This window comes from Grampus griseus (genome assembly GCF_964374135.1).
Source record: "Grampus griseus genome assembly, chromosome: 1".
Classification (NCBI taxonomy): Eukaryota; Metazoa; Chordata; class Mammalia; order Artiodactyla; family Delphinidae; genus Grampus; species Grampus griseus.
In genome coordinates, this window is record NC_139017.1 from 150,735,038 (window position 1) to 150,862,954 (window position 127,917).

The following is a 127,917-nucleotide window of genomic DNA, read 5'->3' on the forward strand; positions in this document are numbered from 1 at the left end:
ATTGTTATTCCAATAGACAGGTTCTAGTTACAAGGGGAACCCATCCTTACCCACTGAGACCAGGTTCCCATAGTTCTCCAGCATCACCTCCCGGTACAGATTCCGGTGAGCAGGGGCCAGCTGCCCCCACTCCTCCTGGGTGAAGTCCACAGATATGTCTTTGAAGGTTAACAGTTCCTAGAACATCAAATATGTTCCTTTTCAGCCAGAGTTAGGAAGTTGTTCTAACCTTGTCTAGATGCTAAGAGATTTTAGCCAAGTTTTCCTGGATACCCTCTTTTTTTTAAAAAAAATAAAAGCAAATCCATCATAGGGTTGGAGAAACACCACTCAGCAGAGATTCTCCTCAGGCTAGACAGGTCTAGTCTATGTCAGTCTGTATGTAAGGACTTAAATTTATGAGGTAGCCTGCCACATGTGGGAGCCCATCTCTGATGCAGGAAAGGCTAGAAAGAGATCTCTTTGTCATCAAGCCTCTGCCAGTTCCTACGGACACCCTCTTGAAAACTGGCTGATTCTCTGCTGGAGGTTACAAAACAATGCAGGGAGTGTGTAAGCTGTCTTTTCCAACTCACAATTTGGTTGAAGGCAAAATACTCATGAACTATATTAAAGAAGGTCACAGAACAGTATACAGTAATTTAGGTTAAGGACAATAAAAATCAGGAATATTTGAGAAAGGAAAGGGTTCAAAAGGGGCTAAGGCCACAAGAGAAAACAGGGACCCTGGTTGGGCTGAAAGAATTGGTTAAAATGAGAACATTTCGGGACTTCCCTGATGGCCCAGTGGTTAAGAATCTGCCTTCCAATGCAGGGGAAGCAGGCTCGATCCCTGGTCAGGGAACTAAGATCCCATGTGCTGCAGGGCAACTAAGCCTGGGCGCTCTACAGCCCGCATGCCACAACGAAGAGCCCGCTTGCTGCAAGGAAAGATCCCGCGTGCCACAACTAAGACCCGACGCAGCCAAATAAATAAATTTTTTTAAAAAAATGAGAACATTTCAGCATGGATAAGACCCTTAGCTGGGTATTTCTGTTAGTAAAAAAAGTATGTGAGAACAGCACATTTTTAGAGGGAGCACGAATTCTGCCTAGTAAGGAAGATTCCTTGACCAAAGCAGACACTGCATTGTGAGGTACAAGAACCTGATATGAATGATCTACACAAATTAAATAACCATTTGGGTTATTTTTTAAAAATATTACCAAATGCAAAGAGAACCCAGAAGCCGGAAGGCTGAGATAATAACAAATTCCTTAAGTATGGAATTAAGACTATTTTAATGCTTTTTATGTATTGTAAATAATTCTGGAATGCATTTTAGGCCTACTAGACACTAGCCTCCATGTTTAACTGATGAATTTGAGGAAGGTTAAAGACATGGGACTAAACCCTGTACCATGTGATTTTGGAAGTTATGATCACTCCACTTTAAAACTCTTCTGTTCTCTAATAATATCTCCTTCTATAGTGGTTTTCTCTGATTACTCTCTAATTCTCTTGAGTTTCTCTATGCTTCCGGGGTTTGGCTGTGCAGAGCTTTGCCTGCTAGTGTCACTGGTTTTCTGATGAGCTCGTGTATGATATACAGACACTATTAAACTGCTCTTGGAAGTTCTCCTTCCTTTTCTTCTTAGCCTGTTTAGTTTGTGTCCTTTAGGACCTGTCAGTAGCTTCTCTACTCATTTCTCTATCATCTATAATTCTGCTCGAGGACATGACCAAAAATCCTTTCTTAAAGGTCATTAATGAAGTGTATACATCTCCAAGAATATCAGAACCTCTCTGTTCATTTTAAAGTGTTGCTTTAAATATTTTACAATGTTCGTCTTTCCCCTGGATGACATCTTGAGATGTTTAAGGGCAAGAATTATATTATATACTTTTTCTCTCTCTTACACACACACACACACTCACATACATGATTTTTAAATTTGTTGTATAAATGGCTAGAGGTTTGCTAGAAACAAGAGGGTTTCTGAGGAAGGTTACTACAGGTGGGGAAAATGCCTGTGAAATCAATCCATGCAGCCTGGTTTCTAACAGGCTAAGAAAATCCAATCCAGGAAGTCGAGTCAAAGAAAATTGAAGCCAGGGCTCTTAAAATCTGAGAAACAATTTCAAGAAAGTGACAGGAAACTCCAACCTACCTGGGATTCTGCTGTCAGGGACCCAGATGCCACTTCATCCTCAAAACTTTCTCCCCGGGTCTCATCTGCATCCTGAGATAGCAGAACTGGGAAAGGAAAAGAGCTATGAGGTTTGCATCTTCCCAGATCCCCCAAATAGAAAACCTGCGTGCAGACCTGCTGAATCTGGCCCCTCTCTCAATACATTCAATACAATGAGGGACATTCAGAGCAACTCAAGAGCAGGCTGGCGCCTCCTTAATGAGGAGGATCTGCAGTGCATTGATTGGGGGATTAATGTTCCCCAATGGCCAATGCTGGTCCAAAAGCACAGACCTACCAGGCCATTCCTTTGTACAAAAATCCTCAAAGGTTCCCCACTTTCAAGAAAGAAAAATCCAAACACTTTACTGTAGACTTCAAGATCCTCCACAACCAGGCCCAAACTGCTTCTTCAAGTATTACCTGCCTCTAAACACCATCCTTCATCCTCTAGACACACCCACCACATAATCCTATTCACCATTCTTTGAACATACCTGGATAGCACCCACCTCAGTACTTTCCCCCAAGTCCTACGTGGTGAAAAACTGAGGTATCCTTCTAGACCAGTTTGAGTGAAGTTTTCTCAGAGCCCCTTAATGAGAGGAAAGCTTCCTCTCCCCTGAATTCCTCCAAAGCTTTTTTTAAAAATTAATTTATTTAATCTTGGCTGCATTGGGTCCTCATTGCTGCGCGCGGGCTTTCTCTAGTTGCGGCGAGTGGGGGCTACTCTTCGTTGCAGTGCGTGGGCTTCTCATTGCAGTGGCTTCTCTTGTTGCGGAGCACGGGCTCTAGGCACGCGGGCTTCAGTAGTGGTGGCTCGTGGGCTCTAGAGCACAGGCTCAGTAGTTGCGGCACACAGGCTTAGTTGCTCCGCGGCATGTGGGATCTTCCCTGACCAGGGCTCGAACCTGTGTCCCCTGCATTAGCAGGCGGATTCTTTTGTTTTGTTTTGTTTTGTTTTGTTTGTTTTTGCGGTATGCGGGCCTCTCACTGTTGTGGCCTCTCCCGTTGCGGAGCACAGGCTCTGGACGCGCAGGCTCAGCGGCCACGGCTCACAGGCCCAGCCACTCCACGGCATGTGGGATCTTCCTGGACCGGGGCACGAACCCGTGTCCCCTGCATCGGCAGGCGGACTCTCAACCACTGCGCCACCAGGGAAGCCCAGCAGGCAGATTCTTAACCACTGCACCACCAGGGAAGCCCCAAAGCTTGGTTTTTATCTCTACTCTGGTATCTATCTCAGGCTGCCTCCTATTATATTTATTTTTATACTTATCACTGTCAATTGAGTATTAGTATGAGTATATGCATAGAAACTGTATCTGGTTCATTTTTTCCCATCTGCTACTTAAACACAACTAAATTATGCCAGGTTGCTAGAATTCAAGAAATACTGGCTGAAATTTGACATATTAAAAATATGAACTAGCAATTAAGGCACATGAATTATTGTCCTTGTATTTTTCCCTTAACTTTTTATCATGAATATTGAACACCCATATATCTAACACATTAAATGATCGTTAACATTTGCCATATTTGTTTCATCTATCTATATTTTTTTCTGAACCATTTCAAAGTTGCAGAAATTATGATACTTCCTCCCTAAATACTTCAAAGAGTCTTCTCCTACATAATCATGATACCAATTATCACACTTCAGAGAGTTAACAATAATTCCATAGGATCATCTAAATATTCAGTCCATATTCAGATTTCCTCAATTGTTCCCAAACTATCTTTTATCCTAGAGTTTTTCCAATTAAGGTTCACACATTTTAAGTGGTTATTATTCAAAGTCTCTCTTACTCTAGACAGTACTTGCCTTTCCTTCATGACACTGGCATCGACTTACTGTATCCTCATGGTGGGGTTTCTCTTATTTCTCCATCCCCTGTATTTTCTTTAAACCAGAAGTTCTGCCTTTAAGATTAATTTGGATCAGGTTAAACATTTTAGGCAGGGATTCTTCATGGGTGATACCATGTGCTTTACATTACATCACCCAGAAGGCACAAAATGTCAGGTTATCCCATCACTGGGACACTTGGTTAAGATAGTGATCACTAGGACCTCCCTGTTGGCGCAGTGGTTAAGAATCCATCTGCCAATGCAGGGGACACGGGTTTGAGCCCTGGTCCGGGAATATCCCACATGGCTGCAGAGCAACTAAGCCTGTGCACCACAACTACTGAGCCTGTGCTCTAGAGCCCGCAAGCCACAACTACTGAAGCCCGTGCTCCGCAACAAGAGAAGCCACTGCAATGAGAAGCCCGTGTACCACAACGAAGAGTAGCCCCGCTCGCCACAACTGGAGAAAGCCCGCACACAGCAACGAAGACCCAACGCAGCCAAATATAAATACAATTATAAAAAAACAAAAGATAGTGACCACTAGATCTTGTCCCTGAAAAAGTATGTCCTTTCCCTGGCATTTAGCAAGTGATTTGTGGGGGCCATACCTTGACACCATGTGAATATCCTATTCCCTACCAACCTTCCAATTACTTCATTTACAGTAAAATATTCTATCATTCTTTCTACATTTATTATTGGCAGGTATTCTCTGAAAAGGATGTAAAAAGCAAGGTAAATGCATCCTTCATTCCCATAAAAATCTATTTTCAACATAAGAAATCAGTGTATTAATCACTTCCAATGTGGCAGATGAGTTTTCTCCCCCCCCTTCTCTGTTATATTTATTTATTTTGGGGGGGTTCCTAAATTCTTTTTCATTTTTAAAAATTTTTATTGGAGTATAGTTGCTTTACAATGTTATGTTAGTTTCTGCTGTACAGCAAAGTGAATCAGTTATACATATACATATATCCACTCTTTTTTAGAGTCCCTTCCTATTTAGGTCACCACAGAGCATTGAGTAGAGTTCCCTGTGCTATACAGAGTAGGTTCTCATTAGTTTTCCATTTTATAAATAGTAGTGTATATTTGTCAATACCAATCTCCCAATTCATCCCATCCCCTCTTCCCCCCTTGGTAACCATAAGTTTATTTTCTACATCTGTGACTCTCTTTCCCTATTTTAAGTGTCATCGTGAATGCGTGGAATTTTACTTATTTAAGGTGTTACAATCAATCTGGACACTTAGGGCTTCCCTGGTGGCACAGTGGTTAAGAATCTTCCTGCCAATGCAGGGGAAACGGGTTCGAGCCCTGGTCCAGGAAGATCCCACATGCCGCAGAGCAACTAAGCCCGTGCATCACAACTACTGAGCCTGCACTCTAGAGCCCACGAGCCACAGCTACTGAAGCCCATGCTCTGCAACAAGAGAAGCCACTGCAATGAGAAGCCCACGCACTGCAACGAAGAGTGACCCCCGTTCGCTACAACTAGAGAAAGCCTGCGCCCAGCAACGAAGACCCAACGCAGCCAAAAATAAAATAAATAAAATAATAAATAAATAAATAAAAGGCCCTTTAAAAAAAAAAGCTGGACACTTAAACTGTCCGCAATTTGAACCGGGCTTCTGCATCCTTCTGGTAGACGTCCATTGGTCTTTGAGCTCTTCCTTGCTATTCTAGCACAAGATACTCCAGTCTCACCTGGTACTTTCCCTACTGCCTTCTACTTCTGACCTACTCACCCAATACCTGGACAGGTCATTCATTTGATTCACATTTCCTCACTGTAAAATAAGGAAAATCAGGCAAGTCCTCCCAGCCCCACGCACCCATGGGGAAGATAAAAAGAAATAACATACACAGCCCTGACACTGAAATATTAGTTTTAGTCTGAACTAACCACTACTACTTGGGAAAACCCCAAGCCAGGAGCAATAATCAAGAACTCCAGAGACCTTTTACCTAAGCAGATGCTTCTGCTCAGGTGCCCACTTGCCTTCCCACCCTAGACGATGCTGCTTTGCCTCCCTCCCACCCAGCAGTCTATTCTCACCTTCTCCTTCAAACGTCTTAGTCACGTCCTCCCACAGGGGCGCCCCCTCCGTGGCCTTCTTTGGATGGTGCAACTTCACCCAGGTGCTGGTCTCGACGGGCAGGGTGATTAGGAGTCTCTGAAGCATGATAACTTCGGCGCTCCTTTCTGGCGAACTGTAGCTCAGCTCACAGGGCAGAGAGTCCTGACTGGGCTTGTCCACTTTTTATGAGGAAACTGCCGGAAACTGACGGGAGGCTTCACAGTTGCACAGGTGTCCTCCACTCTCAGGAACCCGGCGAACATACAGCACCAAAATCCGGAGTCTGGACCTTTTTACTCCCTAGGCTCTCAGAAACACCTCCCATCCTTGCGCTCCATCTGTCTCCTCAGCAGGCAGCGGGAGGCTCCAGACGTTTATTCTAAATCGCCAAGTCTACAGGCCCCTAGCCATGCTGGTTAGAAAACATCAGAGTCAGCAAAAGGATCCGGAAAGTTCAATCACATGGTCAGAATTCTAGAACTTGCACCAATCACTGAACATTGTTTACAAAAGATACATGGAGACCGTGGATATATACAGTCCATATGGTCCAAAACACCGTGCTGGGGTCATGAAGCATAAAGGGATAAATAAAACCCAATTCTTTGTTTTAGGCAGCACTAGTTTAAAGTAGTCTGAGATTTGGAATCAAAAAGGATCTGGCTTTGAATCCCAGCTCCTTCCCTTGCCGGCTGCGGCAAATCCCGTAACCCCGCTAATCCAGTTTCCTCCTCCCGAAATGGAGAGGATAAACCTTTTCTCCAGGGCTGAACCGCCCGGCCCTGCCCTCGCAGCCTTTGTCTGAGCCGACTCTGGGGCGCGGGGCACACTGCGCGCCACGGGTGACAGCGGGCGGGGCCGAGGCGGCGCTACCCGGCTTGTCCCCTCCCCAGACCCAGGGTAGCCCTGGCTCACCCCTCTCACCAGCTCGGGCCGCACGCCCTAGCCCTCCCGCCGCGACGGACCGGTCTCCGCGCAGTGCCAAGATGCCCCACGTAGCGCAGCCCGGCCGGTGCGCCTGCGCGGCAGCAGCCTCCACGCGCCGTTCCCGGCGTCCTGCGGGGCAGCCTGCCAGCTCGCCGGCGCCTCCCGGGATGCGCCCCGGGATACTGTCCCATCACTCTCCGTTTGCACGCAGCTCGAGACCCGAACCCAGGGAGAAGCAGCCTGCTCCTGCGGAAGGAAACAAAGCCTGTGTTCCCGTCCCCGCCGAGACTACTGAATAGAACCGGCTCCCCTCTGCCAGGCGTAGATGTGTGTATGTTTCCGCCGGGAGATTTGAAACCCTTGACAAAGGGAAACATCTGTATCTCTTTTTTGTCGAAACAACATTGGGGTAAAACAATCCATACCACTTTCACTTAATGTGTACGTGGAAAAGACTGAAAGTGGAATGGAATCCAGTGTTTCATTAAAAGAATACCACGGTCAGGTAGTTGTTTGTCCTAGTATTCAATAAGTTCTTACGTTAATTGCTTTCCTTGTATTTCTAAAATGCCACAAAATAACTGTTACCTGTAATCTCACCAAGCAGAGTAACCATTGCTAACATTTGGTGCACAGACACCTACATACACATAATTTTTAAAATGCATTTCTATGTATTTTCTGCAAAAACGATTCTACTGTAATGCTGTTTTATTTTCTACATCAATAGCCTACAGAAATAACAATTCAGAAAATAGAATAAAACTATGTGATTGCTGAACTTCCCTGGTGGTCCAGTGGTTAAGACTCTGCGCTTGGACTGCAGGGGGCGCGAGTTCCGTCCCTGGTCAGGGAAGTTCCGCTAGCCGCGGTGCGGCCAAAGACAAAAATCCACAACAAAACAAAAAAACTATGTGATTGCTAGCTATTATGAACTGAATGTCTGTGTCTCCCCACCCAGCTCTCCAAATTCATATGTTGAAGCTCTAATCCCCAGTGTAGCTATATTTGGAGTAATAAAGTACAGATCTTGGACTTCCCTGGTGTCGCAGTGGTTAAGAATCCACCTGCCAATGCAGGGACACGGGTTGGAGTCCTGGTCCGGGAGTATCCCACATGTCGCGGAGCAACAAAGCCCTTGTGGCTGGGAGCCACAACTACTGAAGCCCACGTGCCTAGAGTCCCTGCTCTGCAACAAGAGAAGCCACCACAATGAGAAGTCTGCACTGCAACAAAGAGTAGCCCCCGCTCTCTGCAACTAGAGAAAGCCCCTGAGCAGCAACGAAGACCCAACGCAGCCAAAAATAAATTAATTAATAAAATAAATTAAAAAAAAAAGTACAGACCTTCCTGGGCTTATGATGGGGTTACATCCAGATAAGCCCATGATAAATTGAAAATACAGTAAGTCAGAAATGCATTTAATACAACTAACCTACCAAACATCATAGCTTAGCCTAGCCTACCTTAAACGTGCTCAGAACCCTTACATTACCCTACAGTTGGGCAACATCTAACGCAAAGCCTATTTTATAATAAAGTATTGAGTATCTCATGTAGTTTACTGAATACTGTACTGAAAGTGAGCAAAATGGCTGTGTGGGTGCAGAATGGTTGTAAGTACATTGGTTGTTTATCCTTATGACTGTGACTGACTGGGAGCTGAGGCTCACTGCCACTGCCCAGTATCATGAGAGGGTATTATACCAAATATTGCTAGCCCAGGAAAAGATTAAAATTCAAATTATGGTTTCTACTGAATACATATCACTTTCACACAACTGTAAAGTTGGGGACTGTCTGTAATTAAGATTAAATGAGGTCATAAGGGTGGGGCCCTGATCCTATAGGATTAGTGTCTTTTTAAGAAGAGACATCAGAGGGCTTAATCTCTCTCTGAAGGCAGACTCTGAGGAAAGGTAATATGAGGATTTAGCAAGAAGTCACCATATACAGACAGTAAGAGAGCCCTCATCAGAAACAGCTCCTACCAAACTTTGATCTGGGACTTCTAGCTTTCAGAACTGTGAAAAAATAAATTTCCATTGTTTAAGCCACCCAGTCTATGATATTTTGTTATAGTAGCCCAAGCAGACTAACACACCAGCATATAGTATTTACAGAGTATGAAGCTTTGCTCTAAGTGCATTACATATTTTTTTAATTAATTAATTTTTTTTTTGGCTGTGTTGGGTCTAAGTTGCTGCATGTGGCTTTCTCTGGTTGCAGCAAGCAGGGCCTACTCTTTCTTGTGGTGCCCAGGCTTCTCACTGCAGTGACTTCTCTGTTGTGGAGCATGGGCTCTAGGCACATGGGCTCAGTAGTCGTGGTTCGCAGGCTCTAGAGCACAGGCTCAGTAGTTGTAATGCACGGGCTTAGTTGCTCTGTGGTATGTGGGATCTTCCCAGACCAGGGCTTGAACCCGTGTCCCCTGTGTTGGCAGGCAGATTCTTAACCACTGAACCACCAGGGAAGTCCCGCATTACATATTTTAACCAATGTAGTCCTCATAACAACCCCTTGAGGTAAATGCTATTATTATTCCCACTTTGCAGATAAGAAAACTGAGGTTTGGAGAAGTTAAGTAACTTGCCCTGCATCATACAGCTTGCAAGTGGTGAATCCAGGCAGTCTGTGCTTCTGTCTACTACTCAACAAAAAAACAGCATAAAATATAGTAAAAAGTTAATGGTAGAGTCTAGGTAGTGGTACATGGATGCTCACTGTAAAACTCTTTCAACTTTCCTGTATGTTTGAATATTTTCATACTAAAATATTGGAAAAATATTGCTAAGAACGAACAACAAGAGTTATGCAGGACATTATAAATAAAATCACAAAAGTTACTGATTTAAATGGAGAGAATAATGATGTACACCATGTTCATGGATTGGAATAGAACATTCTAAATATGTCACTTTCCCTCCTTTAATGCTCCACAATCAAAATCTCAACTTTTCCTTTTATTAAATTAAATGATTCTAAAGTTTACCTGGAATGGTAAGTATTCCAGAATGGCCAGTAAAATTTTCCAAAAATAATGATGTCAGACTTGACCTACCAATATAATTGGTATAAATTGTTTTATCAATATAATATAAGGCACAATAATCAAAATAAGATAAAACTAGTGCCAAAATATACTCATAAATTAATGAAATGAAATTGGGACCCCCGAAACAGACTTGGTAATTTACTTAAATTTAAAATATTATAAAAGTGGCATTACAAATTAGTGGAGTGATGATGAATTATTCAGTAAGTGTCATTAGGACAACTAGTTAGCCATTTAGGGAACTGTATTAGTCTGCTTGGGATGCTACAACTAAATACCATAGACTGGATAGCTTAAACAGCAGAATTTTTTTTTTTTTTACAGTTCTGGAGGCTGGGGAGTCCAAGATCAAGGTGCTGGCAAGGTAGATTACATTCTGAGGACTCTTCTCTTGACTTGTAGGTAGCTGCCATCTTGCTGTGTGTGAGACCTCATGTGAGGTCTCACATGACCTCTTCTTGTAGGCATATACGAAGAGAGAGTGAGCTCTTTGGTGTTTTTTCTTATAAAGACACAAATCCTTTACTTAAGACCTCATTTAACCTAAGATCTTATCTCCAAGTACAGTCACATTGGGGCTTCAAACTGAATTTGAATTGGGCAGGGACACAAACATTCAGTCCACAACAGGAACAAATCAAGTTGGGTTTCTACTGTACATGTTACACATCGTATAATTTCTGGAAAGTTAGGTTTTGTTTTAAAGTAAACTACTAAAATGTTCAAAGAAAGCTGATTCTATGCATAGTTTTGTGATTGAGTCTCTTTTATTTGCAAGGAACAAGTTCACCAGAATTGCTTTCTAAGTTCAAAGGATGATGATGATGATGATGGTGATGATTATTGAAAGGATTCTGGAGTGTCTTTGGGTCATCATAGCCATATAATTATGATACTGGTGTGAAAAATGACAAATAAACCAATGGAACAGACTAGGGAATCGAAAAATAGATTCTAGTGTATATGAGAATTTATTAAATGACAAAGATGGTAGCTCAATTCAGAAGGAAATGGGTGAATTGTTTAATAAGTGAAGCCTATGGAATTTTAGTACTTATCAATCTGGAAGAAAATAAAGACGGATCCCTATCTTAAACCATATTCAGAAATATTCCAGTTGTATTAAACTCTTACATGTAATAACAGAACAAAAATCTTGCAAGAAAATCCAAAAGAGTACATATACAAATAGAACAGTAGTTACCAGGGGCTGGGGAGAGAAGAAAATGGGAGTTGTTCAATTGCTATAAGGTTTCATTTCTGCAAGATAAGTTCTAAAGATCCACTGTACAATATTGTGCCTATAGTTAACGATACTGTATCGCACACTCAGAAATTTGTTGAGAGTAGATCTCATGTTATGTGTTCTCATCACACACACAAAAATAAGAAGGACTCAAGGAAACTTTTGGAGGTGAAAATAGATTCTATATAGATTCTGCTTTCTTAATTGTGGTGATGGTTTCATGGGTCCATGCACATGTCCAAACTCATCAAATGTAGACATTAAATACTTGCAGTTTTCTCGTATATCAATTACACCCCAATAAAAATGTTGGAAAAAAGTACGTATGCAATCTATTAGTGGGAGAAACGTTTTTAACAAAAAGTCTGAAAACTTGATCAACATACTTGACTAGATAAAAATTAAAAACTCTTGTAGGCAAAAGATCACTTAAACAAAGTCAATATACAGATGACACATCTGAAAATAATATTTGTAATACAGATAGACAAAAATATGTATTTGACTCTAAAATATCATTTATTTTAAATACACCATTATTTATGTACTACTAATAAAGAAAAATTTTGCAATTAAATTAATACATAGTTTTTTACAGTGTAGAATTTTATTTTGTACTTAATGAAGGAGCTCTTTCAGCCAGACTATTTCTAGGCATGGATTTTTGTTACATCTCATGCTACTCTGTTTCTTTTTATGTACATCATAATTTTTTCATTGTAATGCCAAACCACTCTGTAACTTTTAGACATTTAACATAGTAATTAAACTCAACAGTTCCAGTACAAACAATGCATATAACTTAACCAATGCTTGGGCACTGACAGTCAATAACAACAATACCTCAACTACTGATTTCAAGTCAACTTCATCCCTATAAAAAAATTGGAGGTGGGGGGGAGAAAAAAAATAATCCAGTGAGAAAATGGGCAAAGAACATGATGATTAGAAAATTCACAGAAGAGAAATCCAAATAGTCAACAAGCATATGAAAAGATAGCCAAACACACAAATTAAAAGTAATAATGAGACATCACTTTACACTCAAACTGGGCAAAAATAAGAACTATAACAGCTATTGCAAGTCGGAATGCAGGGAGAGATTACTCCCATACGTTGATTATAGAAGTGGACACCTGTCTTTCTGGAAAGTAATCTGGAAACATCTCTTAAAATAAAAAAACACATACTCTTTTTACAAATCATTCCTACTTTGAGAATCTATCCCTTGGAAAAAATAGCGTTGTTACAAAGGACAACTGTACAAGAATTGTTATTGCAGAACTGGTTTTACTGGCAGAAAATAGGGAAGTAAATGCCCACCAGTATGGAAACTGCTGAATAAACGATGATTGGCCCACACCAAGAACTTTAAAAAGGCCTTATAAACAAATCAGTTGGAGCTATACCATCACTTGGTGGGATTTCCATGAGATATTTTTAAATGAGAAAGTATTAAATTAAATCATGTGAATTTCTTAATATTTGATCAGTTTTGACATACAAAAAGGCAATATATGATTCAGACTAATAATTATCCCCCAAATATGTATATTTGTGTGTATATATACAGGTATATGTGTGTATGTAAACATACTACTTATTATATGCATACTTACATTGGTGCAGAGTATCTGAATGTAGAGAAAAATACATGCTACACTGTTAACATGCACAAATTAAACAAAAGGAACATAACATGATCCTAAAGCAGATCATTGTAACACTGTGCTTGAACTGGGGATTTATGCCAAATGATGCTGGCTGCATTATATTGAAGCTCTCAACTCCCTTTATTTCAATAAATGTGTTGAAAAAGAGAACAAATTTTTCTACTGTAAATAGGAAAGCATTACATGCCACAAAATAAATAAAAATACTGAATCCAAGAAATTAAAATTTTAAATAAAACAATGAAAAGAAGAAATAATAACTCAGTCAATTTACAAAAGTACATATCTGAAAATAAGTTTCTCAATGCAAAGAATGGAATTGTTTATCAATTTAAAAGTAGGGAGAGATATTTGGATTGATGTCACTGAAAAAAAAAAAAAAGATGGGCTTCTACATTAATGTTTCCACTTTTCAGATTTGATATGAGCCAGCACTGGAAATCCTAATTCACTTGCATGCATGGTATATAAGGACAAGATAACTGCATTTCTGATGGAGTTAGAAACTAACCAAAATTATGAGAAATTTTTGTTTGATAATTATTTCAATAAGACATCTAATACAATATCTAGAATTTGATCTTCAAAATGTGTCAAGTTGTTTGATTAAAGATTGGAGATACTGGAGAGAGGGCTCCTTATCTATTCATCTCTGCCACCAGATTCAGAAAATCCCTACGAAGACATTTTAGCAAGTCTTTCAAGTGTCTCTTCATAATCTTCAAAATATAGTACCAGCGAGTAGTTCAGATGAGTTAATCAGCATATCATCCAAACAAAAGGAACCCAACTCACCATTTTATTTTATTTTTATAGATAAAAGAACTTTTTTTTTTAATTTAAAAAAATTATTTATTTTTGGCCACGCTGCACGGCTTGTGGGATCTTAATTCCCCCACCAGGGATTGAGCCCAGGTCCATGGCAGTGAAAGTGCTGAGTCCCAACCACTGGACCACCAGGGAAGTCCCCCAACTCACCATTTTAAAGAGGTCCACCCCACGGCTCCAGTTACACAACATTGTTATTCAATGATTTTGATCTTTCAAGTGGAAAACTGGTTTAAACCTTGCCTTGCAGGACTGCGTTTAGATTGTTCAAAGGATAGATCTATCTGGAGCCAGTGCCAGTTAGGAACATGCTTTTACAAATGTGATCCAGAAAGATGAAGTCATTTTAGCATCTTGAAGAGATGCTGCTCCTCAGTGGTTTCATTCAGAAACAATGAGCTTCTGAATGAAACAGAAAGTGTTTGAAATCATTGCCCATCTCTTCATGGATCTGAGAAAACGGGAGAATTCAATGACCCTCTCTTATAGGACTGCTAATCTTAACTTTGTTAGGTATTTATCTTAAACCTTCACGCCCAGGTTCTCCCTGTGCATAATTGGTAAATTTTATTCAAATCACCACTACTATTTACATTTCTATTACAATTTTCAGCCTTATCCTTTAGAAATACGATTTTCACCACTGATTCATGATAGGGTCAAAAGGAATTAACATTATGATTAGTGACAGAGTGAGGCCCAATTCAATTTACAATTATGTAAACTTCTACATATTTTCCATCACAAATGATTGTCAACTTCCAGCAGGAGGAATTGTGCTAGCACTCAGAATCATTTATACTATCCATGCTTCCAAGCACTTATGATGGTAAGTTTAGTTACAGTAGCCGACGCTGTTTGTGTCCTGTGCATACCCTTCAGACTTCCCAGTGTGCTTCAGCGATGCCAGCTGCCAGTATCTGCATCTCTGCGGCTGGGCAAGGAATTAACACTGATAACCCTCCCACTACACCCACCACCGGGGCTCAACCGATGACTCTTGCCGGTTGGCTTGACAATACCCAGTCTGCTCACCACTAGGTGGAATGATTCTGAGACTTGTATTATGCAGTTTCCCAGAGTTTCAGTGTGATTAAGCTCCAGTCTCCTACAGAGATAACTAGCTTAATAGTGTATCCTTTACTGGCTATCTTCTTTTCCCTGTCTCATTTCCCCCACCCCCTATTGGTATTTCCCAAATAAACTACTTGTGCCCAACCCTTTGTCAGGATGTGTTTCTGAGAGAACCCAAATCAGTCACTGAATGTGTGAACAATGATCCTACAAGTCATGCAGTCCTTGTAAGGTGAGTGCCTTACCAGCCTACACTACTCTAATCCCAAGCAATAATCTCCTTGAAATTCCATATTTAATGTACCAATTATATTTCTTCTAATACACATTAAAAATAAATACATAGAAAATTCATCAAGCTATACATGTATAGTTTGTATACTTTCCTATATGTAAGATATACTTCAATTAAACAGTTAAAAAGATAAATATGTAGCAATTAAAATTGTCTTTCACATAGAGAACAGACTTGCGGTTGCCAAGGGGGTGGGCGGTGGGGGAGGGATGGACTGGGAGTTTGGGATTAGTAGATGCAAACTATAACATATAGAATGGAGGAACAACAAGGTCTTACTGTATAGCACAGGGAACTATATTCAATGTCCTGAGATAAACCATAATGGAAAAGAATATAAAAAGGAATGTATATATTTGTATAACTGGGTCACTTTTCTGTGCAGCAAAAATGAACACAACAGTTTAAATCAACTATACTTCAATTAAAAATAAAAATAAAAAATAAAATTGTCTGAAAGTCACCCCTGGTTCTGAGCTTCTGCTTCCAGTGAATTCATTCAGTTTATAAATCATCTTGCCACTCTACTTAAAAAATCCAGAATTTTGCTGGAGTCCTTTCTCCTCAAAGGAACAACCTTCACTAACACATGAGAGTTAACAGATGGTTACTCTTTCTTCTCTTGTCCTCTCTGGAACAATCCTCCGGGGTCCATTGGTTTCACTAGGTGGTGGGCACTCAAAGCTAATGCCCCTTCTCCATCCTGGGAGACAATGGGAGAGATTAAAGCCACCTTCTTGCTTTCCTTAAACTCCCACAATATTCATAAACCAGACTGAACAGTCTTATGAAAACTTTTATGGGAGAGTCAGGGAAATTCAGAATTACAATCATAATGAACTTAAACTCTCTTAGAAAGAAAGTACTTGACACTTTGGACTTCACAACGACTGTAGTCACAACCCTCGTCCCACAGGTGTTATTGTCCTTGAGGCTCTCAGTCCATAACTCTCTTCCCTGGGAAAACTGTACCCCTTTCCAAAAGAAGGGTCCCATCCTCTGGCCTTTCTGCCTTATTAGCCCTTGTCTTGTGGTCTTAAGTTCTAGTTAAAGGGAGCAGATGGAACACATGTACTTAGCTCCGCTCCCTCACAAAATCCCATCATAACTGCAGAAAAAAGGGATTTAAAACCAAAAGCATAAATCCAGAAGACAAGAAATAGATGAATGATGATAGCTTTATGAGTTCTTAAAAGGTTGAATCCTAAGTGAGCAGTGGGGAAAGCCAAGAAGAAACCTGATTTGCATTACAGAATCCCCAAAAGCAAACAAACTGGTTGCCTGGGGTACTTCTGGAAATGGGGAGTGAAAGCAATGTTAAACATAGAATATTGGTTGCAAATCTGTTAGAAGCAGTTAGATTTCCAACATCTCTACAGTACTCCACAGTCAGGTGACTGTCCTTTATCTCTCTGTGGGAGACTGGAGGAGTAGTTTAAGGAGAAGATAAAACAGAGGGGTCTCTGAACTGAAGAACACCAGGCACAGTTGAGGGCAGGTACTATGCTGGAAATGGAGGAGGGAATGGGGCAAGGACACATGAAAATTTGCACACGGAACTTGAGACTCCCAGTCTTCTTCCCAGAATGCTTCCACACAGGTCTATACTCCCTGGGTAGCAAATTTGAAAACACTTCTCCAGTGACTCCAATCGGCCGAAGAGAAAAAGATCTAAAGATACTGACATGGAAGCTTCTCCAAAGATATGGCCCAGGCAGACCACTACCCAGTTCATTATGGGCAGCTCTGGTCCCATGGCACCTAGGGTCTCATGATCTGGGATTCAATCCCCACCAAGGCCAGGTGGGGAAATAGTTACTTGCCAAAGAGGGCATAGCTTTGAAAACCATAATTGCCTTCTTGGTGATTCTTTAATTGGGGCTTATAAGAGTGTCCAAACAGTATCCTGATCTGCTACTGATCTCCTGAATCATGCGGACTGAGGGAAGAAGTACCTGTAGCCTGAACAACAGGAACATTTGTCACTCTGGACTCCACTTGAAGTAGGCAGTTTTTCAGGTCACCTCCAAAATCCGTTGTGTCAACACAGCCAACTATGGTATATTTGCTTTACAAATCCAAAGGGACTCATCAAGTGCAGTACTTCTTTTTCAATACAGAGGGTAGCAACTTCAGCATCGTGTTCTTTCCTTTAAAAGGGTCAGCCGGGGACTTCCCTGGTGGTCCAGTGGTTAAGAATCCACGTTCCCAATGCAGGGGCCACGAGTTTGATCACTGGTCACGGTGTGGCCAAAAAATTAAAAAAATAAAAGAATCAGCCCAACATGCCTCAAATAATTCATTGATGTGGCAGGACTCCTTGTAGATTAGATTACATGATAGATTGCCTATTACTTCCTGCTTAAAACAATAATAATCATTTATTATCTCTCACAGTTCCCATAAGTCAGAAATACAGACAGGGCACAGTGCAGACAGCTTGTCTTTGTGCCATTATGTTGGGACTGAAAGACTCAAAGGCAAAGAGCTGGTCGGTGCTTTGTGACCACCTGGAGGGGTGGGATAGGGAGGGTGGGAGGGAGGGAGACGCAAGAGGGAAGAGATATGGGAACATATGTATAACTTATGCACTTTGTTATAAAGCAGAAACTAACACACCATTGTAAAGCAATTATACTCCAATAAAGATGTTAAAAAAAAAAAAGGCAAAGAGCTGGTTATGAAGGTTATTACATATATCTGAAGGTTATTTACTGCCACGTAGGCCTGGCCAGGGCTGTTGGCCAGAAACCCACATATGACTTCTCTGTGTGGCCTGGGCTTTCTCAAAATCTGTTGCCTTGGTATGAAGGGCAAGAGTCCCGAGACAGAGAGAGAGAGCCAGGAAGAAGACATATGTATTGCCCTTTTATATCCTAGCCTGAGAAGTCACACAGCGTCATATCTGCTGCATTCTATTGGTTGAGGCAGTTGTAAAGGACTACTCATGTTCAAAGGGAGAGAAAATAGATCCCACCTTTCAATGGAAGAATGCCAGTGTGGGATGGGGTATATGTTGGTGGGAGCCGTCTTGGAAAATACAATCTACTGTGGTGAGAGAGCCAAAGCCTCTACAGATTGAACAATTGCATAGATCTAAGAGGTGTCATATTCCTCAGATGGGGTGGTAAACTCACACTGCTGTTCTACCAAGGGAAAGCAAATTCCTTCTGATATTTTTGTTTATCAGGATAAATTCCCTCTCCAAAATTATAATGTTAATAGACATATATCATGTGTCAAACACTATTCTGATTAGATTCAGTAAGGAAATAACTTCTGGAAAAGCACCTGTAATGAGTATCACCCAGTTTGGAGGTATTAACCTGAAGAAGTTAATGGTAATTTACTGTCTTTCTCCCAAACCCATCCATCTTTTGCACCAGCTAGACTGAAGTTAAGTGGACATGTGGTTCTTAAATTCTCCCAGAGATGTAATACTGCTACTGATTTATTATTTTGATAGGGAAGAGCTCCAGGAGCTTCCTCTTCTCCACTCTTTTCTCAACAGTCCTTACTTCACTGGTCAGCAAGCCAATGTGAGAATCTTTCAATTGCTAAGGGCATCTTTTCCAACTAGACACTCAGAAATGGGGAAACTACTACGGGAGGGGTTTAAGGTTCCATCGGGCCTATGGTGAGACTGAATTAGTTCAAAACTCCATCATTACCTGATCTCTATATGCTTCCATTCTGACAAGTGGCCAACATTATGGGTACTAAGGACATACTGATAGCTAACAGTTAGTGTCCAACTGTTGCCAAAGTGTTTGTGTAGTTTCCCTAGCGTATTGACCCAGGTAAAATGGTAACGGGTCCCTTTGGGGAAAGCCAGAAGTAAGATACACATTGTACACTTATGGGGCTTTTATAAGCTCCCTCCTCAAGGACACCTGGACTCTGCATTTTTCCATCGGCTCTAGGTCTTTGAACTAGCTCAGGTCTAGCAATAGAATACAGGGCTACATTTTTATCTTGATGACATCTGTCTCCAAACCTGGAGAAATTTTGGCTATGCAGATCAAGCAGGGCTTTAGTGAGCTGCTACTTATCTGGGTTCCTATCCTCAATTAATCACCTCCAAAGATCTTGGTATCCATTCTGATTACCATAAATTGCAGGTGGGCCACTGTTAAAGGCTACTATTGGAAACGTCCCAACTCCACTGAAGATAGGGAGTACACTTTAGCATTCTTGGCCTCTAGAGAACACCTGCTAAGTCATGTTTTAAGGATTCTAAAACTCCTATAAGAAAGTATGTCTCAAGCCACTGGGTAAAGGGAATGCCTTCAGGGTTCTACCAGGGACAGGTTGGGAAAAGGGATGACATATTTGGTAATTCATTCCAGAATTCCTTGAGTTTTGGAATCTTTTCTCTACATTATACAAAGGAATTTCCGTCTTCCCAGCTTTTAGGATTGGCCAATATAATGTTTATCTATTTTAAATATGCCCAGATGCTGCATCCAGGACATTAAATCTAAGATCTGTGGTACGTGCATGCATGCCAATACATACCACCTGACCCTAAATTACATCTTGGTCTTCTTGATCGAACACTCAATATTTTCATATGGATTCCTCATATTTTTGCCAATGACTGTGTAAGTCCCTTCTTCCAGGTATTATTTGCTCCCTGATGTGATATGATGTACTCCAGATAAACTATGAGATATTCTTGTCAAAATATTTAATGTGAATCTAGACATACTTTCTAGTTTCCAGGTAGATGAAAATTGTAGAACTTTCTACGAATTGGCTTCAAAAAGTCAATGTCATGGGGAAAAAAGGTAGAGACATTGTTCCAAATGAAAAGAAACTGAATAGACATAATAACCAAATGCAATGCATAAACCTAAATTGGATCTTGGTTAAAAAAAAAAAGGAACAGAAGACATTCTTGGGATAACTGGCAAAAATTAAAAATGGACAGAATTTTAGGTGGTATTGAATTATTGTTAATCTTCATTGGTATGAAAATGGTATGGTGGTTATATAGAAGAATATATCACTCTTAGAAGGTGCATGCTCAAATATTTAATGGTGAAGTATCATTATGTCTGCAACATACTTTCAAACGACACAGTGAAAAATGTTTTCAACATTAAGTTTGTGAGATTTCTCTATGTGGTTGTATATAACTCTGGTTTGGCAATTTCCATTGCTGTTTAGTATTCTATTACATAAATATACTACAATTTCTTTACCCATTTTTCTGCTGATGGACATCTGGATTGTCTCTGGTTTGGCGATATCATGAATAATGATGAACATTCTTATGCTCATGTGCATGCATTTCTATTTGGTGAATACCTAGGAGCAGAATTACTGAATTATAGGTATATCTATGTAGCAACATTAGTAGATAATACTAAACCATTTTCCAAAGTAGTTGTATCAATTTATGCTCCTACCAGTTGTGTGTTCCCATTGCTCCACATATTTGCCAACACTTGGATTATCTTTTTTCATTTTAGCCATTCTAGTAGGTGTTTAGTGATGTCTCATTGTGGTTTTTATTTGTATTTCCCCAATTACTAATGAGATTGGGCATCCCTTCATATGTTTGTTAGTCATTTAGGTAGCCTCTTGAAGTGCCTAGTCAGGTCCACATTGTCTTTTTCCATTAGCTTGCCTTTTTCTCGTTTTGCAGTTCTTCATATATTCTGAATACAAGCCCTTTATCATGTGTTTCAAATATTTTCCCTTACTCTGTGGTAAGCCTTTCTACTCTGTTAATGGAATCTTTTGATAAACAGTTCTTAAATTTAATCTAATCAAAGTATACAGATGGCAAACAAACATTTGAAAAGATATTCAACACTACACATTAGGTGACTGCAAATTAAAACAGCAGTGAGGTACTACTACACACCTATTAGAATGGCCTAAATCCAAAAACACTGACAACACCAAATGCTAGCAAGGATGTGGAGCAATAGGAACTCTCATTCATCACTGGTAGGAATGCAAAATGGTTCAGCCACTTTGGAAGACACTTGGCAATTTCTTACAAAACTAAATATACTCTTATCATACGATCATGCTCCTTGGTAGTAACTCAAATGGACTGGAAATTTATGTCTACACAAAAACCTGCACACAGATACTTATAGCAACTTTATTTATAATTGCCAAAACTTGGAAGCAACCAAGATGTCCTTCAGTAAGTGAATAGATAAAATAAACTGTGGCACATTCAGGCTTTGAAATACTATTCAGCACTAAAAAGAAATGAGCTAACAAGCCATGAAAAGACAAAAATGCATATTACTAAGTAAAAGAAGCCAATCTGAAAAGGTTACAAACTGTATGATTCCAGCTCTATGACATTCTGGAAAAGGCAAAACTATGGAAGACAGTAAAAAAAAAAAAAATCATTAGTTTCCAGGAGTTATGTGAGAGCAAGGGATGGATAGGCAGAGCACAGAGGGTTTTCAAGACAGTGAAACTATTCTGTATTATACTATAATGGTGAATACATGTCATTGTACTTTTGTCAAAACCCATAGAATATACAACACCGAAATGAACCATAATGTAAATTATGATAATGACCTGTTGGTGTAGGTTCATTGTTTGTAATAGATGTACAGCTCTGGCGCAGGATGTCACAAGCGGAGGAGGCTAGGTGGGGGACAGGGGTATATGGGAACTCTCTGTACTTTCTGCTCAATTTCGTCGTGAACCTAAAACCACTCTAAAAAATATAGTTGTTAATTGTTTTGAATAGTTTTACCACAGGACTTTTTGGAGCCATTACTATTTGCTTTTGTTTTGTTTTGGTTTGGTGCGCGCTGCCCAGCTTGCAGGATCTTAGTTCCCCGACCACGGATAGACCCAGGACAACCAGGTGCAGTGAAAGCACCGAGTCCTAACCATTGGACTGCCAGAGAATTCCTGTTTTTTGTGGATATTATACTCTAGATCTGTCAGTACAAGAAGTGATACAACATGCAGTCTTTTCCAAACTTATTTTAGCATTTTTGCGTTACACCTTGTAGCACCCCACGTGCCTCATAAGCTGTTTGTGAAATGCTCCTCCAAGCAGCTCCAGTCTCCCCACCTCCACTACCAAGGCTCTCATTCAGCTCTTGCCCTGCTCTGGTTCCCTAGACCTGGTCTTGTTCTCTCAAACACACTGTTGTCAGCAATCCAAGAGTGAGCCGCCTGATACTCAGATCTGACCATGTCACTCCACTGTTTACAATGCTTTAGGCTAAACTCCTTCCTAGGGTGAAGGAAGCCCCCCGTGATCTGGCCCAAACCCACTTGAGTCTCACCTCTCACCACACCTTGACTCACATCAGATCTTAGAAACAGAACTGCTTGTGCTTCCTGGAATGTTCTGTGCTCTTGCAGGTTTCTGTCTCTTCCTTCACATGGTACTGTCTGGACGACTCTTCTCCTCACCCCCACCTCACCCACTGGTTAACTCCTCCCTGGCCCCCAGGACTCAGCTCAAATGCCTCTGACCTTAGGAAGGCTTCCCTGACCTTCCTAGCTCCCATAAAACATGTAAAAGAGATTCTAAGTCTGTTGCCCCATGATTCTGTAAGCTTCTTGAGAGCAGGGACTACGTCAGATTCATTTTTTTCTTATCTCTTCTTCCCAAATTCTAAAAGCTGATGGCCCCCAAGGCTCAGTCCTCTTCTCTTCATGCTCTCTCCTTAGGCGATTTCATCTGGTCTCATGGCTTTACATACCATCCACACCCTGATGACTCCCAAACCAATACCTCCACCGAACGATTTCCAACGCAGACGCCTACCTTTGCTCTCATTTTTTTCCAGATCTCCACACGATTGGCTCCTTATTCAGGTCTCAGTTCCAATGTAACCTCCTTCTGACTGTTCCATCCAAATGGTCCCATATCCACCCTCTAAACTTGTCTTACCTTGTATTATTACTACCTGAAATTAAATAATTTAGTTACTTGTTTATTGTCCATCTCTCCTACCACTCTACCCCATGAGATCAGGGAGTTTTGATTCAGTGCTTCATTCCAGAGCCTAAGACAGTGCTTGGCACATTGTAAGCACTTGTTAAATATTTGTTGAATGAATTAATACCTAACACATAATGGCACACAATATGTGCTAACATTTGAGTGCAAAGTGCCCTGTGTGCTAAATGCACCACAGGAATTGCTTCATTTTACCTTAAGTATTACCATGAGTCCCATTTTACACTGAGACCCAGGGGCTGAGTAGCTTGCCCAGGTCACAGAGTAAGAAGGGATATGAACACTGGCAGTCTGATCCAGAGCTGACTTTCTTAGCCACTGTGCTATCCTCTCACTTACACCTGGAAGTATTCAAAAGGTGTATTCCAAGGAAGGGTGGGTGTGGGCTCAGCTTTTTATTGGCTGGGGGCTGGGGGGGAGTGCTTCTAGTTCTGATGTTCTGGGACTCCAGTAGGTACAGAAATCCAGAGTTCCCTCCCTCACAACTCTAGACACCCCTGGAGAAAGGCCCCCTTTCTGACTGCCTGGGCCTGGTCCTGGCCCCTGGGTATGTTCTGTACAAAGTTTTTTGTTTTTTAATGGAAACACAGTTGACTTACAATGTTGTGCTAATCTCTGCTGTATAGCAAAGTGACTCAGTTATATACATTCTTTTTTTATATTCTTTTCCATTATGTTGCTTATCCATCCTAAATGTAATAGTTTTCAAAAATACGGAAAGTGAGGGAACTGCCCCTGGAAAGCAGAAAACCTGCGTGGAACTCACCCTCCTCCAAGAGGGACACAGTGAGAGCAAGCGAGTGGTCCTTCCCTGCAATATTTATTAAGGAATTTACACATACACAGGAGAAAGGCAACCAGGAGTTGTGATTCCCAAAGATGAAATCTTTTAAGCAAAGTTTTCTTGTTTTAATTTTCAAGTAGGGTGAACGATGACTAAGAGGAAAGCTGCCCAGGCACTCTGCCTCATACACCTGGACAGGTGGGGACACAGAGCAGCCTGGACACACCGGCAGGAGAGAGCAACTGGCAGGGCGGAGAGGGGAAAGGAGGACGGGAGCTACCAATGAGATTGTACCTTTTTTTAACTAAAGAAAAACTGGCAACAGTTTTAGGCTGTTGATAAATTAACTCCTCTCTGTTGCAAACCTAAAACTAAAAAAACAAAACCAAAAATACCCAGAGCAGATGGGGAGGGAGTGGGAGGTGGAATACACACACACACACACACACACACACACACACACACACAAGCAGTACACATGTTAAGCTCTGCATTCCCACGGGAGGGGTTGGTCCTCCAGCCGCAAAGTCAGATCCTACTGAAGGCAGGATGGAGGCAGGGAAATGGGTGTGTGTTTTTGTGGGGAACCTTCGTAGAGTCTTTGGTGTTAATAAAGGCTGGCCGAAGCAGCAAGTCCTGAAGCCTCAGATCCAGAAGGCAATTCAGGGCAAAGTAGAGTCATATTTTTGCTCGTCCTCGTAGGAGGGCGTTTGCCTCATGCCAGGGCTAGGGCCAACCTGCTCTAAGACTCAAGGAATATTTAATTTGATTTCATTACTTTCTTCATTCCCGTAAGTCAGGGGAGCATGATGCCTCTGTTTTCACCTCAAATTTAAACATATGGAAATAGCTTATCAGACCTTTCTGAGTCTGATAGGAGGTTTCACCTGGTGGGAAAGGTGCTCAAAGGTGTGCACATTGATCCTGCTCTAAGTGCCTTCTGCCAACAGTTGCTAAGGTGCTGGTACCAGGAGAGGACCAGGGCTGAGGCTGGGGAGGGAGTCAGGAGAGCTAGGGGACAGGCACGACAGAAAACAACAGAGAGGTCCGCGTGTTTGGGATGTGGCTGGGCTGGGCAGAATGCCAAGTCCCAAGTGACGGATTGAGCAGTTTCTAAACCAAACAGAGAGAGGTAGGAAAGGGGATGGGGGTGGGGGAGCAGCTGGGGAAAGAGGAAACACGGGGAGAGAGGCGGCTGAGGAGAGTGGTAGTCATCCAGGTGCGTTGTGTTTATTTCCACATCTGAGGGCTGAGAGTCTGATTTGCTGCCTGTCCGTTCCCGCCGTTCATGGACTGTCCATAGCTCAGCATGCCGTTGGCGCCACAGAAGTTCATCCCAGCCATCTGCTGGGTCATCTGAAAGGGAGAGAGGAGACTCTCAGACCAGGCTGTGGGCCTGTGGCCAATTAGAGCAACAGGCAGGGAAGGAGTCCTTCCGCCTGCGGGGAGGGGAGAGTGAGACAAAGGGGAGCTCTGTCGTGGTACATAACTGCCCTGAACCCTCTCGGATCATTCCGAGGATACCAGACCACGAAGATGAAGGCCTTTCCAGAAGGGAGATGTTGTCTGAGACTAGTGCTCAGTAAGGGGAAGGGGGAATCCTGGAGCGAGTCAACATAAAAGCGGCATGGGAGGTTAGTCTCTCTCTCTTTTCCAATCTCTCATCCTGAAAAGAAGGGGCCTGTTGTGAACTGGCCGTGGCCAACCCTGAGAGTATAAAGAGAAGCCTCCACGTTGGTGCTCCTGTCTTATCTCCAGCAGAGTCATTACTGACAGTGTCAGGGAAAGTACTCCAGCAGAGAGAAAAAGAAGAAAAGGAAACTGGACGATTCAGAATGAACAAAGGAAGGCAAAAAAAAAAAAAAAAAAAGACCAACATGTCTTCAGGACTTCAGTGTATGAGAAGGGAAATTGCTGGGAGAAAAGAGTCGGTGGCATCAGGCCTGGGTGGGGTTGGGGCCTCTTTATGAATTCAATTGAAAGCCTGGGCTCTGGCAGTGAACAGAAGAAGCTATTTCTCAAAGAAAAATGCCTTAAATTTCCCAAGCCTGGTCCATTTTCTGTTTAAGTTCTTTTCCTTTAGGAGAAGGTATAACTATTTTCCTTCCGCCAGCTTTTAAAGAAAATTTCAAATTTACAGAAAGGTTGAAAGAATAGTACAATGAAACATATATCGCTCCTTAAATTCACCAATTGTTAACATTTTTGCCTTATTCTCTCTCTGATATACACATATGTGTCAGCTTTTTAAAATTTTTGATGGGCACTGAAAATTGCACATATCGTGACATTTCACCCCTTAATAAGTCAGGAGTCATCTCATAAGAAAGAATACTTTCCTAGAACCACATTACAACTAATATGTCCAAGATGTTTAATATTAACACTATATTCTAATATACATTACGTTTCAATTTTACATCTCTTTAGTCTCCTTTAATCTAGAAGAGTTCCCCCGCCATTTTTCCCTGACACTGTTTTAAGAGTCCAGGTTGGTTATTTTACAGAAAATACTTCAATTTAGATTTATCTCATGTTTTCTTATGACTGGATCCAAGTTAAATATTTTGGGCAAAACTTCTATGTAAGTGATAATGTGTCCTTCTTAGTATAAGATACCAGGAAGCACATGAAATTAATGTGCCCCACTGTTGATAATTCTATGTTTGATCACTTATCTAAGGTTGTATCCATCATATGTTCTTTCACTGTACTTAATAAGTAATCTGAAGGGTATTTCTTTGAGAATGTGTGAATACCCTGTTCTTTCTACAATTATTAGTTGTCACTCTTCAGCAAAGAAGGCTTTCCCTCCTTCTATCCCACACCCACTTTTAAAAAATATCACTATGGACTCATGGATTTTTTTTCTTGTCTACAGAGTCTAAAAGTTTACTGGGATATGTTAGAGTTGACCATTCTGAGTCAATTTTTCCAGATACACAGTGGGTTCTTTCAATACTATATTCAAGTCTTTTATTTCTAAGAATGGTTTTGTATTATAGTTTTAAATATATTAATTCTGTTCCACTATTTTGTCTTTTTCTTTGGGAGTCTCCAAATATATTTATGTTAGGTCTTCTTTGCCTAACTTCTGCATTACTTTCTCTCTGATTCTTATTACAGCTCTCTATATTTAGTTCTCTTCTCTGAGCTGTTTCATGCCTTTCCTCAATGCCAAATATATTTTCAGTTGAATCTATTCTCCTTTGACTAACTTGTAATTCAGTCTATTTCTAAAATAATTGTGTCATTTTTCAATTTGTTTCCTGAGTTCAGTAAACTTTCACTTCACAACTTCCACTTTTTGTCCATTTTGCTTGTAAGTTTTTAAATTTCTGATTCAGGCTGTTTTGTCTTATCTGCAAGTGTTTGTTATAGGACATTTAATTCAGATTGGTGGATTGTGTAACAGTTTTCTTCTACTTCGTGACTGCTTTTGGGGAAGAATTTCCACTTCCTGAAATGTTTTGATTTTTCATTTTCTTCTCATGGTAGTTTTGTACGAATGTCATCTGCCACTTTCTGTTTAGTTTGTAGTGCTCTATTTTTCCAAATCAGCAATAATACAGACAAGTGAGAGGGTCTGGGCAGACTACTAGATTTGTTAGTACAAGAGCGCCCTCTTCTGTTAGTATAGTGAAATGATTATTTGGTGTGAAGGAGAATGGTGGATCTTCTGATTTTGTGATTCTCTTTTCCACTTCTCATTTCTTACTTCCCCTTCGCCACCAGGTCTCCAAAGAGCACCCCCTCCTTCTAGGTCATCCCCATCTCTCCTAGACACATGCTTTTCCGAAGCTACCACCCATAAACCTATATATTTCAAGTCCCTTGTTTTTGATTCTCCAAGTAACCAGAGTTCTACTCCACCACGTCTCAGACCTCTTCTCAGCATGTCTCTAATCAGGACAGGGCCTTCCCTTTCTAGGGGGTGATTTTATCTATGCTCTGTCACCTCTAGCCCCCTGCTCCCTCTCCTCTTTTCACATGGTCTCTCTGTGATGCTGGCTCTGCTGGATTTCGGTGTTTATGTGCCTACTGTCATGTAGTTTGAGGTTTGTAGTATTCTATTAGATGCGGTAGTCGTGAGTTATGGGTGCTTTTATCTGCACTCATTGTTTCTCTGTATAGGTTGTTTTGATGAATGTGTGGAGAGTTTTAGAATTAGGCAGTTACCCTTATTCTACAGGAACCCAAAATGCCTTAGAAAGTCTGAGGTTAGACAGATCTTCTGTTAAAAAAATAAATAAATGAAGCAAACCCGAGAATGTCTCTGGCAATATCTCATTTACACTGTAAGGATTCAAAGGGTAAGGGAGAGACACTAAGTGAGACAGACTTGAGGGAGGCTCAAAACTCTTGTGCTGAGTGAAATGGAGCTGCTTACCTGAGTAAGGTTCCACTGCAGCTGCTGAGCTGGCTGAACCCCATACATAGTCTGGGGCATAGCTGCCATGCCTGCCATGTAGCCAGCCTGCTGGGTGGTCATCATTCCGTTTGGCACACCCATCATGGATGCCTGCATGCCACCCATATAGCCTGCAGGCATGGCCATGGGGGCAACCATACCAGAAGCTCCTGGCTGAGCTACCATGCCTACTGGTGGGGGCATCATGCTCCCCATTAGGCTGTTAGGAGGTGTAACCCCAGGGAAGCTGGGGTAGGCTGTGGGATATGCCATCTGAGCAGGAGCCATGAACATTGCTGCCAAGAAAACATACATACAGATCTGTTAAAGAGGAACGCGTACAAGGTGAGTCCAACTCACCGGCTGCTCCTTTCCAGCTAGAATTCCTCAGGATTACTCAACTCAGAATGCTCTTTTACACAGCAAAACGGTTAGACAGAGCCCCTACAGGACTTGCTATGGCTTCCAGCGGGCTGCTGACCCAGCCACTTCCCCTTTAGGGTCCAGATCCGGACCCTGGGTCAGACTTCACAGAGCTGTGATGCCAGACCCCACGGAAGTATGGCTCTGAGTTACGTTAACCTCTATCTCCTGATACTTGGTAGCTTCACAAGGAATGTCATGTTCAGGTTTGTTTGGAGTGTGATGTCCTGGCCCCCAGAGCAACTGCCCCTGTCACAACAAATGATTCCTGCATGTAAGGCCTCAGGTCTCTGTCCGGCACATTGCCATGACCCCCACGAACTCTACCTTGGGCAGGCATCTGAGGCGTCTGGGATCCATACAGTGAAAGGATGGAGTCTTTAGAGAGCTGCTTCTTGCCTGTTTCTTCTGATTTGCTCCCTGGCTCTGGAAACAGGTTTAGGTTTTCGGGAACACTCCCCGCGGTTGGCATGGAACCTACAACCTTAGGGCAAAGAGGGAGGGGGGTGGGGATTGGAATGGTCCTCATGGGGGGTCTCTGTAAGGACCTCCCGCATCTCTCTGTCGCTTCTAACATTTGCAAAAGAATTTGTGGCTCGAGTTAATAGCTTCCTGACACTTTTACCATACAAATATCTGGAGACACCTGATAGTTAAGCTCTGGTACAATTCTTTGTTCTTTAGCAAAACAATGTGATTTGGTGGAAAACTAACACATAAACAAATAAAAATGACCTACAACCGATGCATCCAGAGAGAACTGAACTAAGATCCCAGTGCCACCACTTACTAGTTGTGCAACAAGAAACTAGTCACATTAACTTTTCTGAACTAACATGTCCTCATCTATAAAAGATCCATTTTGCAGGGTTGTGGTGAGTATTTTAGTCTTTTTTTTTTTGCGGTATGCGGGGCTCTCACTGCTGTGGCCTCTCCCGTTGCGGAGCACAGGCTGCAGACGCGCAAGCTCAGTGGCCATGGCTCACGGGCCCAGCCGCTCCGCGGCATGTGGGATCTTCCCGGACCAGGGCACGAACCCGTGTCCCCTGCATCGGCAGGCGGACTCTCAACCACTGCGCCACCAGGGAAGCCCTGTGGTGAGTATTTTAAATCATAAATGAAATATACAAAATGAGACACAAAATCACCTAGCACTGTGCCTGTTGTACACAGCAGGTATTCCACACACGGTAGCCATTAAAGGTTTCAAGTCTTTCCTACTTACAAACTCTCTGGCAATAACTCAGGCTGAGGAGCTGACCTAGAGGATCAGCCTTTACAATCTGACACACCTTCAACAGAAGTCCACTCAAGGGGCCCACTCTTTTGGGGCAGGAGACAACATGGAATGAATAGTAATCTTAGGCTGTAACAGAGATGATAGCGTTAAGGGAAGAATCAAGAAAACCAAAGTCCAATTCCACCAAGGAAGCATGACTTGGTTCCATGATTAAGTTATCAAAATCACCCTTTCCAGAATGCCCTTTAATCCTGAGGCACCCACAAGACTCACCTTTCTGGAAACCGAAGAAGAGGGAGATGGAACAGAGGCCAAAAGATCTAAATCCTTCTCTAGGGTATTACTGGTCTTACTATTTGCAATGGAGCAGGACACAGGAGCATCTGGAAAGACAGATCAAAGTTAAAACGTAGCACTGCTCGTTAAGCCCAGTCCTTCCTTCTATTCTAGACACAAAGCAGCGAAGGCCCACATGCTCCATCATGGACCCAGAAATCTATGCTCTGGAACCACCCAGCTTGGATGGGGCATCTCACAAGAGGCCTCACCCCACATTCCCCAGAACAGTCTGGAGAAGCCTGTAGCCCAGCTTTCAGGCAAAGGACAGCAGAAACCCAGGCTTGAAGGCTACGTTAGCACCACCACAAGGGGGCTGGCTGGCTCCTTTCGGGCTATTTGAGGAGCAAAGCTGTGTAGGACTCATTTTCAGAGAGAAATGAAAAGTACAGACATTAGAAGCCGAAGTAGCCAATAACCTAAATCAGCAGGAATGGACTGAAACAAAGTATAGCCATCAGTACTGTGAAAGGTAAGAATAGGCTCTTATTTCTGAAAGGGGTAGAACCACTAGCTCAGGGTTTCAGAAGTTTGGAGGAAAATCATGATCACAAGGTAATGGGCCGTCTCAGAAACAGGATGCACCTGGAAAATGAGAGGGATGGGGGCAGGGCACACAGGTGCTGGTTTAGTGAAACTTGCTAACGTTTAATGAATGCTTAGTTTGTGCTGGGCAAGGAGCTAAGAGTTTTAGAGGCATTATCTCTTTTAACCCTTCCAACATCATCTTTGAAGTAGACTCGTATCATCCTTACTACATAGGTTAGGAAAGTAATGTTTAGAGGTTGAGTAAGCTACCCAAGGTCACATAGATAGTAAGTGGCAGAGTTGGGACTTTGGCTTCAAAGGCCATGCTCCACCACTACTGTACTTAACCACTACTCTATCACTGTACATTTTTCACAGTACAGTGAAAAATGAAACACCTCTTAGAACAACTGCTCAGATGTAAAACAACAGGAAGAACACGAGGGAACAATCTTAGTGATGAAGCCACCAACTGAAGAGTCCCATCTCTACCTATCTTCCCAAGATCACAGAGAATTCATCAAAATTTGTATGATTATGGGAGTGGAAAAGTCTAACTCTTACCAAGGCCCAACAAATCCATGACAGGTGCTGTGGATTTCGGGGAACATTTCCGAGGTAGCTGTAGATCTTCTTTTTTCTGTGGCTAAGGTGAAAATACGTTACAGAAAAAAATAAGCAGGTGTTTTTGAACCTTCTATTCTCCTCTCTACTGTAAAGCCACAGGGATTCTTGTGGCATGGTTGCTGTTATTCAAAGAGAGTTACCAAAGAAACACAACTCAGGAAGTATCGTGTGAAAAAATCAAGTCAGGAGGCACAGTGCAGAAATCAAAGCTAAAGTGAAAAACAAAGCTGTCATCTGTGCTTATTTGGCTTTCTGAAGAGACAGATCTTTCTGAAACCAAGACAACCACAGATCAGGGTATCCAACGGGAGCAGCAGTTTCTGGTCCCAGGAAAAGCCAAGAATAAAGGCACGTGTCCGACGGTACAAGAGCCAGCACATCTCCCAGTGATTAGAAAACCTTTAATACCGAAAAGGAGCTCAGTTAAAGGTTACCTAATTCACTCTGCCAGTATCACTAAGGAATGTGTTCTGCAGACAGTGCAATTCAGAATGATGATAAAAGACTCTTCCTTAAGCAAATAGTAAAAAGTCCTCTTTCCCAAGAATCTAAACTCCTATAGTGGAGCATCTACTACCACTGCCACAATATGTCCTGTGGGAAAAGAAAGGTGTCTACTTCCATATGACAGAGAAAGAATAAAAGAAGGGATGGTTTAAAATGGATGAGGATAGCCTGGCTTCTGGACTGTCCTTAACCACAACAGGAAAACGAGGCAAAGAAGGTCTAAGGAGAGAGGGACTAATGTAGCCTCTGCTCAGAAGGTGTCACAGAGCCTTGGCATTCTGCCATGAAACGTGCCTCTTGCTCAGATGGGACAGATGCATTTCCTAAGCTCCCATCTGGACCCCAAAAGAAGTGTTACAGAGCAGATCAGGCAGCAACAAGGCAATGAGAAAGCAGCAGAAATGTCAGCGGGTGATCTAACCCAAACGTGGCCCCCCTTTAGCCCCAGGTGCAACGGTGCGATATGCTATCAACACCACCCCACCTGTCCCCTCCACATGTGAACACGCCATGTGAACAAGGCCGTCCACACAGTGCACATACTTCCCCACTTACCATTTTAACTTTCTCAAAAACAACAGGTTCCATTTTTTTCTCCGGAGCTGGTTCGCTCCCTCTTTTCCACTTGTCATCTTTTTCTTTCTATGATGATTTAACAAAACAAGACAAAGAACAGGCCCCATGGTGACTAACAGTTCAACAAATTATAACCTCAAATGGCCCAAAAGGACACAAATATCCCTATTGAATCTGATGTAGGAGTCTGACAAACTCGGGGTTTCTTGGTGTGGGGCATGAGCGTTGGCCTCTTCCACCCTCGCCTCAAGACTGCAAGAGGCATCTTTCAAATTTCTTAAGCACCTCCCTCCTTGTTCTGTCTAACACACTTATGACCGCTAGTGTGCAGATGGGGTTATCTACAGGGGTTAAACCATTTCACCGGTTTTGCTGCCCCCTTTTGACCCTAGTTTAACTTGCTCAACTTGGCACAGGGGTGAATACTGTTCATCTTACTCGGCATACAGCCTTTGTGATTTTCTAACTTCCATCAGAAGTTTTCTCCCACTTCATCTCCTTTTTTAAAAATAAGAAAATAAACCAAGCTTAAAGATTAGAAAAACAAAAACCAAGAAAATAAGGTAAAAATGAGTAAAAGGATTCAAGTATCCCTTTTAGGGTGTCCTGAATGCATCATCTGTATAAAACCAAAAAGCACATCAAAACCAGAATATTAGAAAGTCTTTCTCAGTTTTTGTTACTTTCAGAGGCAGTTTCATAATACTTTCACAGATTATACCGTTACTGGTCACATTTTTATCATCAAATCTCAATGCATAACAGAGCCACAAAGTAAACAAGAACACAGGCATATAAAAGGAAGTAGAGGCGGCGGAGGCGGGGCTCGCGTCGGGCGAGCCGCAGGCAGTGGTCGAGGAGGCGAAGCGGCGGACGGCAGCCCGACAAATAACGCCCGCCGCCGCCGCCGCCGCCGCCGCGCGCGTACCAAGGTTATGAACGTGATTTCTGATGAAACTGGATTGGAATAATTTTCATGATTTTTGTGTATTTATATATATTTTAAAATTTTGCATTTGACTTAAAGTGCCGTGAGAAAATCTGCGTGTTGCAAGGTGGTGCTAGCCACCTCCTTGATTTGGGTGCTCTTGGATATGTTCCTGCTGCGTTACTTCAGTGAATGCAACAACTGTGATGAAAAATAGAGAGAGGACTTCCTGCTGGGGATGTTCTAGAGGCAGTACAAAAGCCTCATGAAAGTCCTGGAGAAATAGGGAAACCAGTCGTCATTCCTACTAAAGAGGGTCAAGAAAAGATGAAAGACATGTTTAAAATCTATCAGTTCAATTTAACGGCAAGTGAGATGACTGCACTCAACAGATCTTTACCAGATGTTAGGTTAGAAGGGTGTAAAACAAAGGTGGATCCAGATAATATTCCTGAATACAAGGAATATTATCACAACAAGTGTGGTGATTGTTTCCCACAATGAGGCTTGGAGCACACTTCTGCGAACTGTCCATAGTGTCATTAATCGCTCACCAAGACACATGCGAGATGAAATTGTTCTAGTAGAGAGGCCAGTGAAAGAGACTTTTTGAAAAGACCTCTAGAGAGTTATGTGAAAAAATTAAATTACCAGTTCATGTCATTCGAATGAAGCCATGCTCTGGATTGATCAGAGCTAGGTTAAAAGGAGCTGCAGTGTCTAAAGGCCAAGTGATCACCTTTTAAGATGCTCACTGTGAGTGTACAGTGGGGTGGCTGGAGCCTCTCTTAGCCAGGATCAAACATGACAGGAAGACAGTGGACTATCCTATCATTGATGTGATCAGTGATGATACTTTTGAGTACAAGGCGGGTTCTGACATGACCTATGGCGGATTCAACTGGAAGCTTAATTTTCGCTGGTATCCTGTTCCCCAAAGAGAAATGGACAGAAGGAAAGGTGATGGAATTCTTCCTGTGAGAACACCTACAATGGCAGGAGGCCTTTTTTCAATAGACAGAGATTACTTTCAGGAAATTGGAACATATGATGCTGGAATGGATATTTGGGGAGGAGAAAACCTAGAAATTTCCTTTAGGATTTGGCAGTGTGGAGGAACTTTGGAGATTGTTACTTGCTCACATGTTGGACATGTGTTTCAGAAAGCTACACCCTACACGTTTCCAGGAGGCACAGGGCAGATTATCAATAAAAATAACAGATGACTTGCAGAAGTGTGTATGGATGAATTCAAGCATTTCTTCTATATAATTTATCCAGGTGTTATAAAGGTAGATTATGGAGATATAGCACCAAGACTTGGTCTAAGACGCAAACCCCAATGCAGACCTTTCTTTTGGTACCTAGAGAATATTTATGCAGATTCTCAGATTCCACATCACTATTTCTCTTTGGGAGAGATACGAAATGTGGAAACAAATCAGTGTCTGGATAACATGGCTAGAAAAGAGAATGAAAAAGTTGGAATTTTTAACTGTCATGGTATGGGAGGTAATCAGGTTTTCTCTTACACTGCCAACAAAGAAATTAGAACAGATGACCTTTGCTTGGGTGTCTCCAAACTTAATGGCCCAGTCACAATGCTCAAATGCTACCACCTAAAAGGCAACCAACTTTGGGAGTATGACCTGGTGAAATTAACCCTGCAGCCTGCGAACAGTAATCAGTGCCTAGATAAAGCCACAGAGGAGGATAGCCAGGTGTCCAGCATTAGAGACTGCAATGGAAGCCAGTCCTAGCAGTGGCTTCTTTGAAATGTCACCCTTCCAGAATTCTGAGACCAAATTTACAAAGAAAGAAAAAAATAAGGATTGACGGGGCTACCTCAGCATCCATTTCTGCCACATTCTTAAGTAGCAAAAAAGGAAAAGTGCTTTCCTCCTGTAGGATGTAGGGTTTATCAGCCATTAAAACTTAGACTGCTCTTGCTTTCACTAGCTGTGAACCGGCCCTCCTGTCCAAGGATACGAAACTACGTAGTAGCAAGACTGTGCACACTGATGTTTACAAGATTGGAAGAGTCTTCCATCAAGAATCATTGTAGGGCTTCCCTGGTGGCGCAGTGGTTGAGCGTCCGCCTGCCGATGCAGGGGACGCGGGTTCATGCCCCGGTCCGGGAAGATCCCACATGCCGCGGAGCGGCTAGGTCCGTGAGCCATGGCTGCTGAGCCTGCGCGTCCGGAGCCTGTGCTCCGCAACGGGAGAGGCCACAACAGTGAGAGGCCCGCGTACCACAAAAAAAAAAAAAAAAAGAATCATTGTAAAGAATATTCAGACTGAAACAATCTACGAAATGTGATTTCCAGAGAGCTGTACCTTTTATGGTTTGCTTGCACATCAGTAATTTCTGCTGAATATGCTGTTATAATGGAGACGTTCAAGATTTTTTTTCTGATTAGAACTGGTAGCCAGTGTATTAAATATTGATATAAAAAAATGAAAAAGAACTGGAACCAGATTCAGAATCACGAAAACATTTTTATAACAATTAAAAAAACTGTATTAAACAGGGTTTAAAGGAAATTAAAACAGAACTATGAGAAGTACAATTTGTTATAGTATCAAATTTCTATATAGATTTTATACCTCAGTGGGGAAAAATAACTGATTCCGATGACATTCATTCTGTTTTCACCTGTGATAGTCATGGATGCTTTTCTTTTCCCTTGGGGTGCTGAAATTGAGCTGAAAAAGTGGCTCTTTGAACATAGTTTTAATGCTTTCTACAGTTTTTTTAATTTAGTTTGTGGGCTGTTGGAATTGTAATTTTTAATTGCCTTCAAAATATGGAGATTTAAAATAACGTCTGGTCTCACTGAACAAGTTTGATATCTCAGTTGCTCTTGGGTCAACTGGCTTATAGACCTTCTCTCATACGCACAAATTTCTTATTAGATTTTCAACTTCCTAACTTGATTCAACTGATTATGCTTAATACCCAAGATTCATACTACTGTACTACAGATTTTTCGCAGCAATAAATCTTCTGTTCTTTGTTTATGATTCCACTCAACAAAACGCCTGTAGAAGTGATTTATTATTTGGGTATTTGGAGATGATACATTTGATGGTTTTTTGGAAAACTTTTTTCACTCCATACTCAGATGTGCTTCATTGTCAAGTGCATATTTACATTAGGTTCTTGAATTGTAATGTTGATCCGCTGCTTTTTTAAAAAATAAAATTTGACTAAAAACAAAAGGAAGTATAGCATACACATGAAAAATGGTCAGCCCTGCTAATGATCGAAAAGTGAAATTTAAAATTCATTTTGGGGGGAATTCCCTGGAGGTCCAGTGGTTAGAACTCTGTGCTTAACATTGCTGAGGGCCCATGTTCAATCCCTGGTTGGGGAGCTAAGATCCCTCAAGCTGCAAGGCATAGCCAAAAAAAAAAAAAAAAAAAAAAGGCACTTTTTGAGGGAGAAAAATCTTAATGATAATATCTAATATTGGTAGGGATTGAGTAAAACTACCACTCTTACCCAATGCTGAGAAGACAGTATAAAATAGCACAACTTCTAGAAAGTATATTGGTAAAAGTACAAAGAGACAAATACTGAAACCCTTTACCCTAGATAATACGGTATTTTGTAATGTATCTTAAGAAAATAATCCAAAACATGGAAAAGGTTATATACACCAAGAACTTCATCCCAGAATTTTATATGCTGAAGAAAAACTTAACCTTTATGCCACAGGGGAGAATAGTAAAATAAACTGTGATCTAGTTACTCACTGAATAAGATTCAACAATTACAAGTTGTGAAAATTAACAAGTAACGTTACAAAAAAAATGATCTGTTAAGTCGAGTGAAAGCAGGAGACATTCTATATAACTGTATTATAATTACGCCTCCAAAAAGTAGGAGAAAATGGGGGAACACACCAAAACGATAATCATTAGTAAAGATAAGAGTAGGCATGGATTTTCCACTTTAACTTTCATATTATCTATAAAGTGGTATTATAATCATGAAGAACACATGCAGCTATGTCTGTTTCATGCATAGTGTAATGCTTTAATACAGAACACTATTTCTTGAAGTTAAAAATGTCTTATCTGTCCATTTAAAAAGAATACCCTTTAATTAACAAAGCCAGTTTCTTTTAGATTTGATAATAAATGCCTTCACTTAGCAAATATTAATTCTTGGCATATAAATCTTTGCAAGAGTATTTTTTAAAAATCTAAGTACATCAAATAAAAAAGTTTGAAATAGCTCTTTGGCACATAGGAAATATTTCCTTCCTAAATGAAAACATTCAGTGAGTAAAACAGGCTGCTTTCATGGGTACGGTACACCAGCAACCTAATTACGAATGAACACTATCTATCTCCATATAGCTACTCTTTCCTCTTCTCCCACCTTCTGAATTATCTCAGATACCTTTTTCTGACCTTGTCTGATTTCATATGGTCTGGTACAATGAATAGAGCTAAGGAAACAGACCATAGTTTTCTACAAGTGAAAGGAAACGTTTGTGCTTTGGTTTCAAACTCTTTTTGATGATGCCATCCAAGCCATAGCTGTGCACTGGGTTAATTCTTTCTTGGGACAGTTACAATAACTTCCAGGTCCCTTTTCTGGATGACTGTGAGGTAAGAGTCCTTCATACAAAGTTGAGAAGGAATTATCTTTACCTAACTACACGTATTACCCTGCACTTGCCTACATTGAAATTCACCTCCCAGTTAGTGTCCCTTTTCACACAAGCTCAAAAGATCAGTCTGGAGCTGATTCCAATTAGCTTGACTTTAAATTACCTGGAAGGGCTTAGAGCCCTGTGTAAACTTAATGATTTCACTGGCTAGTACATCTTCCATTAAAATAAATAACAGATAGAAGATAGAGGATAGCTAGATAGGTCCTTGGCTAGAACTGGAGAATCCCATATTCTCCATACTTCCTTGGTTAGAGAAACAGTTAATTATTCCAAGGCAAATTTACTATAGAGTCTTGTCAAAGGCTTTTTGAAGGTCTAAATAGTCATATTGATTGGTTCCACTCTAGTTGTCATTAGTCAGGCATATTTTCTTCTTCCAGAAACCGTGTTGTATTTCCTCCCGTATGTTATACTTGTCCAGTTATCATACACTGTATTTCAGATTCTAACTACACGCCTAGGATGAAAAGTGTACTTGGCAACTGGGAGTCTCCTAAAACCCCCTCTCAAGAACAAGTGTCCCATTGGCAGTCTGTCGACACACTGGAAATAATATGCTGGTCAAACTGAAGGAAACTCTGGTGCTTTAATTACACCTAATTTTGTTGACGGCATTTACAGCAAAAAAATGCACGCGCACACACACACACACACACAGACACACACACACAGACACACGTGTATATACATACGCACACATATTATTCTGTTTGGTCTAGTATGCCCAACATGTCCATTTGAAGAATTTGGAACTGGGAATCACTAACACCTAAATCCAAATCATGGTAAAGAATTCACTGGTGGTTGGTCCATCCCTGCGGCAAAAGTTTGCTCCATGATACCTCATGGTCTTGATTCTATAGCTGGCTTTTTTTTTTCTTTATGGACTTAGAGTATTTTGGTAGCTGTTCTTCAAATTCCCACCTGGGCTGATTAATAAGCAAATTACTTATTATGAACAAAACTTGAAAGATTTACAACCAACCCTAAAGGCATTGATGTCCAGACTTCGGTCCATGTATTTCTTCTTCTCATATTTATCTCGAATAAATCCCTCGACAGCTCTGCAAAAAGCTTATTAAGGATAAATCAAACAAATCTTTCTCATGGAATGACTATAAAAGGTCAATTTGTATCTCATGGAACATTGTTCTCCTCTCTCCCTCCTGCCTGGTTTCCCCATATGGCTCCTGTCTCTTCATGTGGGGTTTCCCTGACCAAAACCTTTAAATGCCTCCTTCGTGGTTACTGCAGGGAATCACCATTTCCTAGGATTTTCCTTCAGAGCAATGATAGCAGAAAATGGGATCAATCTTCATTTTGACATCAGTGGAGCCTGTGGCTATTCTAGAATACAGGTAAAGCAGTCAGTTATCTATTTTAACAAGTCTTAAACAAAGGCACCCGAGTGCCCCTTATAACCTCTTGTGCCCCACTGCCAGATTCTGATCAGTGGATCCTCTGCAGGGCCCCAAATCTGCATTTAACAGGTTCCACCTGCACCCACCCAAAGCAAACTCTAACAAGATGGTCTACAAACCACATTTTGAGAAGCACTGCGTTCAGGGGGTTTGGTTTTGTGAGCTGGGTGCTATCTCCTTTTGAGGGGATGGGGGAAGAAAGTTATGGATTAACTGGTCAACAACAGTTAATTCTTTGAGCTAGGACATAAAAAGGTGTTAAAAATGAATGGTAGTTTTGCTAACTCAACATAGCACAATAAATATTCTTTTTATCAAACAATGGTTTCAGAGATCCAAAAATTATTAGAGATGTCACTTTATGGAAGAATTCACAGTGAACCACTGCAGTCTTAATTCCTGAACAGTCTTCCCCATGTGACACCACCATTCTGACATTAGACAGTATATGTGGACTTCCTGTGTGTCTCGGTTGCTGGAGAGAGGAAAAGCCAGACTTCGACTAATCCACATATAAATATGGCCCAGTCAGATCATGGGTTCTGAGTCTTGTGTGACTCTCCCAAAACACCAAAAAAACCACTCAGCCTTCTGAGTTGCTCCAGAAAAGATACGGGTCTATTTGAGGTCGCCGAAAGGTCTCAGGTAGGTAGGCTTCATAAAGTCGGTTTGCCTTTCCATTCCCCATCTCTTGCATGCACTGCAATAAAAAAGATGTGGAAACAAGGAATGTCACATCAGGAAAGAATTGAAAAACTTCTCACCCAATTGTACCATTTTACAATTGAAGAACCAACCTAGGGAGTGGGAGAACTGAGATTTAAACCTGTCTTCTGGTTTCCAATCCATGATTCTCTCTGCTCTACTCCCAACCATTTACTTTCACAGCTGTCTTTCCTGCCACCCCTCCTCCTTTTATTGAAAGACTTGTCTGACAGGATACATTTAATTCAATAATAATTCAAGATCCCATGTGAAAGTCCAAGACATAGCTGCCAATCAAAATGTCTACTTGGCAGGCAATAATCAGTGCCTAATCAGGCAGGCAATAATCAGGAACAACTACAATTCTGAGTTTATAGCAGTAATTAACCTATTCCGTTGTAGTACCAATAAATGTGCTTCTCATTAGGCTTTTGAAAGACTCCTTAACACCTGTGAGAGAGAAATTCCAAGATTTTAAAAAATCTTCAAATTCCCAAATACCTCCATGGCATGTAATTTCCTTCATAAGATACAGTAAAGTGTAACTGGAAAATATAACTAACCTTTTAGTCCTTTAGTGAATCCATAAAAATAATCTAAAGGAACTTCTAAAGCCATTTTCTGTTAGGAATAACCTCTTATTTCTAACACCAACTTTAGCAACTCGTTTTGTTTGGAGCTTCTTTCCCCCCAAACAAAGGAAAAAAAATTTTTTTTAAAAATTACTTTAACAAGTTTCAATGCAGGAAGAGAATATAGAACAATGAAGCCACATCGAGGTGCAGCTCTTGGGCCAGGCTGGACTCACTAACTTAAGCGTCTCATGCCCAGCCCACCAACCTAACAGCAAGCAAGATTCATATATGCATTTCTGCAATAAAACACTATTATAAGTGTATGCGTTGGAGGGTTTTCTTCTTTTAAGTGAGTATCTAAAACTATAAATGTTAGATCTGCAAATGCCAAGGCCCTTAGAAAATAATCCAAAGATCCCCCTTTATACCTTCACGGATCCATGGGGTCCTAGTCCATAGACTATTAGTGCTTTGAAGGAAGCAAAATATAAGTAGAATAACCTGTGTCTTAAATACAAAGATTAAAAATGTTAAATGTGACATAAGTGTTTAACAACTAAACTTTCCTTTACCTTCACCTTTATGCCCAGTTTGACTGAAATTCATCCGGAACTACTTTTACATGGAAATATGGGAGCAGTTGACTCACTCTTGGGCTGTGTAAATACCTGGATCTGTTCCTGAGTCCACTGGTCGAGGTTAACTGATTTTACCCTGGATATGTGCACCCCGAGATTCCTGTGGATTCCAGCACATCGAATGCAGATGAACACACCAATGTTCCAGGAGGCCCATCGTGGTCCTGTGAAGGTCAGGAACAGGGCAATAAAGTACCAATTAAAACAACATTCAAGACCCAAAGTGGAATATTTAGGTTATCAGACAACATTTCTCCTAGAACATAAGTGAGAGAACTGTTACCACAATCATCTTTAAAAAACTTTTTTTTAGATTTTATTTTTATTTTTTTGGCTGTGCTGTGAAGCTTGCAGGATCTTAGTTCCCCAACCAGGGATTGAACCTAGGCCCTGGCAGTGAAAGTGCTGAGTCCTACCCACTGGACTGCCAGGGAATTCCCATAATCACCTTTCTTTAAAAAATTGATTTTGTTCATTCCTCCAAGAATCAGCTTTCTTTAAGTTTAAATTTTTTTTAAGTGTACAACACAGTGGTTTTTAGTATTCTCAGACAGTGGTACACCATCACCACTATCTAATTCTGGTGATGGTGTACACCCCAAAAAGAAATCTCAACCCCATTAGCAAGCAGTCCCCATTTCCTCCCAACTTCCCCCCACCCCAGACCCAGGCAACCACAAATCTACTTTCTGTCTCTGTAGATCTGCCAATTCTGGACATTTATATAAATGGGATTATATAATGTGTGGGCATTTGACTAGGGAGCAGCTTTTTACAGTATCTGATAATATAAGTGTTGAAATGCAAATATTATAATACTGTTACTCATGGTTTTTAAAAATCCCAGGAGAACAATGGGAAGTCATGTCACATTCTATTTAGTATCTTACACGAACAGCCCTCCCTCAAGAAACATTTCAATGGTAGTGAGACCTGGATTCAGTTTTCCTACCAGGAAAAAAGATACAGACATGCCATGCCAGCTCAAGGCTCAGCCTGAAATTTAAAACTTTGTTTATCTTCCCCTCCCAACCAGGCCTATAAAATATGCATCCAGATTCACTTACTAGGATCCTTTCCCCTCGGGCTGATGTTCCTACTTTACCCAACTACAGAATTATTTAGATTCACGATTGTCAAATAATAAAGATACTTATAGCAATAAAAAAGAAATCTCAGATATGTATTTCAGTAAAATTCTGTTACATAATCTCCCATCCCCTGCCAACTTTGCTCACCCTAATAATCACTCTGGGAAATTTTCAAACTCTTCTTCATAATTTTTATACAGGATAAAACTGACTTACTTTTATATGACGCCTGCCAAACACCTGCTGAAAAATCACTAATATTTCCTCTGCCATCATTCCACTAAGCAGAAATTTACCACATAAAGAAGCATGATGTCAAAGTTAGAGGTTTTGATAAAGAGGTGAAAAGACACTAATTGATTTTCTGCAGAGATAAAGAGGACCTGCATTTGGAGCAACAAAGGACATGAGGTTTCAATTCTGGACACACATAATAGTTTGGTTGGTCTAAGGGTTTTGGCAGCAGTTTTAATAAGGGAATGCTAAAATCATATGGCAGAAAATTATTCTTAGAAATTTGAATCTGCAATTACTATAAGTAAGAATGTAATTTTTGGACAAAGATATTACTGATACTATGGCAAAAACTACAAATACAGAAGGCTCAAGTCCTCCTTATAACCACCAGGTGGTGTTCTCTGCCTCAAATTTTATCCCAATACCCTCTTACTGCTCTAATCTTGCTAGGCTCAGATTTATCTTCTAAAAAGACCTTCAGTCCCTTCAAATCCCCAGATTTGCACAGTAGATCTGCTATGTAGCCAATAAACACACAAATGATCCACACACTTCTTCCAGTGGGAGTTAACATAAACACAAAACAGAAAACCTAAATAGATGTGAATGAGGTTCCTTAGCGTGCTGTACGTCTATTTTGGGTTACAGTTTTCATAAAGGAACTCAGATAAAATCTAAATTATACAGGATTTAAAATGGGACCAAAAGTTAATATTTCATGTTTCTTTACCATTTTCCCTTTGCTCGAGATTCTAGAACTCATAAGATAGTTACATTATATTTGTTTGCTAACAAAATCAGAAGCCAAAAACACTAATTAAAAGGTAGCTGTGGGACTTCCCTGGTGGTGCAGTGGTTAAGAATCTGACTGCCAATGCAGGTGACATGGGTTCGATCCCTGGTCCGGGAAGCAACTAAGCCCGTGTGCCACAACTACTGAGCCTGCGCTCTAGAGCCCGCGAGCCACAACTACTGAAGGCCACATGCCTAGAGCCCATGCTCCACAACAAGAGAAGCCACTGCAGTGAGAAGCCCGCGCACCGCAATGAAGAGTAGCCCCTGTTCACTGTAACTACAGAAAGCCCGTGCTCAGCAACAAAGACCCAACGCAGCCAAAAATAAAATTAAAAAAGTAAAAAGTTACCTGTGGAATGTTATGCTATTTGCTTCCTGACCCTAAGTCTGGAGAAGGTGATTCCCAAACATCTAAGCTACTGTCACAACTGTGGAATTTCTCCAGATCCCGTTCCAGAGTATTTACCGTCTCTTTGCCTTGGAGGAATACAAGACTAAATCCTGATATTCTGGAGCCACTAACAAGGCCTCAGTATAGAAACATAGGCAATGAAAGGTCATGAAAGGTCAGAGGAAGCCTTCTCTGCTCCCCCTCCCACATCCCTCTTACAACCTTTCCCCAGTGAAATACGGACAGTTCTATCTCAGACACTCAGCCTCCTTTAGTTTTAAGCCACTAGATTTATTAATCAATAACTGCACGCTCCGTAAAGCATTCTGAAATTGGAGAAAGTGAAAACACAGGAGAGATACTTACATGGCTGAAAATATGGGAAAACGGTGTTGTTGTTAAAAGCATAATCTTTGCAGCCAGAAAAAAACTTACATTTCAAAGGTCAGCTTCATCAATGATTAGCTGTGTGACCTTCAGAGAGATACTTAAGCTTCCTAAACCTCAGTTTCCTCATCTACAAAATGTGCACAATAATATTCACCTCACACTGCTGAGAATATGGAGGGGTAATAATAAAAGAGAGCTACATATAAGAACATGGCATAGAATGAGATTTCTGGAACCCATTTCCCATTCATCTCCTTCATGATAAGAGCATGTTTTGTTTTGTTTTTTAATTAATTTATTTATTTTTGGCTGTGTTGGGTCTTCGTTGCTGCACCCGGGCTTTCTCTAGTTGCGGTGAGCGGGGGCTACTTTTTGTTGCGGTGCGCGGGCTTCTCATTGAGGTGGCTTCTCTTTGTTGCAGAGCACAGGCTCTAGGCATGCGGGCTTCAGTAGTTGTGGCACGTGGGCTCAGTAGTTGTGGCTCGTGGGCTCTAGAGCGCAGGCTCAGTAGTTGTGGTGCACGGGATTAGTTGCTCCGTGGTATGTGGGATCTTCCCCGACCAGGTCTCGAACCCGTGTCCCCTGTATTGGCAGGTGGATTCTTAACCACTGCGCCACCAGGGAAGTCTGATAAGGGCATGTTAATGAATTCATATGTATAAGCCAACACTATGCAACACCACAGAATGCTGCTTGTTAGACAGGAATGTGAGTTCTAGTCCTTAAACGCCAGAATCAAAATCAACGGACTGAAGAGCAGAAAGAAACTTACCCTCGATACAATTTCAAAGTCTTCTAGAAAACATGAAATTTTAAGCAGCTTCTTTTATCTTCCTCAAAATATTCCTTGAGAATATACTACTTAAACCCCCAGCTGTTCCCCTTTTCTGTTATACGCCCCCGTTCTGCCCTGGTGTCCATACACGCCTCCACTGCACACACAGAGGAAGGTGGGAAGCTGACAGCCATCTGATGTGCCTGGATTCCACAGTACCTGGTACTGTTGCTACAAGGCCAGCCTACTTAAACACGGGATACATGCAAAGATAATCCAATTGTTCCATACACATTGGCCATGGCAACCAGGGAGAAAATATAAAAGATACCATTTTGAAGTTGAAAATGGAAAGAGACTCTGAGAGGCAATGTTTCAAACCATTTTGAAAGCAAAGAGGATGATAGACAGCGATATAAACTGGTAGTGATTAGCACAACATAAGAGCAAGGTCATGGCTAAGTGAACATATTCATCAGGGGCCTACAAGCAGGCTCAGGAAGCATTAAGCAATATTAAAATTAATAAATAATCACTCTGCAATGAGGGATCAGTAAAAATGAAGAAAGTATATGGATCTGGCTAATCTGCCAAGCAATCAGCTCTAGTAAGTACCAGCCCAGTATCAGGGAAATCTGGGCTTACACTGACTAGTTACACGCCTTTTGACAAGATTCTCCAGGGCTTATTTCTCCATTTGTAAAATGGAAAGCATATAAATAAATCCAATTTACATTCAACTACTGGATGGCTTCTGCATAACCGAGTTAACTACTGATGCCCAGCTGCAAATTTTTCTTGCTGCTGAAACTTCCCCCATCACCAGAGCTACTAGGCCTAGGAGGGTTCTCGGCTTGAGAAATCAGCAGAGAGAAAAGAACTAGAGTTACAGATAGCTTGAACCTACTATTATAATAATTACAACTTGTTGATCTCTAACCTATGGAGTTCCAAAAAATAAATGTTAAGGGGGAAAAAAAAAACATTGCTAAATCAATGGATACCCATAAGTTAGACCTGCCAGCATCTTGGAGCTGTTGAAAAACTCTTCAGCAGGAAGGGTCAAGGAAGGGAGAGAAATTCTCTTCCATCTTCCATCCAAGCCCTGTTGAATCTACCTTGGAAACTTTCCCAGAATCTATCCATTTCTACCTAGACCTTCTCATATCTCACCTATAAGCATTCATTTTTTTAAAATGGGCGTAAGATTTTCTTGTTAGCTCTTCTTTAAAAATTTTTATTGAAATATAGTTAATTTACAATGTTGTATTAAGCATTCATTCTTTTAATATTATTTATTGAGTACGTACTATGTGCCAAGCACTCTGCCTGCTAGGTACCAGGAATACAAAGGCAGAGACAATAAAGATGAGATCCCCTATTTCAAAGAGCTCACAGAGTAACAACTAAACAGACTCCCACCAGAATAATCTCTCCAAAACACAAATCTGTACAGATCAGGCCCCCAAATGTAAACTTTTCATGTAGTCTCAAATATAGAGGTGAAAATGTAAATTGGTGCTAATTTTCTGAATGGCATATTCCAAACTGAACTCTCAATCTCTTGCCACAAAACCTGTTCTTCCTCCATTCTTCTCCATCTTAATCAATTACACCTCCATCCGTTCAAACGCAGCAGTCAGAAATTTATACATCATTTTCTTTCTTTTTTTTTTTTTTTTTTTCCTGCGGTACGCGGGCCTCTCACTGTTGTGGCCTCTCACTGTTGTGGCCTCTCCCGTTGCGGAGCACAGGCTCCGGACGCGCAGGCTCAGCGGCCATGGCTCACGGGCCCAGCCACTCCGCGGCATGTGGGATCTTCCCGGACTGGGGCACGAACCCGTGTCCCCTGCATCGGCAGGCAGACTCTCAACCACTGCGCCACCAGGGAAGCCCTATACATCATTTTTTATACCTCTCTTCTTCAATCGCCATATCTACACCATCACCAAGACCAAATATCTCTCAAATCAGTATCTCCTCTCTCCATCTGCAACACTATTTCTCTAATCCAAACGCACCAGATCTCTTGGACTAGTGCGATAACCTCCTAATTAATGTCTCTCTCTGCTTTTACATTCCCTTCTCCTCCAACACCAAACCAAAACCATTCTCTGCAAAACAGTCAGCTTGAGCTCTTAAAGAAGCAAAAGTGACCTTGTCACTCAGCTGCTTAAAACCTTTCTAGGGAAGCCTGCCTTCTGTCACTGTTGGATTAAAGAACAAAATCCTTAACGTGGTCTCCAAGGTCTTATATGATCTGGCCCATGGCTACTTCCCCAGCTTCTCAACTCCAATCACGCCAGCTTTCTTTCGTTTCCTCAAAACACCAACATGTTCTTTACTTAGGGCTTCTGGCCTTTGTACACGCTGCTCTCACTGCCTAAAGAGCTCCTTCCCCAACCACTATCCACCCCTTGTAGCCTGGTCAACTCCTATATATCAGCTGAAAAGCTTCTTCCTCAAAGGAGCCTTTCCTTGGTCCCCCAATCTAAACCAGATTATATTCTCTCTTCCATCTTTTCTTCTGGTTTTTACATTTCGTTATGGAAAATTTCAAACACACAAAAGCCGAGCATAATTAACCAGCAGCTTCATCAATTATCAACCTCTGGCCAATCTTACTTCAGCTATACTCCCACACACTCAACTCCCAACCTTGGAATATTTTGAAGCAAATCCCAAATATCATACCATGCAATCTGCATATACTTTGGTATATACCTCTAAAAATAAGGACTTTTCAAAGGTTATAGACTTTCACTTATTTTACCCTTTACTTTTTCTTTCTAAGTTGTACCATATTTTATCATATATTTATTTATGTGATCGCTGAACATGTCTTTTCCACTAAACTATAAGTGCCACAAGAGCAGGCAGATCTGTGATGTTCACTGTTACATTCCCAGGACACAGCACAGTTCCTCGCACACAGCAGGGAGGCAAAATTTGTTTAAAAATTAATTGAGGGCTTCCCTGGTGGCGCAGTGGTTGAGAGTCCGCCTGCCGAAGCAGGGGACACGGGTTCGTGCCCCGGTCCGGGAAGATCCCACATGCGGCGGAGCGGCTGGGCCCGTGAGCCATGGCCGCTAAGACTGTGTGTCCGGAGCCTGTGCTCCGCAGCGTGAGAGGCCACAACAGTGAGAGGCCCGCGTACCGCAGAAAAATAAAAATAAAAATAATAATAATTGAAAGTAAGTAAATCCTTTGAAGGCCACCCACCCCTGCTGTAAGAATTCATCAGGGAAACAACAGGTCAAGTACACAAAGAAATATATTAAGAATGTTCAGTAATATATTAATGTTCCAACAAAAAACATCAACAGATTCCATAAAAGAACTATGATATCACTACTCAGGGAAAAGAAAATTGTAGCTCTTTATTTAATATAGAAACATGTCCATGTTATATTAATTATAAAATACAATTTTAAACAGTATAAACAGAACAAATCAAACCATTTTTGTTTAAGAATGTGAATAAATGTATATGTATGCACAGAAAAAATTGTCTAGAAGAATACATGTAAAATATTAAAAGCTATTATTTCTGGGTAGTGGGACTGTGAAATATTTATTTTCCTATTTTTTAACATACTCTCTGAATTGTTTGCAATGAACTTGCATTACTTCTGTAATGAGAAAAAACAGTACAGGTATTTTAAAAACAACAGAGCCATCCGTGGCTCCTTACTGGCTGAAAGATAAGTTGAAACTCCGTGCTTTACACAGGATGAGCAAGTCATCATTCTGAAAAATGTCATGACTCACGCCTCTGCCTACACCTTCTTCCTACCTGAAATGGCTTTCTCCTTCATTCCCTGCTCGAACACTTCAAAATCTAGTCCAATGTCACCTCTTTCTGTGAGGCCATCAAGGGAATAAATCTTGACCTTTGCTATGGCTAAGAGTCCATTGCCTGCTTTGCTCTTCCAATACTTAATATCTTATCACAATTAGTTGCTTACGAAACTTTCTTGCCCTAAATAGACTATCAGCTCTGGAAGGCAAGGACCTTGTCCCTTCATCATTTATCCCAAACATTTACCACCATACTTGCAAGTAGTACATACAAAATAAGTATTTGTTAAATGAAGTCATCAATTAACAAGATAAAAAGCATACAGTTTTTTTTCTGTCTTGTAAAATGAAGGGAGAAGAACTTTTCAAACACTTTCAAGGCAAAGATATTACCCAGAAAAGGGATTAGGTTACTTTGGTGAGGCTCCAAAGGCATAACTAGCACCAGTGAGTAGAAGTTGATTTGGGAACACTCCGGGGAAGAATTTCCTAACTCATAATTAAGGTTGCGTGAAAACAAATGCAGCATATCCAAAAACAGTGGAATCCCAGTAAGTGCAAGTGTTCAAGAAAAGGCTGGATGATCAACTCTCAGGGATGGTGGAGAAATGATCCCTGCACAGTGGGTGGGGTAAACCATGAGCTGTAAAGTCCCTTCTAGTACCATTGTTCTACTGGCTGATTTGTAGGAAATTTTCATGTCCCTTCCTGCTTGAAATTCAGTGGTTCTGAAGGTACAATGTGAAATAATCTATGAAGATGTTAGGTCTTTTTTTTTTTTTTTTTTGGCCGCATCATGAGGCATAAAGGACCTTAGTTCCCTGACCAGGGATCAAACCTGTGCCCCCTGCAGGGGAAGCACGGAGCCCTAACCATTGGACCTCCAGGGAATTCCCTGAAGATGTTAGATCCTGATGAGTCTAAAAACATGAAATCAAATTCAGTTCATGGAGCCTATGATTGGCACTGAAAGCTGGTTTAAACGTGATAGACACATAAGGAAGAACCTCCATCAACACATTCTGATTTGAAAATAGAAGCAAATTTCTCCTGAACTTAGCCTGTCATTAACTCCAGCATGAAATTCGAGAATCAAAGCAAAGAAGCAGCAGTATTTGTTTTAAGAACAATTCTAACGCTAGGTACCTCAGTTCCACTCATTATATCCCTTCAACCCTTGATTCACTACAAAGAAGAATACACATAAACACCAGTGGCATCTTGGAGAAATTAAGTAGGGCTACTAAGAGGTATGTTTATCAGCCTATTTCCATCTACACAAAAGAGAATTCACCTAGTTCCCTATTCCAAAATAACAATAAACAGTAACTTTGAACCTCTGTAAGTACAAACATTTTAAGGAACCATGAGGCCAAAATAAAAGCTTACTCAATCAACCTCTGCTCTGAGTACGCTCTGCAAGAGAAGTAAGTCCCTTTCCATCCGGTACATCTTGTAAGAATGTTGTTTCCTTTTGTCAAAAAGAGACACTGTCCACGTTCATATATTTGAAAAAGCAGAAGTTAATCTTTTTTTGTTTTGTTTTTTTTGCGGTACGCGGGCTTCTCACTGTCGTGGCCTCTCCCATTGCGGAGCACAGGCTCTGGACGCGCAGGCTCAGCGGCCATGGCTCACGGGCCCAGCCGCTCCGCGGCATGTGGGATCTTCCCGGACTAAGGCACGAACCCGTGTCCCCTGCATCGGCAGGCGGACTCTCAACCACTGCGCCACCAGGGAAGCCCTAAAAGTTATCTTCTTAAATGTTTGAGACAAAACAAATTGAAAGATTTCTGAGATTGATTAGAGAATAAAGGTAAATACTACACCAAGGCATTTAAAATTGGAAAATCAGAGGTGGAAAGAACATTAGAAGTCGGTGAGTCTAACCTTCTCATTAGTCATTGAGATCCTTTTATCTGGTTCCTCCCTAAACAGCTCTGGTACTAAGTCAGTTATGTACCATTTCAAAAGGAAGGCCATTCTACTGTTGGATGGCATTGAATACTAGAGATGCCTTCTTTACACTGAGTCCCATTAATCTGCCTTCTTACCATTTTTACCTCCTGGTGCTACTTCTATACTACTCCCATATTTATATAAAATAACAAAAAATGCAAGATACAGATAGAGGTTTGGAGATTCTAGAAGAAGAGAGCAGCTATTCTACACTCAACTAAAATACAAGCCAGTTGAGCCAACTTAATCCAGGAGGTCAATGACAGAACAGATGTAGCAAACAAACTGCTATGATATCCATGGAGACAAAGCAAAGCAACGTTATCCTCCTACCAGGTAACCAGAAAAAGGTGGTTAGTGAAGTAGAACACTGCTGAGCACTCACTGATGAAATAGTTAGTCTACATCTAAACCCATTTCAGCAGATAACTTAAAATGGTCTTTGGGGCTTCCCTGGTGGCGCAGTGGTTAAGAATCTGCCTGCCAGTGCAGGGGACAGGGGTTCGAGCCCTGGTCTGGGAAGATCCCACATGCCATGGAGCAACTAAGCCTGTGCACCACAACTACTGAGCCTGCGCTCTAGAGTCCGCGTGCCACAACTACTGAGCCCCAGTGCCACAGCTACTGAAGCCTGTGCGCCTAGAGCGTGTGCTCCGCAACAACAGAAGCCACTGCAAGGAGAAGCCCCCGCACCGCAATGAAGTGTAGCCCCCGCTCGCCGCAACTAGAGAAAGCCCACACGCAGCAACGAAGACCCAACTCAGCCAATAAATAAATAAATTCTTTTTAAAATAAAATAAAATGGTCTTTCTCTAAAGACATTAAAGCTTGTAACACTAGGAAATCAACAGGGAAGTGGAATGGGGGCTAGTGGGAAAAAAGGAGGAGACATTGTTAATCTTTCTCTTGCCGTTAGTAGTGCTTACAGACAATGGATTGGCCTTGACCTTGCTCTGCTCTGGAGCGGGGGTGGTGGTGGAGAAAATTAAATACAATTTTTAAAAAGCCTACAGAAAGTAATAAAACTAAAACAATAAAACAGCCAAAGGGCCAGCGCTAGAACAAGGCACATGTCTACTGCTGGGGGCAGCAGCTTTCTCAGTTTCTCTATACACTGGCTATTCATTTCCTTTAAATCCTAGGAAAACCGGTGCTTGCTCTGAATTAGTCCAGTAACATGCTTGTACATATCTCATGGTATTTACCTGACCCCTGCTAGCCACAAAGCTATGGGCTAAAAGATAATAACTGTATCTCTAAAATTAATTAAACTACTCTGAAAAGACTGAAGGAAGGGCAATTAACTTTTAGTAAATTTAGCTCCACATCAATCTTATTTGCCTTATTTATTATTGGAAGGTAAAGCTTTATTGCAGGTTAGGCTCTAACTCTTCCTTCCTTGCTATCCCAGCAGTGGACGGTAACTAATGTATACTTAGGTGATGTTTCTGGTAATAAAGACGACCAAATCAAACAACCTGTATCTTTATTACTCAACTCTATTTCCCAGAATACTTCAGAAGGGAAAGGACCAGGTCCTAGTTTGAGCTTTTTTTTTTTTTTTTTTTTGCCTCTGAAAAGGACATTCTGCCAAGGTATGTGCTGATGATGTCACTGCCCCATTTGAAGACATGTAATTTAGACCCCCACTGTCAACTGAACTCCAAACTAAGTGTGGCTTAAATTCTTCCATGATCTGGGCCTTTCTAGAATCAATTCTTGTTATTCCTCTTCTTACTTCTATACACCAACAAAGACATCACGTCCTCTAAAACGGTGTGTGTAGCTGCCAGCTGCTAGGTTCCAGCCACACAGAGAAATCTGAGAGGGTGACTCTCACCCACAGACACCCAGAGGCCTTTCTCTGATTTGGGAACAAGAGGCAGACTGAGGGACTCCCGGACAAGGTGAGTCCCTGAGTCTACACAGAGGGCCTCTGACTGCCACAGAGGTGTCTTTCCAGCCAGTCCTGGAGCAGCAGCTGTGCAGTACTGCTGGCGGTGCTCTCTAAAAGCCTGAGACCCAAGTCTCTTGGGGTTTCCCTGGGAGGTTCTGGTATGTGATGCTATGATTGTTTTCATAGTAGAGAGCTGATATATTTTAAAGAGGGGAAAGAGCTAGCCGAAACATCTGCCCGGGTTGAAGAATCTCATAAAGCCAGTGAGAAGCTTAGACTTACACAAGCTGATGCCTGCAGCAGAGGCCAGTCCTCTGACATTACAAACCTTGAGTATGGCAAAACGTAATAATCTAAACATGTCCACCTCTTTACTTGAGAACACAGTAGATTTTCTTGAAAAATAACTAGAAGTGAGCCCCTAAACTTTCATTTCATGGAGGGATGGTGGCTTGCCTTCAAGGACATACATGGTTACTCAAAGATATGTCAAACTCTCTCCAACCCTTAGTGACTGGTGCCAAAACACCCTAAAAGCGCCTCAGAAGAATGCAGAACAACTTCAGAGGGAAAGAATGGATGGTATGGTTGAAAACACTCATTTTCAGGAAAGCCTAGGATTGCTTTCCCGAGAAGCTGCAGGATGGGGGCAAAGAGTGTGGGAAGTGAAGAAAAAAAAAGCTTGAAAACTCAACTACACGGGTGAAATAGGTTGTAAATCATAAAAAGAGCCAGCTAAAAAGATCTATGACAAAAACTGTGCTGGAGAGGACAAATTTACCTGCTCTCTTTAGAGATTATGTGGATGACGGCGATTTGGGATTAGACAAAAAGAATGGATCAGAAAATGGAGACCACCTAGACTATGAGTCAGAAGTCGATTCAAAGAAACTCATCCATGCTGTTACTTAAATGTTTCCTTAAAAAGGCTCGAAGGAGAAAAGCAAGGAACATTTTAAAAATTATGTGAAGATGGGTTCCCTGGTGGCACAGTGGTTAAAAATCCGCCTGCCAACGCAGGGAACATGGGTTCACACCCTGGTCCAGGAAGATCCCACGTGATGCAGAGCAACTAAGCCCGTGTGCCACAACTACTGAGCCTGCGCTCTAGAGCCCGTGAGCCACAACTACTGAAGCCCGCATGCCACAACTACTGCAGACGAGCACCTAGAGCCCGTGCTCCGCAACAAGAGAAGCCACCGCAATGAGAAGCCCGCACACCACAACGAAGAGCAGCCCCTGCTCACTGCAACTAGAGAAAGCCCAGGCGCAGCAATGAAGACCCAACGCAGCCACAAATAAATTAATTAATTTTAAAAAAATTATTGAAGACAATCAAATGAAAAGGAGCTTACAAGTCAAATGAGAAATTTCCAAACTGAGCAACCCTCTTTGCAATTTGAATATTCACAGCTTGAAAGTGAAATTCAAAAGCTTCAGCTTAAACTTCAAATAGTGACTGAACTACATCAACAACATATAATGAAACTTTGCACAAAGTTTATCAAGGAGGGAATTTACTGCTTAGAAGAAGAAACTTCCCAAAGTGTACGAAAATATCAGCAGTGTACTCCCCAAGTGCAACTCCTACAGAAAGCTGGCCAAAGACCTAGAGAGAGAATTGGAAAGAAACATTTCCTTCTATCAAAGACGGATCATGTCCCATGAGAAAAAACCCTCAACAAAGTTGGCTGGCATCTCTGTTGACTGAGAGAAAGCTCAACAAGCTAAGAAAAGAAATGGTCACAGGAGACAAAATTGGCCAGAGCAGGGTTTAAATTCCAGCTTTCCCCCAGGGGCTCCTCTGCCCTGCTATTCAGCAAGCAGAGGCCCGAGAGGGTCAGGGAATCCCTCTCCTTCATCAGGTTCCCAGGGAAGAAGGAGGTCAAACCGTGAGGGCTGAAGGACCCAGGGTCATGTCCAGGTTTAATTCCAGAGCAGCCACCTCCTAAATATCCACAAGCATAGTAGGACATCTGCCTAATGTTTTCTGTCTTTAAACGTCCTCTTGATTTCTCTCTTTAGTTAATGGCTGTTATTCAATTGATGCTACATTTGCTTTTACTATAATTCCTAAGATAGGGTTTAATATAATGCTTAAGAATATATTATTTCCACTTCATTGGACTCTCTAGAATTAGACAGCATACCTGCTATACTTTGGCTGCAATAAAAGATCCTCTATTACTTAAAGCATCGATTGAAGTTTGATGTGACCAGGTGGAGGCATTTGAAACAATACAGGAAATGCAACAAGCTGTTATTAAAAATCCATACAAGTAACAATATTTATCCCTATAAATTTTGATTGGTTTTAAAAACAATCTAAAAATAAACAAAAACTAAATAACAACATCCCCAGCTAATCTCAGTACTATTTTTATTGGTTTAGCCCTAAATGCATAGATTAGGGGAATTGACATTTTGCAATTTTTTGTTTCTTGTTTTTAAATTTCTCTTTAACCTCTGTTATTTTGTTTAGCACATGCTTTGCTGTTTAAATGTTTTAAATTTTTATGAAGTCAAAATAAAAGTTTTCCCTTCTAAAAAAAAACAGTATGTTCATAGCTCTTGTTAAATAAATGCTCCCATGAGAGATCAGTATGAAAGTTGTGGTACACAGTGCTGGGCCTCCAAGTGGGAAGCCCCTCTCTTTCTGGAGAATCTTGAGTTCAGCCTGGAGGATGAGGTCTCTGATCATGCCAGTAACCTTAGGAAGAGGCCTGGATGCCTATCCACTGAGAAATGAGTAAAAGAGCCCTAAGTGCGCAGCAGCACAAGAAGGCCAGTTTGGCTTTATCCTCTGGGTCAAGTTCTCTAGAGAGAAAATTGCTGGTGGTGGGTCCTTAGACAGTACCTTTCACATGCAGGAGGACCTGGTGCTGAAAAAAAAAAAAAAATCAAGCAAGGTAACTAAGAATCTACACTGGTCCTGTGAAGCTAAGGCACGTGACCTCAGGATTCTGAAACAGAACAGGGACTGGAAACAAGCCGAGCGAGGTAGGATCAGAAGTTAAACCTTCAAAGAAAAGGGTGGCTGTTTTTTAGTTTCATATATTTTGTGATAAGTTCCCTTTTTTGTTCCCTCTTTGTACTCAAAGTTCTGAATGGTGTTAACAGGGCTAAGGGAAAAGCATCAAAGGAAGTGATTTGTGTCTATATATGAGCCAGAGCTTTAGAGCAGAGGCAGCAATACGATGAAAGCAATCGATAATCCAGAAGAAGCACCCAAAGAGGGAAAGAGAAGCAGGACACATGGGGGCCACCTGGGCAACTTTCTATCTCTACCTGTGGATTCTCTTTCCTGAATTCATGTTTTGGAGGTTCACAGGTTTGACAAATAAGGAAAACTGGACTACTTATACTTTCTGGATCAACTTAATATTGCTCACAAATAGCTCTACGTGGGCTATTCCATTTGCAAAACCTCATTTTGTGAAAATCTTGCTGTCTCCATCAAGCCTTTTTTCCTTCCTCTTCTGACTCTCACAGCACTGTGTCATTCTCCGGTGGCACTCAGCTATGCTTGTTCTGTCGCTGGGTTTTATATTTGTTTTTATTTTGTGAGCTCCTTTAGGTAACAACTGCGTAAGTTAGCATACTTTTTAAAAAACCTAGAATGAGTATTTTTCTTATGTGGACTTGAGGTTTGAATCCCTTATTACTCAGAAAACCACACAAAGGTGATTTAAATATCCTACATAGAAAATTAGGAGGAAGGGTGTCCTTAATGTTCCTTGTATCCTGGTTAGCTCGGATATTTTGGCTCTAGCTAATTTCCTCTGCACAAAGACCCTGCTTAAAGCATTCATGAATAAGCGAGAAGAGTGGTAGCTGAGGCATGGCTTCTCTGAAAAGGGGAGGGAGGAAATAAAAAATAGCTGCTTTCACTGGGGGCAGGAAGGAGATTATTTCATTAGGAGCCAAACAGTGAGACTATCTCAGTACAAACAATTGTTTGGCTTGAAGGCTCCATGTGGCCAATTACTCTGGCAAAGGCTCAGCTGGAATAGAACACGGAGCCTGCCAGGACTGAGGGATAGAGACTGACACAGGCTCAAGTGTCTCAGTCATGGCTCTGGGATCCCAGAGCATCCCAGCAAGGATGCTCATAGAACACACTCTACCCCAATCAGCAAAGAGCATCATTCTGCACCCAACCCAGTCCAGAATGTGGATTGAAAAGAGATGAGAAAAAGATGACAAAAAAAGAAAAAGATGACACTGGGGACAATGTAAAGTAATTCAACCTAAAAAGAACATTTTGGGGGTGGGGGAGAGATAAATTAGGACTCTGGGATTAACATATACACACTACTATATATAAGATAGATAAACAACAAGGACCTACTGTATAGCACAGGGAACTATATTCAATATCTTTTAATAACCTATAATGGAAAAGAATCTGAAAAAGAATATATATATATAACTGAATCAGTTTGCTGTACACCTGAAACTAATACAACGTTGTAAACTAAGTATACTTCAAAAAAATTAAAAAATTTTTTAATATAAAATAAAACCAACATTTTGTAGCAAAAGCAATAAGGATAAAACCCAGATCTTATAAGAGAGCTAGAACATTTCAATCACTACCTCAATGGCTTTCATCAGGCTGGGGGTTGGAGGTGTGTAGAGATGGATCGCTGAGCTAACAGCTGGGCAATTATTTCAAAGTTGGCCAGGTGGACCTGATATTTCAAAACTTGACATTATAATTAAACTAATTTCCTATCACTCATGACCTCACTTCAGGAAACAGATGTTTAACTCGATTCTCTAGAAGTTATTGTCTTCACTCCCTGGGGACATTTAGTTCTTTATGTTTTTTAAGTTACTTCCCGTTAAAGCCTTAGCTTCCTCTTTGCAACAACCAATAGCTTCTCATATTCTGAAAAAAATACTGAAGATGCAAAGTAAGCCTGCCTACTGAGGGGAGGCATATCTTTAGAAGAAGCTACCAAAGAAAGGTGATAGAGCTCTTGACCAATGAGATTGCTCTTCATCCTCCAACCCCAGGACAGGTAATAAGCAGCAGAGGACCAATATGAAAATAGATATTAAAAATAGCCACATTCAAACAGTACCACTCTTCTTTCTTTAGAGCTGTGCTTCTCAACTGAAGCAATTTTCCCCACAAGTGGCAATGTCAATGTCTGGAGACATTTTTAGTTGTCACAACTGGCAGAAAGTTGGGGTGCTACTGGCATCTAGTAGGTGAGGCCAAGGATGCTGCTTTACCTCCTGTACAGGACAACCTCTCAACAAAGAAGTATCCGAACCATCAATAGTGCTGAGAAACCATCTTGAAGCCACTTAGTTTGAAGCATGTGAGACATAAGAATATGCCAATCCTGTGGAAAAGCCGTTTCTCTTGTTCTGTAACAAAGAGATAAACATTTTGATACAGAATTCCCAAACTGGAAAGAACCTTAAGGATTATCTAGTCCAAGCACAGCTGGAGAATCTAAGGCCCGGGGAGGTCAAGTCATTTACCCAAGTTCATAGAAGAAATCATCAGCTGGACTGGAATGAGAATCATCTTTCTACACCCCAAATGTGTGTTATACATAGCAGATGCTCAATAATAGTCCCTAAATTGATATCCTATTCTTCAGGGGTTCTTTTCTCTTCTCACACACACATTCGCTGCTGCTGGAAAGCCCAAGGCCTGAGCTTGTGTGTGAAGGCTCATCCACACCCCTTCCCAGCCACGTTCCTCTTCCTCAGAGGAAGCCCAGAAGTGGAGGAGAGCGAAGAACAAGAAGCCAGGCAGAACTCATTTTTCACTTGTTTGAAGGGGAGCTCGTGCTTTTCACACAGGCAGAGAGAGGCTTTACACAAAACCTTCCGAGTCAGCAAATGAACTCTTGTACAAGACCACAGACGTGTGAACTTCTTCCTTCCACGACGGTGTGCAGCTTTCCCAACACATCAGAGGAGCCCCAACCAATGGCAAACAGATGGAAAACCAGTGAGAGTTTAACCGAATCACAACCGTATCCAAAAGCTAGAGAACTTTCATCGCTACAGAAACAGCAGAATAGAAATGAATTCTGGGACCAAAATACAGATGGTTAGTCCAGGGACACGCAGAATGTTAGTCATCAAAACAGCCCTGGCTTAAGGGAGCAGAGCAAAAAGTGGAGATTTGCCCTTTCAAAAGAAGATATTCACTATGTTTCAAAAGCCAGGTGTTTCAGAATTGGGTATAATGAGGTACGGGTCGGAAGGTATGGTGCAAGTGGGTGGCGCAAAGATGCCAGCCGTGTGGATAGAAAGTTCCTGCAAAGGGGACATTACGCAGAGGAACTCAGAGCAGGTCTCTTGGGGAAAAAAATTGCGGCTTCGAAAGAGCCAAAGCAAGGTTCTTCAAATTAGACAAACCTGTTCCAGCAGGAACAAGGGGGAGCTTCTAAAAGTGTTGCAAGGTTATGATTAATCTCTATGGCAGCTGAGGACAGTGTCTAAATATTTACTCCCAGCCCACAAAAAGGCTAAAGGACTGCTATTTCAGCCTCCCGTTTTACACTCCCTGCTCCATTTCCCCTAAAATGGTGTGTCTCACTGAGACCTCCTACGGAAAGGGCAGAATACCAGCTCTGTGACTGGCTCCAGCTTTCAAGGTGGTACAGATGCCAGAGCACACAAAAGAGATGGTGCACAGAAGCAACTGCCACAGAGCAACCTTGAGATTCACCTGCTCGGCTTCCTGCAACGTCACAGAGCTTCAAATCTCTGAGTTAAGAGTATGAGGGTGACTTTCAAAAAACTAAACAAGATTATGATCTGAACACGCATAACTAGAATAGTGTTCACAATGGACACACAGACACTATGTACCCGATGCTGTGCTTTAGCTAACAGGAAAACACGGGACTCAGTCCCTCTCCTCATGGAATTCACAGTCTAAGGAAAGCTTTGTAAAACAAAAACAAAACACAGTAGCTGTTATTCCCCTTTCCACCAATGTGGGGCTTCTAATCCTCCTTCTCAGTGGACTGAGTTTAAGTGAAGGAGGCCTGTATGAACAACATAAGATGCTGATCAACGGCCCAACGGTATTTCCACATACCAAGTATATAACGTGGAAATTGCACGTGAGATATAAGAATATATCTTGGCCCATCTTGCTGTGATCATGTCCCATAAATCTGTTCCTTACGGTCAAGCCTGGATTCTCCCCAGCTCTCTGTGCTCCTTGTCTCAAATGTCCACTGCCATGAGGCAGTTCAAAATGAACTGCCCCCACGGCAAGGCCATCTCTACATGGGCTCAACCCAGAGGACTCCCTGACAACTCCTTAAAATTAGAGGGCCCACATAACTACTCAACTCTGAACAAATAAATAACCCATTAGTCTCACAGCAACACAAAAATTCACAATGTCTCATTATCTTATAACACTGAAAAATTAAGACCCAAGGGTCCAACAATTGGGCAAGAGTTAAGTAATGATATATTCAAACAATGGAATACAATAAAGGCATTTAAATGTTTTTAATGTCATGAAAAATGCTTATGATAAATGTTAAGCAAAACAATAATGATACAAAATTATAATAGTATAAGCTGAAATAAAAAATGGGTGATAAGGATTATATGAAATACCTTCTGCATCATACTTTTTCATACTTTCCAATGATTTTCATCACAAATATGAATAACTTTCATAATGAGAAAAAATAAAGTTTTTGTTCTTTAAAGAAAAGCATTTAATGATGTTTAGCTAATAAGCACAACTGGTCTGGGAGTCTGTTCCTATGGTAACAATTTTTTTTTTTTCTTTTTTCTTTTTGGTCATCCAGCATGTGGGATCTTAGTTCCACGACTGGGGATCAAACCCCCGCCCCCTGCAGTGGAAGCGAGGAGTCTTAACCACTGAACCGCCAAGGAAGTCCCTTTTTTCCCCTTATATGCATAAGAAGTCTAATGAAACTGAGCCTTATTTCTACTCTGCCCTTGATTTGAGTCACTTGTGCCTGGTGCCTATTCACAGACTAGGCTCAACACCAAGTCAGAATGCTCAGAGGAGGTGATTTGGAATCTTCCTGATTCCAATGTTGTATTTAATGATGCTTCCTTTCTCTCACATAAAAGCTAGTAACGTTAATAATAGCACTCACACTCTACGAAAGACCTTTGCTCAAAATTCTCCTCGGTCTGAAAACAGTTTCTCCAACCCAACCCCTCACATCTACCTTCAGAGAGACAAAGTCTCCAGTCCTTACAGCTATTATTTCAATAAAAATGCTTTCAGCACAGCAGAAGAGCCTGAATCTTTTCTTTCTTTCTTTTTCAAATCAGTCGTCACACAAATTGGTTTCCATTAGGTCCGTTGTTGCCAGCTATTTTGAACACAAGCATCATGATAAGAACAGGGAATTTCCTTCCTATTTCTCATCAGAGGGCTTGGGTCAGTTATAACCCAAGTGGTAAAGTATCAACAAGAAAAGACACCAATGCCTCTTTCCTCACCAGCATATGATATTACCAGTTCACATGGAAAATTCTGTACGAAATTATTTTTCAAAGGCATTAGAACAAAAACCGTCTAAACAATATTAAGACAAAGTTTTTAACTCAAGGCTTGAAACACTAGAGATCTCATTTCTAAATACACACACACACAGAGGGGACTTCCACTAAGACAAGAAAAGAGGAAGAAGTTAAAATTTACTTCGTGTGCACTTCAGGAAGTAACATTGTAGGATTAACATGTAAACTCACATCTAAAGGTATAAACTCTGAGATAGAGGCATGGGGATTTATGGTCTTCCCATCACTAGCAACTGCTGTGAAAGACAGTATGGCTATTTGCAATAGAGGAAAAGAAAAGGTGCTCTATTTTCTCACATCTCTGCTGGGACAGGCTTATCAGCTACAGCTGACAGTAGGTCTCTCTTCCTCCTGTATTTGCTCTACTATTTTCAACACATGATAAAATGAGAAAGTTACACATTTGTTTTTTGGGTGTGGAGAAATGACATGAAGCCTGAGGGATCCAGTTCTCATTGTTTCCGATTAAGACATTTCTTTTTGAAAGTTTTGACTTGAAATTAAATAAGGATCAACAGAGCATTTTCCAAGTGGGCTTATGAAGTCCAGTGCTTTTTAAATAAACCATATCCTACAGGTATGTAAAAATCAAACCAGAATATCCATAGGAAATATACAAATGGGGAAAAGAGGGCTACGGTCAACAAAAATGGTCAGAAAACTACTTAACATTACTTGAAAATGAAAACGAGCAGCAATAATAAAATCCCAGCAATATGTTACAAAGGTGGGATTCCAGGGCGTTTCAGCCACACAGGAGGGAGCATGGGGGTCAAGGCGAGTGGTGGACAAACTGAAGACAACCTCCAGGGCAACCTTACACTGATGGATGGCCACAGATGAAGGCAGATTTGGCTCATCTCTGGGGTTTTTCACTGGGAAGGGACCTGCAGTTCAGCCATCAATGGACCAGCATCCACAAAGCCTGTGGGGAAATATAGGATCCAGAAGAGTGGGGTAGGGAAGGAGAAAGTTTGGAAAATGGAAGAGTCAAATACAGTAGTGAAATATTGTAGTTATTAAACATGAGGCTTCAAAAACGCATAGATGTACCTCTTAAGGTAAAATGGACTGCATGGGAACAACTGGTACTCTGGGAAGCAGGCTGATACACTTTTTACAATACCAAATTACATTTCAATCACATCTGTGAATTATAGTAGTACCTGCTAAGAGGAAATTAATTTTTGGAGAAAACAATGAAACCTATGCAATTTTTTTTTTTTTTACCGTTGGTAACTTTACTCAATGAAGGTTCCTTATCCATAGCTTCTGTGGAAAATAACAGCCTAAAAGCAAACATACTCACACTCCACTGAAAACCCTTGTTGGCCTAGTTCCACCAATTCCATTAACGTGGCAGGCGCCCAAAGGCAGGTGACCTGATTGACAAAAAAAGCACTTCTAGAAAGTGCTAAACTTGTATCACGTAACTCATTAAACACTTTATAATCAACGGGAAAACTAGTAGCCATAACTTGAGAAGCTTTGTCTTTAAATGGAGCAGCAGCAACCTTCCAAATAAGATAAAATATTTTTTATTTTTCACGTTCAGTATAGAAGATAGTATGTCCAGTGATCTTACCTCTCTCACCCAGTGGTAACTGGACTGAATCAGGGGGCGGGTGGCACAGGCAAACCGATCAAACTATTTAAAAAAATACGTGGCACAAGGAAAACTTCCTTAACTATCAAGGAAAGTCTAATCTGTACCACGTTTTAAGGCTGCAATCCTCAAAACTCTCTTTGTACATCTTAAGTGTTACTTTGTTACTCAAAGCTTTTAGTTGTAGATGGGACAAGCTCAGTGCATACACATCATGCTTAAGGCTTCCCAGAATTAACAGGGTGGGAACTTATTTTCTGAGTAACCAAACGATAAATTGTCCTGGTGGAGACCAAAAGTCAAATACAGATCCCACAGAATCCGCACATCCTAATTATATAGGCAATGCCTATATAAAACTTACATTACTTGTTACGTGACTATACAAAGTTACATTACTTCCCAGGACTAATTACTGTTCTGGCAACAGTTAAGATCCTAGATTCTTTTGAAGCACAAGAGGTTATCTGCCTGAAAACCCTTCTTATTGCTTGTCCAAAATAACTGTTTACTTACAAGGAGAAAGAATTACATCTTGGAGATTTAAGTGCCTTTGTGCCTTTGCCTGTCTCAGCTTGGATCCTCCCCTTGCTCTACACTATCACAGGGAACTACATCCCCCAGGCTCCCTTGCTAACTGATTTATGAGTAAGTTCCACCAATGGGAGGCACTGATGAGGAAAGGCAGGAGAAGGAGGGAAGCCAGGGTAATGCTCTCTATCTTACTTGGTCCGAGTTCCAGCTGCCACCAGACAGCTCTTCTTTCCAGGCTTCTAGCTCACAGCAGATGGCTCAGGCTTCTAGCCTTTGGTGACACCAGCACCTTCTAATTTCCTTAGGGGCCTAGAAGCTCCCAGGTGTTGCCAATCTCTGGGTTGTCTCACCACCCCATTGACCTTCTTGGCTCTTGTATCACCTATGGAAACTATTCCATATTAAATTCCCTCTGCTTGTACTACCTACAGTGCTTTCTGTTTCTCTGAAGGGTCCCTACCTTTAAAATATATTTTAAAACTTAGCTTTCCTAAGAATTACACAAACATTCAGATAACATATAAAGGATTTCTTCTAATAAGAAACAAAGGATTTATACTGTTCAAACAAATACTTACTGAGAGCCTGACCTGTGCCAACCATTGTTCTAGGTGCCAGGAATACTATAGTGAACAAAACAGGCACAAAACCCCTGCCCTCATGGAGCTTACATTCTAGTGGATGTGTTAACTGTAGCAAGTTACAATTTTAAGAAGTTAACTAGCAGAGGAATATTTCTTTAACAATAGAGGAATTTGGTAAAAGTGAATTAACTTTAAGGGGTTCTACTCTACATAGACTTGGTTCCTACCTTTTCAATGTGGTATGCTGAACTGTCACACTCCAGGGGCCAACACAGAACTTCTTCAAAGTTAGTATCTACTTAAACTGGCCACTTGCTCAAACAGAAGTATAACTGTGATAAGGATTTAAGCAGACACAATGACAAAAGTTAGGCACTGTATGCTTAGAATGTAAAACACATTTGTGTTTTATGCAGATTCTTGTTGGGCATCTTTTTCACAGGGGATATATTTGGAGGAATTGAGTCTGAGTCCACTTAATAAGTCACTTTATCTCTTCTTTATGGCACACGTAGCTTTCAACATAACATACAAAGCCAGCTGCAATGTTCATAATGAGTAACGTGTTGTGGTCTCCAGCTGCAGGACATTATTTCCAAGATGGAATTTTCAGGCAGAACAGAAACCGACAATGACTCATGTGGTGAACAGTAATATAGACAACTGTGCCCAAGAAAGCTGCCACCTACATACCATAATGACATCAGATGAAAAATGCAGAAAGAAGGAAATTTTCTGATTTATTTAAAAGCAATAGATTTGTTGAAAGGTATACTGAGAGATGTGGCTGCAACTGCCTGTTTACACATCCTAAGCACTGAACAACCAAGGGCACACTCGAATATTCAACACTCTTAGACTGCTTGAGTATGAGAGCACGCTCAGCCTCAAAATTCAACGTCATCAACTCCAGAAATGGCATGACATCTACTGCTGACATTTCACTAGACTTCTCTAAGATAGTTTAATGTACTCATGAGGGTACACTTCCATGGAGATCTAGTGGGCACAATACTCAGACATTCCTTACTACTCAGCAGTTAGAGAACATTGCATGTTTGCAATATTTATAATTCCATTTGAGTAGCAGGTGGGCTTCCAATACTAGGGGCTTCTTACACAACAGGGAGTCTAAAGCATATTCATAATCTCAATGCCATACAGCAAGTCAACTACAGAGCTAGGATTTTAACCTTATGGGTCTCTGCCTACCTTATCCCTTGCCAATCCCCAACATGTAGTGAGAATATACTAAAGAATCTCACACACACACATACACATACACACACACACACACACGGTACAGCACATCTTGCCTACTGCACATTCTGCTTCCTCTGCCTAGAATGCCCTAAATTCACCTGACAAAGTCATGCTTATCATTCAAGACATAGCCTACTTGTCTCTCTGAGCCATGACTTCCTAGGCAGACTTTCTTGCTTTCTTCAATGCTTTCATTTCTCCCTGTACACAATCCTACAATGATAATTACTACATTGCATCATGTATCTGCTTACACATCTGCTTGCCCATTAGACTATAAAATCCTTGAAACCAAAGGCCCTATCTTTTAATCTACATGTCTTGGTACAGTGTCTGACACAAAGCAGGTGCTTAAGAACTATTTTCTGAATGAATATATATAGTGTGGGATTGTACTCTCAGGCTTGCAAAGAGTTCTTAAAAGATAAGGCATTTTGTACTCTCTATCTATCCCACTGCCACTGGATAATGGCAAGGAGAACGAATAGGAAAGTATCTCCCAGGGAACAGGTTTAACAAGTTAATATTAAAAGACAACCTAGTACGTACATAATAATTAAATGTTGAAATTTATGAACTACTTTTATGAATTTAGATAATTTTTAAATATTGTTAAAATTTGTTGAACTAAAGAGTAATGTAAATAAAATAATTCATGTTTCAAATGGAAAAAAAAAAAAAAGACAACCTAATGGGGACTTTCACAAATTACTTTCAGTAAAACTGTGTCAACCTGACTACAACCGTCAGAGTTAAGGTACATTAGCTGTAAAAAGCCAGAAAGTTATTTGATTTTGGCTGGAGAAGGGTATTTAACAACTAGAGATGGAAGGAAAATTCCTTCTGTTGTCCAGATCTGATGCAATTTAAAAAAATCTCTTAAGAGGTGCCACAGATACAGCTAAAATAATTAAAAATTGATAGGAATGTTCATTTCTAAGGAATGATATTTAACAAGCAATGATTTAGCTATTGACAGAAAACAAAAGTAAAGCAAAGCTAGAGATTAATTTACCAGAGTTAAAATTTGGGACTAATGTTAAAAAAAAATGTCTACAGAAAGATTCCCTGGTCTAACCTTTCATACAACTTTGAAGAGTCAGGAAATTTCATCCAGAGACCATCCTCAAGGGTACCATAAAGTCCTATAGGAAATGGTTTTGGCTTAAAAACTAGGTGGTTTTTTATTTGGTGAGTTATTCAGTGAGTCATTCTAACTGTGGCTTCCAGTAACTAGAGTATTTAAGGGAATAAAGTCTGAAAGTGAAATGAATAAAATCAAGATAAAATAAACAAGTTCAGCAATGGTAATAATAAATAATGCCTACATTTGTGTAACACTTTAGTTTACGACGCATTTTTATTTTTCAAATGAGGAAAATTAAACGGAGAAAGGTAGTGTGCTGAAGGTCACAAAGCTAAAATAGTCAGAGTAATGGAGTTTAACTGTATGTTCCAACATCAAAAGTCTACAGCTCTGATTCTTTGCCACCTGAAAGGTGAGCCTACCTGTGCTATGGATGGGCCTAGGACACTCTCTAAGATGACTTCAATGAGAGTAGCCGTTTCCAAATCACTTACGCATATCTTTCAACTTAATACCCTGAAAGAATGGGGACGCTCTTTAATGTGCATGGAGAGGGACTATCCATGCCCTCCACGTTATACTGTGGACTGAAAAATGCCAGGTGCCATGAACTGTGGGTAACATGCTACTATTTGCATAAAAACACTGAAAAGAAATATATTTAAATGTAGTTTTTTTGTCCATGCATATACTATCTCTTAAAAGTCACATAAGAAATTACTAACAGTGGTAACTTGCAGAAGCACTGGAAAATGATGGCTAAGGGATCAGGGACAGCAGCACAACTTTTCACTGTACATATTCCCTTTTGAACTTTTTGAATTTTGAACCACATGAAAGTGGTTTTGCAAAGAGTGAATTGAAATTTAAGAATACATAATGGGAGTTGGAACAAAGGCAATGGTTAGGTGATTCAAAGTGAAACATTTCAGAAATGGGATGTAGCAGAAGAACAGAGAAGTAAAAAGGTATTACAAAGTTTTTGTCAGACTCCAGAATTCCGTGTGGTATTTCACAGTTAGAAGTAAGTATTCCTCAAGACCATCAAACTTCTTCCATTCTAATTCTTTTCTCATTAAACAGCTCTCAATTTTTCACTAACCTTGATACTGAGAAAGGAGTGTCCCAACAGTGTATATAAGTATTCAGGTCATCAGAAAGGTAGATCCTTTCATCGTAAATAAGATAGTGTCCAGTTTAAACAAGTCTTTTGTTGTTCCGCGGCATGTGGGATCTTCCTGGACCAGGGCTCAAACCCGTGTCCCCTGCATTGGAAGGCAGATTCTTAACCACTGTGCCACCAGGGAAGTCCTAAACCAGTCTTTGACAAGGTTGATTAGGGGTTATTCCAGGCACACTGATAAAATACGCAACTGCAGAGCTAAAGACTAAACCTTAGACCAGTATAACCCCACCAAGGGTCTATCCAAAAACGGGACCTGGCCTCAACTAGATGGAATTAACCATTAACATATCTGAAATTTCCAGTATGTTTGTCCTCTGTTCTTCCACAACTTAAGTCAGTCCAAAATTTTACCCTAAAGGTCACAATAACTTAAGGGTTTTGGGTGATGAAACCACATCTTTCAGCCTAAAGCAAGTCACAGCATTTTTTTAAAGGCAATACCAAAGCAGCCCCCGTTCCCACACAGAAATTATTTCAATGCATTAGAGGTACCGGAAACTGGTGAGTCTTATGCTCAAGAGAGTTAAAAAACCCCAGGACCAACAAAACTTGTAGTATACAAAGAGAACACATGTTTATTCTCTATTCTGATGTTCAAATTACATATCTAAAGATAATATCATTCTTAAATCAGTTTAAGATTTTTTAAAAAAAGATTTATTGCCAGAGTTATTTTGGAACATTACAAAAATACCTGCTCAAAGGTCTGCAGTTCAGGGCTACATCATCTGATTTTATATTAATGGATTAGCAAGCAGTCACTCACCAGGTCCTATACAATTAAGCTCTCAGTTTTCTAAGGAAGAAAGGACATGAGACCTACAGATAAATACTCAAGTACAAACCTTATTTTAGCTTACAGCTTTAAAATTCCTCCTCCCACTAAGTGTATTATTATTATTTATTTTTACCAGAGCTTAACAGCTAACTTAATCTACAGATGCAAGTGTCTCTTCCTTCCATGGTCTGACATTTGTCCACATGATGATTACAACAACTAAAATCAGGAAAAAGGAGATGGAAAATGAGTAAAAGGAGTTGAAAGAGTGGAAGGGGCTAGCTAATTCATAAACTGGATAAACTGAGGCCACAACAAATGTCTTAACTGAAAGATGACTGACTGACACATTGTCATCTCCTTTTTAATACAATGGCCGAGTCACTGAAGCCACCAAGCCAAAATGTAAAGCTAATTTGTGAAAAGAAATTGTTTCAGAAACCAGAATTCTACTATCAAGAGCAGTTAATAAAGTTTACAAACCAGCAGTTACTAGCTCTCATTAAGAATGAATTGACTAATGTTTTATTACCTGATCCCCAGTAATTCTGTTGATAAAGAGCAACGGAAAATTTGGAGGAAGAAGTGATGAATCAACCTCTCTTCCATGTGTTATATTTTATAGGAATATGAGTAAGTATAAGAGTGGTATGCAAAATAGGGGATGGGGTGGTACTAATCATCAGAATGGCATCTGACTCCCCAAATGTAGCCATGCTCACTCCAGTGGGTTGCTTCACTGTGACTTAAGATCTGTCAACTGAGGACACAAGGGAATTTGAGTAAAACCAAGAGATATACTCTTAAATTTTAAACCGAATCTTCCAATAGATCTAGCACAAGATCTCACAAGAGTCAACTATAAGAAATTAACTTACTCAATGTAAATTGATTCTAAAGTACTTTTTAAAATGAATTATTGCCAATGCAAAAATTCAGGAGAGAAGTCTGGGGATCTGCTTTCCTAATGGCACATGTCATTTATCCATTGGTAAAGGTACTAAAATATCCTACGAGGTGTCCAAATTAAAGTATCTGTCTCCTGTTCTCCTTAAATAACGTTACTTCTCGGACTTCCCTGGTGGCGCAGTGGTTAAGAATCCGCCTGCCAATGCAGGGGACACGGGTTCGAGCCCTGGTCTGGGAAGATCCCACATGCCATGGAGCAACTAAGCCTGTGCACCACAACTACTGAGGCTGCGCTCTAGAGCCCGCGAGCCACAACTGCTGAGCCCGTGTGCCACAACTACTGAAGCTCATGTGCCTAGAGAACGTGCTCCCAGCAAGAGAAGCCACCACAATGAGAAGCCCGCACACCGCAACGAAGAGTAGCCCCAGCTTGCCGCAACCGGAGAAAAGCCCGCGTGCAGCAACGAAGACCCAACGCAGCCAAAAATAAAAACAAAAAATAAAAACAAAACCTTACTTCTCTAAAATAAAAGGTAATTAAGTGAAAGCGTCAATTAAGCATGTACTTCCTTTCTCGATACTGATAAATACAATTGAACCTTTGTTGTGTACTATACGCCCAACACGCTATATGGCAAACAATCCAGGCAAATTCACTGCATTATGAACAAAAGTAAATTAACAATAGCTCCCAAAATATATCCCTTTCTACCCAAACCAAAAAGGAAAAGAATTTTCCCAACTTCTCCAATTTATATTCCAAAGAATTCAGAAAGAAAATAAGGAAACAAAATATTTATAATCTATCAATTTCGAGTGCAAATATTTCACTAATAACCAAGCTTTCGTAGCATACTGATTTGTAATTGTATCAAATCATGAATCTTTGAGGGCACAGAAAACAAAGACTAAATGGCTCTGCCAATCTACAATGGTCATATTTCACCTTTAGAAGGGTGATGGCCATGAAAGCAACAAATTCGATGTATCCCTTGCTTCCTCCTCCGCACTGATTAAACCAATCCTGCACTACAGACACAGTCTGCTAGTTTCTGCCACCACACACACATCAGGCCTCCAACACACTCCACAAGCCAGGGCTAGGCTGTCTAGAAGTCCGCACTGTGTCACTGCATAAGGCAGTTCCCCCTCCACACATCCAGAAAGAGGAAAGCCACCTAAGCGCTCTGTCAGATCTCAGCAAGGCTGTAAAATGACAGATGGAACTACTAACCAAATAGCAGGCAGCGACGCTCACCCCCTTTAAAAATCATTTAAGCAGTTTTCCTCCCCGTCATCTCGCTTCTCCCCGCCCCCACCCCCACCCTCGCGCGCACCACCGCAGTTCGCCCCCAGCTTCGCAAGCGGAAGGCTGCGAGCTCTGGGCTGCCTCTGGACTGACAGTCGGCCCAGAACTCATTCAGAGCCCTGAAATACAGACATTCTCACCTGCACACACCACGCCACTTCCACCCACACCACCACCGCCCCACCCCCCAACCACACACACTCGCCCTCCCAACCTCTCCCCACACCAATCCCGGCGCGGCAGAACACCTAGCAGCCTCATCAGCAACGGTAGCACGCGTTACCATTTAGATGATTCGGGCCACCTAAGCTCCAGAGACCGCCCCCTCACCACACAGGCCGCCTCCCCCGCGCTGCCCGGAGGCTGGACCCCTCGCCCGCCAGGAGGGATGCGCTACCTTTAGACTGGCAGTCCGCACAAAACTTGTTATCCTCCTCCAGCAGCAGGTTGGCTAGGACCGCCTGGTACCGATCCACGTCCTTCACCGATTTGCCCGTCATGGCCAGGGTGCCGGCGGGGGCAGAGGGCGACGCGCCCTCCTCGCCCCCAGAAACCCCTGCCTCAGTCCAGAGGTGAGGACTCCTGGTCCCCCGCCCAGGGGCACCTCCTGAGCGGGGAAGAGCCCTCTCCCACCGCCCGGCCCGGCACCCCTTCTCGGGTCAGCCGCGCCCGCCCCCCACTCTGCAGCCCCTCAGCGCGGCGCCCCCTGGCGGGCTTAGGGAAAGACCCGGGTCCCGACGACGCTGCCGGACCAGGCAGGGACCCTCAGCCCAGGCAAGGGGGGCGCTCAGGCCTCCTGCGTGCCGGGCGCAGAGACGACTCCCAGGCCTGCCTGTCTGTGAGCCGTGCGTCCCGCGCCTCGGTTTCCCTGGCAGCTGCTGCCAGCCCTGCCACCACCTCTGCCGCCTACTTCCGGCAGCTCTTCCTCTCCTCCTCCACCCCTCCCAGCCCGCGCATGCGCCCCGCCCCCACCGCTTCGGACTGGGCTCTTCCCTCCGCTCCGCCTCTCAGGAACCAATCGGGGCAGAAGTGAGGGGCGGAGCTTGGGTGGGGCGGAGGGGGAAGTGGGCCCGCCCCTGCATGTCCTTGGAAAAGAATGAATGGAGCCGGAGGAAAGCGAGTGGAGAGAGTAGAGGCAAGCGAAGGGAAACAACAATTAACATTAGCTGAGCTCTTACTATGTGCCAGGCGCTGTGCTAAGCGCCTTATATGCATTATCCCAATATAATCCCCAAACCTCTCTACGAGTTAAATATTTACCATCCTTATGTAACGTGGTGGTTGTGAATACTCCAAAGTCCTCCAGCTTATTCTTTCCTTCAACAGCCAAATAGAAGGGCCCAACCTCCTAACCCAGGATAAGAGGACATCACAACCTCCCCAGCTTTTCAGAGGATTCTGGTTACCTCTCACTTGGAATGCATGCTCCTGCTGAATTCCTGGTCCCCCTATTCATTAGGTCTCCTCTTGTGATTACTGACATCTTTGGGCATTGTTTTGCCTGGTGCCTAGATACTTTCTTGTTTCATTCCTCAGTCCTCCCAAAATAGTGCAGTTTTGTGCAGCAGACCTTTACTGAAGGTTATTTGGGGAGGTGGGGTGGAGAGGAGGGGTAATTACAGTAAAAGAAGAGGTAACTATTTTAAAATGATTATTAAACACCATTGTCCAAAGCCACCCTCACTACAGAGTGTAGTAAGTACAGAATTTCTCAATGGCTGTCCTTTTCTTTAGGGACCCACCTGCCATCTGGCAAATGTTTTTGTTCACTCATTCCATTCATTCATTCGCTTAGCAGATTGTTACTGAGAAACTTCTAAGTATCAGGCACTGTCCTGGAGGGAAGGGGAATAACATGATTCAATTAGTGGTTTTAAAAGGTCACTGCTGCTATGGGAAGAATGGTTCAGGGAAGCTGGTAAGACCAGATGCTCAGAGTTATCTTATCTCTAGGCAAACTCTCCTCCATCTCTTTACTTTCCCCCAAACATCAGGATGCCCTGAAAACTTTCATCAGAGAAAAACTAAAATTTTCTATTACTTTATCAATCAAAACAATTTGATTCTCTGTCTAAAGCTCTTTCCTTCTAAGCCATGCCTGAGGAGATTTGACTTTCATAAACAAAAAAGTTCATTAAGGTATTTTTCCTAAACAAACTCTCAGTTCTTTCTCTAGAAGGAATTCTGCCTTCCTCCTAAGCTAATTTTCTCAACCTATATCCCATTTGTAATAATTTTTCTTACTTTAACTTACTTAAATTTTCTTATTTTAACACATATTTTACAAATGAGCAAACTGAGAGTTAGAAAAATAAACTCCTTCATCTAGGGAGTAGTAGAGCTGGGATTTTTAACCTAGATCTCTATGATTCAAGAGCCTTAGTACTACCAGAGTTTTTGCTTATGTTATATATTATAATCCTCAGAAAACCCCATCAGGATAGGTATTAACATAATCATTTTTCAAAAAATGATATAACAGAGTCTCAAGTTGATGAAAGAAAGGCTCAAGATTACCCAGTTAATTGTGATCATTGTGCCTTTGTTCAAATTCTCATCTTCATCCCTGCACTATGCAAATAGCCTTCTTGCCTTATAGTCTAACCTTAGTTAATTTGATCCTTCACCCCACTTTTTGGAGAGAGCTTTCTAAATGGCAAATCTGGTTGACTAGCTCTCCTGATTAAAAACCCTTTAGTGGCTCTCCATGATCTATGACAATCCTTCTCAAAATTTCCCATCTAGAGAGAGATTGCCTAGTCTGGTGGTTAAGCACACAGACTATGGGACCAGAATGACTGGATTTAAATCTTTTAAAGCTTTAAAAGAGCTTTACCACTTACTATCTGTATGACTTTTATCATGTAACTTAACCTCTCTGTGTAAAATGTGTATGATAATGATATTAAATCCACCTATTTCATAGGATTTTTGTGAAGCTGAACTGAGGTAATGCCTGTAATATATTTAGAATAGCTCTTGGCACTCAGTGAGCGATAGACAATTAATGCTCTTCACTAAGTATCTCTGGCTTTCTGCCTTCTGGGTGCGTGGTAGGGTTTTATTTCATGGCCCTCTTAAGGTTGGATGTGGCCAATGAGTTTGAGCAGAAAGGATATGTGTCACTTCATGCCTGAAGCATTTATTTACTGCTTTGAGACTTCTCAGATTCTTTTTCCCTCTGGCATGGAAACCATCAACGTTCAAGATGGTGGTTGTCTTAGTACCATAACAGAATACCATAGACTGGGTGGCTTATAAACAGAAATTTATTTCTCACAGTTCTGGAGACTGGGAAGTACAAGATCAAGGCACCAAAAGATTCTGTGAGAGCCCGCTTCCTGGTTCACAGCAGGGGACTTAGCACTGTGTCTTCACATGTTGGAAGGGGCTATAGAGCTCTCTGGGGTCCCTTCATAAAGGCACTAATCCCATTCATGAGGACTCCACCCTTATGACCTAATCAATTTCCAAAGGCTGAACTTCCTAATACAATCACGTTAGGGGACAAGATCTCAACATATGAATTTGGGGAATTATGGACTTAAACATTCAGTCCATAACAGTGGTTGCTCTATTATCCTAAATTCCTGAGTAGCTAATAAGTGAGAGCCCGCTGCCAACCCATAAAGGATATGTAGCATGAGCAAGAAATTAGCTTTCTTTGTGTTAAGCCACTGAATTTTGTTTACCCCCAGGCATAACGGAGCCTATCCCAACCGATACATCAAGTATTAGCTGCTATTATTATTATTATTAATAACAGAGGAGAGAATTCCCTGGCAGTCCAGTGGTTAGGACTCCATGCTTCCATTACAGGGTGCATGGGTTCGATCCCTGATCGGGGAACTAAGATCCTAGGTGGCGTGGCAAAAAAAAAAAAAAAAGCAGAGGAAAGTGAATGCATATCCCAGGGTCTGAGAATATGGCCAAAGCAAACTTCTTCTCTCCCCAAGGACATATATTTGTTTTTGAAGTCTTGAATTTTTCCTTGACAATTCTTGCAAAAATGTTCCCTCTATTCCATAATCTGACTGTGTTATCTTGTTATAAAACTATTTCACATTAGCTACTGCCAGAGAGAAGAGTTCCCTCTCTGTCTCAGTGGCTACTGGATACAGTTTGGTTGCATTATACCTATGGAATTCAGAAAATTGGGATGAATTGAAGAGACCTGACACCACATATATTCAACTGCCAGGTGATTTCTCTTCTTGATCTTTATATCAGAATATTTTGAAACCCCAACTCACATAAATAAAAGTACAAAATAGAAACTTGTTTTTAAACTGTTATATTAGAATAGTCACTGTGGTAAAATGCCCAGAATACTACCAAAAAAATGGTATGGTGAATATTTTGGGACTGTTGCTATGGGAGAATATCATTAGTATATCTTCTTGCTAAGAGATCACATCTTCTGAGTCACATTTTGAAATAAAGTAGTTTCTAATCCACTGGTCAGACACTTTACCAATTCAGGGTAATACTCAATAAATGACTTTCATCAAGAAAGCTGAGATAACCAAAAGGACCTACAGTACAGCACAGGGAACTCTACTCAATACTTTATAATAACCTATATGGGAAAAGAATCTGAAAAAAAATAGATATATGTATATGTAAAATGAAATCACTTTTCTGTACACCTGAAACTAACACAACATTGTAAATCAACTATACTCCAATGTAAAATAAAAATTGAAAAAAAAAGCTGGATAATTAGGTTCTCCATTTTATTGCTAGCTCTGTACTATTTGTCACATGTAAATGAACTAAGGGTCTCAAGTGAACTCATAGTCTATTCAATAACTCTCTTCAGCCAAGTCTCAATTTTTTTTCTCAGTATAGAGAACTTGTGATTATTTAAAAGCTTCCCCTGCCTTGCAGTGGATTGCAGATCCACTGCCTTGCAAATGTATATCTGCTCCATAAGCCAACTCTTTGAGCTCTGAGGCTGAGCTACACACCCCTCCTCTCCTGCTCCACTTCCCATTTGTCTATTTCCACAACCTGAGACTTTAGGAAGAGCCTCGATTTTCCATTGCTGATGGAGCGCACTGTGAGAAAGCTGTGTCTCTGTCAACAGCACTATGTCTTGCTGTCCATAGCATTTCTCAGGACTCCAGGTGATCTGTGGTGGTTCCTTGCAAGGACAGAGAGGATGGCCTCTCCCCAGCTCCGTCACACATTTTCATCTGGGCCCCATATGACTGGTGTGCAGTCTCACAAAGTCTTTCTTTTCTTTTTTTAAAATTTATTTATTTATTTATGTTTGGCTGCGTCGGGTCTTCGTTGCTGCATGCGGGCTTTCTCTGGTTGCAGCGAGCTGGGGCTACTCTTCGTTGCGGTGCACAGGCTTCTCACTGCGGTGGCTTCTCTTGTTGCAGAGCTCGGGCTCTAGGCTCGCGGGCTTCAGTAGTTGCAGCATGCAGGCTCAGTAGTTGTGGATTGTGGGCTCTAGAGTGCGGGATCAGTAGTTGTGGCACACGGGCTTAGTTGCTCCGCAGCATATGGGATCTTCCTGGAGCAGGGCTTGAACCCATGTCCCCTGCATTGGCAGGCGGATTCTTAACCACTGCATCACCAGGGAAGTCCTCACAAAGTCTTTCTTAAAGGCAGCTTAGCTTTGAACCTCTCCCTCTAACCTAAGGGCTCAGGCCCATTGCCCAGGGACCTGAAGAGTCTGAGGGGAACAGACTTCAATGCCATATAAACTCACCATTTTCCTCAAGACAACTTGAGCTCCCTACTGCTACTAAACATCTCTGTTCTCCCTTCTCTCTCTTAGTTTCGCAATAAAACCTCCCATGACTATCAACCAGTACGAATCTGGGAGGGGAGGCAGAGTTGTCTGTACTAGCAGTGTCTGAATCCCAGCCTAACTCACCATCACTACAATCATGCTATGTTGCCTGCAGGTGCATAACAGTGACCAGACATCACATGTGAGCAGTTGCATTGCAACTATGTAATGATGCAGGGGAGTGGGCACAGATATTCATATTTCTTGCATTTTCAAGGCCTAGGAGGGATCCAGCAAGTATACCTGGCCTGGCCTACTCTGTGGACCCTGTTGTATAATAACAGAAACTTACCCCTCATCAAATAGCAGAACACTGGGGCAAAGAGAAGATCATAAGTTTCCAGAAAGGAAAAACAAGTCATATAAAAAGGATCAAGAATCAGGATGGCACAGAGTTCTCAACAGCAACTCTGACAGGGAACAATGGAAATTGCCTCCAAATTCCCAAGGAAAAGGAGTTGACAGCCCAGATCCACCAGAGGGCAGACAGCAGAAGCAAGAACTACAATTCTGCAGCCTGTGGAAGGAAAACCACACTCACAAAGAGACAGACAAAATGAAAAGGAGAGGACTTTGTACCAGATGAAGGAACAGGATAAAACCCCAGAAAAACAACTAAAGATGACACAGGACCTCAAAAAAAGAATGGAGGCAAAAATCAAGAAGATGCCAGAAATATTTAACAAAGACCTAGAAGAATTAAAGAACAAACACCTAGAAGTATTAAAGAACAAACAAACAGAGATGAACAATACAATAACTGAAATGAAAAATACACTAGAAGGAATCAATAGCAAAATAACTGAGGCAGAAGAATGGATAAGTGACCTGGAAGACAGAAGGGTGGAATTCAGTGCTGTGGAACAGAATAAAGAAAAAAGAATGAAAAGAAATGAAGACAGCCTAAGAGACCTCTGGGACAACTAAATGCAACAACATTCGCATTATAGGAGTCCCAGAAAGAGAAGAGAGAGAGAAAGGACCCGAGAAAATATTTGAAGGGATTATAGTCAAAAACTTCCCTAACATGGGAAAGGAAATAGCCACCCAAGTCCAGGAAGTTCAGAGAGTCCCAGGCAGGATAAACTCAAGGAGAAACATGCAGAGACACATAGTAATCAAACTGACAAAAATTAAAGACAAAGAAAAATTATTGAAAGCAACAAGGGAAAAACAACAAATAACATACAAGGGAATTCCCATAAGGGTAACAGCTGATTTCTCAGCAGAAATTCTACAAGCCAGAAGGGAGTGGCACGATATACCTAAAGTGATGAAAAGGAAGAACCTACAACCAAGATTACTCTACCTGGGAAGGATCTCATTCAGATTCGATGGAGAAATCAAAAGCTTTACAGACAAGCAAAAGCTAAGAGAATTCAGCACCACCAAACCAGCTCTACAACAAATGCTAAAGGAACTTCTTTAAGTGGGAAACACAAGAGAAGAAAAAGACCTACAAAAACAAACCCATAACAATTAAGAAAATGATAATAGGAACATACATATTGATAATTACCTTAAACATGAATGGATTAAATGCTCCAAACCAAAAGACACAGGCTCGCTGAATGGATACAAAAACAAGACCCATATATATGCTGTCTACAAGAGACCCACTTCAGACCTAGGGACACATACAGACTGAAAGTGAAGGGATGGAAAAAGATACTCCATGCAAATGGAAATCTAAGAAAGCTAGAGTAGCAATACTCATCAGATAAAATAGACTTTAAAATACTGTTACAAGAGGCAAGGAAGGACACTACATAATGATCAAGGGATCAATCCAAGAAGAAGATATAATAATTATAAATATATACACATCCAGCATAGGAGCACCTCAGTACATAAGGCATCTGCTAACAGCTATAAAACAGGAAATTGGGCTTCCCTGGTGGCGCAGTGGTTGAAAGTCTGCCTGCCGAAGCAGGGGACACGGGTTCATGCCCTGGTCCAGGAAGATACCACATGCCACGGAGCGGCTGGGCCTGTGAGCCATTGCCCCTAAGCCTGCGTGTCTGGAGCCTGTGCTCTGCAACGGGAGAGGCCACAACAGTGAGAGGCCCACGTACCGCAAAAAAAAAAAACAGGAAATCGACAGTAACACAATAATAATGGAGGACTTCAACACCTCACTTATACCAATGGACAAATCATCCAGACAGAAAATTAATAAGGAAACACAAGCTTTAAATGACACGATAGACCAGATAGATTTAATTGATATTTATAGGACATTCCATCCAAAAACAGCAGATTACACTTTCTTCTCAAGTGCACATGGAACATTCTCCAGGATAGATCACATCTTGGGTCACAAATCAAGCCTTGGTAAATTTAAGAAAATTGAAATCATATCAAGCATCTTTTCCAACCACAATGCTATGAGATTAGAAATCAATTACAGGGAAAAAAACCGCAAAAAGCACAAACACATGGACACTAAACAATGCATTACTAAATAACCAAGAGATCACTGAAGAAATCAAAAAATACCTAGAGATAAATTACAACAAAAACACGATGATCCAAAACTTATGGAATGCAGCAAAAGCAGTTCTGAGAGGGAAGTTTTTGGCAATACAAGCCTACCTCAAGAAACAAGAAAAATCTCAAATAAACAATCTAGCCTTACACCAAAAGGAACTAGAGAAAGAAGAACAAACAAAACCCAAAGTTAGTAGAAGGAAAAAAATCATAAAGATCAGAGCAGAAAGAAATGAAATTAGAAACAAAATAAACAATAGCAAAGATCAATAGAACTAAAAGCTGGTTCTTTGAGAAGGTAAACAAAATTGATAAACCTTTAGCCAAACTCATCAAGAAAAAGAGGGAGAGGACTCAAATCAGTAAAATTAGAAATGAAAAAGGAGAAGTTACAATGGACACCACAGAAATACAAAGCATCGTAAGAGACTACTGCAAGCAACTCTATGCCAATAAAATGGACAACCTGGAAGAAATGGACAAATTCTTAGAAAGGTATAACCTACCAAGACTGAACCAGGAAGCAATAGAAAATATGAACAGACCAATCACAAGCACTGAAATTGAAACTGTGATTAAAAATCTTCCAACAAACAAAAGTCCAGGACCAGATGGCTTCACAGGTGAATTCTATCAAACATTTAGAGAAGAGCTAACACCCATCCTTCTCAACTCTTCCAAAAAATTGCAGAGGAAGGAACACTCCCAAACTCATTTTATGAGGCCACCATCACCCTGATACCAAAACCAGACAAAGATACTACAAAAAAAGAAAATTATAGAGCAATATCACTGATGAATATAGATGCAAAAATCCTCAACAAAATACTAGCAAACAGAATTCAACAACACATTAAAAGGATCATACACCATGGTCAAGTGGGATTTATCCCAGAGATGCAAGGATTCTTCAATATATGCAAATCAACCATATTAACAAATTGAAGAATAAAAACCATATGATTATCTCAATAGATGCAAAAAAAGCTTTTGACAAAATTCAACACCCATTTAGATAAAAACTCTCCAGAAAGTGGGCATAAAGGGAGCTTACCTCAATATAATAAAGGCCATATACAACAAACCCACAGCAAACATCATTCTCAATGGTGAAAAACTGAAAGTATTTCCTCTAAGATCTGGAACAAGACAAGGATGTCCACTCTTACCACTATTATTCAACATAGTTTTGGAAGTCCTAGCCACGGCAATCAGAGAAGAAAAAGAAATAAAAGGAATACAAATTGGAAAAGAAGAAGTAAAACTGTCACTGTTTGCAGATGACGTGATACTATATATAGAGAATCCTAAAGATGCTGCCAGAAAACTACTAGAGATAATCAATGACTTTGGTAAAGTTGCAGGATACAAAATTAATGCACAAAAATCTCTTGCATTCCTATACACTAACAATGAAATATCAGAAAGAGAAATTAAGGAAACAGTCCCATTCACCACTGCAACAAAAAGAATAAAATACCTAGGAATAAACCTACCTAAGGAGATAAAAGACCTGTACTCAGAAAACTATAAGACACTGATGAAAGAAATCAAAGATGAAACAAACAAATGGAGAGATATACCATGTTCTTGGATTGGAAGAATCAGTACTGTGAAAATCTATGACAAAGGAGGCAAGGATATAGAATGGAGAAAAGACAGTCTCTTCAATAAGTGGTGCTGGGAAAACTGGACAGCTACATATAAAAGAATGAAATTAGAACACTCCCTAACACCATGTACAAAAATAAACTCAAAATGGATTAGAGGGGCTTGTCTGGTGGCACAGTGGTTAAGAATCCGCCTGCCAATGCAGGGGACATGGGTTCGAGCCCTGGCCCGGGAAGATCCCACATGCTGCGGAGCAACTAAGCCCGTGTGACACAACTACTGAGCCTGTGCTCTAGAGCTCATGTGCCACGCTACTGAGCCCACACGCCTAGAGCCTGTGCTCCACAACAAGAGAAGCCACTGCAATGAGAAGCCCGCGCACCACAACGAAGAGTAGCCCCTGCTCACCGCAACCAGAGAAAGCCCGCACACAGCAACAAAGACCCAATGTAGCCAAAAATAAAAATAAATAAATTTTAAAAAATGGATTAGAGACCTAAAAGTAAGACCGGACACTGTAAAACTCTTAGAGGAAAACATAGGAAGAACACTCTTTGACATAAATCACAGCAAGATTTTTTTTGATCCACCTCCTAGAGTAATGGAAGTAAAAACAAAAATAAACAAATGGGAACTAATGAAACTTAAAAGCTTTTGCAAAGCAAAGGAAACTACAAACAAGACGAAAAGACAACCCTCAGAATGGGAGAAAATATTTGCAAACGAATCAATGGACAAAGGATTAATCTCCAAAGTATATAAACAGCTCATGCAGCTCAATATTAAAAAAACAAACAACCCAATCCAAAAATGGGCAGAAGACCTAAATAGACATTTCTCCAAAGAAGACACACAGATGGCCAAGAAGCACATGAAAAGCTGCTCAACGTTACTAATTATTAGAGAAATGCAAATCAAAACTACAATGAGGTATCACCTCACACCAATTAGAATGGGGATCATCAGAAAATCTACAAACAACAAATGCTGGAGAGGGTGTGGAGAAAAGGGAACCCTCTTGCGCTGTTGGTGGGAATGTAAATTGATACAGCCACTATGGAGAACAGTATGGAGGTTCCTTAAAAAACTAAAAATAGAACTACCATAAGACCCAGCAATCCCACTACTGGGCATACAGCCAGAGAAAACCATAATTCAAAAAGACACATGTACCCCAATATCATTGCAGCTCTATTTACAATAGCCAGGTCATGGAAACAACCTAAATGCCCATCGACAGATGAATGGATAAAGAAGTTGTGGTACATATATACAATGGAATATTACTCAACCATAAAAAGGAATGAAATTGGGTCATTTGTAGAGACATGGATGGATCTAGAGACTGTCATACAGAGTAAAGTAAGTCAGAAAGAGAAAAACAAATATCGTATATTAATGCATATATGTGGAACCTAGAAAAATGGTACAGATGAACCGGTTTGCAGGGCAGAAATAGACACACAGATGTAGAGAACAAATGTATGGACACCAAGGGGGCAAAGTGGCGGGGGGGTGGTGGTGGTATGAATTGGGAGATTGAGATTGACATATATACACTAATATGTATAAAATAGGTAAGTAATAAGAACCTGCTGTATAAAAAATAGATAAAATTCAAAAAGAAAAAAAAGATGTGGTACATATATACAATGTAATTTTACTCAACCATAAAAAAGGATGCAATAATGCCATATGCAGCAACATGTATGGACCTAGAGATTGTCATACTGAGTGAATTCAGACACAGAAAAATATGATATTGCTTATATGTGGAATCTAAAACAATGGTACAAGAGAATTTATTCACAAAACAGAAATAGAGTCACAGATGTAAAAAACAAACTTATGGTTACCAAGGGGGAAAGGTGGGGGAGGGATAAATTGGGAGATTGGGAATGACATATACACACTACTATATATAAAATGCGTAACTATTAAGGACCTACTGTATAACACAGGGAACTCTACTCAGTACTCTGTAATGCCCTATATGGGGAAAGAATCTAAAAAAGAGTGGATATGTGTATATGTATAGCTGATTCACTTTGCTGTATAGCAGAAACTAACACAACATTGTAAATCAACTATACTCCAATAAGAATGTTTTCAAAAAGCAAAAAAAAAAAAAGAGTTGCCAGCCCAGAATTCTATACCAGCAGAACTATTGCTCTAGAGGCAGCACTGAGTAAAGACACTTTCAGATACACTAGATTTCAAAATTTTACCTCCTATGCTGGCTGTGCTCCACTGCACCCACCCCCCATATCCACTCTCCACCCTTCACCCTGCTCTGTGCCCGAAGAGGCAACCTCTGTGTATGGTATCAGCTCAGCTTCCCTGCACACTGGCTTCTGGTTGAATTCAGCCAGTTGGAGGCATGAGTGGGATATCAGAGGGCAGGAGTGAATAGAAGTTGAATTATTTATTTTCCCTGCTTTCTCCCTGCTGGCAGAACCACCACATTCCTAAGTGACAGCCAGAGTGCCTATGGGGTGGCCCTCTCCTGTGGCTGTGGCTCTCACCACCTTCTGGGAACACCAGCTCCTTTTGCCCCTTTCAGCTTTGAGGGTAGCAGCTTTCGGCTGTTGCTAGCCCCGAGGTACATCATGCCCCTTGAATTTTTTTAACCCTGCCCACATTTTGTAAAATGGTCCCTTCTTTAAACTCTTTTCAATTGCCCTCTTTGTGTTGGCCATATGCTTCCTGTTGGAACCTAACTGATTCACCTCCCATGCATACTTTGTCCAAAATGACAGAGTAAATCAAGGAAAAGGGAAACACCAAATCCAAAAAAGAGAGAATTCAACAGGAAAAAGATAGAGGTTATTCCCAGTGTGATGGAGAAGGGAAATTCCAGGGTGACAGTTATACAGCAGAGTAGCTACCCCAGATTGGAGCAGTAGAATGGCCAGTGCCAAGAAAAATGAAATTTATAGATTAGGTGATGTGTTGGAACCAAGAGGAAATTCTCTTCTGTCAGAGGATAAGGGGTATGAATTAATCATAGATTCATAGAGAATTAAGCAAATAAAAAATGGAGCAATTATTGACTCCAGAGGAAAAAAAAGTTTAGCCAGAAAAAATGTAATCAGTGAATACAAGGCTCAGCAGTCAATAATATTTAGTCATAATATGAGAGACATTGAGTATTAATTGAGCAAAATATTGTTATTTAACTATATTGGGAAGATGTGGGACAGGAAGTAGGTGGTGTGTGTTGGGGGGAAGGATATAGAAAAAGAAATCTAAATGCTCATCTTCCATAGCAGGACACGAATAAACAAAGCCAAAAAGATATATAATGGTAGTATAAGCGTGTCATTTAGGTAAATTTGTAAATTCCAGAAGAAACAAGAGGCATTGTAAACGATTGCCAGGGACTTCCCTGGTGGTGCAGTGGTTAAGAATCCGCCTGCCAATGCAGGGGACACGGGTTCAAGCCCTCGTCTGGGAAGACCCCACATGCCACGGAGCAACTAAGCCCGTGTGCCACAACTACTGAGCCTGTGCTCTAGAGCCCGCGAGCCACAACTACTGAAGCCCGCACGCCTAGAGCCTGTGCTCCACAACAAGAGAAGCCACTGCAATGAGAAGCCCACGCACCGCAATGAAGAGTAGCCCCTGCTCACGGCAACTAGAGAAAGCCCATGCGCAGCAATGAAGACCCAACGCAGCCAAAAATAAATAACTAAAATAAATAAATTTATTAAAAAAAATGCTTGCCAAAAAAAAAAAAAAAAAGATAAAAAAACCCCCAAAAAACCCCCTGAAAACAGTTGCCTCAGAGGAGTAGGAGCAGGGTGGGTAGGGGTAGGGCAGGTCATTATCATTTGTCATTATAAGCCTTGCATAATTAGACTTTTAATATATTGTAACATTTTAGTTTGATAAAAAAAATTTTAGTTAACCTAACATTTTTTAAAAACCACAATTTTACTATAATCATACCCATGGACTCTGAGAAATGTTTCAAAATATTTCCTGTTGAGGCGGTTTTTACTCCATGCTAAGTTAGCCTCAAATAAGCATCCTTCTGGATTTTTCTCTCCATCTGCCCTCCCCACAGAGTCCAGCGCTCTGTAAGTTCTGAATGCTTTTGAATGTGAGTCATAAGAAAGCCAAATAACCATGGCTTAAACAAACAGTGGTTTATTTTCTCACAGAACAAGAAATCCACAGGCGGGGCAGTTATTTACATTGATTAAGCTACCTGACAAGGCCATCATCACCCAGACTCTATTCTGCTTTGCCCTCATTAAGCTATTAGATTCCCACTCTCACATTCAGTGGGTCTCAAAGAGTGGTCCCCAGCCCAGCAACATCAGCATCACATGAAAATTTGTTAGCAATGCAAATTCCCAGGCCCACTTCAGACCTAGGAATCAGAAACTCTGGAATAGGTCCCAGCAGTCTGTGTTTTAAGAAGCCCTCTGCATGATTCTGCTGCACACTCAAGTTTGAGAACCACTGCTCATGCTAATCACCTCATGGTCACAAAATAGTTGCCACAGCTCCAAATATCACATCATCTTTGAAGACAGAGGAAGAAAGAATGCCTTCAATCCCTTTTATCAAGAAAGCAAAGTTTTCCCCAGAACCTCCCAGCAGACTTTCCTTTAAGGCTCCTTAGCCAGAACCAGGCTGCATGACTCAACCCCTAACTACAAAGGTGGTGGGGAAAGTGTGTGACTGGTTTTCCAGGCCCTATACTGGAAAGCAACAGTAGAGAAGGGGGCTGGGAATGGCTGTGGACAGCCAGCAGACAGCATCTGCCACAGGGTTTATGATGGTCAGAGTCATAGATAACATCATTCCTGACCCCATCCTGGAAAAGCAGCAGAAGATTTTGTCACTCTTCTGCAAAAGTAGCCTTAGAACTTGTGAATTCTTCAGATGGGAGAATCTACAAGACATAGAAATCGAATTCTTATTAATATTATCTGCCTCTCATGGAATGGTGGTTCTGATCATAATTCATTATGCTGAAAGAATCCCTTTCCATTAGAAATAAGCAGGGGAAGGAATAGAGGAAAGAGGGGACAGAAAATCCTCTCCAGTCACACTGGCTGAAAGAAACACTGTTTTTACATGTTAACATGGAGATTTGACATAGTGACTGTCTGATACCATTGATCAAACAGCCCATCAAAATGCCCTGTTTTGGTACTTATAACACACAAAAAGAAGTGCTTAACTCTGTCTTAATAGAGTTAGTTTCCAGGCAATCAAGCAGAAGGACATTCCAGGCAGAGATATACGTATTCATGAAAAGGCAGAAGTGGAAAAGGAGAACTGTGAATTGTTAGAAAGGGTACATGTGATGAGTGTTAGGAAAAGCTGGAGAAGGAGCAAAGGGCCATATTATAAAGGACCTTGTCTGCTGTGCTGAGGAGGTTGAACTTCACAATGTTCCTAATATCATTAAAGCTTGGAGCGTATCTTAACCTGGGTCCATAGGTGGACTTTAGTGCCTTGTCAACCCTCTGAAATTATAAGACAAATTTCATGGGTGTGTGGGTGTGTTCACTCTTCTGAGGAGTGGGTCCTAGATTTGAAAAATATGCATAACCCAAACAAGGTTAAGAATCACTTCTTTGAGGAATCAAAGAATTAGTCATTAAATTTTGTATGTATCACCAGAATAAATGCAGACTCCAACCAGATTCTAGCTCCAGGTTAACTAGAAAAGGACAGGGCTCAGACTAGAACCAGGGTTCTGTTTTCCTGTCCAGAGCCCTTTCCTGTGAAATCTCTGAAATGGGCAATCTCCAACAAATGCCAAGAGAGAGATGGGTACTGCTCCAGTGTGTGTGAAACATTTGCAAGGTCATAGAGTTCCTCCTCTCTCCATAAACCTCTCAGTCCTGCCCTCTATCACCTCTTCCAAATGATGGGAAGGGAGGAGATGGGACATCTATGATGCAAGAACCACTGCTCTCCACCAAAGCTGGGACACTTCAGAATGGCACTCCCTGCACCAAGAAGTCACCAGAAAAATGGAACAGGAGTGGATATTTCCAAGGAGAGTGGGACAAGTGCAAAGGAACTCCTCATCTATGACTTGTCCCTGTGATTCCTGGTAAAGTGTAGGATCAGTTGGATCTGTTCCCTACTTTGTGTCTTCAGAAGTCTCTCAACTCTGGAGGCTTGCAACCATTATTTGTAATGAATGAACAAGCATAGTAGGACAGAATATTATTGCTTATTTTTCTTAAAGAGAAATGACTTTATAAAAAAATGTTTTAGAAGATGATACAGAAATGTTCTTCACATGACTAAACCTATTCGACAATGGTGTTCTTTTGGTTCTTTCCAATAAGTTCCTGAGTTTAAGAAGGCTTTTAGGTTCTCAGCCCTTTAAGTACCATATACTTGGAATATTCATCCAGGTAGACTCAACAGACCTCCAAATAACTTTGTCAGTACCCTCGAGTAAGGAATTTCCCTTGATCCAGCAAGATGGGACCCTATTACCCAAATATATTATACAACTAGTGCCTGAACAGGACGTAGCCCAGATTTGCAAATTGCCACACAAATTCAGTTTTTCACCAATAATACAGTCTTTCTCTTGGTTTTGTCTCTTACCAGGAAACAGGTGTATCACCCATTCTTGAAGCCCACTTTCCTCCGTTCTTGAAGTCCTCATTGATTCCTGGTCCTCTTCTGGTCATGCTCTTATGGTGTCATGGAGTAGGGACCTCAGGTTTGTACATTGTCTTCTGTGCCTTTTGCTAATCTCCAAAACGGTGTGATGGGTCTGATCTGATCCCTACATATCTGGTGCTAATGTACCCTGAGGTACGGCTGGTTCTGTTTGGGTACCCTGCTGAAGGTCGTGGCTGGAGAAGCTCGTGATTCTCCCCTGGCTCCTCTGGCCTGGTCTGTGGTACTGAACCCAGCTGGGCAGCCACTCCATGGCTTCTTGAGACAGAGATCACATGGCCACACACCTGCTCCTCGTTACTGGTGGGGGATTTACCTCCACAGCCTCTGAGAGGGCTGGAGAGTACTGTCCACTCCACCAACCTTTGCCCTCTGAAAAGGCTGGAGACAGTTCTTGCCGTCTATCTGACTCACCAGCCCTCTGCTGTTTCCAAAAACCACCTACAAGATACCATATTGGACAAGGGGCTCCTGTGAGTGACCTTAGAAAGAATGGAAAATGGGTGCTTGGAATGCAGAGAAAATAACACCACACAAGTTGTCATGAGGATTAGAAATAATGAAGAGCTCTCCACTTGCTCTCTATGTGACCTCAACCTACTTAACCTTCATGTGCCTCGGTGTTCTTATCTCTAACATGGGATTAAAGTGGTGGTTATGAACATTTGAAATAATATATGAGAAGTACCTAAGAAGTATCTGGGATATTGTAGGTATTTAACAAAGGGGGGGCCTATCCTTTTTTTAAAAAAATAAAATTTATATATTTTATTTATTTTTGGCTGCGTTGGGTCTTCGTTGCTGCACGCAGACTTTTCTCTAGTTGCGGCGAATGGGGGCGGGGGCTACTTTTGGTTGCGGTGTGCAGGCTTCTCATTGCGGTGGCTTCTCTGTAGTATAGCACGGGCTCTAGGCACATGGGCTTCAGTAGTTGTGGTGCACAGGCTCAGTAGTTGTGGTTCACGGGCTCTAGAGCGCAGGCTCAGTAGTTGTGGTGCAGGGGCTTAGTTGCTCCGTGACATGTGGGATCTTCCTGGATCAGGGCTTGAACCCGTTTCCCCTGCATTGGCAGGCGGATTCTTAACCACTGCGCTGCCAGGGAAGTCCCAACAAAGGGGGCCTATCCTTATTATTAACTATGAGCAGCAGGCCTATTTTTTGACCCCACTTTATAACTGAAGTCACAAAACTTCATGCATTAAATAACATAGCACCAACAAGAGGCAAAAATAGTAATCTAAGAAAAATTCAGAGAAATGCAATTGTGGGAGCATTTAATACATTAAATGTCCCAATAGAAAAATAGGGTAGGTGATATGTGCAGGTACTTTCACTAAAAAACAAAATGATCAATAAACATATGAAAAAAATTTGCTCTCACTAAAAATAAATACAAATTAATAGAATAATAAAATTGGTTTCACCTGTTATATTGGTAAAGCTTTTAAAATTATGATACCCTCATTTGGTCTAGGAGGTAGAAAACCAGTAATCCTGTATACTGCTGTGGGGAGGGGTACAGATTTGTTAACACAATTCTGGGGAACAATTCAGAAATATATATTAAATGTCTTAGAATATTGCATGTTCAGTCATGATAATAATTCCACTTTAATGAATTTATTCAAAAGGAATAATTATAGTTGAATGCAAGGATATCTTTAAGCACAATTTATAACACATTAAATCAGTTTTATTTATTTATTTACTTGATTTATTTTTGGCTGTGTTGGGTCTTCGTTGTGGTGCACGGGCTTCTCATTGTGGTGGCTTCTCTCGTTGTGGAACACGGGCTCTAGGCACGCAGGCTCAGTAGTTGTGGCTCGCGGGCTCTAGATCACAGGCTCAGCAGTTGTGGCGCACAGGCGTAGTTGCTCCACAGCATGTGGGATCTTCCCGGACCAGGGCTCAAACCCGTGTCCCTTCCCATTGGCAGGCGGATTCTCAACCACTGCACCACCAGGGAAGCCCTCAAAATGAGTTTTGTAAAGGTGACTATTTAGAGGCTGTTTCCATGGAATTATCTAAGTATGAAAACCATAGAAGATTTCACATGTACAAAAAATGTAAATCTATATGCTATAAAAATCATAAATTATATATAAAAGCAAGCAACAAGCTGGAAAAATATGTATTACAAAACTGACAAAATGATAATATCCTAATACTATACTATAAATCAATAAAATGCCCTCCAATAGAAAAATGGACAAAGAATCATTCAAAGACAATTCACAGAAAATGTACAAATGGTTAATAAACATAAGAAAAATATTTAGCCTTATTAGTAATGAAAGAAATGCATATGTAAACGAGGTTTTTAAAAACTTACCAGGTTAGCAAAAGAAGTTTAATTATAATACCCAGCATTGTTAAAGATATAAGGAACTATGCATTTCCATTTACTATTGTTAGAAATTTAAATTGGTTTAATTTTTTTTTCTGGAAAACCACCAGCAATATATTAAATACTTTAAAAAATCAGACTTTTTTTTGGCCGAGCTGCGCTGCTTGCGGGATCTTAGTCACCATGCAGCTTGTGTGATCTTACTTCCCTGACCAGGGACTGAACCCTTGGCAGTGAAAGCTCGGAGTTCTAATCACTGGACCACCAGGGAATTCCCCAAAAAATCAGACCTTGAGCTCCCATTCTAGCACTGTACAAAGGAGACAATCCAGTAAATCCACAATTAATTATGTATTGTAACTTTCTTCCCAGCATTACTATTTTTGCAAACATAGAGACTGGTTAAGTAACGTATTTCTGTAGGGGCGGAGGGTGAGAGTAAGGGGACCATTGGCATTGATCTCATCATCTAGCTCCTTGATGCATATTCTAGAAGACACCACAAATATAACAGATATAGATGATTTGATATAAAAATGATATAACAAATACAAAAATATACTGAGAGATATAAAAATGAGTTGAAAAGTATGACATGTGATAGAAATAACAGATTTGAAGATATTTTTCTAATATAATATGTAGAAGAGAAGGAAAAAACTCTGATGTCAGACTTTCCCCCACTCCTTTCCCCTCCAGCCTGACATAATTTTGGTCCTTCTAGGTCAGGATTCTTTTCCCCTCTGGATCTCCATTGGCTGGTCCCGCTGCCCAGAAGACCATGCCTTACTCCACACCCCTCATCCCCACTCCATCCCTCCTCTTCACTTGGCTAGCTCCCACACAGATCCAGACCCCAAATCATAAGAGGAAACCCTGGAAACATAAAGACTGGTTATATTAAAAAACAAAACAAAACAAACCCCTTTCAAGAATAATGTGTACTACTGTTGGGTGGGATGGAGGGTTTGAAACCTACTAGCGTGTGTTCCAGCAACTGCCTTTAGAGAGGATAGGTAGATTTGGTTAAAAGTAGGGCTTTTGTTTTGCAAGTTTGGGCTAGAGTTGAATTGCTTAGGATAATGGAGGAGTAAAAGAATACTTCCCTCAATAGGTCTCCCTCTCCCACCTTCCCTTATACAGTATTCTGCTCTCAGTTGAATACATTTTGAATGAATAGTTAAAGACTATTGGCTTAAGTGGGTGACAAATTAGTGTTCTGCCCAAAACACTCAAGGGATTATCTAGCGTGTTTCTGCTCATCTACAGGCTGTTGCCTAAACATCACTTTCTCAGTTCTGAGCACTCAAAAAAAATTATAGAATGAATAGATTATGTGATGGAGTAGAATAGTGACATGACTGGTTCTTTCAGAGAAGCTTAAACTCGGAACCAGAGAAAGAAAACTGTGAAATAAGCCCATGTTTGTAACCTGGGGTTTTCTGTTTTCATGCAGCTGCTTCCTGCCATGGTGAGTGGGCATGAGCTAGAGGAAATAGTGTGGAACTGGGATTCAAGAGAGCTGATTTTCTTTCTTTTTTTTAAATTGAAGCATAGTTGATTTACAATGTTGTGTTAGTTTCTGGTGTACAGCAAAGTGATTCAGTTATACATACATATATATATTCTTTTTCATATTCTTTTCCATTATGGCTTATTTAAGGAAATTGAATACAGTTCCCTGTGCTATACAGTATGACCTTGTTATTTATCTATTTTATATATAGTATAAACAGTATATCTGTTAATCCCATACTCCTAATTTATCCCTCCCCCACCCCCTTTCCCCTTTGGTAACCATAAGTTTGTTTTCTATGTCTGTGAGTGTGTTTCTGTTTTGTAAATAAATTCATTTGTATCATATTTTAGATTTCACATATAACTGATATCATTTGATATTTGTCTTTCTTTGTCTAACTTACTTCACTTAGTATGATAATCTCTAGGTCCATCCATGTTGTTGCAAATGGCATTATTTCATTCTTTCTTATGGCTGAGTAGTATTCCATTGTATATATGTACCACATCTTCTTTATCCATTCACCTGTCAGTGGACATTTAGGTTGCTTCCATGTCTTGGCTATTGTAAATAGTGCTGCTATGAACATTAGGGATCATGTATCTTTTCAAATTAGAGTTTAAGAGAACTGATTTCTGAACCTAGTTCTGCCACTTGTGGTATACCTTTGGGTAACTCATTGGAACAGTAGAGGTGTTGAAAATATTAGGTCTGTAAAATACCGGGTACAATTCTGATTAAAACATTTATATTCATAAACATAGAGTGAAAATGTCAACCAGATCAAAATGGTGTCATGAAAATGTCTGGCACAACCTCCCTACTAATAAAAAGAAAAGGAATTACTTGGCTAGCGCATGTTTTTCCTATCACGATCGCAAACACATGAAATATAGGTAAGGTCTGGTATTAGTGAGGGTGTAGAAAAATGGCAGGCCCACAAACCATGGTGGGAGCATAAAAGAGGTTACAAACTTCTCAGAAAGTGGTTTGATACATAGTTGGAGTGGTATTTAAATGCACATACTACTGAACAAATGACTCCTCTTCTGGGGATGGATCCTGCAGAAATAATAGCAAAAGCACCTTAAGATGCGTATTCAGTGGCATCCACTGTTTATGTAATCCTAGTCACATTAAAAGATGTTCAGCAATCGTGGACGGACCTAGAGATCATCATACTAAGTGAAGTAAGCCAGACAGAGAAAGACAAATATTATATGATATCACTTATATGTGGAATCTAAAAAATGATACAAATGAATCTATACACAAAACAGAAACAGACTCACAGACATAGAAAACAAACTTATGGTTACCAAAGGGGAAGGGGAGTTGGAGAGATAAATTAGGAGTATGAGATTAACAGATGCACGCTACTGTATATAAAACAGATAAACAACAGGGATTTACTGCATAGCACAAGGAACTATATCCAGTATCTTGTAATAAACTATAATGGAAAAGGGCTTCCCTGGTGGCGCAGTGGTTAAGAATCCGCCTGCCAACTCAGGGGACACGGGTTCGAGCCCTGGTCTGGCAAGATCCCACATGCCGCGGAGCAACTAAGCCTGTGTGCTGCAACTATTGAGCCTGCGCTCTAGAGCCCGCGAGCCACAACTACGGAAGCTCGCGCACCTAGAGCCCATGCTCTACAACAAGAGAAGCAAGTGCAATGAGAAGCCCGCGCACTGCAACGAAGAGTAGCCTCCGCTCACTGCAACTAGAGAAAGCCCACGTGCAGCAGTGAAGACCCAACGCAGCCAAAATAAATGAATGAATGAATGAATGAATAAATAAATAAACTTATTTAAAAAAAGAAGAGTCTTTATGTACTGATCAAAGAAATCCATGATGCGTTGATATGTTGAAGAAAAGCAGATTGGGTGTATGGTGGTGGGGAGAGAGAGAGAGCTTGAGAGAGAAAGCATTTTTAAGAGGTGGGAGTCTGGATGCTACTTACTATTTTGTTTTTCACAAAAAACAATAAAAAATAAAAGCAAACATGAACCTTTAGAGCTGAGGAGTCTCCTTTCCATCAACAGAAGGGAAACTCCTTGACTACCCTGGGGTGTGACAGTTGGGTCTAGAAGTGTTGCCTTCTGAGCTGGGAATCAGCAGAAACTATTAGCGAGGCAACGGTCTGGCCACTCAAGGCTCTCACTTCTGCCTCTGTCATTCACAGCTCAGCATCACTCCCACGAACATGATGATTGCCTTGGACACCTCTGCCAAAATCCTCCAGCGCATCCTGCAGTGAGAGTTCACAGAAAAGAATGTGTGAGCTGGAAGGAATCGTGTCCATTACTTCTCAAAGCAAACTCATGAAGAGCCTATTTCATAGTGGACCCTTGCGGGGCACACATAGAGGACACAGCAATGGGGCAGACACAGTCCCTGCCCTCATGGAGTTTACAATCTAGTGGGGGAGACTGAAAAGTCCACAGGTCATTCCAATGTCATAGGACACACCCTGCCTTGAGAAACATGCTGGAAGGCGTTGGAGGGAAACACCTAACACAGGGAAGGCTTTCAAGAGAGGATGATGCTCAACTAAACTCGATACTGAACTCAATGAACAATGACCTTGGTGGCAGCATGGGAACTAAGTGGCTGCATGAGGCTGTATTGCAGGGTGCTTGAGGCAGGACTGCAGGGGAAGGTGAGAGACTGTCCAGTGGGTAAGGACGGCCAGATCACAAAAGTTGCTTTATAACAGCTACAATAGGAATTTGGTCTGTATCCTGAAGTCCATGGGGAGCCATTCAAGATTCATTTTAGGTTTGTTTTTTCAGTTTTTTAATTGAGGTATAATTGACATATAACATTATATTAATTTCAGGTGTACAACATGATATGTTTTCCCCCAAGACAAAACTCATTTAAGAATTTTAAGCAGTGGACTTCCCAGGTGGCGCAGTGGTTAAGAATCCGCCTGCCAATGGAGGGGACACGGGTTCGATTCCTGGTCCGGGAATATCCTACATGCCGCGGAGCAACTAAGCCCGTGAGCCACCACTACTGAGCCTGCGTGCTGTAACTACTGAAGCCTGTGCGCCTCGAGCCCGTGCTCCGCAATAGGAGAAGCCACTGCAATGAGAAGCCTGCGCACCACAACGAAGACCCAATGCAGCCAAAAAATAAATAATTATTTTTTAAATTAAAAAAAAATTTTTTTTAATTAAAAAAATAAGAATCTTGGGGCTTCCCTGGTGGTGCAGGGGTTGAGTCCCCCTGCCGATTCAGGGGACACAGGTTCGTGCCCCGGTCCGGGAAGATCCCACACGCCACGGAGCAGCTAGGCCCGTGAGCCATGGCCGTTGAGCCTGTGCATCCGGAGTCTGTGCTCCGCAACTGGAGAGGTCACAACAGTGAGAGGCCCACATACCGCAAAAAAAAAAAAAAAAGAATCTTAAGCAGGGAACTAACATGACTGAATTTGTTTGGAGAGACCACACTGGCTAAAATTTGCAGGGGCGTGGTAGGCAGAATAATGGCTTCCCAAAGATTTCCACATCCTAACCTCTGGAACCTGTGAATATGTTACATTACGTGGCCAAAGGGATTTTGCAGGCATGATTAAATTAATGCTTTTGAGATGAGGAGATTATCCTAGATTAGCCGATGGGCTCTATGGAAGTGGGGGGAGGGCAGGAGGGAGAGGCAGAGGAGATTTGCTATGGAAGAATGATAAGAAAGATGTATCATGGCTGGCTGTGAAAAATGGAAAAGGAGGGCTATGAGCCAAGGAATATAGGAAGCCTTTATTTATTTATTTATTAAATAATGAATTGGGTCCTATTTATTTATTTAGCTACTCTTTAGTGGGGTGCAGAGGACTTATTGTGGTGGCTTCTTTTGCTGCAGAGCACAGGCTATAGGCATGTGGGCTTCAGTAGTTGTGGCACGCAGGCTCAGTAGTTGTGGCTCATGGGTTCTAGAGTGGAGGCTCAGTAGTTGTGGCGCACGGGCTTAGTTGCTCCGCAGCATGTGGGATATTCCCGGACCAGGGATCGAACCCGTGTCCCCTCCATTGGCAGGCGGATTCTTAACCACTGTGCCACCAGGGAAGTCCTAGGAAGTCTTTAGAAGGTAGAAAAGTAAAGGAAATAGACTCTCCTCTAGAGTCTCTGGAAAGGAAGACGGCCATGCTCACATCTTGATTTTAGCCCAGTGTCGGACTTCTGACCCACAGAACTTTGAGACCACAGACTTGTGTGGTTTTAGGCCACTGCGTTTGAGGTAATTTGTTACAACAGCAATAAGAACTAATAATACAGATTTGGGGCTGCTGTAACAGATACCTGAATAAGTGGAAGTGACTTTGGAATTGGACTGTGGGAAGAGGCGGGAGAAACTCTGAGGGGTATGAACGAAAAAAACCGAGATCACCTTGAACAGACTTTAGTAGAAATATGGAGACTAATGACTCTGCCAGTGAGGACTCAGAAAGAAGCATGGCAGAGAAAACATAAATCGACTTGCAGGATACCTAAATCAGCATGAACAGACTTGGTAGCAATATGAATGCTAGAGGTGCTGCCTGTGAGGCCTCAGGCTCAGAAGGAGATGAGGAACATGTCATTGGAAACTGGAGGAAAGGGTGATACCCAGTGGCCAAAAAAAACAAACAAACCAAAAACCCCCAAACCTTAGGACTGTGTGCCCTGCAGTTCTGTGGAAAGCAGAACTTCTCAACAATGAACTTGGATATTTAGCTGAGGAGATTTCCAAGCAAAGAGTTGAAGGGTGTGGCCTGGTTTCTTGCCACTTACGGTAAAATGAGAGGGGAAACATAAATTGAAAGAAGAACTGACCAACAAAAAAGAACCAGGACTTGATGATTTGGGGAATTCTCAGCCTATCTAAATTGCACATGATATTAAAATGAAGAGATTCACAGCCAGGAAAGCTGCTTCAGGGGAAAGGCTGAGGATGTGCTGGACAATCTTTTGTTAATTTCTCTGAAAGATCCAAAGATTTGCGCATTCAGCCGTATAAAGGCTTTTTGGAAAGATTAAGTATGTGACCCAGAGATTCCCCTCAGCTATCTCAACAGAAGCCAAAAATAGAAATGAAACGATCTAGGGCAGATCTGTGGAGGAGCCTCTTGTCTAATGGAGTGAATTCTTGGGACTTACGTGAGAGACCTACAAGGTTCTTGAGAATTTTATACCAGGAGAAACAGTGGAACTTGGACTGAAAGGGACAGAGAGGATGAAATGAAAGAAGATTACATGACTCCCAAAATTCTACAGGCAAGAAACAGGCTGATAAAACTAGCCTTGAAACAGCTGCTATCTTTCAAGAAAAAAGAAAAATGACTCAGGAGGCAGATCTGTGGGCCTGGAGAGCTGAGCCTTGAGCTACAGTGTATTATTCCTAGGCCTTGAAACTTACTGGAGTTTGTCCAACTTAACTTTGAAATTACTTGGGACTGGTGATTCCTTTATCTCTTCTTTTTCTCTCTTTTTGTACACGAATATCTATAACTGTTACCTTATGCCAGTAGCACCATTCTATTTGGGGAGCAGAGAGCTTACAGGTCCACAGATGGAGAGAAACTTCACTAGATTATACTGAGTGTCATCCAATACCTAACAAACACAGACAATTTCAGTGGTGAGACTTGAGACTTTTGAGCTGATGAGATTTTGGACTTTGAGTAGATACTTTAGTGGGTTGAGACTTTGGGGGAACTTTTTGGAATGAGGTGAATGTATTTTTCATGTAAGACAGACATACTTGGAGGGCAGAGAGATGACTATGGTGGGTAAAATAAGAGCTCTCGTGTCCACATCCTAATCCCCAGAATCTGTGAATTTGTAGGAGGATCTTTGTAGATATAATGAAGTTGAGGATCTTGAGATGGAGAGATTACCCCAGATTATACGTGGGTCCAAATGCAATCACAAGGAAATGTGATTTTTTTTTTAATTAGAGGAAAACAGAAGAGAGAAGCATAGAGAAATTTGACTCTGAACGAATGGTCAGAGAGATGTAATTTTTCTGACTCTGAACGAATGGTCAGAGAGATGTAATTTTTCTGGCTTTGAAGATGGAGGATGGGAATCATGAACCAAGGAATGTGGGAAGCCTCTAGAATGTGGAAAAGGCTAAGAAATGGACTCTCCCATAGAGCCTCCAGAAGGGAACACAACAAACCAACAAGGGGCAAAACTGAGGCAAAGAGTCAAATTCAGAGGTGGTTGTAATCCAAGCAAAAGAGGCTGGAGTCCAGAGTTGCAGTGGGGATGGATTGATAAACATATATGAGGTATTGTGACTGGAACATGGTGATAATACTTCTGGGGGAGAAGAGAGGGAAGAGTCCAGGCTGACACCCAGATTTTTGGCTTAAGCAACAGGGCAAAGGAACCATTGGCTGTGTGGGCCACACAGGAAGAAGAGCAAGCTTGGGGGCAAGCAGATCATTTCATTTTGGACATATCAAGTTGGTGATACCTGGGGAACATCCAAGAAGCAGTTGGATAAGTGCTCTGAGGCTCTGGGGAAAACTTAAGTGATAGCTAAAGTCAGTGGAGTGGGTTAGGTGGCCCAAGAAGAACATATGCATTAAGAAGAAAAGGACAAGACAGGACCCTTTGGAGTGGTAAATAAGGGTATGCAGAGAAAAGAAACCCACAAAGGAGCTTGAGAAGGGACACCTATAGAAAAGCAGGAGGAAAACAAGGAGAATATAACTCATGGGAGCCAGCACTGGGGTTTACCAATGTTGTACCAGAACTGGGAAAGAATCAGATGCAAGAAATAGGGGGGAATATGGAACCAAGACCAGGATTGGGCAGTTCACAGGAGTCTGGAGGAGCTCTGCTCTGGCTTGAGAAGGAAGAATGGTGGTTGGCATTTTCTGCTAGGCATATGACAGCAGCCAGAGTCCAGGGGAGCAAACCTACTTAAGGCTGGGGCTCTGCTTAGAATGGGCAGCTGGTTCCAAGAAGGGCTTCTAGCTCCTCTCACTGTGCTGTGGCTAAGAGACCCGTGCTCCACTACCCCCACCCCATTCCAGCAGGGAGGAGGGCTCATGTTACCTGTGCTCTGAACATTCGTCCTGTTCCCTGTCTTTACTTACAAAGTTCCTTCTACCTAAAATAAATATCCAAAGCTTGCAGGGCACCGTGCTAAGCACTTCATGGACATCAAGAGGCATTAGTGTTGCCTCTGTTTTACAAATGAGGAAACTGAGGTTCAAAGAGGTGAAGTGACTTGCCCAAGGTCACACAATTAGTTTGTGGTAGATTCAGGACCCAAGTTTAGCTGAATACAATTTCTGAGGTGTAATTCCCCAGAAGCTGTGATCTCTCCCTCAGTGACTTCCCACCGTGTTTTATCTTCTCTCTCCATTCCATCTCCCTAGGGACTTTTCCACCTGAGAAAAAGGCTTTTATTCACCTTGTGAAGTTTTCAGCATGGTGTTATGCGGCAGAGAACCACTAGGTGACACCAGAGGACCAGAACCCTGATTTTCTGCAGGCCAGGAGTTGGACTCTCACAGAGAGGGAGGAATGGGTGGGGAAGGGGGCGTGACCTTTTATTCGTGACCCAAGTCCACATCTCCTTCCCATCAGAATTGCAGAGAAAGGATCAGGGATTGGAAGATTAGAGATTAGAGATCCGAGTATTGTAAACTGGAGTGGCACAGGCCTCAAGTCTAAGAATTCACTAAGAGGAATTTCCCTGGTGGCTCAGTGGTTAAGAATCCACCTGCCGATGCAGGGGACACGGGTTCGAGACCTCTTCGGGGAAGATCCTACATGCCGCGGAGAAACTAAGCCCGTGTGCCACAAGAACTGAGCCTGCGCTCTAGAGCCCGTGAGCCACAACTACTGGAGCCCGCACGCCTAGAGCCGGTGCTCCCAAAGAGAGAAGCCACCGCAATGAGAAGCCCGCGCACCGCAACGAAGAGTAGCCCCCGCTCTCTGCAACTAGAGAAAGCCCTCGCGCAGCAACGAAGACCCAACGCAGCCAAAAATAAATACACAAATAAATTAATTAATTAATTTAAAAAAAGAAGGGCTAGGAGCAGCAAAATAAAAGCGATGGCAGGCTTGTGGCGGGGCTGGATTTCATTCCACTCCCTGCTCTGTCACCCACTTTTGTGCAGAGCTCAAGGGGAAATCACTTCATTCCTCTAAGCCTGTCTTCTTGTCATAAAATGGGAATAATCAAGGGACCAACCTCATCGAGGGGCTGTGAGGACTTAACAACCAAATGCACATAACACACTAGTACAATATTTGTCATCTAGCAAGTGCTCAATATGTATTATTATAAATATATAATTATATTATAATAATACAAATATATAAATGATAAATGTTCCTAATAAATAGTAGTTTTTAGCTATCCTTTTTATGATTTTGTCACTTAATTAATTCCTCACACTATAGGCCTGAAACATAGTAAGTAAGTCCGTGGAAAAAAATTTTTTTTAATGAATTTCAGTCATGTGCTCTTGGTTAATCCAGGTTGTAGAGGCTGGGAAGACTTTCTGGAGGGGGGAGTCTTTAAGGACCAGCTAAGGATAACCACACCCTCTGTAGTACACAGAACAGTGCCCGGGTATAGAAAAAAATGTGCAGCGAATATTTTGGAAAGAAGGAAGGGAAAGAAGATGAGTGGAGGGAAGGAAATGAGGGAGGAAGAGCAAAAAGAAAGAAAAGATCAAGGAAATTTTTTGGTTGAGCTAAGCATATCTGAGAAGGAGCTACAAATAGGACCCCTAGCAAAATCCTTGTTAGAGAGTTGACATCAATATATCCTTGGCCCCCATAGTCCTCCAAGCTTCCTATAACACAGCCTACAGCATGCTTCTTTTTTATCTGACCCCCCCACCCCCAAGTGTGAGCTCTGTGAAGCGTCTACCTTGTTCAAAGTTATACCTACCCAGTATAAAGCAGGTGTTCACTAAATAGTTGTTAAATTCCTAAATTGGGCTGAGTTCCAGTTCTGGTAACAGTGGAGGAAGTTGTCAAAATATTCAACAAAAAAACTAAATTATGGAACAGGAAAGTGACCAAAAGCAGGCACAAACTGAAGGAGGATTCAGCATTTAAAATAAGGGAGCCACGCTAGATGTGGATTTTCTGCCAAAGGTATTTCTCAATTTTCACAGCACAGGGAAACTAAAATTCAAACAGAAATCCAGAATCCTATCGGTTTGATGAATCAGAGGACAGAGTTCATAGCTGCCACAGTGACTAAAAATTTAGGGGAAAACACCAGAAACAAAAGAGCCAAAAGGAGGGATGGCCAAAAATTTGTACATAAACTGCCTTCTAATCCTTGGCTAACTTCTGAATTGCACATGCACAAACAAGACTCCAAGTACCCCACGGAGAAATCCATAATGAAGGATGAGAGAACTGAGCAAAGATTTTAGCTGCTGTCCACTGCAAGAAAGACAGTTTGGAGTTTAAATTATGCTAGGTTAGAAATGCTTGGCAAATACCCAGGATTCTATTAAAATCCCAGAAAGACCACAGCTTAGGAAAAACCTCTATATCCTATAACTAAGAGATATACCCTAGATCTAGGAGCAGAACCAAAAGTAGACTTACCCCAACAAAAAGCTAACATCCGTAGGTTCAGGATGATCCACCAGTAAGTTAACTGTTGGCTGAAAAATATTTTGACACTCTGACACTCTTCAGAAGAATATTACAAAATTCAGAGTCTCTATAGCACATCATTCATGTCCAGTGTATATATATATATATATATATATATATATATACTGAAGAAACCAAGAAACCAAAAAAATGTAATTCATAGTCAAATAGAAAAATAAGTCAATAGAAACAGAGCCATACAGAAATAGAGACACAAATGTACAGAACAAACATATGGACACCAAGGGGGGAAAGTGGCAGGGGTGGGTGGTGGGATGAACTGGGAGATTAGGATTGACACATATACACTAATATGTATAAAATAGATAACTAAGAAGAACCTGCTCTATAAAAAATAAATAAAATTCAAAAAAAAGAGAAAGAAACAGAGCTATAGACAATCCAGATATTGGAATTAGCACCCAAGGACTTTAAAATAACCATGAAAATATACGTTTAATAGTCTACAAGAAAAGATGGATTTCATATTACGTAAAAAAATGAGGAAGTTCAGGAGAGACTTGGAAACAGTAGAAAAGAACCAAATGGAAAGCCTAGAAATGAAAAATACAACATCTGAAATTTTAAAATGTATTGGATGTATTAATAGCAGATTTGACACAACTAAAGAAATAATCCATATATGTAAGACAAGATAATAGGAATCAAGCAGTCTGAATCATAGAGAAAAATAAAAGATTGGGAAAAAATAATCACAAATTTCATGATCTATGGGACACTATTGAAGGGTCCAATATATGTATAATTAGAGTTCCAGAAAGACTGGAGAGAGAGATTATGAGAAATAACAAATTTTTGAGGAAACATTGCTAACAAATTTCTAAATTTAATTTTTAAAAAAACCGTAGCAATCTATATATACAGGAAGCTCAGAAACACAAAGTATGATTAGTACAAATCAAACCACATCAGAATACATAATAGTCAAACTATTGAAAACTTAAAAATAAAGAAATAACTTAAAAGTGGCCAGAGATTTTCAAAAAACATATTACATACAGGGAAACAACTATAAAAATGACAACTGAGTAGTCACTAGAAACAGTGGATCCCAGATGACACTGGAACAATATCTTTAAAGTGCTAAAACAAAACAAACAAAAAGACCCCTGCAAATCTAGAATTCAAGGTCCAATGAAAATATATTTCAAAAATGAAGACAAAATGAAGAAATTTCAGTTAGATTGAAGTTGAATTTGTCACCAAAGACCCAAATGTGTGAAATGATGTAGAAGGGACTTCAGCTTGAATGGAAATTATACAAAATGTCACTTTGGATTTACACAAAAGAAGGAAGAGCACTGGAAATGGTAAATATGTTGATAAACATGAAGTATATTATTTTTTACTTTCTAAATTCTTTAAAAGTCAGTGGGGGCTTCCTTGGTGGCGCAGTGGTTAAGAATCTGCCTGCCAATGCAGGGGACACGGGTTTGAGCCCTGGTCTGGGAAGATCCCACATGCTGCGGAGCAACAAAGCCCGTGAGCCACAACTACTGAGCCCACGTGCCGCAACTACTGAAAGCTGTGTGCCTAGAGTCCATACGCTGTAACAAGAGAAGCCACCGTGGTGAGAAGCCCACACACGACAACAACGAGTAGCCCCTGCTTGCTGCAACTAGAGAAAAGCCCACATGCAGCAAGGAAGGACCAATACAGCCAATAAATAAATAAATAAACTTATTTAAAAAAAAAAGTCAGTGGACTTTTGGAGAGTGATGTCAGCAAGATGGTGCAATAGGAAGTCCAAACCTTGCTCCCCAACAAAGATACAGACTTAACAACAATATACAGTTCAGAATGCCTTTATGAGAACTCAGAAACCAGTTAAGAAGTCACGGTACCCCAGGCAAATGCAAAGCCAAGAACAGCCATGTTGAAACAGTAATAGAAGATAGTACCTAAACTATTTGTGGAATTTAATTCTAAAAATACAAACGTTATAGGTTCTTATGAAGATAAAATATTTTTATTTCTCTTGGAAAAAAGGTCAATGGACTTCTTAAAGCAAAAAATAATGACAACATATTGTGGGGTTTATAACATATGCAGAAGTAAAATATACAACAAAAACAGTATAATGAACAGGACGGGTGGCAATGAAATTATACTGTCGTAAGGTTCTTACATTATACATGAGGTGGTATGATATTACTTCTAAGTAGACTGTGATAAGATAGAGGAGCATATTGTAAGTCCCCACAGCAATCACTAATAAAAGAATACAAAGAGATATCATTAAGATGCCAGTAGAGGGGTTTCCCTGGTGGCTCAGTGGTTAAGAATCCGCCTGCCAATGCAGGGGACATGGGTTCGAGCCCTGGTCTGGGAGGATCCCACATGCCGCGGAGCAACTAAGTAGTTGTGCCGTGCGCCACAACTACTGAGCCTGCGCTCTAGAGCCTGTGAGCCACAGCTACTGAGCCGGTGCGCCTAGAGCCCGTGCTCCACAACAAGAGAAGCCACCGCAATGAGAAGCCCGCGCACCACAATGAAGAGTAGCCCCCGCTCACGGCAAGCCCGCACGCAACAACAAAGACCCAACACAACCAAAAATAAAAAATAAATAAATAAAATTTTTTAAAAAAATAAATAAAATGCCAGTAGAGGAGATAAAATAAAATGCTAAAATATACTCAATTATACCAAAAGAAGACAGGAAAGAAGGGACCAAGAAACAAGAGAGAAGATAAAAGAAAATAACAAGTTGATAAAATTAAACCCAATCATGTCTATAATTACTTTAAATGTAGGTGGGCCACTCTAATTAAAAGGCAAAGATTATCAGGCTGGAAAACAAATCAAGACCCAACTATGTACTGTTTACAAGAGGTGAAATGTAAATATAAAGACACAAAAGGTTTAAAGTAAAATGATGAAATAAGATGTCATGCAGGGGCTTCCCTGGTGGTGAAGTGGTTAAGAATCTGCCTGCCGATGCAGGGGACCTAGTTTCGATCCCTGGTCCGGGAAGATCCCACATACCGCGGGGCAACTAAGCCCATGTGCCACAACCACTGAGCCTGTGCTCTAGAGCCCGCAAGCCACAACTACTGAGCCCACGTGCCGCAACTACTGAAGCCCACGTGCCTACAGCCTGTGCTCCACAACAAGAGAAGCCACCGCAATGAGAAGCCTGTGCACCGCAATGAAGAGTAGCTCCCACTTGCTGCAACTAGAGAAAGCCCACGCGCAGCAATGAAGACCCAAAGCAGCCAAAAAAAAAAAAAAAAAAAAAATGGTGTCATGCAAACTCTAAACACATGAAAGCTGGAGTGACTATATTAATATCACACAAAATAGCCTTCAAGACGAGGAGTATTACCAAAGATAAAGTGGGTAAGTTTATAATGATAAACAGATTAATCAAGAATACATAACAATCCTAAATATCAACACACTTAATAGCAGAACTACAAAATACACAAAACAAAAATTGACAAAGTGAAATTGAAAATTAGACAAATCCGCGATTGTAGCAGGAGATTTTAACACCTCTTTTAAAATAATTGATAGAATTTATAGACCAACAAACATGAGTAAGGATATAGAAAATTTGAACAACACTACCAGTCAACTTCGCCTAACTGGCATTTATAAAATCTTGAAAGCAGCAGTTGAAAAAACACTTACATTACCTCAAGGGAGGAAAAAGCAATGTGAATGCTGATGTCTCACCAGTAACCGTGAAGTCCAGAAGGAAGTGGCACACTTTTCAAGTGTTGAAAGAAAAGACTATCAACCCAAAATCAGTGAAAATAAACTTCAATAATGAAGGATAGGGCTTCCCTGGTGGCGCAGTGGTTGGGAGTCCGCCTGCCGATGCAGCGGACACGGGTTCGTGCCCCGGTCCGGGAGGTCCCACATGCCGCGGAGCGGCTGGGCTCGTGAACCATGGCCGCTGAGCCTGCGCGTCCGGAGCCTGTGCTCCGCAGCGGGAGAGGCCACAACAGTGAGAGGCCCGCGTACCGAAAAAAAAAAAATCTGGTAATGAAATGTTAGCAAGGATGAGGAGAAATTGGAACCCTCATACACTGCTAATAGGAATGTAAAATGGTACTGCTGATTTGGAAACAGCCTGGCAGTTCCTTGAACGGGGAAGCCCCAGAATTTCTTTTTTTTTCTTTTCTTTCTTTTTTTTTTTTTGCGTTACGTGGGCCTCTCACTGTTGTGGCCTCTCCCGTTGCGGGGCACAGGCTCCGGACGCGTAGGCTCAGTGGCCATGGCTCACGGGCCCAGCCGCTCCGCGGCATGTGGGATCTTCCCGGACCGGGGCACGAACCTGCGTTCCCTGCATCGGCAGGCGGACTCTCAACCACTGCGCCACCAGGGAAGCCCCAGAATTTCTTTTTTTACTTTCTAAATTCTTTAAAAGTTAGTGGGGGCTTCCTTGCCGCTCCACGGCATGTGGGATCCTCCCGGACCGGGGCACGAACCCGTGTCCCCTGCATCGGCAGGCGGACTCTCAACCACTGCACCACCAGGGAAGCCCTCATTACCTGATTTTTTATTATATCCGCCCCAGTGGGTGTGAAGTGCTACCTCATTGTGGTTTTGATTTGCATTCTCCTAATGACTAATGATGCTGCATCCAGGCTCTGTGCATCCTTTGGGAGAGATGAGGTTGGTAGGGTGTGATGTCAATGTTTCCTTCTGATCAATGTTTCCTTCCTGGCTTCTTGGGCCACCATTTTCAGGTTTATTCTTGCAGAGGTAATTACTATGGTAGGTGGAAAGACAAGAGCAGACATTTGAGTTTCTTTTTTTGGCATTTTGAGGTGATCTTAAACTTTTCTTCTTTAATAATGTGGTGAATTACATTAGTAGATTTTCTAATTTTAAACTCGGTATAAAACTAACTTGGAATTTATAGACTAAGTTGACATCTTTGCAACGTTGAGACTTCCTCTCCAGGAATGTGGATATATGACTCTCCATTTATTCCCTGTTCCTTAACAGCTATATGAGATTGGCTGGAACCTCTGATCCATGTCTTGTGTCTAAGATTTCTCCTGATCAGCTCCTGCTTTGAGCTTAAGCTTCCACTGGACTGGTTCAGTTTATAAGCCCGAGTGTGCTAGGTTGTACTTTCCAAAGATGGCTGCACCAATATATGTCCCGTCCTCCATGCTCTTCTTCTTCTTTTTTTGGGGGGGGGGGCGGTTGTTTTGTTTTGTTTTGTTGGTTGTTGTTGGCTTAAACAACAGAAGTTTATTTTCTCTCAATTCTGGAGGCTGGTAGTTCAAGATCAAGGTGCTGGCAGGGTTGGTTTCTCCTGAGACCTCTCTCCCTGTCTTACGAGTGGCTGCCTTGTCGCTGTGATTTCACACGGTCTTTCTTTTATGCATGTGCATTCCTCATGTCTCTGCTTCTTCCTACTGGTCTTGGAGGGTCTCCTGGGGAGGTGGGAGGGGGGCCTTCTCTTGGGACATGAAAGCTGGTGGCGAACATACCTGGGAGTACTCACCCGAAGGCTGACATCTTGTTTGGGCCCCCATGCTCTTCTTGAAATGTGACATTGACACTCATCCATCAGGAGTTGAGGGTCTCTGTTCCTTCCCCTTGAAACTGGGCAAACCTTTGTAATTGCCTGCACCAAAAGCATGTGGTGAAGTTGACACTGTGTGATTTCCGAGCCTGGGTCCTGGGAGGCAATTCTGCTTTAGTCTGGTGTTGTCCTGCTCTCACTGAGCTGCTGTGTAAGAAGTTCAGCTACCTAGAAGCTGCCATGTGGGAGATACTTGTGGCAAGCTCACAACGGGATCAAGGAGAGAGCTGCCCAAGAAATTCCATTTGTTCCAGCCTATTGAAGGCTTCCCAGTACAGACACCAGAAACATGAGTGAAGAAGCCTCCTGCTGACCCCAATTCCAGTCACCATCTGACTGCAAACTTATAATAGACCTCAAGTCAGAACCAATCAGCAGAGCCATTCTTGAATTCCCAATCCAAGAAATGGTTGTTTTAAGCCACTCAGTTTTCAGATGGTTTGTTATGCTGCAATAAACAATGAATACACTCATGTGTGCTGTCCAAACGTGAAGCTCATCCCCTTTTCACAAACACACAAAAAAACAACACTTACTCCTCGGAGGCTTTTGTGTGTTTAGTCTACAAAGAGAGGAAGAAATAAACAACATAAAACCAACAACTTTGGACATCCCATTTCTTAGACGTCCTTTACAAATAGTTCCGCACACCCAGGCAGTGCCCATCAGCCCTCTCTCACCTCCTCCTCCTCTCATCTTACTTCCTACAAACTCCAAATCCTTCTTCACTCTGTTAGGCAGTGCAATTAAGTTCTCTCAAGCCCTTTCTCCCAAACTCAGCTCCAGGAACCCCTTTCAAAGCCCAAGGCTCTTTGCCAACATGCCCAATGGAGCTGAACTTTCCCAGGTTCCAGAGAGTATTCTCCTTCACTATTTTAGCTGACCTGCTTGTGGTTGTTTTCCCCACACTGGGTGCAGGACTGGTACACAGAGAGTCCTCAATAAATCATAATGAAAGCAGAAATGTAACAAGCACCTACTATGTGCTGCTTGCTAGGGTAAGGACATCATATGCATCATCCCATTCAGTCTTCACAAAAACCTGTAAGATAGGGACTATTGTTATTTCTTTTTACAGATGAGCAAACTGAGACTTCATATGGTTTTAGGTCCTGTGGTCATACTCAGTGACAGAGTCAGATTCCAAAGCACTCTACCAACATTGCTTAAGTGAATGAAAGGGAAGGTAAGAAACTCTGGAGAGAGGCTATACTTGACAGGTTGGTTTTGGAAACTCTGGTAAATAAGGTGATGGTTGTTTCCATGATCATGGAGATCACTTGGAGGGAGAGAGCTGGCCAATCCCACAGACTCTGGTGCTTAAGGGAGCTGCAGAGAAGAAAAAGCAATAGAAGAAGGGCTGGATGGTGGACACCTGGACAGGGAAGACTTCAAGAATGGAATGGCTAAGGCAGACCCAGGTGCCAATAGCTTCATGACCGGAGGACTGAAGAGGGGTTAAGCCTCACTGGTGACCTCCAGCAGGGGCAGAAGCAGGGAGATGAGAGGAAGATGAGGAAGTTTAGAAGTGCTAGTGAAGCCAGAGGGAGGAGGCGGAGTGGGTATTCACAGGATGGCTGATCCAGGAAGGGTATGTTTTAATACGGAAGAGGCCTGATGATTGTTTGTGGAGAGGGACGAGGTGGGTGGGGAGGGGCAGAGCCTGCTCCAAGGTCTGCAGAACCTGAGGCACCCTGGGCCTGGGCCCTGGCGTAGAGCACCCAGGCCGGAGCTCGCAGGCAGAAGTGGCCGAAGAAATGGCTCAGGGGATGGGACGCGGACTGTGGGTTGGGGGAAGGGGCTGGGTCCTGGAGATCAGGCTGGACAGGGACCTGGGAAGGCCCTCTGCCTCCTCAGAGAGAGACGGAGGCTTGGTCCCCGTCCCGCACCCTGGCGGCTCTTTGGATTACCCGGCCGATGCCTCGGGGAAGTACGAGGCGAGGATGGAGGGTGGGCGCTGGCGGCTAGACGGAGCGGGGCGGAGCTGGGCCGACGGCGCCGGCCTCCTTCCCCGGGTCCTCTCAGGTGACAGACCCCCGCGGGTCCCCCGCCCCGCCCCGCCGCATATTCAGGAGGCCGGACCCGCCCCGTCCGTGAGCAGCGAGCGCGGCCGCGCCGGAGCCTCAGCGGTCGGTGCGTGCGCGGAGCCGGCACCCATCCTCCTCGAGTCCGCCGCCCGCCATGGCCCCTGAGGCCGCCCGCCGCAGCCTCCTGGTTCTCCTGCAGGTGCTCGGGCTCGCCCTGGCGCAGATCGTAAGTCCCGCGCCGGGGTCCGGAGTGCGGGGTCTGGGTCCGGGGTTCAGGATCCCGCGGTCTAGTCAAGGGCTCCCTCTGCCTGACCTCCACCCTCTGCTGACACTCCCTAGCGCGAGGGGCAGCTTCGGACAGTCCCGCGGCGCACGTCCCCTTAGGAGGGGCACAAACGAGGGGCGTCTCGGCACAGTGAAAGGAGGTGGATGAGCCGGGGAGCCAGAGGGACCCTGTCCCGAGATGCTCGGCCCTGCCTGGGACGGGCAGCGTGCGGCGAGAGCTGGCGCCGGGTCCTGGCAGCCCGGAGAGCCCAGGTGGCGGGGGACACAATGGTGCCCATTCACGGGGCTCCGGATTCTCCGCCCCCGCCGCCTCCCAGGGGGCGCCGGCTCCAGCCAGACGCCGCTCTCGCTGGCTGCTGCCTCTCTGCCGGGCTCGCGCGCTCGCGTCTCACTTTCGAGGGCCGGCTGGGGGGAGGGGGGCCTAACGGGACGCGGGCGCGGAGGGGCAGGGCCCGGGCGCCAGCCTGGCACTTCTCGGCCTGGGGAGGGCGCGGGCACCTGGCAGGCGGGGGACCCCCACCCGAGTCGGGGGTGGCCCCGTAAGAGAGCCACCTAAGGGAGGACGGAGGAGCGTTGCTGCGAGAGGGGTGCTCTGAGTTAGGAGGAGAGAACAGGCTTCCCTTCCCTGGGTTCCCTCACGCCCCGTCTCTCTGCACCTCCCCAGCTGTCCCGTCGGACTTTATCCGCACCGGGGGGAGAGGAAGGGGTACCTACTCACCTTCAGTATCTGTTGTTCACCTAAAAATAATGCGAGCAACCGTCCATTGAGGACCAAGCGTCTCTAGGCACCATCTTCCTTACCATCGGTTATTTATTTGAGCCATCAGCATCTCCATCTGTTCCCACCCACGACAGCGCAAGGGCAACGTGGTACAGTGGAAGGAGGTGGGCAGACCTAGGACGGAATTCTGGCTCCACCGCTTACTTCCGGTGATCACGGACCCCTTCATCTTTCTGAGCCTGTTTCCTCAACTGCAAACTGGGGCTTGTTAGTTTCGGCCTCACAGTTCTGAGCATTCAATAAGATAATATATGTAATGGTGCACAGTATCTGGTACACAGTGGGTTCTCAATAAACGGGGAGTTCGCGGCTCCCTGAGGAGCTCCCTTTCCTTAGGGAGAGGTGCACTCCTGGATGCCCAGTTCCCTGCACTATCTGAGGGCTGCACCCCTGTATGTGTTTTCAGAGAGGTCCACCAGGAGAGCGGGGGCCCCCGGGGCCACCGGGGCCACCGGGGCCACCGGGAGTGCCTGGATCCGACGGAATCGACGTGAGTCTCTAACCTGGGAAGGGAGGGGGAGAGAGGCGGCGGACAAAGGGGAACTTTGTGAGCCCTGGGAGTGGGGGGCGGGGGGCGGGGCGGTGAGGTTGACGCCTGGAGATGCAGTGCCCCCTGTTGCCAGTAGGCGGCGCCAGCCTGCACCACAAGGAGACCGTTTGTTCTACAAAAACCTCAAACTAGCCCCGAGAGGCAGAGCCCCTTACAGCCGCCGGCGGACAAGGAGCTGCTGTTCGGTCTGCCCGCCACAGCTCACAGCGATTCCTTATCCCTCGCCCCCTCCTCCCTTCTTTTTTCGGGTGGGAGACGCCCTGCCTCCTCTCCCTGCCCCCTGGCACGTCTGGATGCTTCTTCAGGGTAGCTTGGGAGCCTTGGCCAGACCGCTGACCAGCTAGGGCCAGACTCCGGTCTCTTCCCTTCGCATTTTTCTCCCCGATTTTAGCTGGTCTCGTTCCCTGCTCTCCCTACCACAGTGAGGGTTAAATAGCTCATTCTGGATGCTCCCCCAGGAGGTCAGCCCCATGTTTACCCATCTCGACAGCCTTCTATTCAACCTGGTGCCCCACCCTCCAAACACAGGGTGAAGGGTCCCTGCCAGGCTCTCTGGCCGCCACAGGCTCTGAAATGCCTGGAAGCCTCTCTGGGGCTGAATGTGATTCCACAGCCCATATCTGTCCTCCACCAAGGATCCTTTGTCATAGGGGAAGGAGGTTCTTCTTGCCTTGGTGACACATTGAATCTGTCCCCTTGGTCCTTGCCCCTGCCCCATCTCGTTTTCCTGACCCTAACCCAGAAGGCCGCCACTGCCCCCTTCACTTACCTCCCCTTCATGTTTTCCTAAAAACCCCACGTTTCTCCCCACACGTGCTCAAATCCAAGAGGCACCTGCTCTCCGAGGTAACTTGGAGCCAACAACCCTGCTCGCAGGTCTCCTAACTGGCCCCTTACCAACACTGGCATGACTAGAACCCACTCGCATGCTGTTATCACCCTCTCCAGCCTGCCTGGGATTGGTGTCAACCCACCTATGGTTTTCTTGAGGGAAAGGGAGCTATTTTCCTAAAAAGCACAAGGCTTGAGAGGACCCAGGACAGAAGAGAGGAGAGTGAGGAGAGGAGCGCGTGGGACGGGCCAGCCAGGGCTTGTGTGCCCATCTGGGGGAGCACGAGCCATAGTGTGCTGTCTCAACAACTTGTATCTTGCAGGGTGACAAGGGGCCCCCTGGGAAAGCTGGCCCTCCGGTGAGTACTTTTTCCTCCTTGACCTCTGACCCTTCCAGGTCTTGCCCTCCTGTGTCTAATGTTTGCTCCACTTCTGTTTTCAAGGGACCTAAGGGAGAGCCTGGCAAAGCGGGGCCAGATGGGCCAGCCGGCAAGCCCGGGATTGACGTGAGTACCTACCTGAGCGTCAGGTAGAGCAGGTGAGGGCTCCACCCACTGACTTCCAGAACCCAATTCTGGCATCTTCCCTGATCTGCTATTCAGAGCAAGACGGAGACTCTACAGCTGTGAGCCCCCCTCACCTTCATATGAGATTGTGGCCTCACACCCACCCCAGGAGCATTGAATCACAAGCAAATGGGGGTCCAGAGAGGGGTTTTGCTCATCGGCAGCAGCCAGAGTTTAGTCTCACATTTCTGGCCCTAAGTATCAAACTGAATACTCTGGGCAGAGCTGTCCTTATGCTCCCTCTCCCTTCCTCTCCTTTTCCCTTCCCCACTCCACCCGTCACAGCCCCAGGCACCACTCAGGAGAGGAACGGTATTTGGCTGATAGCACAGAGTTCTCGGGGACCCCAAGGTCACAGGCTCCTGGACACAGCCAGGGGCAATGGGAAGTCTTCTTGTTGGGGCATACATTTGAGTCAGTCACTGAAAGATGGGAGGAAGAAGAGGCCCCCATGAGTTGCCTTTGCCCTGTTGGTGCAAGAGGTGCCCATTAGGGCTGTGACCAGCCACCAGGGCCGTTCCAACTCGTCCACGGTTACAAAATACATTGCCTTCCACATCGGTTTTCATAGCCACCCAGAGAAGCAAGCATGATTATTAATCCATTTTGCAGATGAGAAAACTAAGGCTCAGAAAAAGTTGCCAAGGGCAGACATCAAGAAAATGGCTAATCCAGACCTATGTCTATCTAGGTTTTCTAGACTCCTAGACTGGAGGCATGAGGTCTGGGCTGACAAATCTTTGGGCCTTGGTTTCTCGTCTTTCAAAAGACAATAATCGTCAAGGACTATGGTGGGAACTGGGGGAAGGGAAGGTGAGGTGTAGCCGCCCTTAGGCCTTCATGGAGTGTGGTGAAAGGCAGCCTGGGCCCACCCAGGAGAGACCTCTGGACCCGCCCTGCCCCACGGGTCAGGGAGCAGGTTCGCCCCTCACGGATGTACCTTCTCTTTCTTCGCCAGGGTCTAACTGGAGCCAAGGGGGAGCCTGGTCCCATGGGGATCCCTGGAGTCAAGGTAAGTAGCCTGCTGGGGGCCTCAGCACGGGCAATCTAGCGCCAGAGTTTGGGAGGGGCTTTGGCAGACAGAAGCAGGGACCCAGGAGACCCTAGCCTCTGAGCCTCTCCCATTGCTCTTACAGGGGCAGCCTGGGCTCCCAGGTCCCCCCGGCCTGCCGGTGAGTATAACTGGCAAGGGCTTTAAAGGACCCTTTGTGGGGAGGGGGACTTGTAAAAGGAGCCATGAACCTAATCTTTTCTTCTGTTCCAGGGCCCTGGCTTTGCCGGACCTCCTGTAAGTCTGCAGGGATGGGGCAGAGTCCCTGGGACTCTCTGGGAAGGAGGGTGCAGAGGGCTTCCAGGGGACCGACCAGCATGGGGAGGGGCCAGCATTCTGTGATGGTGTTGGAAATGGGCAGACTTGTCAGAGAACTCTGGGCGTATCCACTGGCTCTGAGATTCTCTGGCCCTTAAAGCCCTAATCTGTCAGCTTCTCTGGTGTTGGTTGCAAAGTGAAAGTGGGGAAGAGGGCTCTGGGTCCCTCTGTGCCAGGACTGGGCTGACCCTCTGAGGCATCCCAGCCACTGATGTCTCTGTCCCTAGGGACCAGCCGGACCTGTTGGCCTCCCTGGTGAGATGGGACTCACGGGCCCCAAGGTGAGCCCCAGCTAGCCCTCTGCTCACCCTGCCTCCTGCCCTCTGCCTTCAAGCTGGCAAGCTCAGTATCTCTCCAGGATTTCCTGAGTCTGCCTCTGGCCACCAGGGAGCTCCTGCAGTTCTGGGGCAGAAACCCCTCCTGCTGAGCCCACCCTGTGGTAGGTCTTCCAGGGAGGCCAAGGGCTGGGGCCATCCCCCCGAAGATCAGGCCTTGATCTCCCCAAGAGCCCAGATCTCACGAGGTGACCTGGAGGGCAGGGTGGACAGTGCAGTAGCAGGAACTGGAGGAGGGGGCAGGGGTGACCTAGGCAGGACTGGACAAGGGTATGATTTGGGTCCTTCTTGCTTCCAGGGGGATCCTGGACCAGAGGGACCAGCAGGGCCCCCAGGGCCCCCTGGGAAACCGGTAAGTGTCCTCAGACCTCCCACATGGCAGTGTGTGGCCGGGGAAGGACAAGAGTCCTTGGCGCCAGCCTTGGGTGGGGACAGTTTGCTTCAGACTCCGTCTCCATACATCTTTTCTCAGGGCCGCCCAGGAACCATTCAGGGTCTGGAAGGCAGCGCGGACTTCCTGGTGAGAGGCGGCGGGGGTTGGGGGGGGCCTGGGGCGGGGCTAATCCGGGGAAGGGGCGGGTCATCTTGAGAGGGGCAGGCAAGGAGATAGGTTCCTTCAGGAGGTAGGGTCAGAGGGAGATGGGGAGGGGCTGCAGCTGAGAGGTGCAGCCAGGTGCGGTGGGAGGGGGAAATCGGAGCTGGCAAGATGGGGAAGCAAGGCCCAGTTGGCCTGGGGCTGGCCAGTGACCACAGAGCCCTGTGGGATTTCCTTTCCAGTGTCCAACCAACTGTCCAGCGGGCGTGAAAGGGCCCCCGGGGCTGCAGGGAGTGAAGGTGAGCTCCTGGCCCAAGGCTTGGGGGCCGGGGGGGTGGGGGGCGTGGGGGGGGAAGGACCTACTCTGAGCTCTCGCCTTCCCTGCAGGGGCATCCTGGCAAGCGCGGGCATCTGGGAGATTCCGGCCGCCAGGGGAAGCCGGTGAGTGTGAGGGCTGAGGGCCCTGGGAGGGTGTGTGTGGAGAGGGGCCTACAGGAGCCTGCCCCCCATCCTTCTCCCTTCCCCTTCCCCTGTGGGGCTCTGGGGATAAAGCCTTGAGCTGGGAGGCAAGAGGCCTAGATTCTAGGTCAATGTGTCCCTGGGCAAGTCCGTTCTCCTTGCTGTGCTTCCATTTCCGCATCGGTCCGTCACATGGGACCGTATGGTTTCTAGGAGGGCTTCCTGTCTGCTTTTGCTGGGAAGAGGATGGTGTCTTTGGTTGTCTGTATGTTTGTCTCTCGATCTGCCTGCCTATCTGACTGCTCTTTCCTGCCCCTTAGGGTCCCAAGGGAGATGTGGGTGCCTCTGGAGAGCAAGGCATCCCTGGACCGCCGGTAAGGAACACTTTCCAAGGGCCCTCCTCACCTCTCCTGGGAGACCTTAGTGGAGTCATTCTCGTGCTCTGGGTTCTAACTTGTGAAAGAGACACCTGTGTCCAGCTGGTGTGTCTCTGGGTGGGGCGGGGGACGGAGGCTGAGGCTGACTGTGAGAGGCTGGGGGACAGGAACAAAGGCTGTCAGCCAGAAGACTCACCTGAGGCCCAGGTTCAGCCACTGTCCCTTTTGAGTGACCCTGGCGAGTCTCTCCCATCTCCGAGCATCAGTGACCATCTGTGATAGGGACTCCGTGCCTGCCTCAGAGAGGCACTGACAAAATTAGGTGGGGGTCAGGGAAGGTGTCACGAAGTGGGCCTTCTAGTTGCCATCGCTGTCATTCTTCTGTCTTGACAGGGTCCCCAGGGCGTCAGGGGCTACCCGGGCATGGCGGGACCCAAAGGAGAGACGGTGAGTGGGTCTGGGGTGTCCTGCAAGAGCTGCTGGAACCAGCCCCCTGGCCTCTGGGGTCCAGCCCGGACTGACCCGCGACCTCTGCTCTCCCCAGGGTCCTCAAGGGTACAAAGGCATGGTGGGCTCCATCGGCGCCGCCGGGTCACCAGTGAGTCTGCTCCTGCTTCCGCCCACACCCACCTCCTCCAGACACAGCTCCTAGGGCTGCGGAGGGCTGCGGCTCCCCCTGAGCCCACATAACTTGCATTTCTGTTTGTCCTTCTTTCCAGGGTGAGGAAGGTCCGCAGGGGCCACCAGGCCGAGCTGGGGAGAAGGGTGACGTGGTGAGTCCTCAGGCACTCCTGTCCAGTCACGGCCCCTGGGGAGAACTGGGTGGACTCAGCTCCACCCAAGGCTCACATGCGTGCACAAACGTGTGTGTGTGTGTGTGTGTGTGTGTGTGTGTGTGTGCATACGTTATTCTGCGTGTCTGTGCATGTGGGTGACTGATGTGAGGGAGGAACGTCTGTGCCCAGAGCCCAGCCAGCCCCCTCCTCCAAGCCCAGCCTGTTGCTGATCAAATTCAGACTTCGGGAGAACCGTGTAATGCAGTCCCACGGTCACTGGGGCCAGACAATGAAATTCCAGGGAATCAGTCATGGGGCTAATGGGATTTGGTCCAGATCCCAGTTCTCTTAACTCTCTCTCTTTTTTTTTTAAAGTAAAAGACTATCTCTTTTGAGCAGTTCTGAGTTTACAGAAAAATTGAGCAGAAAGTAAAGTTAGGGTTGTTTTTCTTTTTGTTAGTTTTCTTATTGTGCAAGTTTTTTAACAAACGCCAAAGTAGGGAGAATAATATAGTGATCCCTTATGTACCTACCTCCCCAAATTAACCTTTTACCGCTCTCACTTCATCCATCCTCTTCTTCCTTTCTTTCCTTCACTTCATTGCTTTGCTCTGATATTTTCAAGCAAATTCTTAACATTACGTCATGTTACCCACTTCCGAATGTATCTCTTACAAATAAGGCTCTTTCCTCACATAACCACGATATCACTATCCCTCCAACAAAATTATCAGTTATTCCTGAACGTCATCTAATCATCAGCTTGTAGTCAATTTTTCCCAGTGATCTCAAAAGTGTCTTTTCAGGGTTCTTGTTCAAAGCAAGACCCAAACCAAGTCCACACATTGTCTTTAGTTGTGTTTCTTCACATCAGTGTCACTCAGGGCCTTGGTGGGTCTCAGGAGCGCTGGCTCCTCCCCTGTCCTGCTCCAGCCCAGCCTGCTTGGTGCTGACCTCTACTCCCTCCCACTAGGTCCAGAGCAAACTCATACAACTAGGCCCCTCTCCTCCAGCCCCTGCACAGCATGGCCTGTGCCACAGGGACCCTGGGACCCGGAGGCCACTGTTCTTAGCTGTTCCCTTCTCTGAACAGCCAGACAGGAGTTCCGCCTCCTGAAGCTGATCTGATCTCTGTCTACTTTGCAGGGCAGCCAAGGTATCCGAGGACCCCAGGGAATAACAGGCCCGAAGGGAGCAACCGTAAGTGGACAGAGGGCAGGGTCCAGGCAGCTCTGCAAGCCCCCAGAGGAGGAGGAGCCTGGGATTCTAGACTGAACTCTGTTGCCGGTGGGCTGTCACCTCGGGAAATGCCCTCTTTCTGCGCCTTAGTTTTTTCACCTGTAAAAAGGGTGGTGATGTAGGAGACGTCCTGGGACACTCATCACCCACACAAGGGAAGGACTGTGGTCCATTCCACGATATCCCTTCCCACTTCCACTCTCCCACCCTCAATTAGCTGGTGGGGCTTCCCAAGGTGACCTGACCCACACAGGGACACGGGTGGGTGGCCTGACCCTAGGCATCTCCCCATTGTGAGTGTCCCTTCACTTTCTTCCTGAGCAGGGCCCACCAGGCATTGACGGCAAGGACGGGACCCCAGGCACACCTGGCGCGAAGGTAGGAGGGGGGACGGCTGGTGGGATTGGGGCAAGGGTCAGGGGCCTTTCCAGCTGAGGCTCTGAGTCCCGTCACACTGAGCCTGGAGGCCTAGGAGCCTGGGATCCTCACACATGTCACGGACACATTCCTGGTTGCCTCGGGGCCTCAGTTTCCCTGCCTCCACTCAGGTGGGAGACTCATCTGTGTCTCTGGTTCTGTCTCTTGCAGGGCAGTGCAGGACAGGTGGGGCGGCCAGGAAACCCGGGCCACCAGGGCCTAGTGGTGAGTATGGGGCGGAGCCATGGGGGCTGCCACACAGCAAGTTGCTTATCCTCCTCCAGGAGGCCAGGCACTCTGTGGCCCACCTCCCCAAGGTGGCGTGAGTGACTGATGAGATGGAGGTCACACAGCCAGGGCTGTGCTCTAGTCCTTGTCCCCACCCAGCTCAGGCCTCCTCACCAAGTCTGGCCTGGCTTAGGCTTCGTCATTTGGACAGTTGTTCCGGCCTTCTCTTTGACCATTCCAACCGTCCATGTTGGCTAAGTGGAATCTGACCATTTCCCTGCTAAACACCTTCCGTGCTCCCCCTCCCCTGCTGCCTCCAGGAAAGTCACTCTGTCCAGTCATTCAATAGAGTTACTGAGGTACAGTAAGTGGCAGGGAAAGTTACGAACAGGACAGCTACACTCCTCGTCGTCACAGCTCATCTTAGCATCTCAGGACCACCATAATCTGACCCCAGCCTATCCCTCTGCCTCATCAGCCACTGCCTCTCTTCATCCTCTCCCTTCTCAACATGGCCTTGGCTTTTCTGCCTCCACACATTCAAGCCTGTACTGGTCCCTCTGCTTGGAATGCCCTTCCCATCTCTCTGTGCCTTCTCACCGTCAGGGCCACCTCCAGCCCACACCTTCTGGGAACCCCCGTCCCTCCCTGCCAGAGGTACTGAGGCCGAGGCCTGCTAACATGTCCACGTGCAGACTGCGTTCCTGTGCGCACTCACATGTGGCCCTCTTCTCCCCATGGACCATAGGCACTTGTAGGCAGGCCCTTCTGTACCCATCTCCTCTCTCACCAGGGATTCGCGGCTAGGCACAGTCAAGTTCATGGCTGGGCCTTCTGCTGTTCAGCTCCCATAAGGCAGGGGAGGAATCCGGGAGGCAAAGCAGTAGGTGCACAGGGCTCCCCCTGCCAGGGGAGAAACTGACATCAGCTTCCTTCTACAGGGTGTGCCCGGCCAGCCTGGGACAAAAGGAGGCCCTGGAGACAAGGTAAGAGGGCAGAGTTGGCTTCATCTGAGCAAGCGAGCCTGGGGGCAGGGACCAGGGACACGGCTTAAAGACTGCAAGGCCCCGTCCTCAGCCCAAGCTCAGAGACTTGGCCTGGACACAAGTCCTTTGGGCCTAACCACCTCCCTCCTGTCACCTCCCTCCCACCCTCATCCTGGCTAGAGGAGACAGGATGGCATGGCTGCATATCTAGATGAGAAACAGGAAGATCAATGGAGTCCAGAGGACCTCACCAAGAACCCTCTCCTCTCCCCAGCTCATTTGGTTCCAGAGTCTTTTTAAGGTTCCCTGGGCTTCTCCAAGGCCAAGGGCCTGACTGGGCTACACAGACTGACCTCAGAACTGTTTTCCTGCAGGGTGAGCCAGGCCGGCAAGGCTTCCCAGGAGTCTCTGGTTCCCCCGGGAAGGAGGTGAGTGTCCCCTCTTCTGACACAAGGCCTCTTGCTTTGCTCCCTTCCCCCGCTCCCCCAGGCCTGAGGACCCTGCACACATTGTATGGGGCCTGAGTGAGACTGTGAGGTGGAGCCCTAGCCTAGGGGTGCCCTCGGTGCCAGTCGAGGCTCTGCCACTGACGCAGGGAAGCTCTCTTCTCTCTCTGGGCACCGGTTTCCCTGTGTACAGTGCAGAGAGCGTTGGAGCTGCTTCTGTCCTGGGGTAGGACCTCTCCAGATGGCCCAGCTGACTGGGGCTGAGAATCCAGCAGGAAGTCATTCATTCATTCATTCCATAAACATTCACCAAATATCTGCAACCCGCTAGACGCTGAGATAGACAGTCTCCTACTCACATGGAGCTTACGGTTTCGTGGGAGAGACAGACATTAAATTAAATAAATGATCGCATGATGACTACAACTGTATTGGGTCCTATGAAGGAAAAGTACAGGGACCGGAAGATGAGGAGGTGAAGGAAGTCTTCCTGATGAAGCAAATTAGCTGAGCCCCAAGGGTGGGTAGGGGCCGGCCAGGTGTGGAAGGGAGGGATCCTCCAGGCTATTGCTCACCTCTGATTTCTCTGTCCCCCAGGGAGAGCCAGGGCCTCGAGGAGAAATCGGTCCCCCGGGCATCATGGGGCAGAAGGTAAGTGCCTGGCACAGCGGCCCCTCCCTGGGGGCCTCTGCAGCAGCTGGCACTGCTGGACCCAGGATCTGGGTCCTCTCAAGGATCCAGTGCCTGCCCATCCTGCCCAGCCTGCATGAGGCCTCCCAGTCAGGGCCTCAGTCTGCAGGTCTGAAGTGGAGCCCAGGACCTCCACGGTGGTGACAGCAGGAATGGAGGGCACCCTGACCACAGGGTCTGGTATCTGGCAGGGAGAGGCTGCCCCTGCTGAGAGCCAGGATGTGACGTTCACTTTCCATTTCAGGGTGACCACGGTGAGAGGGGGCCAGTGGGGCAGCCAGGCCCTCAAGGCCGACAGGTAAGTGCAGGGTGGCTGCACGGGGATGGGCACGGGGAGCCTGTCTGGGCACCTCATCTGACTTATTCCTCTGGTTTCTTTTCTCCTCAGGGCCCCAAGGGGGAACAGGGTCCCCCCGGAATTCCAGGGCCCCAAGGCTTGCCAGGCATCAAGGGAGACAAGGTACCAAATGGGGCTGGAAAATACCAGGGAAAGACGCCTTAAGACTCTGCGGGAGGAGTCGGTGGAGGGCAGTGAGATCCTTGAGCACCACAAATCTTCGTGGGAAAAGTTCTCCCTGCGGGTCCCAAGGGACCCCGGGGTGTGGGGGGGGTGGTGAGAGGCAGAGCTGCAGAGGGGCGTGTGGCCAGGAGCCGGGGTTGGGGGGACCCTGTGGACCCAGCCTCCCCTGGACCCGAGCTCACCAAGCTCTGGACTCCCCGCTTTCTCCAGGGCTTCCCAGGGAAGACCGGGCCCCGCGGCGGAGTGGTGAGTGCCAGCATGTCCCCTTCCCCCGCCGTCTGGCATCCCGCTTCGGGGCGGGGGACGCAGGTGTCACAAGCCAGCACAGCCGCCCCGCCCCTGCTCCCACGCCACGCGGGGCCACCGCAGTCTGACTCGGTCTCAATCTGCAGGGCGACCCGGGGGTGGCTGGCCTCCCAGGAGAGAAAGGCGAGAAGGTGAGCCAGCTGCGGGGGGCGGCAGGCGGGCCCTGGGACCCCACAGCCTCGTGACCGCGCTTCCTTGTGCTTGCAGGGCGAGTCTGGCGAGCCAGGGCCCAAGGGACAGGTGAGTCCTGCAGCCGCGACACCACCTTCCCCCTCTCCCGCCACCCCCCTTCCCTCGGCGCTGCTGGGGGCCAGGACCGCGGCTCCCCAGGCTTCCCTCCCCTCCATCCCATCCTTCCCTGACCCCGACCCCCGCTGCTCCCAGCGCGTGCGTCCTCTGACCCCAGCTCTGCCCCGACCCCACTCGGCAGCAAGGAGTCCGCGGAGAAGCCGGCTATCCGGGCCCCAGCGGGGATGCAGGCGCCCCGGGGGTGCAGGGCTACCCCGGGCTCCCGGGCCCTAGAGGACTGGCTGGAAACCGAGGCTTGCCCGGACAGCCCGGGAGGCAGGGCGTGGCGGTAAGTTGGCCTCCAGGGCAGGAGTCATCTCTTTGGAAGGACATCTCTTTGGGTTGTTGCTTATCGCTCCAAAGGCTGGGAATTCCCAGAGGAAGCTGGCTTCCCTGAGGCTGGTTCCAAACCTCAGGGTCAGAGAGGATGGGTGTGGGTGCAGGAGGGATTTCAGTCAGATGCTGAAAATACTTCTGGTGAGAAAACGGGAACAGGAGGGGGTCATCGCGCTGGAGCGGTCAGCCCTGGCAGCCAGGGGCTTCTTCCTGAAAGACCTCCTCTGCTTTCAGGGCCGAGATGCCAGTGACCAGCACATTGAGGATGTGGTGCTGAAGATGCTGCAAGGTGAGGGGCGGGGGGGCAACAACTCCTCCTCACAAGCCAGGGCATCGGCATCCTTCAGGAGCCTCTTCAAGTGGCCTTGCTGGAGTGTCTGGAGTCAGGGGTGGCCATTCCAGCTCTGCCTCCAAGGGGCTGGGGACCTTACCTACATCCCTGCCCTCTCAGGACCTTTGACATCCGTACAATAGCCTGAGGAAGGTGGAGGTTAACCCCCAGGCTATTCTGCGTGCACACGCAGGGACCAGGGGCCAGGGGCCAGGATGCTCTGCCTTGCCCAGTTTTACTGAGCTGACATCCAGCTTACAGACTTCTCTGTCTCCCTCCCTCCCTCCAGAGCAACTGGCAGAGATAGCTGTGAGTGCCAAGCGGGAGGCTCTGGGTGCGACTGGGATGATGGGTCTCCCAGGACCCCCTGGGCCTCCTGGGTACCCAGGCAAACAGGGACCCATTGGGCACCCTGGCCCTCGGGGCATTCCTGGCATCGTGGGAGCCGTGGGTCAGATTGGCAACACCGGGCCCAAGGGTGAGTGCTATTCTGTCTGTGGTGGCCAGGGGATGGGGGTTTGGCCAAGACCAGCCCCTGGGGGGGTCCTCAGTTACTGAGTTGATTGCCCTGCCTCCTGTTTTGTCTTTCATCATTCCCCTTCCCAGGATGAGGTATAGACACTTGTACCCATTTCTCCCACATGTGACTCCTGGGCTTGCTTTTTCAGTAGCAAATCGATAGAAATGAATGTACTGTTTTATATATTGGGTTTTTGGGGGGTTTTTGTTTGTTTTAAATATACTTAGTGGTACTCCATAAACCTCCTTCCACGTCTCTAAAAGTGGGGAGGCAGATTAACAAAATACTCAAGAAGGCAAGCTCGAGTCACAAGACAGGTGTGAGTCCAGACTCTGCCACTTTCTCACTGTGGCTCCTGAACAAGTTACCTGTTTATCTTCCTGGGCCTTAGATGTATCATCTGTAAAATGGGGATATTAATAGCAACAACCTCGTAGTTGTCATGAAGATTACATTTATAGGTAACTTACATAGAGTTGGCACATAGTAAATGCCAACTATTGTGATTATTAGACACTTTCCTGTAAAGAACTTTACCAGCTGTATAGCCTTCCATCCTTTGGACTTGCCTTTATTTAATCAGTTCTGCAGTCATTTCCAACTTTCCCCTATTATAAACTAGCACAAAACAAATAATTGTTGTGTGTGAAATAGCAATTAAGTAGCAAGCCGAGTAGAAAAAAAGCATTTTCCTCTTCTGAAAAACTAAGGCTTGATTCTTTCTCTGCAGGAAAACGTGGAGAGAAGGGTGATAGGGGAGAAGTTGGACGAGGGCATCCCGGGATGCCTGGGCCCCCAGGGATCCCAGGTAAGATCTTGGCACTGCCCAGTGGCAGTTGTGTCCCTCAGCTCTGGGATTAATGATCCAGAGACAACTGGGTCTCTTCCATGGAGGCCTCATGCTCGGCCAACTCAGTCCCACACAGCCGGTTTTTGATACTTTTGGAGCACCCAGGAGCCTCTGGGCGGGGTCTGGCTGAGAACTGGGCAGCTGGGATTCTGAGGACTTCCTGGGTTGCACAAAAATCTGCTTCGTGGAGGGAAAGGAAGGGGCATGTGCTCCCCACGGACACTGATTGGGAGTTGGGAGGAAAGGACAATCAGACACGACTCTCAGAACCTCTGTGACTGGGGCAGAGTCCCTTCTCTCTGTGGGGTCCTTGGCTTCATTTTCCCCACCTGAAAAGTGAGACAGGAACTCTAAAGCTGAGACAGGAGGAGGCCTTGATGTCTTGACCTTCTCCCTCTCACAGGACTGCCTGGCCGGTCTGGCCAGGCGATCAACGGCAAAGATGGAGATCGAGGGGTCGCAGGGGCCCCAGGAGAGGCAGGCCGACCTGGCCTGCCAGGCCCCATGGGGCTGCCAGGATTCTGTGAGCCTGCGGCCTGCCTTGCAGCCTCAGCCTACACGTCTGCACGCCTCACAGAGCCTGGATCCATCAAGGGGCCATGAGCATCAGGCCAAGATGGAGCCCAGTGGGCATCCTGGGGGGAAAGGACTGGATGTCCTCTGGGTGGACATGCATCCCATTCCTCTGCCCAGGAAACTAGCTTTCCCGGGACCTCTGTCTGGGACCCAGGAGTCTTGAGGAAAAGGAAATTCTAAAACATGGGGGAAGGGAAGGGAGGACATCGGAGTGAAAAGGTGAGGCTAACACAGGGCAAGTGGCACCAGAGAGTGCGAGGCCCAGAGGGTGGGGTGGCTTTCCTTCCCGGAGCACCGCTCAGATGTCACCAAAACAAATGTCTCCTTAATTTACACCATCCTCCACTGGCCATCTTGTCCTTGGGGCAAGTGGACTGACGCCTTTGCTGGTTCCTGATTCCATTTTCACCCCCTGGGCTTACTGGGTGACTGCCCAGAGGTGGCCATCCTTAAGCCAGTCCACTACTTCCTCCCTGCATTCCTCCCATCTGGATATTTAAACACCCATCTCCCTTCCCTTTCTGGCATCACCTTCTCCCACCAAACCGCTAGGTCCGCCCAGGCCTCTCTGTAAATAAAAGCCCCTGACTTGGGTACAAACCAGGATGCAAATGTTGGGCTTAATTTCTTGTGGATTAGGGGTGGGCCTCCACGACCTAAGCAGGATGGTCAAGGGCTCCAGAAGGGGAGGGTGGAGGGCGGGGTACCTGCCTCTGGGCACATCCTGAATTATGAGGACGGTACAGCATATTTGAGGAACACCTGTGGGATGAACCTGCAGGTAGAGTTAGGATGGTGACCCTCTGTCTAACTTTGGGCAGATCCTTCCCAGCCCTTGTACAGCTGGGCAAGGACTTGGCCTTGCCTCATTTATTCAGTAGGGCGCACCCAATGTCTTGCCAGGGCCTGACACACAGGAGGTCCTCTGTGAGCTTTGGCACCCACCGTGTGCTGGCCCTGGGGCAGGAGCTGGCAGCCAAGACTGGAAGACCTGGCTCTTGCCTTCCAGGGGCTTCTAGGCCTGTGAGAAAAACAGACCTGGACCTGGATGATGAGGGCAGAAGTGACATTCACTCATGCCACTTTCACTGAGGGAATATCTAGGGGAGACTGACTCAGATCTGATGTGTCAGCCTGAGGGCTCCCAGCCTCATAGCCGTGTAGGCCAGCAAGGCCACTCCAAGCAGCAGCAGCAGGAAAGGGCGTGGCAGGTACCTCTGACCCATGCAATGATGGGAGCTTTTGAAATTCAGGGAGTGACCAATCCCTTTGCGCCATTATTGATTTGGGCATTTATTCCCCCAAATGAAGCATTCTGCCAGCTTCCTCCTGGAGACACAGGACTCCGGCCTGAGGTCCCAGCATTTGTGAAGCTTGGTCTCTCTTACACCTCACCCTAAACTTGCCTGTAAGTCTCCACTTACGCTGGAGCAGGCTTCTCTTCCTCTGGCCAGCAGATGCTGAGAACTGCCCTCAGTAGCCTCCCCTGCCCCAATACACACACACACATATACCCCATGGGTGACCTCTCAGCCCCCTTACCTCAATCCAGGGACAGACAGGAAGGAGAAGGCAGGGTAGCCCTAAGGGCCACAGAGGTGGCTTCACCCTCAGAGCTTTGGCAAATCCGGAGTCACAGCATCCCAGGCCCCTCCGAAGGCCCCGCTGCTGCTGTGGCTGCCAGGGGAGCTGTTGGAATGCGGCATCTAGAGCTCAGTGGAGGGGAGAGGGTGAGGGCTACAGGAGGCAGCTGAACCCTGGCCCTGAGCAGCAGGCTCTCAGGCATCTCCTACCTGCTGGGGGAGGGCTCTCCTTCCCCAGGCCATGTCACTTTACTTGTCCCGGTGCCTGAAACTTTGGGCTTAGAGAGCCAGTCTATGCCTTGAGGTTTCCTCATGCGCTGGCCCTGGCCTCTTTCCTTCTCCTTCTCTGTGACTTTCCCTGAGAGTAGTTCCACTGGAGGATTTGAATTACACGATTCACAGATCTTATGCAGAGTTACACCTCATTCCTTATGACTCAGGCATTTGAAGGAGCCAAAAGGGGGCTGATTCCTAGGAACTAGTGGCTGGTAGCCTTTCTGATACTTCCTGGAGGGTGATTCACTCAGGAAAAACACACGTCCTTACTTTGATCTTACAATTCTCCCAGAAGCCTCTCGGACCTCAGGTCCACGCTTGGACCCTGGTACATTCCATTGCAGCCACTCTAGCCCCTGTGCTGCTCCTCAAACATGCTGCGCCAACACACATGCTATTTATGCTCTCTACCTGGAATGTTCTTTTTCAAAATATCACGGTCAGCAACCTCACGTCAGGTCTCTACTCAAAAGTGACCTGCTCACCCCTACCCCAATATTGATACCCACCTTGGGTTTTACTATTTCTCCTTAGCACTTATCACTATTCAACATACAACATATAAGCTCCATAATGGCAGAAACTTTGGTCTTGTTTGCCACTCCATTCCCCAGCACGTAAACCAGTGCCTGGTAAAACATAAGTGACTCTGGTTGATAAGACTATATAACTGAAATTTGCTAAGAGGGTAGCACTTAAATGTTTCACCAGAGATATATACATACATACCTCTGTACATAAGAAAAAAGTCATTTGAAAAGAGAAGAGAAAACAAAAGAAAGTTTCAAAAACAAAACCTCAAAACGGTGCCTGGCACATAGCAGGTGCTCAATAAAATAGTTGTTAAGTGAATGAATAATATGTTCAGGGTGCGCAAAGAAGACCCCACCAATCGTCAAACCAGGAAGGAAGGGATTTGGTCTCAGCTTGTGTGTGGCTGAGGCATTTTCCAAGATGACCCAGAGCATCCAGGTTGTTCCCTCCTCCGCCAGGAATGGGTACCATATGATGGCACCAGGTGGGCTTAGAAGCTGACAAACCCTTGGCCGGGTAAGCACTGGCAAGAGCAGTGGAGCAGCAGTAGACAGGCTAATCCAAAAGATCCTGCTCGGGGCAGAAATTTCCCCAGGATAAATGGTGGGCTTGTATCTTACCTGTAAAGGAAGGCTTCCATTGGTGACAGGACCCATAGCCAGTTGTCCTGGTTAATGGGCCTCTGTCCTGCTGTTCATGAGGTTACAACCAACTAAAGTCAAGTGGATGAGAAGAAATGTGTCCTTTGCCCCTTTGCACACCCTCTCTGATAAGCACCTCAAACTCAACTCATCCCAAACTGGTCACTCCCTGCCCCTAACCTGTTCCTTCAGGGTCTCCTATCTCAGTAACTAGTTCTACCATCTACCCGGTACCCAGGCCCGAAACTTGCATCACCTTTAACTCCTTCTGCCTTCACCTGTTCTTGCTAATTCATCTCCAATCTCCACCTTTTCACTCATTTGTTTAGCAAATATTCATTCGTTCTGTGAGCGCTGTTGTCTCAAGCAGAATGTTGTGGGATGCATGTGGGATCTAGTTCCCTGACCAGGGATCAAACCTGGGCCTCCTGCCCTTGGGAGTGCAGAATCCTATCTACTGTGTCACCAGGGAAGTCCCTTGTGGAAGTATTGCAAGAGACTCCCAACTAGTCCCCTGCTTGTACCCTTGCTCCTCAACATAGCAGCCAGTGATCCTGTTAAAACTTAGACCATGTCACTCCCTGGCCCAAAACCCTCCAATGACTTCCACTGTAGTCTAATAAAAGCCTGAGTCCCTCCAGTGGCCTACAAGACCCTGTAAATCTGCTGCATCCCTACCTGTCAGACTTTATCTCCCACCATTTCTTCCTAGAACATCCCACCCCAGCCTCTCTGGCCTTCTGGTGTTCCTCAAACAGCAGGCCTGCTCCCACATCAAGGCCTTTGCACTTGCTGTTCGCTCTTCCTGGAATGCTCTTTCCCCAAGCACCTGCAGAGATCACCCACTCACTTTCTCCAGGTCTTTGTTCAAACATTACCTTCAGTGACACCTTTTATCAACTCCCCTCCTCCCCCCAACCCACAAACACCTCAGGTCCTCCTTTTTCTCTAAGACATGTGTCACCATTTGATACCTGTTTTGTGTATTCTGACCGTCTATTTCCCACACTAGAATGTAAACTCCACGAGGCGGGGATTTTCTATCGTTTACTTACTAACGTGTTCCCTAGCACCTGGAGCAGAGCTTGGTACAGCGCGTGGGCACAGTATTTGCTGACTAAATGACAGATGGAGAAATAAAGGCTCAGTCAAGTTCCTTACCCGAGGTCTTCATAGTAAGTGGTGTGCTGCATTCTAGAGCCCTGCCCTGGATCTTAACCCTAAGTTATGCTTCCCTGTTTGTCAATCATCAGGCAGAGAGCCAGAGGGGAGCTCTGACCTGAAGGCACAGGTTATCTGTTAACTGAGATGCCAGCTTCATCCTGCTCGCTGGGTAAGAACAGTCCTGGTTTCACAGATTTTTAGAACACATGGAGGTATCTTCCTATCTGTCTCTGGTCATATTGTTTGGCAAACCCTCCTCCCTGGAAACTATCCTGGATAATAAGAGAAGAGCCAGAGGTTTCCCTATCCATATTGTCTGAATAGGGCCATACCATCCCACTATGCATTATTCCTGCTTTTCCACCAAACTGTACATAGCCTGACACAAGAGTTACTTGCTCACATCATCATGATCTTGAATCAGGAGTTTCTGGAAAGAAGTTCTCTGTACTTTTCTTTGTATAGCATCTATGACAGAACTGAAGGCCCTCGAGGTAAGCTTTCTGCTAAGGTAAAGCTTTTCTGCAAATGACGATAGAAAACTCAAAACAGCCAAAGCTACATAAAGTATATATGTACCAACGAATCCAAAAGATTGATGACAAAGACCAAGTGGAAGAACGAGTCCTCAGGGAGGGGAAATACCACATAAAGGATTAGGGGTGAGCGTGAGAATATACAGGTCAAGGGCAAGCTGGAACCACCATTGATACTAAAGTCGTTGATTTAATCCCAGCTCC

The 127,917-nt window shown here is 43.8% G+C and overlaps 2 protein-coding genes and 1 pseudogene across 5 annotated transcripts; 2 read left to right on the forward strand and 1 right to left on the reverse strand.

Moving 5' to 3' along the window:
* Window positions 1-23,915: 23,915 nt before the first annotated feature.
* On the reverse strand, window positions 23,916-71,598 carry SMAP2 (small ArfGAP2). Of its 3 annotated transcripts, none has more exons than XM_082670682.1 (10): window positions 71,110-71,598; window positions 41,592-41,725; window positions 40,258-40,343; window positions 39,208-39,286; window positions 32,586-32,672; window positions 31,461-31,542; window positions 30,306-30,415; window positions 29,120-29,276; window positions 28,349-28,665; window positions 23,916-25,314 (listed from the first exon to the last, which is right to left on the reverse strand). In XM_082670682.1, exons 1-10 carry the CDS (start codon window positions 71,210-71,212, stop codon window positions 25,189-25,191), a joined length of 1,281 nt encoding a protein of 426 aa, XP_082526808.1. In that variant the 5' UTR covers window positions 71,213-71,598; the 3' UTR covers window positions 23,916-25,188. The 3 variants fall into 3 exon arrangements, with proteins under 3 accessions (XP_082526808.1, XP_082526810.1, XP_082526809.1); XM_082670684.1 differs by lacking the exon at window positions 71,110-71,598 and adding an exon at window positions 58,139-58,201; XM_082670683.1 differs by lacking the exon at window positions 71,110-71,598 and adding an exon at window positions 50,431-50,477.
* On the forward strand, window positions 32,747-35,294 carry LOC309829653 (polypeptide N-acetylgalactosaminyltransferase 1-like; annotated as a pseudogene). Its single transcript has 3 exons — window positions 32,747-32,785; window positions 33,408-33,538; window positions 33,634-35,294. The product of its transcript is annotated as a polypeptide N-acetylgalactosaminyltransferase 1-like (transcript).
* A 36,886-nt stretch (window positions 71,599-108,484) lies between the features above and the next one.
* Window positions 108,485-123,577, forward strand: COL9A2 (collagen type IX alpha 2 chain). The gene is made up of 32 exons (XM_082652613.1): window positions 108,485-108,608; window positions 109,855-109,938; window positions 111,153-111,188; window positions 111,273-111,335; window positions 112,354-112,407; window positions 112,532-112,567; window positions 112,660-112,683; window positions 112,992-113,045; window positions 113,398-113,451; window positions 113,572-113,619; window positions 113,877-113,933; window positions 114,022-114,075; window positions 114,414-114,467; window positions 114,864-114,917; window positions 115,015-115,068; window positions 115,190-115,243; window positions 116,393-116,446; window positions 116,810-116,863; window positions 117,074-117,127; window positions 118,072-118,116; window positions 118,491-118,544; window positions 119,160-119,213; window positions 119,497-119,550; window positions 119,641-119,712; window positions 119,983-120,018; window positions 120,165-120,209; window positions 120,286-120,318; window positions 120,509-120,655; window positions 120,937-120,991; window positions 121,323-121,511; window positions 122,284-122,361; window positions 122,807-123,577. Exons 1-32 carry the CDS (start codon window positions 108,537-108,539, stop codon window positions 123,004-123,006), a joined length of 2,076 nt encoding a protein of 691 aa, XP_082508739.1. The 5' UTR covers window positions 108,485-108,536; the 3' UTR covers window positions 123,007-123,577.
* The last annotated feature ends 4,340 nt before the right edge of the window (window positions 123,578-127,917 follow it).

Bases quoted from the DNA above. Each gene is read 5' to 3' on its own strand.
- SMAP2 (XM_082670682.1), bottom strand. From the start codon at position 71,212: ATGACGGGCAAATCGGTGAAGGACGTGGATCGGTACCAGGCGGTCCTA. The intron at 40,344-41,591 runs GTATTTACACAG...TTTTTATTGCAG, and splicing joins GGACTCAGGAACAGATCCAG to TGCATGCAAGAGATGGGGAA. The intron at 30,416-31,460 runs GTAAGAGTTAGA...CTGTCTTTCCAG, and splicing joins CATGGATTTGTTGGGCCTTG to ATGCTCCTGTGTCCTGCTCC.
- COL9A2 (XM_082652613.1), top strand. From the start codon at position 108,537: ATGGCCCCTGAGGCCGCCCGCCGCAGCCTCCTGGTTCTCCTGCAGGTG. The intron at 120,319-120,508 runs GTGAGTCCTGCA...CCCACTCGGCAG, and splicing joins AGCCAGGGCCCAAGGGACAG to CAAGGAGTCCGCGGAGAAGC. The intron at 122,362-122,806 runs GTAAGATCTTGG...TCCCTCTCACAG, and splicing joins TGGGCCCCCAGGGATCCCAG to GACTGCCTGGCCGGTCTGGC.